Source organism: Thermobia domestica, chromosome 4 (genome assembly GCF_964235325.1).
Source record: "Thermobia domestica chromosome 4, izTheDome1.hap1.1, whole genome shotgun sequence".
NCBI lineage: Eukaryota > Metazoa > Arthropoda > Insecta > Zygentoma > Lepismatidae > Thermobia > Thermobia domestica.
Genome location: NC_137457.1, coordinates 300,132,495 through 300,276,673, shown reverse-complemented (window position 1 = coordinate 300,276,673; position 144,179 = coordinate 300,132,495). Strand labels below are relative to the sequence as shown.

General features: G+C 36.2%; 3 protein-coding genes across 8 annotated transcripts; 2 read left to right on the top strand and 1 right to left on the bottom strand.

The window, feature by feature from the left end:
- Positions 1-7,845: 7,845 nt before the first annotated feature.
- On the top strand, positions 7,846-8,760 carry LOC145683185 (uncharacterized). The gene has a single exon (XM_081754549.1). The coding sequence runs from the start codon at positions 7,846-7,848 to the stop codon at positions 8,758-8,760; it is 915 nt and encodes a 304-aa protein (XP_081610675.1).
- Positions 8,761-36,724: 27,964 nt separating this feature from the next.
- LOC145684243 (uncharacterized) lies at positions 36,725-73,412 on the top strand. Of its 6 annotated transcripts, none has more exons than XM_081756353.1 (4): positions 36,735-36,845; positions 58,767-59,242; positions 62,203-62,980; positions 66,122-73,412. In XM_081756353.1, the coding sequence occupies exons 3-4, from the start codon at positions 62,271-62,273 to the stop codon at positions 67,632-67,634; spliced, it is 2,223 nt and encodes a 740-aa protein (XP_081612479.1). In that variant the 5' UTR covers positions 36,735-36,845; positions 58,767-59,242; positions 62,203-62,270; the 3' UTR covers positions 67,635-73,412. The 6 variants fall into 6 exon arrangements, with proteins under 6 accessions (XP_081612480.1, XP_081612479.1, XP_081612477.1 ...); XM_081756351.1 differs by having other exon boundaries at positions 36,741-36,951; XM_081756349.1 differs by having other exon boundaries at positions 36,741-37,128.
- A 7,880-nt stretch (positions 73,413-81,292) lies between these two features.
- On the bottom strand, positions 81,293-141,309 carry LOC145683544 (phospholipid scramblase 2-like). The gene is made up of 9 exons (XM_081754887.1): positions 141,159-141,309; positions 123,378-123,465; positions 122,193-122,396; positions 119,099-119,209; positions 114,031-114,248; positions 107,216-107,380; positions 101,059-101,220; positions 97,332-97,421; positions 81,293-83,281 (listed from the first exon to the last, which is right to left on the bottom strand). The coding sequence occupies exons 2-8, from the start codon at positions 123,424-123,426 to the stop codon at positions 97,365-97,367; spliced, it is 966 nt and encodes a 321-aa protein (XP_081611013.1). The 5' UTR covers positions 123,427-123,465; positions 141,159-141,309; the 3' UTR covers positions 81,293-83,281; positions 97,332-97,364.
- Positions 141,310-144,179: the final 2,870 nt, after the last annotated feature.

Below are 144,179 nucleotides of genomic sequence, written 5' to 3'. Positions count from 1 at the left end.
GGAGAATTTCTTCGCAGGTCTATGATACAGACTGTATGCTCCTAACTGTAAAGCATGTGGGTGGTTCTGTTACAGTATGGTCAGTGATATCGTGGTTTTCTGCAGGTCCCATCATAGCCCTGCATGGAATGATGAATGCTAAGGCGTATGAGGCCAATTTGAGGGACCAGGTTCTACCCATGGCCCAAATATTGTTCCCTGATGGTGATGGCAACTACCAGGATGATTTGGCACCCTGTCACGGTACAAAAACGGTGAAATCATGGTTTGAGGAGCATGACCACGAGCTATCACAGCTCCCCTAAGTCCCACAATCACCAGATCTGAACATCATTGAGCCATTGTTGTCTGAGTTAAAAAGGCGTGTTCGGTCTCATTACCCTCCACCAGCATCCATTAACGAACTGGAGCATGTTTTGGAGGAACAATGGTACAAAATTCCAGACATCATGATTCAGGAGCTGTATATGTCCATTCCAGGTCGGATCCAAGCTGTTTTGAACGCAAAAGGAAGCCCCACACCATACTAGGTATGATTTTTACACTTTTGCAAACATTTTAGATTTTTTGTCCAACTCCTGTATATATATATATATATATATATATATATATATATATATATATATATATATATATGGATATATGTATGTATGTATGTATGTATTGATGCAATCATTGCAAGATTTAACTAATCATTATGTTTAATATATAGCATCTGAGATGTGGTGTATTGAAAGAACACCGGCATATTATATATAAATCTTAGACACAATTTAATTAAAATGTATAATGGCAATACATAATTGTGTGTAGTGTATTTGCCTGCATCTATTTGTGATACGAAAACAATACTTCTCAATATTCTCATTACAGTACAGGATTTATGTTCCTAAATATAGTATTATAATCGCTAAATATGACAACTGCATGTGATGTTTGTGTGTTCATGTTATATCACTGGTTGAGCGCGTGATTCACAACCGTAAGGTCTTAAGTTCAAATCCAACATACTTCTTTTTATTACCAAAATTGTGCAAAACTGTAATACAAAGTTTGGTTGCTATTAGAAACATTTTCAGAAAAGTTTAAGTTGCTCTATGAAGGGGTGTTTTGGGAGTTTAGAAGGAGATAGCAATATTATCTCCGAGACCATTATGCAATTATTACACGTTCCATTCATTCAGAGCATGGATTTTACTAAATGGTCGACAAATCTATCTCCTTACGTTACCTCCAGCCATACCTCGGAAACAAAACATCATAGTCTAATCTGAGTTTTTGGTGGTTCTTTCTCAGTCAACTATTCTTTAGGGTACGCTAAATCTTTGCACACATATTTTCCATGGGGTTAACTCTGTTCCAGAAGGTGGCCAGTCTATTAAATCAATCTCAGTCTGCTCTGAGAATCATTCCTGAACCAAAAGGAAATATGTATAGAGGAATGGTCTTGCTGGAACTGAATGACACTATGAGGCTGAAGTACTCGTTCTGATACTACCATCATATTACTCATGATGTGGAAGTACTGAGCACTGTTCAGAAGCCCTTTAGTTGTGTGAAGTTGTCTTGGACCGCAACTGGAATTCCAAGCACAACATGAAATAGATACATGACCCTGCGTTTACAAGCAGATAAATATCCAGGGTCATATTGAGTGTTCTTCGGACGATACATAAAACAGCATGCCTTATTCGATGTTTGAACGTGAATTCACTTTGATAAAGCTACGTTGTCCCAGTTGCGATTCACATTCGCATGTGTAAATGCAATACGGTAAAGTTTGTGATTGTCTGAGAGTTTTTACATTCACGCCAGCTCTACCATGTAACCCAGAATGACAAAGCCTTTAGAATACACTCTGGCTACTGCCAGGAAAGTGGGAAGTTTCCTTAGCTGGCTAGACATGCTTAGTTGGTCTAACCGGACCCGCATCTTTTGCCTTAGTAGACACATGAAGACGAACAGGAGATCATAAATTACCAATCTGACTTGTGTTACCAGATTGCCGATTTCATTGCCTGGCTCTAGCGGCTGTGATATCCGTTTTCTGCCAACTTCAGTTGCAGTCAGTGGTGTATAGTGATGGGTAGTTCCGGAATGATTCGTTCCGATAGAACGAATCCTTCAGAGGAATGAAAGGAACAAATCTCTGAAAGGAATCGGATTCATTTGGGCGGATTCACTTACGGGATGGACTCACTCAGGAAGTTTACGTATGAATCAGTGGATTCGGTTGGTGGAACCAGATGGTAGAACCAAACAATAGACGAATGGATTGATATGGATGGGACAAAAACAGTAGTAAAGAATAGACCAACACTGCACAACAGAGAAGCAAGTAATGCATGTACTGCGCATGTCTGGAAACAAGCAATCTTTCATACGCGCTCTTGTGTGACTTACATAGGTGTTCAAACTCGCGAGCTCGAGTGAGCCCGAGCCCCAATGAAATAAGTGAGCGCGAGCCCGAGTGAGCGTGAGCCCACTTGAGATTAGTGAGCGCGAGCCCAGTTAACAGAAGTGATCGCGAGCCCGAGTGATCGCGAGCCCAGTTAAGACAAATGAGCTCGAGTGCGAATGAGCGCGAGTCCAGTTCAGAGAAGTGATCGCGAGCCCGAGTGAGTGAGTTTTGTTGTTTTAGTATAATCTGACCAGTATATTAGTGCGGTTTTTCGTGGAGGGCGCTAGTGTTGTGTTTACATCAGTTTCTTGGTAAACACGGTGGGACAGGGAAACGGAGAGCGTCACTCTGCAGTGTATCCAACGATTTTCAAAAGTTGCAGTTTACATGTTATAAGTAGCCTAATCTGTTTCGCTTAATAAAGAACTCCATAAATTATATAGTTGTTATTGAATGCAGTAATGCAGATGTATTGTCAGGGCAGAGGGGGGGGCAGAGGGGGCACGTGCTCCGGGCGCGTGGTTGGAGGGGGCGCCGGAAAGAAGATATATCAATTGTTTTAAAAATCGCACCCTTTCCCTTGAGGAACTTATTCTAGAGGTTAAAAGAAATCAAAAGTTTACTTGACCTTTTCCATGGGACCTCTTTTCGTTGATTATATATATATATATATATATATATATATATATATATAGAGAGAGAGAGAGAGAGAGAGAGAGAGTCTCATCTAAATAGGTGTAATGTCATACATTAAAAACCTAATATTCATGCATTTGTTCCTCCGGGCGACCACAGAGAATCCGCCCCCCTTTCCTTTTCCTACCACAAGGAGCTGTTCGTTTGTATAATTCCATTGAGAACAGCTCTGAAGTTTAAAACGCTGTTATCAATAGGAGCGGGGGCGAAAAGTACCCGATTTTTGTTGCTTGCTGGTGGTTGAAGAGTTTAGCTCAGACGCGCCCCCTGTAATGTTACGCAATTGCTGTAATGTTTTTAAACTAGAGGGCAGTTTTGTGGCGGAAAAGATAATTTACACGCTTCGGTGTATTTAATTGTTTCTTGTACGCCTACCAAGAGATTATGCGAGTGAAGGCTGTATGAAGCTTTATCTATTAGTTTTGCTTGAGAGCTTTTCGAGGCATTTTGAATTGTTATCTATCAGTCCAACTTATGCTTTTTTATGCTTTATTGTTAATTTCAATCATTTTTTTTACATTAATCGTGTATAATGTATAATATTTACTATACATTAAATAATCTAAATATCCTGATCTATTTAATATTTTATGAAGCAATTTCTTTCATATTTAATGAACTTTCTAGTTAATGCACTGTAAAGAGAGATGCTTTGCTCGAATCAGTTTTTTCTATCACATGTGTGCACCTTAGAGGTGCATATATACAGAAAGAGAAAGTATACAGAAAGGTGCCCAAAAGGTACAGAAAGTGCTCAAGTTCGAGAGGTACACATAACAATATAGTGTGAAGTTCTTGTGTGCTTCATTGTTGATGGAAAGTTTTCTTCTTTTCTCCACATCAAAGGATTACACCGAAAAATTTACAGAAATAAAAATAAGCTTTTCATTGTTGCATTGTTGTTCTCAATGATTTTGGATCGTAAATATTGGTTTTTAAAACATTTCTCATCAGAATTGGCATTTAGCAAACTCATTGACCATCTGATCAACACTCAAACTATAATGAAAAAACTTTGACGCTTTGGAACACCCGTGACATCAATAGTCGCGCGGGCTACAGATGTAGCCCATGAAACTTTCAAGCAGAATAACAATGAGATCCTTTCGATTTTACGTTTGACCACACCCTAAACACGCAGAATGATAGTTGATTGAAAGGTACACAGACACCCTTTGAGTTATCATCTCGAATTACTTTGCGGCAAGGAAAATAAAAACGCTGGGCTAGAATGGTAGCCCGCGCGCGTATTGGAGGGTTAAAGTACTTAAAAATCGATAAGAATGTTATTTACAGTTGCAATCCATAAGTGATACTTTTCGACTAAACCTTAAGGGGGGGGGGCGCCGAATTGTGTGTTTGCCCCGGGTGACAGAAACCCTAGTTGCGGGCCTGTGTATTGTGGATAATGGCATATGCATGGAAATTAACAATTTAAGAACAAGATAGCACACAAGTGAGTTTCTACCGTGTATTAAGCAGATTATAAAAAAAAAATTGATTACGTTTTATTTGATTTCATTATAAAACAGTAGAAACATGTAAAACTCAGTAATAAGATGTTAATGACTAAAAGATTAATTATGGGTTGGTAGCTTAGATACTTGCGCAATATCTTGTAACTTTAAGTTTAAATCAAGTTAAGGCTCGCGATGCTTGTATTTGTTTTAATGTAGGTCTATCGATTGACAACTAAATTATTTTCTTGAGTTGTAGCCAAGAAATAATTCCGATACGTTTCCACTCGAGAACTGTGGAAGTTCTTTTCGTTGGTCTATTGGCTAGTGCATGTGTCTTTGTTGTAAGTGGTTCTGTGAGAGCCCAACAATTAATTTTACAATCTTTCACTTTCATTAACCATCTGTCTCCTCTAGCATAAAGAGCATAATCATGGGACGTGAACTAAAAAAAATTCATTTCATTTTTTTGATGAATGTGAACCCTTTGCAAAAGGAAGTGAAGAAGAAATTTTCCTTAATTTTTTAAAGGGCTACGGGATTGGATAGCTTGTCTTTCGGGATTGCCTTATAAAACCTGATTACAATGCATCTTTCTTTTAGGATTATTATCGTAATCCAGCCTTTTGGTAAATGTGAAATAAAAGTATCGATAAAACATCAGCGTATGGGTAATGTAAGCATAAATATCATTGGTTCAATACACAATAAATTCACAACTTTTATTTATGAGTATAGAAATTCCCTTTGAACTCCCTCTGAATTTCTTTCAGACCCTAGGTCTCTTGTGACAAAGAATTAATTCTACTATCTGTTTTCATACACAATATAATTTTGAAACTTGGGATCCTAGTGTCGTCTTTGTGTCTGTAATACATAATCATTTATCGATTGACTTCAGAAGACTGATTTTAGCCCGTGAGCATAAGTTGCATATAGTACAAACTTATCAGATGTACGGTCTTGTTTAACAAATCCTGTGTGCACATATGAAATTCAAAGACAAAGGCAATCAATCGTCTTTAAACAGCTGTATTTTTATTTCAAGTGTAGGTGCTAAAATGTGCTACGTGTAGTTCCAAGAGGGGATCCTTAAAAAAAAAAAAAAAATAGAACTGAACTTACGTACCTAACATTGGCACTCATCTTCTTCTTCATGATTTGATGTAAGAAGCGGCCGCATGATTACCGGCCAATTGTTTCATCGCCGGTATCTTTGGGCAATGAGATGGCAGTGGAAGACAAACTTCGTTTTTCTAACTTGATATTTTGAAAAACTTACGCAAGTGGTTTTGTTAATTAAATACATATCTATTCACTCTAATCAATTTCAAAAGTACCATTAACTTTATAATAACGTAATGAATGTAAGAGTTAGCATGAAAATGTATTTTGTATTTCTTTTTTAAAATGAAATTCATTTTTCCTGAATTTCACTGGAGCTATAACAAATCAATTGTCAGGGTCCCCACTTTAAATTTTAATCGCTCCCCTACCTCCCCCAATGTAACATTGGGTTTATTTCTTTTAAATAAATTTTTCAAAATATGGTAGAAATACTGGATTTTTAAATTACCAAACCATGCTAAATGATGACAGGTTAGATAGAGAAAGTTATCTTTATCTACCATCTTAATTAGGGGCGGATCCAAATCTCCTTCGGAGGCGGTTAGATTATCAGTTTCTCTGTCACCAGTCTTTTGAAGCACATCCGAAAATGATCTAAATGCAAATTTGTTACTGAAGGTACTGTCAATCGATCGATCACATGGTCCAAATTGGTAGCAATTTCGAAGACGCCTTATCTCAAAACTACACAATAAAACTTGCTTTAAACAATGAAAGCGCAGTTGCCAAAGTATAACTTTGATTCACAAAGATGAACTTCGAGGTTTTGTTAACAGATGAAGTAGGTAATCCTTACACTCTAATGCTACGAAGTTCTCAATGTTCCTTTGTACAACACTGAGGTTAGTTTATTCGCAAGCTATTGCCAAATCAATATGGAGGGTGTATGTACGTTTTTTTTTGCAGCCCTTTAAAATGTTCTGAAAATAACACATAACTTTTGAAATTGTGTTTGTCTTAACTTGAACATGTGCGTGAAGTGGTTTATTATAAACAGGGCAAAAACAACTGTCATAGATTAATTACAAGTAATCCAGTTAGAAACACTGTTGTTTGTATTTTAGTTCCAAAACGGCCGCCCGCATTCGTTCGCTGGTCAGGTAATAACAACTTCCATGACCCAGACCCGAGCTTTTTTTTTTTTTTTCTTGTGAGATCATAGAGTAAGGAAACTACTTGACCTTGCGAAGTAGGAAATTTATTTACTAGCAACTAAAGTCCATTCTAAACAAGAAGCAAATTGACAGCTCAAAAACACGTGCAAGTTTGTTTTGAAGAAAGGAGTCTACGTCACACAGTTATTGCGGTCACTCAGCGAGGGTCGAATCATAAACGCCCTTTTACCAACAGTGGGTGGAGGGTTTCCTTGGCAACAGACCTTAACATTCCAATGTTGCCGCTGGTAAACACGTGTTTTCAGAAAGAAAGAAGATATTTTTAGTGTTTCGTTTCCTTGTGTGTGGGAGTGATTTCTAGATTATTCTTGTGCATTCGAGTTTTATCTTTGTGTACAATTCTGTAAATATATTTATATATCTGAGATATTTTGATGTATATATCGTGTGGTGTTGTGTGTTTGAGTATATATATTTATATTTGTGTATATAACGAATATATAGGCTATTTTAAATAATGTCCAGTGAAATGGAGGACATTCTCCCTACAAAACGGCCGAGAACACATTCTTCTGAAAGAAAGAACGTTTTAGCGAAAGATATTCCTATTAAAGGACAGTCAAGGGAAATTATTTGCTCGGTTCGGGACTATTTCGAACAGGAAAGGGACAATGGAGGGCCGATTATCCCTGTAAATAAGGTGCTTGACAGGACTGCCGCTGCTGTAAAAGTAAATAAATGTACCATCGTGAAAATTGGCAAGGAGAAGTTCGAAAATGAAGAAAATCAATCCGGGTCTTCAAAATTAGAAACTCCAGGCAAGAAGAGAAAAGTAAGTAAACGTGTGACGAATTTGGATACTTTCCAAAAAGACGCTATACGGCGACATATTTATTCTTATTATCAAAAGAAGGAGCACCCCACTCTCCTGAAATTACACGCGTCACTCCAAGAAGCCGAACTTTTTTAAGGAAGCAAAACATCCTTGTATAGTATTATTAAAAAGTTGGAGTTTTCGTATAAGAAAATAAATGGAAGGAGACTTTTAATGGAGAAGCCGGACGTTTCTGCGTGGCGATGTAGATTTCTTCGGGGAATATTAAAACATAATTTTGATAATATAGTATGGCTTGATGAAACCTGGGTGAACGTGAACCACAGCGTTAGTAAAGGATGGACCGACGACACGCTTCAGGGCACAATGGGATTGCCGTTAGGTAGAGGGGGAAGGATTATACTTCTTCATGCCGGTACGTCTTCTGGGTTCCTCCCAAACTGTTCCCTTCTCTTCACATCGAAGAAAACAGGAGATTATCATGAGGAAATGAACCAAACGAAATTTCTTCAGTGGTTTCAGGAATCTCTTCTCCCCGAACTGCACACGCCATCCATTATTGTTATGGATAACGCAAAATACCATTCAATTATTGCTGACAAAGCTCCTCCTATGGCCACTAGAAAAGAGGACATTGTTCGTTGGTTAATTCAACGCAACGTGGAGGTTCGAGATGATTTGAGAAAAGCAGAATTAATGCAACTCGTGCAAAGATACAAACCCCAATTCCCCACATACGTCATTGACAAAATCGCTACTCAACATGGTCATAAAGTAGTGAGACTTCCCCCTTACCATTGTCACTTCAATACCATAGAACTTATTTGGGCACAAATTAAAGGGTACGTTGGCCGTAAAAATAAAAGTTTCACCATGTCGTCTGTTGTAAAATTAAGAGAAGAAGCCATAGCCTCAATTACGCCAGAAAACTGGAGAGATGCAGTTAACCATACGTATAAAGTTATTCAAGATGCATGGAAAAATGAAGGTGTGCTTGAAGAAAGTGTAGAACAATTAATAATAAGTGTTGGTGGTTCCAGTGATTCATCTGGTGAAGAGGAGCTTAGTAGCAGTGACATCAGTAGTAATGATGATGATGACTTGAGTGGAGTCTATCCACTGGAATAAATTACATTTCAGGTATGTCTGATTCTAAATTATGCTTGCATTTACCTTTCTAGGCCTATACTGAAATAAAATGAAAATAGTAGTTCTTTCAGAAAATGTGTTCCGGGGGGAGGACACATGTAGTATTCTGGGGGGCACTGCTGGTACTATTTTATTTATTATTATTTGATAAGACGTATTATTTTGATCTCGTCCGGGGGCACTCTCAGAGCTCCGGGGGGGGCAGTGCCACCCCAAAAACATGTCTGGAAGAAACCCTGAATGACAAAAGCAAACTTTTTTTTTTTTGGACAGTACAATATATATAATATGTTCCAGTGACAAAAAATTGAAAAAGCAAAATCGTCGCGGGAACCAAAAATTGTTTACTGATCTCATTGCAGAAATACTTGTTTCTTACGTTTAGTCAGTATAGTACCGTAGAACGGGGTGAAACAGATCACTAGCACACACCTACATTGAAAGAGTGCTGTCACCTATCGTTTCAAATTGAGTGTAGGAAATATATCATGAAAAGAAGGGTGATTAGACACGAGATCTGTGAGCATAGAAAGTTAGAGTATGATGCATGCAGATTGTGTGTATAGTACAAATTTGCTTAATGGTAAAAACGTAATTATTGCAGAACCCTGTTTCCGTTATATTGGTGTGACTACAGTACGCAGTTATAGCTTTTAGCATCTGCTAGAGAAACAACATAGAAAACTAAAAAACTAAAGATCATTTATTTGTAAATATTTGTTGACAAATTTCTAACAAAAATGCATATTTCTACCAGCCCCAAATTTCAGATGAATCCGGACATTCAGAGGTATTTTGTAAGTTCTTTTTATCCTCATGATTTGTTTATATTTTTCATTTATTTTTTCCTCATAAGCATTTAAAAGATGTTCTGCTGTTAAAAAAAACACACATTTAAAAAGAATACTTTCTTTACAATCACAAGCAAGATTTCATTTCTCTCTCTCTCTCTCTCTCTCTCTCTCTCTCTCTCTCTCTCTCTCTCTGTCACATAAACACACACACACACACAGCCCTCCCCCTTCCCAACATGCAGAAACTGGGACAAGAAACATATCTTTTCATCCATCCAAACAAATCAATATTTAGAGATTTCCTTTTTCGTTGACTCACAAGACAGTTCTAGCCCGAGAACTAACCGGGATGCGCACGAAGTGGCAACAGCGTACCACGTGCTTCTCCAAACGTCAATTTGCTTCTAGTTTAGAATGGACTTTAATGAAGCTGTGCGTTCATAGAAAAGTCGAGCGAAATAATTATGTATTATTTAATTGCAGCTTCTTTAAATCCCAATAAACAAGAGTAGCTCTTAAGAATGTTGATAACTTGCACCATAATGGTTATTCAGCCCACTAATTTATATGAGGAAACATTATTTTAATTTTTTTTGAAATAAAAGAATTTTAGCCTGTTATTTTTACTGACTACTTCTTGAGATCTTTAAAGGTATTCTAAGCGAAATTTAACTGCGGTATTATGCAATTTTAATATATATAAATACAAACTAAAACAATATTACATTGAATATTTTTAAAGCAAGGAACTCTTAAATAGGTCAGAAAAAGAAATTAGTAAAATTGAATGATTAAAATCTCGTCTATTTAAAAGAAAAATACTTCCTCATATAAGTCAATGGGCTATTAAAAAAACGAAAGATAGCAATTCAACATCCAAAAAAATAAGACACACACACACACACACACACACACACACACACACCTCCTTTCATTAAAGTCTTTTTTCGAAAGCTACCCTGAAACGATGGCGAGTCGTTTGTTACAACCAGTGTTAAAAGTGAGGGAAAAGACGAGGGACGTCATCCCCCACTTCCAAAAATATCTATGGCGTCCCTCCACTTCCTAAAAAAATATAGTAACCAAAGATAGGCACAGGGGACAGCATAACGTCATGCGTTCCCCAACCTTTTCAGATCCATTTTTACCCTTGGTTACAATTCGATTTTGATGTTGTTGGCACAATATTTTCATTGCGGATTTATCGAATCTTATTACCGTGAAGATTAGCACATACCTGACGAAATAGCTATGGGTTGCCAGGCACTTATTCATATTGATTCACTGTGAATAAGTGGTAAGTATTTTCATCTTCCAGACGAGCGAGATCTCATATAACCTCACTGATGAAAAAGAATATTAAGCTCCAAACAAACAAATACAAAACATTCTAAATTTCACGATAGCTTCGTAAATTGACATAATTACATTTCCTCTTTTAACGCAGTCATTAATATTACCTCATTTTATATAGGTACTATTTTTCCGTTATGTTACGCCATTAAAGAACCGGCTTTTAATATACATAAGGAATTGTAAAGATGAATTGAAAATTAGAACCACAATATGCTTACCATTTTCGAAAGTATTACACATAACTTCTCGACTCAAACTGATGTTATGACGTAAATTTCATTCATAAACATCTTTATTGAGCTTTCATTAACTTCTAATTTTCTTTGGTGTGTTTTAACAAAATACATGCTATAATCAACGCATATTTTCAAATTTTCAGTTTTAATACTCTTAAACTTAGCCTAAATTAAGAAATATTCATATTTAATGTATTTTAGCAGGACAATATGCTTTCAAATACATAATTAAAAGTAGAGGTTGCTCCTGAGGGAAGTCACAAAGTTAAAAAATTAAGGTTTTCTTGCTTCAAAGTAAGGGCAAAAAGTAATCTAATGGACTTAGAAGATGCAGGCCCGAATGGGAACACTATTGTGGGGCTCCAGGTTTCAGAGAAACATGTAAAGACATCGCATTAAGACTATATCATCCCGGTATTCATGGAGGTGTCATATCACTTACAGGCCTATGTTTTCATCAGAAGTTGGAAACGTAAAGAAATAAAGAAACTACTGCAGAATTAACTTTAGAAAATATTGCTTGTTTGTTAATACAAACTATTCACTCCTTCAAATTCTAGATAGAGGCCAACAGGCTATACGTTCCCTTGTTTGTCCATTTGTATATGAGATCCTGACCGCCCATATTGTTTTATACGGAAAGTACGTACACATGGAATACTTACAGAAAGTATTATAAAAACATGCGTTTTCAGCTGTACGTTTGCAGTCCAAAAACTACAGGATTTACAAATGTAACATACGGTTTTACATACGCCACGTACACTTTTTTCTCAGTGTATGGTATTGAAGCATAGTCTCAGATACATAGCTATTATCTACAGAGCACGACAATGAATGAGCCTGGAGGCTTGGCAATACAATAAAACTTGAAGGTGAACGTCTGCTTTTAGCATATCTGGGATTTACTAATTTTGTTGTACTTACTAATTCATGCAGTTCCTGAGCACAAAATTATCATCGGCCAAGATCGATTTTCGCTCCACTGACTCGGTGTTGGATACTTGGTTTCTTAACAATGGGGATGGGACGGGGGGAGAGTTAACATTCTTCAGAGCACTAACACTTTCATTTTGAATGCCTTGGCGACAGGGGTTCAGAAGGTGTATACTGGATTGTGGACTACACAATGGTTCAATACTTGCATTATTACATTCACAATCAGTTTATCTGTGAATATCTTCGTTACGCTGAATAAACGATAAAAAAAATCACCGATAATTTATTCCTAATAAAAATCATTGGACAACAGAGTAGTAGTGGCCCGCGTATGCGCGAATGACTCATCCTCACTCTCTTTCATGACCAGGGTGAAAGGTCAATGACCTGGCCCGGGGTCAATGACCTAGGGGTACCTAGGACCACCCCCTCTAAATTTTGGCAGGGGTACCTTGGCCCACCCCCTAAATTTTGGCAGGGGTACATAGGACCACCCCCCTTAAATTTTGGAAATTGCCAAATCTAAAAATTTGGTATGGTAGCCTAGGACCATAGTATGTACCTCTATCAGTATTGGGGGTCTATGTCGTTCCCTTTTATGGGTAAAAAATTGCCAAAAATTCAAATTTCGGGGGTTTTTGACCTAATTTATCCCCTTGGATGAGGTATTATTATCCTATATAGTTATATGGGCGTATACAGGGGTCCATTACCTTTCATAACATATGGGTATATTAATGCACCCCTTGAAAAATTTGGGAGGGGTACGTTGGCCCACCCCTTAAATTTTGGAAATTGCCCAATTTAAACATTGGGTATTATAGTACAGGACCCTAATATGTATCATGATAAATTTGGGTGGTCCACCTCATTCCCTTCTAGGGGTACAAAATTGCCAAAATATAAACGTAAGCAATACGTTGTACCACGTGTTTGGTCTTTTGGCCCAATTTGTCCTCTTGGATGAGGTCCTATTACCTTATATGGTTATATGGTCATGTATAGGGGTCCATTACCTATCATAAGACATGGGTATATTAATGCACCCCTTGAAAAATTTGGGAGGGGTACTTTGGCCCACCCCTTAAATTTTGGAAATTGACCAATTTCAACATTGGGTATTATAGTATAGGACCCTAATATGCATTATGATAAATTTGGGTGGTCCACCTCATTCCCTTCTAGGGGTACAAAATTGCCAAAATATAAACGTAAGCAATACGTTATATCACGTGTTTGGTTTTCGGCCTAATTTATGTGCTTGGATGAGGTCCTATTACCTTATATAGTTATATGATCATGTATAGGGGTTTATTACCTATCATAAGACATAGGTACATTTGTGCACCCCGGGAGGGGTACAATGGTCCACCCCTTAAATTTTGGAAATTGACCAATTTAAACATTTGGTATTATAGTACAAGACCCTAATATGTATTATGATAAATTTGGGTGGTCCACCTCGTTCCCTTCTAGGGGTACAAAATTGCCAAAAATATAAACGTAAGCAATACGTTATACCACGTGTTTGGTTTTTGGTCGATTTTATTCCCTTTGATGGGGTGTTATTACCTTATATGTTTACATGAGCGTATACAGGAGTCTATTACCTTTCATAAGACATGGGTATATTGATGCACCCCTTTAAATTTTGGGAGGGGTACCTTGGCCCAACCCTTTAATTTTGGAAATTGCTTAATTTCAACATGTGGTGTCATAGTACTGGATACTAATATGTATCATGATAAATTTGGGTGGTCCACCTCGTTCCCTTTTAGGGGTACCAAATTGCCAAAATATAAACGTAAGCAATACGTTATACCACGTGTTTGATTTTTGACCTAATTTATCTCCTTGATGAGGTCCTATTACATCATATAGTTATATGGTCATATAGGGGTCCATTCCCTATCATAAGACATAGGTACATTGATGCACCCCGGGAGGGGTACAATGGCCCACCCCTTTAATTTGGAAATTGCTCAATTAAACATTTGGTATTACAGTATAAGACCCTAATATGGATCACTATAAATTTGGGTGGTCCACCTCGTTCCCTTTTAGGGGTACAAAATTGACAAAATATAAACGTAAGCATTACGTTGTACCACGTGTTTGGTTTTTGACCTAATTTATTCCTTTGGATGAGGTCCTATTACCTTATATGGTTATATGGTCATGTATATGGGTCCTCGCTATCATAGTACATGACCTCAATATGTATCATGATAAATTTGGGTGGTCCATCTTGTTCCCTTTCATGGGTAAAAATTGCTAAAATATAAACATAAGCAATATGTTGTACCATGTGTTTGGTTTTTGGCCCAATTTCTTCCCTTTGATGAGGTTTTATTACCTTATATGGTTATATGGTCATGTATATAGGTTCATTTCCTATCATAAGATATGGGTACATTGATGCATCCTTTAAAAATTTTGGGAGGGGTATCTTGGCTCATCCACTCGGTTTTAGAAATTGTTTAATATAAGCATTTGGTATCATAGTACAGGTCTCCAATATGTACCACTATAAATTTGGATGGTCCACATCGTTCCCTTTTCATAGGTAAAGAACTACCAAAAATCAAATTTCGGAGGTTATTGACCCCTATTTAGCATGTTATATGGTTTATTACCTTTATATGTTTATGTTCCCTTTTAAATTTGGGAATTATCAAATAACAAAATTCGGTAAACGCTTTTTAAGACCCCATTGTAGATGTTGATGTTCCTCTTATGGCCAAATATTCAAAATGTAAATATTATTGACCGGCTTTATTATTGAATAAGTACAGGATTTATTACTTTTTTCATAAGACACAGGTGTATTTGTGTACCAATCTTAAATTTTGGAAGGGGTACATTTCTTATTGTCGTATCAATAATTGGTAATTGTTCATTGGGTAAATCATTACGATCACGTGATCGGTTATTGACCTATGATGGGATTAGGAGTCCAGGACATTGGTACATTGAAACTTTGTAGGATAATTTGAGAATGCGTCATTGGTTTTGATTATTCCCGCCAAATATAAACGTAAGCAAGACGTTGTACCACGTGATTGTCCTTGATGAGGTAGTGTACAGGGATTCATTTCCTTTGTTGTGGTACTTCTTAAGTTTGAGTACACACACACTTCTAGAAAACAGTTGGTTCTACTCAGGTAAACAATTGACGGACATTATTGACCTTATTGAACATATAATGATATGATTAACTCTAAGACTTAGGTATATCAAGAGAAGTATTCTTTAAATTTGGGAATGGTGATAAACAGAATTTTAACATGAGGTGCGAAATTTGAAACAATACATTGAACTTTAGTCACAGCTCATAGTTTAAGATCATTGGTGGTGATTGATTTGAAATCTGATAGCTAACCTTATTGAATCTTATGACTCATAGACGAAAGGCAATACATGCTACAACAGTTTAAAATTTAATCATAAGGTGATGTAATCTGACACTAGCAAAGTTATTGTGTATGCAATTTGATTGGATGATCACTATCTTTCCTGCAATCTGATTGGTTGATCACTATCTTTCGTGCAATCTGATTGGTTGATGATTTTCAAATCTTTGCTGTATTCAGTTTTAAGTTTAACATTTAAAAATCTTGGTTTCGTTCAACATTTTGCACTCACTGATAAATATGATCAAAACCGTTTATTTGTTAATCGAATAGTTAAAAACCGGTTAAAGTTTGACGGTTAACCGTGAAACGTAAAATTTTTTGCTTGAAACTTTTTGTTTAAAAATTCTTGCTTTCAAATTTTTGTTTGATTTTTTTGTTTCAAAATTTTGTTTGACATTTTTTCGTTTCCAAATTTTTTGTTTCAAAATTTTTTGTTTAAAAATTTTTCGTTTGAAATTTTTTGTTTGAAAATTTTTGTTCGAAAATTTTGTGAAATTTTTTGTTTCAAAATTTTGTTTGAAATTTTTTTTCGCTTCAAAATTTTGTTTGAATTTTTTTCGTTTGAATTTTTTTCGTTTCAAAATTTTGTTTCAAAGATTTTTTGTTCTAAATTTTTGTTTCAAAGTTTGGTTTGACATTTTTAAAAGTTTGTGCACTCATTAGTAAAGAACCTGAACTGTTTAGAACAAAAACCTCTGGCAACATTGTGGTGCAATAGTACACGTCAGAACCTGGGGTTGTACTTGAAATGAAAAAACACAATTCATTAAAATGGATCATTTTATTACACTCCACATACATCCATACCAGATATATGATCTGGATATTGTCGATACAATGTATTTTGAACTTCTTGCACTAGTTTGTCTTTAGCATATAATTTTAATTCCAATTGAAGTCTTTTAAGGTCTATTGCGATATCAATTGGTGGAAACTCAATGTCCATTTGATCACAAATAAACTGTTTATCAATACAATTATGCACCCACGAACGATGTTGACAACCATCACAATATCTAGATACATGTTGTACAATATGCATAACACATTTTTCAAAATAGTACTTTTTCAGGAATATACTAGTTTTGTTGCACACTTCCACTGCATGTTTCACACACTGGAATACGCTGATGAATTTGTTCCATTCTGTTTGTGTTAGATACACCATGTTGCGAGGGACATGAAATGTACTCTTTTTACGTAACAGCACCATCTTCTCTTCGAGGACTGTACGCAGCACCACTTCATGATTTGAGCCTAATGATTTGACTATGGTCACATTTAGCTCATCATGAAAATAATCGTTCATTTGGTCGATTCGTGAACATAATATTTGCCATTCTTCACAGGTCAGTTGTACACCAAATTGTTCTGCTTTGCCCAATCGAATCACAGGTTCAAATGTTCTAGCACTGATACCAATCATCACATGTTTTGTTTGAAATATATTTATTGGATAATAGCTTGCGAAGATGAACTCTTTATCGTTAGAAGTACACATCTTTCCTCCTGAAAAGCACTTGCTCAAATGATTTCGTGGGATGACACTGTATTTGCTGGTTTATAGTTATTGCTGACGTCATTGGAAAGGAATGTGCTGACGTTTGAATTTATGATTTCATCACAGTTGCTGACGTCATGCCGACCAACCAAATTCATACAACTACAGCTGACGTCATTGGAAAGAAATGTGCTGATTCATGATTTCATCACAATTGCTGTGTACTAAATTCAAGTTGATGACTTCGACCCAAGAATCCTTTGTAACATAAAGATACAGATCCAGTATTTAAGAAACGCAGTAGTTCTTCTTGTTTTGATGCTTCCATGGGTAAATATCTTGCTGGTAAAATTATATTCTTATCATTTTCAAGCTTCACTACGATTCTTAATCCAAACTTTGTAGGGATCATTTGGCTAGCTAAGATTCTATAAGGTACATTCTGTTGTAAATCAGTAATCTTGGTAAATGATTTCATCACATCACGTGTGTTTAGAAACTGCAGACAAGTAGCCATGATGATGTTATCATGAATACTAACTCGAACGATGATGCAAAACTGATGACGTTGCATTATCATGTTCTGACATGTACTATTGCACCACATGTTGCCAGAGGTTTTTGCTCTAAACAGTTCCGGTTCTTTACTAATGAGTGCACAAACTTTTAAAAATGTCAAACCAAACTTTGAAACAAAAATTTAGAACAAAAAATCTTTGAAACAAAATTTTGAAACGAAAAAAATTCAAACGAAAAAAATTCAAACAAAATTTTGAAGCGAAAAAAAATTTCAAACAAAATTTTGAAACAAAAAATTTCACAAAATTTTCGAACAAAAATTTTCAAACAAAAAATTTCAAACGAAAAATTTTTAAACAAAAAATTTTGAAACAAAAAATTTGGAAACGAAAAAATGTCAAACAAAATTTTGAAACAAAAAAATCAAACAAAAATTTGAAAGCAAGAATTTTTAAACAAAAAGTTTCAAGCAAAAAATTTTACGTTTCACGGTTAACCGTCAAACTTTAACCGGTTTTTAACTATTCGATTAACAAATAAACGGTTTTGATCATATTTATCAGTGAGTGCAAAATGTTGAACGAAACCAAGATTTTTAAATGTTAAACTTAAAACTGAATACAGCAAAGATTTGAAAATCATCAACCAATCAGATTGCACGAAAGATAGTGATCAACCAATCAGATTGCAGGAAAGATAGTGATCATCCAATCAAATTGCATACACAATAACTTTGCTAGTGTCAGATTACATCACCTTATGATTAAATTTTAAACTGTTGTAGCATGTATTGCCTTTCGTCTATGAGTCATAAGATTCAATAAGGTTAGCTATCAGATTTCAAATCAATCACCACCAATGATCTTAAACTATGAGCTGTGACTAAAGTTCAATGTATTGTTTCAAATTTCGCACCTCATGTTAAAATTCTGTTTATCACCATTCCCAAATTTAAAGAATACTTCTCTTGATATACCTAAGTCTTAGAGTTAATCATATCATTATATGTTCAATAAGGTCAATAATGTCCGTCAATTGTTTACCTGAGTAGAACCAACTGTTTTCTAGAAGTGTGTGTGTACTCAAACTTAAGAAGTACCACAACAAAGGAAATGAATCCCTGTACACTACCTCATCAAGGACAATCACGTGGTACAACGTCTTGCTTACGTTTATATTTGGCGGGAATAATCAAAACCAATGACGCATTCTCAAATTATCCTACAAAGTTTCAATGTACCAATGTCCTGGACTCCTAATCCCATCATAGGTCAATAACCGATCACGTGATCGTAATGATTTACCCAATGAACAATTACCAATTATTGATACGACAATAAGAAATGTACCCCTTCCAAAATTTAAGATTGGTACACAAATACACCTGTGTCTTATGAAAAAAGTAATAAATCCTGTACTTATTCAATAATAAAGCCGGTCAATAATATTTACATTTTGAATATTTGGCCATAAGAGGAACATCAACATCTACAATGGGGTCTTAAAAAGCGTTTACCGAATTTTGTTATTTGATAATTCCCAAATTTAAAAGGGAACATAAACATATAAAGGTAATAAACCATATAACATGCTAAATAGGGGTCAATAACCTCCGAAATTTGATTTTTGGTAGTTCTTTACCTATGAAAAGGGAACGATGTGGACCATCCAAATTTATAGTGGTACATATTGGAGACCTGTACTATGATACCAAATGCTTATATTAAACAATTTCTAAAACCGAGTGGATGAGCCAAGATACCCCTCCCAAAATTTTTAAAGGATGCATCAATGTACCCATATCTTATGATAGGAAATGAACCTATATACATGACCATATAACCATATAAGGTAATAAAACCTCATCAAAGGGAAGAAATTGGGCCAAAAACCAAACACATGGTACAACATATTGCTTATGTTTATATTTTAGCAATTTTTACCCATGAAAGGGAACAAGATGGACCACCCAAATTTATCATGATACATATTGAGGTCATGTACTATGATAGCGAGGACCCATATACATGACCATATAACCATATAAGGTAATAGGACCTCATCCAAAGGAATAAATTAGGTCAAAAACCAAACACGTGGTACAACGTAATGCTTACGTTTATATTTTGTCAATTTTGTACCCCTAAAAGGGAACGAGGTGGACCACCCAAATTTATAGTGATCCATATTAGGGTCTTATACTGTAATACCAAATGTTTAATTGAGCAATTTCCAAATTAAAGGGGTGGGCCATTGTACCCCTCCCGGGGTGCATCAATGTACCTATGTCTTATGATAGGGAATGGACCCCTATATGACCATATAACTATATGATGTAATAGGACCTCATCAAGGAGATAAATTAGGTCAAAAATCAAACACGTGGTATAACGTATTGCTTACGTTTATATTTTGGCAATTTGGTACCCCTAAAAGGGAACGAGGTGGACCACCCAAATTTATCATGATACATATTAGTATCCAGTACTATGACACCACATGTTGAAATTAAGCAATTTCCAAAATTAAAGGGTTGGGCCAAGGTACCCCTCCCAAAATTTAAAGGGGTGCATCAATATACCCATGTCTTATGAAAGGTAATAGACTCCTGTATACGCTCATGTAAACATATAAGGTAATAACACCCCATCAAAGGGAATAAAATCGACCAAAAACCAAACACGTGGTATAACGTATTGCTTACGTTTATATTTTTGGCAATTTTGTACCCCTAGAAGGGAACGAGGTGGACCACCCAAATTTATCATAATACATATTAGGGTCTTGTACTATAATACCAAATGTTTAAATTGGTCAATTTCCAAAATTTAAGGGGTGGACCATTGTACCCCTCCCGGGGTGCACAAATGTACCTATGTCTTATGATAGGTAATAAACCCCTATACATGATCATATAACTATATAAGGTAATAGGACCTCATCCAAGCACATAAATTAGGCCGAAAACCAAACACGTGATATAACGTATTGCTTACGTTTATATTTTGGCAATTTTGTACCCCTAGAAGGGAATGAGGTGGACCACCCAAATTTATCATAATGCATATTAGGGTCCTATACTATAATACCCAATGTTGAAATTGGTCAATTTCCAAAATTTAAGGGGTGGGCCAAAGTACCCCTCCCAAATTTTTCAAGGGGTGCATTAATATACCCATGTCTTATGATAGGTAATGGACCCCTATACATGACCATATAACCATATAAGGTAATAGGACCTCATCCAAGAGGACAAATTGGGCCAAAAGACCAAACACGTGGTACAACGTATTGCTTACGTTTATATTTTGGCAATTTTGTACCCCTAGAAGGGAATGAGGTGGACCACCCAAATTTATCATGATACATATTAGGGTCCTGTACTATAATACCCAATGTTTAAATTGGGCAATTTCCAAAATTTAAGGGGTGGGCCAACGTACCCCTCCCAAATTTTTCAAGGGGTGCATTAATATACCCATATGTTATGAAAGGTAATGGACCCCTGTATACGCCCATATAACTATATAGGATAATAATACCTCATCCAAGGGGATAAATTAGGTCAAAAACCCCCGAAATTTGAATTTTTGGCAATTTTTTACCCATAAAAGGGAACGACATAGACCCCCAATACTGATAGAGGTACATACTATGGTCCTAGGCTACCATACCAAATTTTTAGATTTGGCAATTTCCAAAATTTAAGGGGGGTGGTCCTATGTACCCCTGCCAAAATTTAGGGGGTGGGCCAAGGTACCCCTGCCAAAATTTAGAGGGGGTGGTCCTAGGTACCCCTAGGTCATTGACCCCGGGCCAGGTCATTGACCTTTCACCCTGGTCATGAAAGAGAGTGAGGATGAGTCATTCGCGCATACGCGGGCCACTACTACTAACAGTATTACAAGCCCTTCCACTGGTCTAGTGGCTAGCACGCGCGACTTTCGTGATGGATTCCCTGTGGGAAAGTATTAAACGACAGTGGTTCAGATTCCACGTTAAAACTATTAGTCCATGTCTTATATAACCTCGCTGATGAAAGGGGACGGTGAAAGATAATTAATCAATCAACAGTATTTCAAATTTCAGCTTCATAAACAACCTATGACTTGTAGGACTAGTTCATTTTGTTAAAGCACCTGTTTTAACGAAGTTTAGTATTAACGTGTCAGGTATTTCTATGAGGTAAGAAAAAAACATTATTTTGTAACTAAATGATAGCCCTATCCACATAGATTCTGCAAACAGAAACAATGAAAATCGATATAAAAGTGATTCATATTATTTTAACAAAAATCGATTTAGATAATAGTTTGGGCTGCCACAAAAATAGGAAAAGTTAGAAAACACCGATTAATTGTAAGAACTCCATCATGGGTTGTAAGAACTCAATTGGAGGGACATACGCCATTAATCAGCCTATTAAAGTGTACAAGATCGCGAGCATGGCTCTTGCGCTCAACTGGGCTCGGGCTCAATAATTGAGCCCGAGCCTCAATGAAACAAGTCAGTGCGAGCCCAACTCAGAGAAGTGAGCCCGAGTGCAATTGAGCTCGAGCCCCAATGAAATACGTGAGCGCGGGCCCAATTGAGGGAATTGAGCCCGAGCACGAACGAGCGTGAGCCCAATTGAAAGAAATGAGCCCGAGCGCGAGCGCAGTCGAGAGAAGGGAGCGTAAGTCCAAGTGAGCGCGAGCCCAGTTGAGACAAGTGAGCGCGAGACCGGGTGAGTGCAAGCCCAGTGGACAGAAGTGAGCGCGAGCCCAGATAAGATCAGTGAGTGCGAGCGCGAGTGAGCGCAAGCCCAGTTGGGAGAAGTGATCAAGAGCGCTGGTGATCGCGAGTCCAGTTGAGACAAGTGAGCGCGAGCCCGAGTGAGTGCAAGCTCAGTGGACAGAAGTGAGCGCGAGCCGAGTTGAGAGAAGTGATCGCGAGCGCTAGTGATCGCGAGTCCAGCTGAGACAGGTGAGCGCGAGCCTAGTCGAGAGAGATGAGTGCGAGCCCAGATAAGATTACTGAGTGCGAGCGCGAGCCCAGTTGGGAGAAGTGATCGCGAGCCCGAGTGAGTGCGAGCCCAGTCCAGAGATATGAGCGCGAGCCCGAGCGAGCCCAGTGAAAAATGGCCATCTATGGTGACTTATCCGCAATATTCTGACCACCGCAACTCCTCCTTCAACTGGTGGAGAGGGAGAGCGGCTGCTAGTCTTATCTCTATTTTTTCTTTCTTTCTTTTTGTTTTCACTTTTACACAGGTGTTCAGCGTTATCAGGTCTATAGATTTTTGTTGCAAGACTGATAATAAAACTATTTGCTGTAACACACAAGCTCTTATTCAATATATTCTGATCTAATGTGCAGATAACCTTATACTAATATAAAATTCGCAATTGGTTGTTTGATTACATTTTAATGCTTATTTCAACACCAAGATAATATGAAAAAAAATGAAATCTTTTGTTTTACATCCCACGATTATGTCGGTTAGGCTAAAGGAGATGGTGATGATGAGTAATGAATGAAATGGTGAAATAAAGGGAGTGGGAGGAAACGGGAGAACCCCGAGAAAACCCACGCACACGGTTTGTCCACCACAAAGTCCACACAGTGCAAGCTGGGATCGAACCAGAGACCCCAAGCACCATAGGTGAACGCTCTACCACTAAGCCACCACACTCCCCCCGAACCACACGAGTTGCTACTTGAAATACAACTCGAGTTTCCAGCAAGGAGAACCAGAATTCTGCGTAACGTTTATTATTATTATTATTATTATTATTATTATTATTATTATTATTATTATTATTATTATTATTATTATTATACAATTTATTAAAAATATGTAATTCTCAAAATCAGGATAGACAATTGCACCCTGCCCTCTCCAAATGACACTCCTACTAGTGTTTCTTCCAGACGTTTTTGGGGGGGCACTCAGGCCGGTAGCCAGCTCAAAAATTATGGAGGCCCGACTGAAGTTAGGGGGGTCACGATCCAACCATATTATAGATCATTTGTAAGCCTACCGTGAAAATTTTAGGGTTAACAGCAAAAATTTAGGGGGGCCGGCCCCCTAGACCCCTGGATACGGGCCTCAGGCACTGCCACAAGGACCCCCGGAGGAGACCGAAATAATACGTATATAATAAATAAATTGAATAGTAGCAGGAGTCCCCCCGGAACATTTTTTCTGAAAGAACGATTGATTCCTACACAAGGAAGCCCAACACTTCGTTTATTTGCTGGTATTACGTATTTAAATAAATAATAAGAATGAAAGTTACAGAACATTATCTTTTTTGCGTTCAACAGTCATGTAAAAAAAATGAGATCACCTGTTGCTCTTTAACAGTTTCAACGTTCACTCTTAGCAAAACGCTTTAATAAAACAGAAACAAACAATATCTGTATCTGGTCTTGACCTATGTACAATATTATCTCTGTTTTATCGGGAGAAAATGGAACCTTCTAAACATGTTTCAAAACACTACAATCCCTGCTTTTGCTTCTAGTCATTCCAATTTCCCATACCACAACAGTGCAGCAACTTCTTAGGCGATAAGAGTTGTTTGACGACATTGGGTGAAAGAAGGAATTGAATTGGAGAGCCATATGAGAACTCAGACTTACTCCGACTCATCGGAATCAAATCGAAAACAAGGAATCAAATAACTTTGCGGAACCAAAGGATTCGGTCCGGCTCCGGAGGATCGGAACGGACTCAAAGGAACCAAACTGCTCATCACTACAAATTACAAAAAGTATTGGGAATTACCACAGTAACTACAACCAATACTTCTTCCAAAAAGAATTACGAAACACTTAGTTTCGTTGGGTCGGTGAGATGCGACGCGCCATGTACTGGTGCCTCTAAAATTATTTACGTACCGAAAACGAACCGGACTTCTTCCGTTTGTTGAAATTTTAAATAGTATACTTGCTTGACAGTGAATGCTAAGAAATAAAAGTCTGAACAATATAGGGTATAATTATACTATAATCTTGTTCTTGAAACCAAACGTGATATTAATTATTTATCGTTGCAAACAATTTGACAGAACAGAAAGGAGAGCTGTTCTGACACCTACCGGCCATATTTGTACTTAATTTTCTAATATCCTTTATTCGACAATAAAATCACGAAAATAACTAAAATACTTTACTTCAAATTGACTACTCATTTGGAAGAGTTTGAATATATTGAACAATTAAAACATAGATGCAGAGTACTTTTTACATTTTTTGCTTCTATCTGAAATATTTTAAAGAATAGTTTTATATATGTCCCATTTCTATCCCCAATAGAGCCCTCATTACACATTTGAGTCAAAGCAACGCAATATTTGCGTTTCACTTTGTGATAGTCGACATTTAAAGCTACAATTATTTATTTTAATTTATATTTTCTCATTCACGCGTCAGAAGAGTTTCGTTTTAAGAGTCTTCATCCCGGCAAAATTAAAATACCGCTAATTTTACAGTAATTATGTGATATCTTCAAATAGATAAAAGATAATTGAAATATGGAACAAGAGCGCCCTAGACAATATTATTTTGCGTGAGGTACCGTTATCACAAGTCAACTAGTGGCTTTCCGTTTTCAGTTGTTTAGAAACGCGAAAATAAATGCCGATTTTCAAAACGGCTCGAAATCGAAAGCAGATAAATGAGTCGTGATAACGGTTTCTCATGTAAAATAATATTGTCTAGGGCGCTCTTGTTCCACATTTCGATTATCTTTTATCTATTTGAAGATATCACATAATTACTGTAAAATTAGCGGTATTTTAATTTCGCCGGCATGAAGACTCTTAATAGAGGTGTGCATGTATTGCGCCCCAAATTACTTGGAACTTAGTGCTGCGCATGCGTAAAGAAATATTTTAAAGACAACTCTTCGTATCGGTTTGTGTCAGCGAAACAGCAAAATTTGCATTGGGGTTTGCGTTAATAGTTTCTCGCAGTGGCGGCGAAGATGAAAACCTTTCCCCGGGCTGAATTTACACGCATACACACAAAGATTTCGTTTTCTGAATAGGAAGCAAAGTACAGTATATCGTACGTTGTAATACCTCCCCCTCTTCAATACACACTGTGTAAGATTTAACTTGTACATTCTAGTGAGTTACAGGAAAAAGAATTTTTTTTAAGTGACGTTAAATAAGAATTGACCATTATCAATATATATTCAAAATGAAAAATATTCATTCACCAGTCATCGTAAGCCTACTTAGTTGTCTGCACTGAAATTCCCATAATACACTTTCTTCTTCACTAATATGAATTGGTACTGGATTATTTCATAACTTTCTCGAGAAGACCTTTGTGGGAATGACGAATCATCAAGCAGTTTATTCTTTGTTGGGGCATGGTACTCCAAAGATAAGATTTCTTTCTTCATAGAACCGAAAATAATTTCTTTTGCCGTCACTGATGTCATAGAAACAGTAAGGTAAAGTATTGTTAGCTTATTAACTTCCTTAAGCTAATCGTGTGTTATCTCTTTTGGTTCAGATTTCAATAAGACAACCAGATCTTGAAACCTTCAATGATGTTTAAAGAATCCTTTTTGCTTCGGTGAAGCGAGGAAAGCATCTTTAACTGTGCTTTCAAGCTATTAAATTGTATGTCCTTCGAATAGACCTACATTTCGATTAAAACGGGATATGTGAACAGATTTTCCATTAGTATTACTGATCGGTAGTATTCAATATCCTACAGCACAGAGAAAGTATAGTCCTCAAATCTTCTGATCATGGTGTTTAAAATCAAGTCGTAGTCTTCAAAGTATTTTAAAGGTAATATTCTTTCGAACATGACCCATGTATTTTGCCGTATCATTTTTTTTTTAAGAGGTTCTTCTCTGCTGTGGTAATGTAGGACTGGACGTTAATTTTCTACGTTCTCCAAAACTTTATCATAAACTTTAACGAAGTTATTAGGTTTCAACTGAAAGGAATGCTATGTTACTGTTCGTCTAGTCACCTCAGCTGCAGCACTGATATTACTTTTCTGTAATTGTTTGGAACAATTTTCTGTCAAGGAAAATGTGAAATATATACTATTACACACGTACTTTTTATCTTCTCGGTTCATTACCTTTTTCTCATACTCTTCGTTCGCGGGATGAGTGATGTTAGAAATAATAGAAAGGTATTTCACCAGCAAAGGGGATCTATAGTTTTTGAGTGTTTTCCATTTTTCCAAAGCAGGAGGTTATGTAATCAACCTAAACAAAGTACAGGAGAGAAGAGCAGAAGCTTGTGGAGCAAGCAAGAGCTCTATTCGACTACTTGATTCGAAGGTGTCGAAAAGTGAAGTTCTGTTTTCTTGTTCGTTTATGTATCTGTTCGTTGTCTCTCACTCGATGGACACTGAGTGCAACAGGGTAGGATGAGGAGCAGAGAAGCAACAAAGTGAAACCCAAATAATGCTGTCCATGGAAGAGAGAAGGAAAAACAAAACATTTGGGAGGTAGGGATGATGGATGAAAAGCAACAGCAGCACACACAGTCTTTGGAAGTAGAACGCTTTATTATTATTATTATTATTATTATTATTATTATTATTATTATTATTATTATTATTATTATTATTATTATTATTATTATTATTAAATCGTAGTCAATAATTGATTCCACGGGAAAACTGAGAGTGGTTATTCATTACTTGATTTATATTATCATTTGTAATACGCCGCGATCTTTTTAATTAATGCTTCCCTAAATATTGACCGGGGGATTCCGCCGCATCTGGCATCTTGTAATTTCTGAGTTGCGTAGCAATATTCACAGTTTGCGAAGACCGATACGGAATGATGCGAAGTCTCGATATATGTTATCATTTAAGCCAAATACTTCTCTTTATTTCCACTGGAATATTACTTTCTAGTGTTCTAGTAATTGGCTAAAATTGTCCTACTTTGGTTCACCTATTTTTGGACAACCTGCAGAATTAGTGCTCTCAAATGGGTCGGGTTGTCGGATCTGGTCACTCGGGTCAGGTTTTCGGGTGAGGTCACTCGGGTCAGGTTGTCGGTTCAGATCACTCGGGTCGGGTCAGTCGGTCAGCTCGGGTCGGGTCACGGTTCAGTTCTAGTCGGGTCAGATCACTTTGGTCAACTGAGTTTAGGTTGAGCTTAAACTCGGCTGGAGTCGAAAGCTGCTGTTTTTCACTAGCTGCCTAATTAAAAATAGCAATTTTAAATTGATTTTGCAGAAACCATAAATCTATTTTGAATACTTGCGGCTAGTGCTTTTATGGTACGTGCTTATTTTTGTACTTGTGTGTACTTTAATTTTTAAAAGTGGAAGATTGATTTTGCCAATCGACTGTAACATTAATATCTACGCCAATATGGAGTCTGGATTTAGAAGAAAACTAGAAGTTGTTTTAGCAAGGCCAAAAGAAAGATTGGATATGGAAGCCCAAGTTCAAGCGCGGCCGCGGTGGCTCAGTAGTGGAGAATTCACCTCTGGTGCGTGATGTCCATGGTTCGATCCCAGCTTGTGTTAAGGGGGCTTTGTGGTGGAGAAACGCCGTGTAGTGGGTCTATTGGGGTTGTCCTGTTTCTTCCCACTTTCTTCATTCATTCCTCATCATCATCATCTCCCTTAGCGTCGGTGCAGAATCGAGGGACCTTAGATTGAATATTTCATTTCATTTCACCAAGCCCAAGAACATCGATACAAGACAAGATTGGATATGCAAGACGAAGTGCATAGTAATCTTGCTCTTGGCCTTGTTTTGGTGATCACCAAGTAGCAATGAGCATATTTTGTTGCTTTCCGTATAGTATGAAAGATAATAATAAAAATTACACTTGGACTTCATTTGTACCGATGAGGTTTCCAACAAGACTACCAAGACTACGGAATGCAACACCAAGAGTTGACTGTGAAAGACAAAGAATAAGACGCATTATTGATGGCCAAGACCTAGGGTGCGAATTGTTTGAATTTCATTTGTTGGGGTGAATGTGATGAAATAAAATTAGTACTTTATAATTAATTATCATACTGTATTTTTAAATTTTCAATTACAAAATTCATATTATGTATCTTCTTACTTGCAACTATATATACTGTAAGATATGTTTTAATTACCGAGAAGGAAGAATCAAAAAGGCGCGGGTCCCGGAATCATAAGAACCAGGCACGTAGCCAGAATTTCGTAAAGCGGGGGATCCGTGGTATGAAGTACTGTAGTCATCACACCAGGGGCTGGATTATTCTAAACTATTTTACTGGAATATATATTGGTTCGTTTAGCCAGGATTTCCTAATGTGGGGGGAGGGAAGGGTAACATGAAATACAGTGGGCCCAGGAGCTCCATCAATCTAAACTACTTTACTGGGAACGTAATATTGGTTTGTTAGGACAATAAAAATGAGGGTATGTTAGTAAGTATTTTAATAAGAAACTATGAAGTTATCTCGAGTAAAGGAAAGAAAAAAGGTATTGAAAAAGATTTTACAATATTTACGTTTTTTCCTCTGTTCATTCAAATATAACCATTTTCCTTTCATTATGACCACAACTATTATAAAAAGCACACATTCACTATTATAAAAAGTACGTATTCAATAATGTCTTGCAAGATATTTTAAATTATTTGCGTTCTCTTCTCTACTGAATCAAATGTTAACAGAAGTTTCTTTCCACATAACTTTTTGGTTTTCATTATTCCGTCAATTATTGTCTGCTCCAAATGACAGGTTAAAGGAGCAGTAAAAAACCGTTTCTGAAATAACATGTTTGACACTGCAGAGAAGCAATGACGAAAACTTATGATAAAAAAATATCTACGCTGTTACAGAATGGCACTATGCTTTCCAAAGCTTGAAATTTCCCTCACTAGTAGCAGAAATTCTGAAAATTCCGTAACTTTTCTAGAAATTTCAAATTCCCTGACTTTTCCAGGATATCCCGCTCATTCACCACCATGTATTGCAAGTAATACAAATCTCCTCATAAGAAAAAGTAAATAAATGCTTGCTCTACCTTCCTACTTTTAACGCTGATTCTTCTTTTTCTCATTTCTTTTTGTTTCATCCTTCCTTAATTTTTTCATTTCTGGTCACGAAGGGGGTCCAGACCCCCGCATCCGCCCTTGGCTACGTGTCTGTAAGAACTTATTTTGGAATGAAAGTTGAAGGGTTGGAAGAAATCACAGGTGTTCTCCCGTTTCCTCAACCCTTATCATTGTAGTTAAATGATTACCTTTAGTCTCCGCTAAGAGACTCTTGCTACTGCCTTGCGAGAAAACCTCCTGTCTAGTAATGTGTAAATTCCTGGGAAAATATTTCTTAGAATATTCCCTGGGAAAATTTCTGGGAAGATTCCCAAAAATGGGAATATTCCGGGAATGTATGTACAAACCCAAAGAAAAGTGAATTCTATTACTATATTACGATTTCAAAGGTGAAATAGTTTCTTACCACCATATATTATTATTCTTATATCCAGAGGATTCTTCAAAATGTATATTCTGAACGGCAATATGTTATTTTATTAATATTTTATTATATTTAGAGAGTACGCATAAATGTATATTTACTTACAATATGTTCTATGGAAGTAAATATGTGGGAAAAATGGTATAGTAAGTCCACATACTTTTACACCGCTAAACAGTTTAAATTTATATGTAAGTGGATTTTCTAAACTTGACATTACTATTGATATTATAAACATACTAAATTATTAAACATTATAAACAAATTAGGTTGAGTAACTGTCAGAAGACACATGCCCCACCATGTCTTAGAAAACACATTTGCGCATACATATTTATGTTCATAACATTTGTAAGATACTGACCTAATTTTATAATTTAGCAAGTAACATTGTTACACAGACCTTTCTTTCTGCCCATTTCTCCAAATTTCATGCGTTAATTAACATGTAAGAGTAGTCCGAGCACCTTTTCAGAAATTCGAGTCAGAGACAGGAGACAGACCGACGTCTATTACTAGCGGTGGTTCGGGGTGTGTTTATATTACTTCATCTCTATTTCTACATAATTATTACATTACTTTACAAACTGATTCCATTTCACCATTTGTAAATTAGTACTTTGCTACCTTCTAGGGAAAATTCAAATGGAACTTAAAATATCATATTATTAGTTTTATAAAGTACTATCAACGAATTTTATTTTTTTAATCTCCAAATTATTTAAAACCTAGAAGTAAATAATAACATATGAAAAAAAAGTAATTAGACACATGGTTCTTATCATTTTAAAGATAAAGTAAAGAAACGAAAATAAATTCCATCTCGGGAATTTATATGCCAGGAAAAAAAACCGGCAATATTCCCGTTTTTTAAATTTTTCTTCCCACCGGGAATATTCCCACTGCCCATCACTACTCCTGCCTTCCGAGCAGGTGAGAACACTGATCTTCAAGAAAAATTTTGTTACATAGAACTAAAGGAAGAAAAAAGTCTCCCTCGTCGGACATTGGTATCAGTTATAAAAAGAAATAACCAAACCTCAAAAGATGCATATGGGTGAATCCATGCAAAGTGATCGAGAAAAAAGAAAAATTGCCGCTCGACCATTTCTAGTGTTCTCAAACGAGTCAACACATTCGGGTCAGCTCGTGTCGTGTTGTCGGGTCGAATCACTAGAGTGGGGTCACGGGTCGGGTCGGGTCGGTCATAAACCGACCCGTTCAGAGCACTACGCAGAATGTTCGTGGCTGATCTCTTTAGATATAAGTTGCAACGATAATGTTTGTATAAAGTCTGTGCATAACCAGCTTTGAGGCGAAAGTGCCTTTAAATATCGCACTAGCTAGAAGAAGAAGAAAAACAACAACAAAAAGAAAGTTAATTTAAAATGTACTGATTTATATCGATTTTTTGTTGATAATTCCAAGTTTATATTTTGTGTTCTGTATTTTACTCGTTGTTATGGCAACGAATGGTATCTAGATATTTGTTTACTTATTATAGTGATGATATAACGATTTAGAACGACGAACTACAAGGACCTATGTAAGTTTGCAAATATATTTAAGGCAAATATTGATAATATATTGAATTCAAAAACGAGTATAGCTAATGTGAAACTATTTATCATTGAATAGTAAATATTGACTATTCAGAAAGTGAAAGTAACGAACTATATGGGCATATATATATATATATATATATATATATATATATATATTAACAACCTCCTCGCGTCGTGCATATAGAATCTGGGGATGACTGCGTTGTGACGCAAAGAAGTTGCTTCTACCCATTGTCTGTAATGAGTAGGTTTCAGTAAATCTATAGCAAGCGAGAGGATTATTTAGTATATAACAGAGACACTCCACTTCATCTAGAATTCCTTGTATTTGAAATCAACCAAAAGTGTAATAGTGTAATAGTGTTGAACTAGTGGATATGACCTAATGCATTGAGATTACAATACTCGAATGTCTGGAGCTCCGATCACAAATAACACCTATAACTGAGGTACACATACCTTTAGATGTTCAGGCTTCTTGGGATGACGAATGTCCACTCCTGGGCTTCTCTCTGGACGACGTTGGTATTGGCAACTCGGCTTTATCACAGCTAGTCGACTAAAAGCCAACCATCAATAGATGGTCGTTCCTAATACTCGTAACTTAAAACTGAGAGTTCTCGTATCAAACTCTGACTTCTGTTCTCCGACTTCTAATCCTCTACTTCTGCCCCTGATCCAATCTGCATCTGGGGTTTTGTTCTCTTCTCCAGACGATGGAATTCGTCATTTCATGACTTGACATTGATTACCTCAGCTATTGGTCAAACTTTCGTTGCAGACCGCGTTACATTGTGACCGAATTCCCAGACTGTCAATCTCTGCGAATCTGAATATTATGCCATAACCGAATTGAGTCTATGTTAACAAATGGTTTCATTACATCTTACAGACTTACATTCATTTTCTTAATTTCTGTTTACACCATCGTTCGAGATAGCGTCTCGACAGGATTCCATGAATATCAAAACACAACCATGTGTAACTGATTACATAAATAGACAGACAATAACAAACAATAACAATAACACGTGCCATACATGTCACAATCTCACATCTTGGTAATTTCTCAACTTAGACTTGACTTTAAATTATAATTATTCCAATCACCTCCAGAAATCCTATAATCCTTTAATATGTATCTACAATATATATATGGTTCTAAACTCCTAGATAGAGCTCCCTCGTGGCTAAGCGGTTAGCTTACTCGCGTTCGGCATGGAAGACCTAAGCTCGATTCCCTGCGGGAGTTCATGTGGTTCGGATTCCACGTTAACTGTAGGTCAACGACGCATATATTCCTGCTGCTGATAGCGACGCTAAAGTAAAAATCAAATCATATTAAATAAATCGTGGGTAACATCCGCTAATGTGTTTCTCTAAACAAAAATTTAAATCTCGCACTAGTCGAGCTCTTAATACAACGCTAAGAACAAATTTGAACAAGACTCTTTGGGTCTGCGATACTAAAGAGTTCGACTAACAGATATGCTGTACTAATCAGGTCTTTAGTATGAGGCCCTTTATAATTAAGAATTTCCTTTAAATAACCGGAGCTGAATATATCAATGATTTCTTGAAGAAAATATGTGCTGAACAGTTGCTTTGTGCGCAAACTTAGCATGATTCTAACTTGAAAGCAATACGAGTAACTATGTTGCTTTGACGTTCTCATTATCGTAAAGAATGATGTGCTGCAGTGGTTGGTGATAAGCAGAAAATAATATTTACAGTGCATAACAAAGTACTACGAGTAATACATACATATATATTTCATTTTATAAACCGCTAAGTTTATATGTTGGGCAAAAGCTAGTGAGAGTCCACGCACTGAAGGTACTGTTTGGTTGGGGGTTCAAAATTACCCATAGATTATGATTGGATTTGCTTGAGGTGGCCCAACCACTTTCTTAGCAATAAAACTTTTTCCCGCCAGAATATAGTGTCGAGTTTGTGCTAATTAATGCTGGTTTCGAAGAGAACTAAAGACATTGTGAAAGTGAATGGAACAACTTCACACATACCTAATGACTATCATCTACGCAACAAATTTTTGTGTCAGAAATTAGTGGCAAATTAGTGCTAATTAGTGCCTGATTTCCGGAAATAGCCTGAACTTGTTGAAAAAAACTACACAACAAAAGTGATTTTACACTCGCCAAACCACTTTCTCCGATATTTTCTCAGTTATGGAGTATCCTTTAGTTTCAGTTGAGGATTAAGAAAAAATAAATTCACACAAATTCTTATCCTTTTAGCTTTCATCGCTTTTGTTCTTGATGTACCTCCATGCTTAAAAAAAAATCGCGTATACTATCCCACACGATTTTTCGCATTTATTCCATTTTTCTTACATTTATGGATAAAATTAAGTTATTAGTAACTGGAGATAATAGAAAGAAATCCATCTATGGAGATATTTCTAAAACATTATAAAATAATAAAAAAAATATAAGCAAAAATACAAAATGATGCTTGGTTTTGTGTTTTCGAGGGACTTTTGCAGTAGTAAAGCACGATTGGGAAGGGAAGTTAACAAATTTGCAGTAAAGGAGTTGGATGAAGGAACTGGAAAGTGGAACAAAATTTGGATTTATTGGTTTAAACCTAGTCACTATTGTCAGCCAAGTATTAAATAACTTCTGTAACAAGATGCCGTACTAGCAAAACAGGAAACCTCTTGTCTGGAGGTAGGAAGTGACACGCGTCATGGTTAGAAAATCTAATATATTAATAAAAAGGGGTGAAATGTAACTGTACTCCAGATCTGCTCCTGTCGTCCAACCATTTGATGCTATTGGAAATACTTACCTTACCTGATTAATACTTCGAAGAACATCTCCAAAAAGGAATTGCAGAACTCTTCCCTGGTCGTTCTCGGTCTCGACAATGAAATGAATATGAAACATCGAGAGGTTCGGATGTCTCGTCTCAAAATCCCCGTGCACATCCAAAGAATCGCTTAGACCGCAACACATAGAAACAATATGAACACATGAGACGAAAACACATTAAATAAAATAATAATATACTTATTTATTAGAAGCACTATATATAAAAATATGTAGAAGGAAATAATCCCAACACAAAACACTGATATAGGTGTGAATTACTTGCTACATTGATAAACACAAAATATTACACTTCTCATCTCAACAACACATCTTTATCAGATATATGTAGTCTACGAATAAAGTTTTATACTTTGAAGATCACTATAAGAACTTTTCTGACACCACTAAATGATGCATATTGGGGCCTGCACCGTGGAATGGCACTGGGAGTAACCCCACGACGTAAATTGCAAACTACTACTATACTGATTCAACACAATTCTACAGTGGCATTCCAGTAGAGTCAATACTTACAGTTGCAGTATAAAACTCCAGAGTTGATGGGAACCGGTGACTATTTATACGCACATGGTCAAAAGACCGGGGAATTAACTAAGTGGGGCTAGTCGCTAATAAAGTTCTTTGGCGATAATATAATGACGTATACCCCTTCGTATAACTTAATAACGAATAGCGCTCGTATAGTTTCTACGTTGGTATCTAGAGAAAGACTCCCGAGTTGTGTTACTTCGAGTAGAAATTGGACTGACCAACTGTAAAAGATTGGCAGTTCATTTTAAAATGTAATCTGATCTAAACAAGCTGTATGAACATGCAAATTAAATGTTGAAAGAATTTACGTTAATTCACAGTTTACTGGCCAGAATGTAGAAGAAGAGGAGATTAGTTCAAACGCTAGAACTTTGAGATAAGAAGGTGTTTGCCAATATTGTCAGGTGCTTAACAGACGTTCAATGCACCTGGACTATTAATAATTAATCGAAATTATATTACAAAGATATGTTTGATATTGCAGAAATGTTGAAAGCGGAAGCATAGCTTCAGAGAAAAGGAAAAGATGGTAAAATGTTATTCCTACTTAGCTACATGTAAACAGTTGGGTGAATTCTATACTTCTTATGATAAACATATCAAAAATTTTTGTTGTTTAAAATGAGGGTGGATATGTTAAAATTGCGTTGGTACTAGTAGCACATAATATACAAATGTTGTAGTAACCGAAATGTTTACTTATAAATACTTCCACTGACATACCCGAATAGGGTCTACTATACCCCACCTATGTAAAAGTGTAAAGTTCTTTGAGTATAAGTTCTAGGGTTAATATAACATTTATTGGAAAGGTAAAACGTCCCTACACTTTATATCATATTCGCAAAATCTTCCATTTAATTCTTTAAAAAATCTTCCCAAAATGTTCCTGCGCCCCGGTGAAGTTTTCCTCAAACTGGCATCATTCTTGTGAATGTGGCATTGGCGTCAATTGATGTACGAGTCCATTCCAATTGCAAAGAGGTGTTTTACAGCCAACCACGCAAAGATTCGACTTTATTGTCCTTTTGATGTATTTTATTTTGTCTGTAAAATATTTATTTGAGGCTATTTGGAACATATATTATCATAACATTTTCTCCAATAGATATTCACATTTAAAACACAAAATTCCTTTCCAGTTTGGTGCCCTCCTCACCTTTCGCCTCCTGCCAATGCGTATTTCGCAGGATTCAAGATCCGGCCCTTTACAAAATTACGGGTAGTAACGAGATTAGCTATAAATGCGTGAATAAAAGCTAAGTGCGTGTTTTGTATATTTGTCATTTGGGATCTTTAAATTATTCTTCACTTTCTTTTTTAAAATGCATAAAGTAATTACTATAGTGTTAATTATTTCGAAACTATTATGCAGGGCCGGATATAGGGGGGTCAATTCGGAGCATTTGCCCCGGGGCGCAGCTGGTTGATAGTATATAGGGAGCGCCATTTCGATGCAAAACTGGGAGAAATTAGGAAAGATATACGTCTTTGCCCAGGGCGCAATATTTCTTAGATCCGGTCCTGCTATTTTTACTCCAAAGCATGAACTAAAGTACCCGAAACAATGTGAAATGATTCGTAAATTCAAGGATTGATTGCGCCCTGTTGACAGAGATGTTGGTAGAACATATTGTTTACTTTACATCTACAACTTTAAAGCAAGTTTATATACAACGTATTTCACAAAATACTTTTTTTTAGCGTTTTTTTTTTTTTTACCCAAAGTTATACATATTTCACCTATCGTTTAGCGACTTTTTTTGTCAACATTTTGGCAACAGTGCTTGTATCTGATATGGTTGGTAATCAATATTACAGCAGAGAAATTACCAATTTTAGTGACTTTGCCGAGTTGACTCGATAGTCGCTGCCCTAATGTTAATTATAAATATTGGTAATTTTTGTAAAATTGAAAAGAGTGAATGTTTGCGTATTTTATAATGTTATAATTTCTTCTTTTTCATACATCAATTCTTCGATCAGATTGTTGGTGGTAATCGGTAATATCTTTCAATAACTCAATCTTTAAATAACATTTTTACTATTGTAATAATAAATTTCCTTAATGAATCGAATATATTTACAACAATCTCAGATAAATAAAACCGCTTGATATAAGATACTTCTACAGCAGGTACTGGTTCAGTTTGGAATACCGGATTTAGGAAAATTAACAGGTAAAATTCGTTACTTTGCTTGCAAAGACATACTATAAGAAACATTTCTGCTGGGAACAGAAATAAATACAAAGTAGCACAGCTGTGATTTACGTTTAGAAGTGTGGGGTTACTAGTGTAAAATCAATAACAGCGCTTTAATACAGATAGGTAATTGAATATGAAAGGTCACTACTAAATACTACTTTCTTCCGGGGATGTATTTCTGTACACTGTGCAGAAGTAGGAATAATGCTTACATGTAGAGCGTTACAAAAATGAAACCATAGCAAATAGTGTTGAGTCTCGAATGATTATCGTAGTGTACTAGTTTCCACTACACTCCCTTCCGCATGTGCTCACCGTCGCTGACGCACCTGATTCTCTTGGGCACAGCACTGTGCTGTCGTGCATAGTGATGGGCAGTGGGAATATTTCCGGTGGGAAGAAATTTAAAAAATGGGAATATTCTCGGGGTTTTTCCGTGGCCTATAAATTCCCGAGAAGGAATTTATTTCCATTTCTTTATCTTCCAAATTATAAGAACGATATGACTAATTACTTTATTTTAATGTATTATGATTTACTTCTGGGTTTTAAAGAATTTGAAGGTTAAAAAATTTAATATTATTTCTCTGACTTTTTATAACTAATAATATGATTTTTTAAGTTCCATTTCCATTTACACTTAAAAGTAGAGTAATTGTTTCGAATTGGGAAGCCAAAATTAGCAAAAAGTAGGATGATTTGCGGAAGAAAGGAGTTGATAGTGGTGTTCAAGTAGTCAAGAAAGTATGGAACACAATTTTTTTAGGCAGTAGGGAATTTGTACAAACCGTAAAGGTAAATGGAAGTAATTTATTTGAGAAGAGAAAGTGAATTGTTGGCAAGGAAGATAGAAAACAACGTGCCAGCTGTGTTCTAACCTCCCTTCACTCGCTTACGCTCGCTCGGCAATGCTGTCTGAATTTAATGTTGGTATCGTAATTTAAAGTACGAAGCCATAAAACAACCGCATCGGAATAGAATATCGCAAAAAAGCAGGTGCAAAATTAAAGCTAAACAATAGCCAAAAGTAGCAAAGTAGTAATTTACAAATGACGAAAAGGATCTATTTTGTAAAGTAATGTAGAATTATGTAGAAATAGAAATGAACTACTGTTAATAAGCCCTGAACCACCGTTAATAATAGATGTCTCCTCTCTCTGACTCGAATTTCTGAAGAGGTACTCGGACTTCTCTTACATGTGAATTTACGCATGAAATTTCAAAAAAATCGGTAGGCACAAAGGTCGTGTGTGTCAATGTTACATGCAAAATTATAAAGATAGGAAAGTATCTTGCAAATATTGTAAACATACATATTTATGCGCAGATGTTGACAAGATGGTGCGATATGTGTCTTCTGGCAGTTATCCAACCTAATTTGTTTAAAACATTTAAAAATTTAGTATCTTTATAATATCAGTGTACTAGAGTCAAGCTTAGAAAATACACTTACATGTAATTTTAAACTGTTTAGCCGTTTAAAAGTATGTGGACTTACTATATCATTTTTGAAACATATTTACTTTCATAGAGTATATTGTAAATAAATATCCATTTAAGCTTACTCTCTAAATATAACAAAATATTAATAAAATAACATCGTTCAGAATATAGATTTTAAAGACTTCTCTGGGGCAACAGTAATAATGTACTGTGATATAAAAATTTAACTTTGAAATTATAATATAGTAATAAAATGCAGTTTTATTTGTGATTGTACATAAATTCCCGAGATATTCCCATTTTTGGGAATATTCCCGAAAAATATCTTCCCGGGAATTTACCCATCACTAATCGTGCAGCGCACCAGCATCGCCCTGCCCTAACTATTGGATAGCATTTCTTTTACCGGCCACGCATCACTTGAAGGATTGTGTTTATTCCAAGCTCCGGACGCCGTATTTATACACAAAGTGTAAAAGAATTGTAATTTCTCAGTAATTACTTCTGTTGGCCCCCTTGACTCTTACAATTTCGAATTTCTTATCAATTATTTCGAAACCTCCACGTTACAACACACGGTTCGTTATGCTTTCCCATTTCTAAATGTTTGTATTTCTTTGTTATTTATTTTAGCAAAGCGGGTGCTAGCATAAAAACGCGATACCTTTATAATCTTTCCAGATCACCATTACCTAGAAAAGAGATCATTGTTACTCACAGTAATTTATTTTGGATGGGGTTGGAAGACGCGTCAAATACACATTGCTTTTTATTTCGCTTTTCTAATGTTCCAACATATTTTTTTGGTACTTTCATAATTTTTGGGAACATATTTACATTGATGAAATGGTGAATTCTTTTATCAGTAAATTCACTCTTGTTGAGGTAGAAAGTGTTTTGTAAGTGAGCAGATGCATTGATTGGTGTAGATTGACTTTAGTACATATAAGTATGAATACAGCGTGTGCAGATATATATGATATATATACTGCAATACGTAAAACACGCGTCATCATAAATACTAAATTTTGGTAGTGACCACTTAAAAGGACGAACCTTATCGAGCCGAGTTATTGCAGAAGCGAAATCACGTGGTATTGCGGTAAAGGGTCCGTAGGAGCAGGCGCATCAGGGACTGTGACTATATGCATAAACGAGGATAATAAAAAAGGATACCTATACCATTAAAACACTTGTCTTCTGTGTAGAATACCTTTCAACATATTTATGTTAAGCTTCTATCTGCGCAGTTCACTTTATCTTATCTTCCTTATGAAGTATACTTTATAAAATGTACATATTTTATTACCTATTTTTATCTTATTATACATGTCAAATGTGAGATCCCGATATATTATGATTACTCATAGAATTCTCTTTTTGACAAAATCTTAGGGTGAATTCTTCAGTGCGAAACACACTTTTAGGGTATGCAAACTGGAAGAATTCAAATGAAGTGCACACGAGGTAATGTACACTTTTTCAAATTAACTTTAGATCCGCACTTCTTTGTAGCACCTCGTCGCGATAGAACAGGAAACTGATACAAAAGATAGGTGAAATTTGCGTGCTGATAAAAAAAAGAAAAAAGAAAGGAAAAATAAGGAAATGGAACAATATCTTTACATAAATCACTTTATTATTATACTAAAGGTGATAGGTAAATGACCTTTTGTAATGTTTACAAAATTATGTTTACTGCTAAAAATATAGTATTAATAGATTGTTCCTGTCATGGGAGTTATTTTTTGTCAAGTATTATCAAACATTTATCAAGTGTATTAAAGAGCAATGGAAATACAAAACACATTCGTTCTCACTAGCCAAAATAAGATATTCGTATGGCATTAAACTAAAACATTGTTTCGTTTCAAAGAACGGTGATTGAAATGCATGCAAATTGTACGTCGAAGGCCATGATTACACAACTGTAGTATAATACACAAGGTTGAAGGTCTCCACAACTTTATCAGCAAATTCAAAAGACTTCATTTTGAATGGGATTCCGTGAAGGAACTCTAGTTACAATATGTGATTGAAACAACAGTAATTGCTGGTATTCACTTTTTGCATCATCATATTCAGTACTGAGGTAAACAAACATGAATATTAAGAAAATGATGATTAATAGGTTGCAGCATGAATAGTGACTGTAGTTTCTATAAGGACCTTCTTTAAGGTCGCACATGCCTGGATGATATGGCCATTTCCTTCATGAGCTTACAAATTTGTCTTACCATAAATGGAAATATACATGATTCTAGCTTTCAGTAACTGCGTAGCACATAAGTGATCGTTTACATTGCAGCAGTTTGAAGCATATCATTAAAGAAGATCTTCGTCTACGCACATAATTAGTTTCATTTCGTTTTCGCTACCGTAATTCACCCTACCTGCCCTGTCCAACCCTTAAGGGACGAACGGGATGGGCATTTCTTGCTTGTAGTAACGAGTGGGCATATAATTGTAAGTTTTTCACATGAGTATGTATTATTATGAATTTATAGGTATATTATCAATTTTTACGCAATTATTTAAGCATGCGCTTATAAAATTATTCTCTAGGATATTATTCATATCCAAAATAGTACTTTAAAATAATTGTCTAAAGTGAGCGACATTTACAAACTGGTGAAATATCAAAGACATAACGTAACACTTCAATTTTTACCTGTTTGATTTTTAAGGGTATCTATAATCAACACACCGTAATTCATTATCCAGATAACGTATTCTCAATATTTGTTCTAACAAAAAAATAAAAGTTAAAAAATTAAAAATGAAAATAAGTAACATAAGTTATTGAAGTTACATTAAAAATTCACCAACTTTCTACTTCTTTTATCTACAGGGGCAAGTATTACTATGAATTACTAAGAAGGTATTTTCCTATTTAGGTGAGGGGATAAATTTCTAAATTCTACAGAAAAAACAGATTACTTTGTTATCGCTGATGTGGAAGGTCGCTTCTATTTATCCATGCACTTAATAACCAATATGCATTAACTTGTAAATCTCCCTTCACCAGGATACATAACATGCTTTGCCAAGTGTCACTTAAACTTCAGAGAAATTAAGTGAGAATTGGTACGCAAGGTAGTCGGTCGTGTTCGAGTTATCTGTGTTCGATAATTAACACTGTAAGTCCTCTTTTTACATTTTGAACTATGTACGAGGGATACCTCACTGGTCCTGTAAATTATTAGAAGCACGTACCACAACCTACGTCCTCGCGGTATGAAGTATTGTCAAATTCAGTGTAAAATGATTATGCTGGTAACATATACATTTAAATGTTCATATTTCAATCTCAAAATTACCTAGATTACATATTTCTATTATTGCTTTAATCAAGAAATCTCGCATGCACATCACAATACAATAAGGAATACATTGACATTATTTTACAACAGAAACTACTTTTGCGGCCGTGAAAATATTAATTAAACTCTGTTGTCCTAACTAAATCTTTTTCTTTTCTTTACTTAAGAATCGTTTAAACCAAAATGTGTAGACTTAATTTTCGGCGCAAGTGGCTTGTGTCGAAAATAAACTGTGTAATGAATCTTACTGTTTTTATTTTTCTTTCCTTTTAACAAATTCGTATCAGGCGTGCTTGCTATTTAATTAATCTTAGATTTTTAACGCAATTGAAGAAACATAGTTCTCGCGAGAGATAAATCACTGAATATTCCTGCCGTTGTCTCAGTACAGAATTGACACTTTACTTGCGGCTGCATTTAAGTAAAATTTCATAGAACAACGTGTCCTGTGGAGAAGTACAATGAAATGGCCCTGGCTTTTTGGTAACCTCCGAACAAAAATTCTCTGCACTCTAAGACCACTGAAGGTGTCTTCTGCCTGATGACCAAGAGAGGCACGTTCCTGTTTGTACAATCACAAATGACTTGTATTCAAAACCACCAAAACAATGTTCGTCTTAACCTGCCATTCGGCTGAACCTCTTAACTTAATCGTCCACTATTCGTTTGTCGGGCTACTCTCTACACAACCTCTCCGTTGTGGAGGTTTCAGTGTTCGTCGCTCCAATCGCTTCGCCCGAGTGATTTTCGCTTCTTCTGGTCACCGTGGGTCACGTGATTAGTAACCACTCACCCAATATAACATTGTCCACTATTGGTCAATGACCAAAAATTATCCAATCAAAAATTAATTTGGATATCACTTAGGTAACTAGGCTAACTAGGACTTGCTGCATTTCATTTTCGTGGGAATTGAAGTAGAAGAAGTCTGTCAACAACTTCTAGAACAAGGAGTTATTGTTCTGTGCACTCATACATATAAAGACAAAGTTACTTTTGGCGTCTTTAAGTCGAAATTGACGATAAGAGGTTTCACTGTTACGAACTCGTGTCCTTTTCACTAGAAATGGTTGGGAAAACTAAAAAAATAAACGTTTTAATTTTCTTGCTTCGATGAGCGTCCCGCTATCGATAGTAACTTGGTTCTACAAGACGCTCCTATGAGTATCAAGGTAAAAGATGTAAAAATAAAGCGAGCATAAGAATGAAATAGTATTTGGCAGATACAGCTGGTTAGGAAGAAGGCAAATGCGCACATGATGTCGCTTTGGATTTGAATAATTATTTCTGTAATACATGGGTACTTATTTGCATACTATATAAATGTTTGCTATGTGATTGCGAAAGAGCCTGTCCCATGCGCTCCCCCGCCGGCAATGTTATGTGATTGCGAAAGTGCCTGTCCCTTGCCGGCCCCACGCTATCCCATGGTTCAAAAATCAAATCCTCTTTCGCAAGCTCATAAACTTAAAAAGAACATTGCTAATTGAAATTGTTTCTCGTGTATTTATTGTCATATTCATTCTTATATCGATATTGCAAATGTGTACAATTGACAAAGAGAAAAAATTAAAATTTATCCAATGCATTTCCATTTTATTTTGAGTAGTGGAAATTATTATATTTGTTATTAGATGATAGCATCTGGGTCCTTAATCTTTTTATTTTCTGATCGTTCTTTAGCGCTCTTTACTCTGTGTGAGCTATTAAAAAATCATAAACTTCTCTCATATTTTTACCTTGCCCATTTGCTTAAAGAATGAGGATAATTCAGCCACATGTATTCTGTATTTTCATATAAAGGAGAAAATTGTTTACTTTTAGTAACCTATTACATTTATTTAGAAACACCATATAATGAGACAGGCATGCTCATCGACACAAAAGCGTGAGCTGCTCCTTCCGTCACTTTTTAGTGTGACATCCGCGTGCCCTTCTACATATGTAAAATGATGGTTTGTGTGGTAATCTAATGTACATAATTGAAGACTTCGTGGGAAAATAGTAAAGCGGAGGTCATTATCCAACATAGTAAACATTCATAATGTACCCCAGCTGTTCCATAGATTGTGAGGCGACTCATTAAGGAGACTTTTGACTCTTGTAACTCCATTGTCGCCATTCACGCCTAAAAACAGAGAAAAATATTCAGTTGGGTTCGTCGAAGAGTTACAGCGAATATAGAATGAATAGAATATCACACTATTGTTTCAATATTTTAATAAAGAATACATTGCATATGTTATTTTATCTCGAATATGCTACATCAATTGAGTATTCTACGCAGATTTAAAATATATTCAACCACTTAAGAAAACCATCAGAAAATGTGTTTTCCGTGAACATGTTAACTACGTCAGCGTAACAAAGGACACATTTCGTTCAAATACAAAAAAAAAAGCGTAAGAATCATTGCGTCTAATTTGACAGTTGCACGTTAGTAAACCATAGACTGACAGAAATTTGCATATTAATCGAAGGTTCAAAAAAGACTTTTAAGTTGTGTACAATACTATACTTCAATGAAATCAACGTTACATAATAATCCACCCGATTGTGTTTCTAGGAATTTGTTTAAGTTACTCAACGTATTGCTTCGAATAATGATTTATCCACAGAAAATAAAACCCAATCAGAATTTTCATTCGCTTGCAGAAAAACGAATGTAATGTACATCGAATCTATAAAGAATTCTGTTTATTTTAAAAGTAAATGTCGTGACAGATATGAAAGCACATAAGTTATCGGATTAATGAATGTGGTTGTTGGAACTTACTATATAGAAGACTAGAACGACAATTAGCTACATGAACATGTTATAAAACCTTTTATTAAAAATCCATTAAAATAATAGGAAGTCATTAATGATAAATAACCATAGCAAGTTTCAAGTTTAATAGTATTGGCGATAGTAGTTTATAGATATTTAATTCCATTGATATGCACAACTCATTGCTTATAAAGTCAATCGTGATAAGAATCTGTTAGGTAGCACGTCGGTTCCATAATAAATGCGTTTCATAACGGTACAAATAATTACGTAACATCAGCAACCCCTAGCCATTATCAAAACTATTTGTCGTAATTTGCTTACTACTGAAACTTCACGTTAGTTACGCTATTTCTTCACACGCTTATTGCAGTCTCCAATTAGTAATATATTTTTCATTATAAGCAAACTTTATTATTTTAAATTAGTTATCACCATAATACTAAGCAACTATTAATTGATTAAATTAGTTGTTTTTTAAGAGCTAAAAATTCAAAATTAGTAAATGTTCAGAGAAAATTTAAAATTAATAAAGATTTGACTCTAATGTACTATTTAATAAACTGAAACTACTCAAATATTCCGTTTTTTTGACTTTCATAATTATATGAACTATAAAATAACTACTAATGTTCTAGTTTTTAGATATTCGATTCCGTCTCTCCATATAAATTTATTGATGATATGAAAGTAAATTTTGTTGATACATGAACTAAACTAGGAATAATATATATTTCTTGGGATGACGTCACTATGGTGGAGTTCGGAGTTCTCAAATAAATGGAATGAGTGCCTTTGCATTGTACTTCGATATTCACCACGACCACAAAAAAAAAAAAATTATTAATAATATAACGTATTTTAGCTTAGTGTAGATTTCCATGCCATTTCTACTCTAAAAACTACCTGCGTTTAAAATTAATACTCCCCGTAAAAGCTAAATTGAAATTTCTGAAATTTCTGAGAACAAAATTGCTCGTTTACAGGATCTTTTATTCAAACGGGTGAAGGTTTTCTTTAGAATGTACCATAGGTTTTCATGGCAATTTTCTATGATTACGTGGTATTGAGTGCCTAGTTTCTTATTTACGCAGGTTTCAGGTTGATATATTATTATTTCATGGAGTTGTGTCTTTCACAGATTGATACTCATAATATACCTTTAAAATAATCGGCTTATTTCGCAGAGTTAACCAAAAATAGCTACGAAAATAAACTAACACTATTGTCTACGTCACCCGGAGATTCAATGCCGCGTTCACAAAAGCTCTCCATTGATTTCTATCCTCAACCAATTTGATCAAGTTTGTATTTTGAATTGCTTTCACTGCGAGATCTACCTAAATATTGTCCTGTCATCTGCTCCTGGGACTTTCTAATGGTCATTTACCGATTGGATTTTCAGCTTAAACTATGAAAGCGTCCCTAGTTTCTTTCATTCTGGCTACATGACCAGCCCAACTGAGCCTCACAGGTTTGACGATCCTAACGTTTCGCAAACGATATAAATTATTTAGTTCTTCGTTATGAAATTTCCGCCATTCACCATTCCCATTCCTCTTGGGTCCGAATATTCGTCTTAGGATCTCATTCTCAAATACTTTTCGTCTGCGTTCGTTGTTCAGAGTAGTGACCACAAAGGAGAACTACGGGCATGATTATCGATTTAAGTATTTTAAGCTTTAAATTACTCGATAGAATTCGCAACAGCATATAATTTTGAATTGAGTAATAACCCGAATTTTCTGCTTTTACTAATTTCTTCGTAGATATGGATTTTGTCTGTTAATATTGGGCCTAGATATTCGAAAGTATTGTTTGCTATTTTAACGCATCCATAATTTGCATCATTACGATCTCGATGAACTTCCATGTATTTAATTACGCTGCATTTACTTCTAAACTCAAGTTTCTGCGAGTGTTAATAAGACCTCTGCATTTCTTTCTATTGTTCTTTTAGCATCTCCTATTAAATTTACATCATCGGTATAGCCATAACCTGATGAATGTCAGACCTTGGTTGCTATCTTTGATGTTCCTTATAGCGTACTCAGGAACAAAGTTGAATAATAATGGAGACATCGCATCTCGTTGTTTCAGGGCATTTTCGAAATGAAAGCTCATGAACAAGAATTTTGCTACCTGGACTTTCCTTTGGGATTCATTTAAACGTATCTTGATCCAACTAGCTTTCTCGGTATTCCAAATTCTGTAAGAATGCTGTACAATATTTCTCTCCTAACTGAGTCGTAAATATTTCTAAAGTGGTATTGTATTCATATTTCTTTTCGAGTATTTGTTGAATGGTTAACATTTTGTCGATTGTTCATCGATTTCGTTAAAATCCGCACTCATAATTTCCATTAATTTCATCTATGTATGAGTTCAGCTTTCCTGATAGAATGTTTGAGAGTATTTTAAAGGATGTTGAAAGAAAAATGCTTTGATAATTATTCTAATGAGTTTTTTCAACCTTCTTGTGAATTAAAACAATGATTGACTCTTTCCACTCTTGTGGCAGTTTTCATTTTTCCAGACAAGGAGAATGACTATATATCTTGTTCTACAATTTTTCCCTACTGCCGAAATTCGTCTACATTCGGAGATTTTTGTTTCTTTAATTTCATTATAGCGATTTCTATTTCTATTCGATTAGGCTCCAGGATATATGGTTCTACTGTGTGTATTTCACTTTCTTCACGAATATTAGTTTTGGTAGCGTGTTAAGCAAATCATCAAATAAATCTTTCCATCTATCTAAGATCCCTAACAGCACAATTACATAGCAGGCATATGCCTATCATGTTCCCTCAGGTACATGAAAAGTATCCAGTATATGCTTTATGTACCTCTGAAAGTGAAATCACATGGATGGCAAATGATAGTTACTGTCTATGTCCGCCCCTAGGCACATGCCTGACATGTACACCTTGTCTCAAAAAGGTTGAGCGCATTCTTTATTGCTGTTTCGAGGCAAAAAATTTTTAAGTCCAACTTCGGGTATCTTCGGAAAAAAGTAAACCAGGTTCGAACCTCGAAGCCAACCTTTCCAATCGGGAAAAATTTTGCAGATGTGTTTTTCTCCTTTTAAATATAACAAGAGTTTTTACCCGTTGTATAAAAAAACAACTTTGATTGAAATACTTAATGATACAATATTTCGAAACTTTATATTAATGTCAGTACATGCTTGTTTGTCATTTAGCTCTCCATACGTAATGGAACATTTAGGTACGTAAACGAATATTTCCATATGTAAAATAATGCTGAAAGTTAAGACATACAACATAAGTCTCGTCTGAGTACTAAAATAAAAGACAAAGTAGAACAAAAACAGCGTTTTGAGTGGATATAAATGTCGTAATTATCTCGAGAGTTGTTATACATCGCTAGAAACATATTGCGGAGAGTACTTGTGTTAGCTCAGCGGTAAGCCGTATAATTTGAAATCGTAAGGTTGTGAGTTCCATTCCCGTCCGGGTCAATGATTTTTTATGAAATTCTATTTTCTGCAATGCATGAAAAATTATATAAAATAATTACATTAAAATACATCAGTTTATATATATATATATGTAACATATAATTATTGCTAAACATAGTGTTTATTATGTTTAAAATATAACATCTAATATAGGTGTTCACAGTACGTTGGTATTCTATTTGTGAAAGTTAAATACAAATTAAGAAAATAATATCATTAGTAATAAATAGATTATATAGTGCATTTATTTGCAGCTATTTGTCACATAGAGGTTACATCTGAACATTCGTATTACAGCATGTCATCTATGTTCTTGAAAAATTATCCGAGGCATAAAAAGAGGGTATAAACAGAGAATCCAAAGTTGGAACGCTCACAGAGAATTCATTAACCCCAAAGGTCACGTGAGCAGACTGGAATTCTCCTTATGAAGCATGCCACAGCAGAAAGTCTTTACATAGATTTTCAATTCAATACCTGATATATGCTTTTGCAATGTTTAAGTGGTGGTACCTTGGGTCGCTTTCTCTCTCTCTCGGTCACTCGCTCACTCTGTATTTGTGTATATATAATTATATTGAAACACACACATACATCTATTATAATAGATGTATGTGTGTGTTTCAATATAATTCTGATATGTCTAGAGCAATCTTAACAATATTTCTTACAATCTGGAAAAAAATACTGTCGGAATACATATCAAAAATGCTAGAAGAGGATCGATATTAGTATCGAATCCATAGTATCGTGGTCGCTTAGGTAAATAGTTCTACTTTCAATTCAAGTCCAATTTAGCTTCCATTAGCATCCAGGGTGGTTAAGTAGCGACATAAAAATATCGAAATTAACCGATATTAGAGTCGAATCGTAAGTTTTTAGCGCCGCTAACAGTGCCATATTTCCCATTGGTCCAACTAGGCGTGTGCATAGGGGGCAACATATTTGAAGAGTGCAAAGTTTAAAAATGAAATATTTTAAATTTTTTCGTATTCGTATGAAAAGGTTAAAAAATCAAGAGCAAATACACTACTTCATGAACAATTCTCAGTTACTATGGTAATATGTTTATTAATATGGTAAGATATCTAAAAATAATTCACAACATCTTTCCCATTTGTTATTTTTTGTTCCGTAGTTGTAGCTGTAGCATCTAGTGAGTGGTATTTGACTGTAGTAAATTCACTAAATCAAGCATATTCGTATTGTTTTATTTTTAAGTTGGGGATCAAGGGGCGGAGAAATATGTAGTAATTGGGGACGCCGAAAGCGATAGTGTGAAGGGACGCCGAGCTTCTTAATGTATCACTGGTCGCTAAATTAATTAATAGAAAGTTTAATGACATTTAAGACCAAATTTAGTCCTAGCAGTGGCAGTATCCGTTTGCTCCCCTAAGAGGAATGAAAAGGGCTGATATCAAAATTATAGAAAAAACAGACGTTAGTGTGGAATCCATAATTTTGATGGTCGCTTAGATAAAGAGTGGCACTCCAGATGCCATGTAAGTTAAGCCCCCATTAGCACCCTGAAGCAGTGTGTGATATTGTGACGTGTATAAGTAATTGAAAATGACCAATGTTAGTGTGGAATCCATATCTTTCGGGGTCTCCGTGTTCATTGGGGCAGCTGTGATGGCCTTTAAGTTCAACTTCCAGTAAGAGTAAGATCCTCTATAACATCTAATTAGGAGAGTCGAAGGAATAACATATACAATGATTCAAAAGGGCCGATATTAGAGTAGGGTCCATAGTTTCGTTATCACAGAGATAAATAGCAACACTTTTGTACGAACATGTCAGCTAAATTTTGAATTTACAAGGACAGCATCGAAGGTATTGCTCGCACAGCTCTAAGTATTTCAATGTTTCTGTAGAAATGAATACTCCAGCCTCATTCCCTGAATGGCTGGGACAACCTTTACGAAACTTTGGGGACATATTACTTCCAATCTAAGAAGAAAATATTGTAATAGTATAATGTTATGGAAGTTGGAAGTTGTGACATGTAAAAATAATGTAAAATGACTAATCTTAGTGCTTTATCCATAATTTTCTCGGTCGCTGAGGTGGATAGTGATGTTCCCAATGAAGTTTAAATCCAAATTCATTCCCATCTTCACAGAATGATGGCTTGGGAGAGCTAAAAATAAAATCTCAAAAATTACTGAAATATTTGTTCGAATTCATAGTTTTCGGGGTTGAGAAAACGTTTCTAATAACTTTGGATGGTAGTTTGTACCCAATTCAAGATGGGCTTTTTAATCACATCAATTTCTCAGTGTGAGAAGAAATGACTATTTCAACTATTGTATTAAGCCAACCTTCGCAATCGATGAAAAAAATGTGGCTGTATGTTTCGTCTTTTAAATGAAACAAGACATGTTAAAATCAAAGATGGAGTGGTCAATGTGAAGGTTGATAAGGGGTGAAATGGGGCAAGATTTGTGAATGCGGCAGTGCATCATGGGTCAAAAGGACGTGACCTACTGCGAAACACTACTCACCGTGACTCACTGACCCACCGACCCATTCTGTTCAGTGTATTGTCGACAGCATCGTCTGAACACTGGTGAGCTTGTATACGGTTTACTATCAAGATCTCCATTTTTATTCTTTTCATTTGTTTCTAATGAAAAAAGTTCAGGCACGTTTGGATTTTGATATTGCAATTGTAAGAGTGGCAGTAGCAATAGGAGTTCGATTTTGAGATGCAGCCTGTGAGCTTTTCGAAGAGCTAACTGCTGGAAAAACAAATTTTTGAATCACCTGTAATATATGAATTATTATATAAAAAATTGAAAGTAAATATGTCTGCGGGATCATCACGGTCAAATTGCAAAGTCAAATGAAATGACGTTTGGGATATTATCAGGCCCCAATCCCGACTGGGAGTTATCATACACGTATCACTTTCATTATCATACGTGTCATTAGGGTGGAGTAGAGGTCCGATTTTTGCGAAAAATTGAGTAATATCACAAGCCGTTCAACTTAGAGAGCTGAAATTCAGTATATAACTCGTATTCAAAATAAACAGAACGTGTCCTAGCATTTTCTTAAATGTTCTTTTGAACTGGGGGGTCATTTTTATATATTGGAAATTGGTAGTGGATTGATTTGTAAAAATAATTGAAAAGAAAAACTACAGTTCTTCGCATTTCATACTTCTTTCTATTATAATAATTGTTGAAGGTGGTGTTTAATATATGGATCGTTCAGAGCAAAAGGCAATCAAGTCATAAAGTTGTGAGGAAAATGGTCATTGTAGTTCAAGCTTAATTACATGGGCATTTTTAAATTAGTACGGCAGGCTTAATTATATGGGAAACTAGTTTTTCTTTTTTTACGTTGGTCTACTTTATCTTGATTTGAGACTTTCAAATTTCATCCTATTTTTTACTGAAATGTATCAGTAAACCATCAAATAAATAATTATATATGATAAATTTACATTCATCTTAATTCGGAACATGAGAAATACTTTACCGTTGTATATCGTAAAGGTCAGATCCACCGGTATTGTAACAGAACAGTGCTTGAGCGATTGATGGTAGGAATTCAAACTGCAATTAGTGATAATTTCACAGTCTTTTTTTATTAGAAGTGAAACATCTTTAGTCAATGGAGAGGAGCACTTGGATTATGGGCCAGAGATGATGATGATGGGTTTTGGTGGGTCAGAGTTGGTCGCAATAGTTCAGAGTGGTTTATATTTAGTGGTGGGTCAGATACAGCGAGATTGTATATCTGATTTGTTAATAAATTCCATTTTTAATTGTAGCTATTTTGGGCAACGGTGCTTAGAAGTGCACAATATGTTGTGAAAAAGAAGAAGAAAAAATTTAAAATACTTCTTGATATAGATTGATATTTATATAATACCAATCTATAGTGGTAGTGTTTATAACTATAGATAATTGTTTGTTTCGTGTTGCTATGTTAACATAAAAATTATTATTCATGGAATTTTGAGAATAAAAGTTAGTTGTCCTATATATTTGACGAGCCTAATTTCCAAGTTATGCAATTGTTAGTTTTTGCAATTAACTGTATAAATTAAAGTACCGAATCGTGTTGACTTACTAGAACTGTGGGCAAAATATATGTAACAAAAGAAATAACGTTACACAGAGTGGGTCAATGGGTCATTTGGGTGGTGGGTCATAGACGGTTATGGTGAGTCGTGGATCAAATTTTCATTGACCCACACCATCTCTGGTTAAAATTGTACCGATGAGAAGGGGTAACGAATTATGCTCAAATTTTGCGCATAGATAGTAACCCACCAGAAAGCAAAAAATCTTAAACGGTTCACGGTACCACCTTCTAGAACTCGAGATATATTGGTTTGTCTTTTTGGCTCCTTCAACAGGCAAGCTTTTTATCGCCGTTTCCGTGATGAAGTCAGATCACGTGGCTAGTAATCGTAACGTTGATAGTTTTCGCCCACCCCGGGGTACTTGTTTTAGTGTTTTTTCGACTCACTTAAATATAAACAAATCACGCATAAAGGCGATTTAACGTATTTTGGGGATGTAGATTTGTGGTTCGTTGGCGTTCCGTCGTGTCTCTGCCGCTGGTGTTATAATTTTCAAAACTGAAGTGAAGTAATCGCAGATCGTCGCTGCGGGCCGTCAATTCTCGACGAGAGATCGTTAGTTGTCCATCGGTGGTTCACCGACGCTTACGTCATGGTATCCGTGAAGTTCGTTAGCACCCCTAAAAATCTTAAACGGTGAAACAGATGTTGAAATCGGAAAACACGTATTTAATATTTTCAAAGGTACCTTGTCTCGAGGTAAAAACATTTGCCGAAGGGTCCCAGGAGGGGTCCAGCTCAAACTTTGAATATGGCACGGGAGAATTAAGTAGTAAACCTTTTGAAAGTATTGCCAAAAGAAGGAAGATTTTAAGAATCTCCAGTCTCTATGCTAAACTTGAGCAAAATAGCGAGTGTTCAATGTGGTACAGTAATAAAGCCTTCATTGAAGATTCCGTGGCCACCTGTAGAAATGTGAAACTTTGAAACCGATATCAGAAGATGTAAACACTTATCATTGCAAAGTATAATGCACCAACGTAGAACAAAAAGTATAATGCACCAACGTTCCCTCCATTTCTGTGTATTCTACCATTAATTTCATAATTCACAATCACCCTGTCCTTTAGCCTAAAGACACAACCGTGGAACATAGAATTTAATATTAGTGATGTAATAAACCCACAATGGGGCACTTCTTCTTTTACCAAGGTGCATTATACTTTGCAATGGTAAGACAAGTGTTTGCCTCTTCTGATATCAGTTTCATATTTCTAGAGATGGCCACAGAGTTTTCAATGAAGCATTTATTATCATCTTGAACGCTTGCTATTTTGTACAAGTTTAGCATAAAGACTCGAGACTCTTACCATCTTTTTTATTTTAGCAATACTTTGAAGATATACCACTTGATTCCCCTTGACATTTTCAAATTTTGAGTTGCACACCTCCTGAGACCCTCCGGGAGACTTTGGGACCAATCTTTTACCTCGATACAGGGTACTTTTGAAACTATAAAATACGGGTTTTCCAGCTTTGATATCAGTTCCATCTTTTCAGACTTTTAGGAGTGCCAACGGGCTTCACGGATACTTTGCTTCTTTATTCTATTAGTTTTCAGATACAAGCCCCCATGCCGGATGCGTCAGTGGACCACCGATACGCAACTGACGACCTTTTGCCAAAAATTGGTGATCCCGCAGCTATGATACGTGGTGTCCCCACTTCCGTTTTGAAACTTATACCACAAGCGGCAGAGACTCGACGAACCACAAAATTTCTCCCTCAAAATATGTTAAATCGCCTATATACCTGATTTGTTTATATTCAGGTGAGTGTAAAAAACACTAGAAAAAAAAAGCAAGTACGCCAAGCTACGAGCCCCTCATCCAGTGATGATGGGGATAAATTTGGGTATAACGCCATTAAGAGCCTCACTATTCATCTCTACATCCCAGAAAACAATGGATAACACTCTGCGATCAGTTGTTTTACACTATTTTTACATGCCACTCCTCCCAAGTTCCACCCCTTGGTGTATGACTTCCACAATATTTTTTTTCTTAAATTTAAAGCAATATGTCTCCCACGTTAGGAAAAAGTTTCTCCAGACATTCCGGAGTTTCGCTGGAATATACACTTATACACACATTAAATTATTTAGAGCTATGTGAGCAACGCTTTCGATGTTGCCCCTGTAAATTCAAAATCCGGGTGACAGTTGCTCATGCCAAAACGTGGCATTAAATGCCATTGCGATTTAATAGCTTGACGAACCCAAACTATGGATTTGACACTAATCTCAGTCCCTTCAGACATTTTATTTTTCATCGTTTATCTCCCGCCATGACGAAGGGGTTTGAATCGATTCAGTTGATTTTGAGTTTAACGTCCCATTGAACAGTGAGGCAATATGAGACGTAGACCTACTTATTAACGTAGAATCCGAACTACATGAACTTTTGCTGGGGGCCGAACCTGGGTCTCCCGAAAGCGTGTACGCTATACGCTTAACCACAAAGGAGCTTTACGATGCGAGTTTAATTTGGACTTTAATGCTATAGGAGTTGTAATTAATTAATATCTGCAACAACAAGAACTATGGACTCAACACTAATATCGATCGCTTTTACTTTATATATATATATATCCCCCTCTAACTCCCAATAGCTTACCCCGAGACACAATATATCTATATATATAGCGTATCTATATATGTGCTTTGCACAAGATTTAAGGAATTTTTGAAGAAAATCGTATGTAACTTACAAACGTAATGATTTAGAACACTGTAGTTTAAACATATAATAGCTAGATATACGAGGAAAACATTAGTGCAAGTTCATTAGTCAATATTTAGTATCACCATAGTTATTGAAATATAAACTTTAGTGCAAAGTAACCCCATAGCTGGGGTTACTTTGCACAACATACAAAAAAGTATGTTCAACATACGAAAATAACGTTTTTGTGCAATATTTTCCCCTCAGTATTTATACATTTTACTTTCTACACAAAACTGCATGCAGTCTACAAATATTGATATTAGAATGATCGTACCGGTATCAGTACTTTGTTTGAATTATCGATATTTGTAAAGAAAATTATGCATTTTCTGGTACTGGCACAGGAACCACCACAGTTTAGGATATGTACCACAAAAATGCCAACTGAGGAACAGAAAAAAAGTCCCCATGAACTGGTTTGCTTTAGTTATTCCGTATGTCCAAGAATTATCTCCACCGTAATTAGCGGAGATTTACGAGGTTTTGGACTTTCAGGATGAAACCCAACCGAATTGCATGATTTATTTTTTAAAAAATCTAATGTTAGTCATTCCTATGCGTATAAGCTAAAAGCCTCCGTCCTAAAAGTCTAGTGATTTCTAAAAAAGAGGAAAAAAAAATAAAGTCTTTGTGAGTGAAGCCTCTCTCAAACTACATTTCTGGATCCGCAACTATGTTCATAATTTATTTTCCAACAAGAAGTTTATTCTGGCATTTTCCTAAATAGAAAATTTACCTAACTTTAGAATGCAGGACGTTCCAGTAATAATAATTTTCTATCTACGCGGTATTTAGAACCGGTGCAAAGTAACCCCGAGTAGAGGCTCAAACTGACTTCTCCCAGTTTTACTTTTTTATGACTTTAAATCGTATCACATTTCAGTTTCAACTATTGCATTAAAGTCCGACTATACACAGTAGTATTCTACGAAACTCACTTTGACGGAAAATCATGTACGTGATATCTTTCAAATCTTGGCGTCCTTTACAGTGACTGCTTTCCATACCTCTAGAACAATGAACCATCCCGGTAATTAGAACTGATGTCAGCCGCCAGAATATGACAGATATATACCTAAAGGAGGTACCTAGAACATGACAGATATATGTCCCAAGCGACGACATAAAAACATAAAAGTACATATCACATACCGTGTATGTACTAGGGATATTGACTAGCATGTGCCCGAAGTGTAATAGGCATCTGTCAGTAATGTTCCTCTAAATAAATAAATGTGTACTTCAAATATACCAAATAATGAAATCATGTATTCTACACGTGCTACGAACATACCTATATTCACCCTAAGGTACATGCCTGACGCATACCTAATATATACTACAGGAAGTGCCGTAGGAAGTTACATGTAAAATTTCAACCGCTATTTTTCTTATATATTTGGTAATGTATACGTGATGTGTTTTATTTCACATGTTCTCCATACCACTTACGCGTTCAAACTTTTGCATATTACAGTAGATTTTTACTAGAACATCAAATCATGTATAATTGTTATGCATTGTAGTATGATTAGCTTGCGGCTTGGCTTTTCTCTAATCTTTGTAACAGCTCTTAGATTCACGATTTAGGAATTTTGTACTTTTCACGATAAGGTTTGGAATAGCGTTATTTGTCATAGCTGATTTTCTATTAATACGTAAGTGCTACCTGTTTTCTTTTACTATTTAACTTTCTTTATCCTTTCCCAGCTGGCCACGACGAAACGGTTCCTACCATGCTTATATTTAATTTCCACCGAAACTGGAGTCGATAGATATAAACACCTTTACATACGTAAAACAAATTTTTAGGTTAACTCAATATGAATGGCATGCGAAATTGATTTTTACAAGAAAATATACTTCCACTACGTAATATATAGCGAATATAATATAACGCAAATTAAATCTAAACGAAATTATATCAGTGATACAAACTTTCTACTATCTTTAATTTACAAGAATTGAATAGTATTTTCTTTTATGACCTAGATCTTTTCAAAAATTATTAACGGCTGATTGGTGGCGTTTGTTCTTCTCACAACAGTATTTATCCCGGAAGTCCACTTTGAAGTTATCGTTGTTTAGGCGTTTGATCACACGCAGTCGCAGGGCCCGTAACCTGCCCTATGAATTATGGTATACAATTGCTCCACACCAATATGGTATACGTCCTCACGTCAGATTTTTCAGATTTTTTTCTTTTTGATGTCTTCAACAACACTCTTACTCGAAAGGCGACTACACAAAGAATGTTACGGTAAGCATAGATTCAAAAAGTTCACTGTTTGGTTATGCTAATCCCACTAAACTCTTGGTGATAGAGTGGGAAGCGGGCTTCAACATTGCACTTCTCGCCAGTTCTGAAGCACACGCCCGAAAGACTACTTTTTTCTGCCAATCTCTCTTCAGTAAGGCTCTTTGGAGGAAAATTCCGCGATGGTTCCTGTCAGGGTTGGCTGGTTTAAACCATGGTTTAAACCAAAAAACAAAAAATGTTCGTAAAAGTGTAAGTGTTCGTAAAATCTTGATGAACACACATTTGTGGGTTATCACGTTTCACTCTCATATATTATTCGTATTATATTCAGACCTAAATTCCCCATTCCTGGTTTCAAGTACAAAGAGGAAAATTTCTCTCGGATGTAAGCCGAGAAGCGGTTTGGATTTCGCTTTAAGCTTATGTAACCCCTTCCAGCGTAACCCGATTGTTGTATAACAACACCAAGGCGAAACGAACTTATTTCTGTCCATATGTGATATAAATACTTAGAACAAATTATTTAAACCAAAAAAAAACTGGTTTAAACCCAAAAAACTGGGTTTAAACCAAAAAATTTTGTTTTTTTCAATAAAAACCATGGTTTCTGCCAACCCTGGTTCCTGTACTTTCGGGATCAAGAACAAAACCTAAGCTTGATGATAATAGGGTCCTAAGAAATGCAGTGAGTGGCCGATTTGCATTCTTGTTCTCCATATAAGGTTCTGGACGACTCGAAGGCAAACGCACGCACATATATACAAATATACATGTATGTGCTTGTGAGAGAGCCAAGTCCCAGAAGCGTTTTCTTTCATACGTCGCTTGTTCAATAAATTCAAATTTAACACAAACTGTTTATCTTATATAATTAAAATGATCGATGAGCCTCAAAAAGCGGTGATAGGTGTTAAATATTGCAAAGTTCACGACTCTAACACCGTTATTATTATCTTCTTTATTCCCTATAATTGGTTTAAAGTTATCCTGTTGTCGTACTTTCACATTGAAATCCCTTAGTAGAATTTCCATATAGTATCGCGAATGTTTGTGAAATATCCGTTCTACCTCTTTGTAAAAGCTGTCTTTTATATCGTCATCCTTATCCTCTGTTGGGGCATGTGCATTTGAAACAATAATATCACATCACCGACCTTAAGAGTAATAAAAGAAAGTCTAAGAAATTCAATTCGGTTAATTGCTGATATTCATTGGTGAACGAAAATTTCTTATTGCAGATTTTTTGTTTCCTTCCCCGTAGAAGAACGTAAAATTCAGTACTTCACAGTTCCATTTATTCCCACGTAACCTTTAAACTCCAGCTAGATCCATCCTGTATTTCCCTAATTCAGTCGTTAAGGATTTTAACACGCCTGTCCTATAAAAACTTCTAATATCCATGTTCGAAATATCATGTCCATTTTCTTTTGCTGCCGTTGTGCCAAGTTATCAGTCCTTGTCCAAGGCTTCTGTGAATCTTTCTGAACAAATGCCTTTTTTTTACAGGATAGGTTGTTAGCCTTACGCAAACCCCCAAGCTGGAGGGCCACCACTTGTCGTTTCTCCGTGACTACTCTTTCAGTATATTCACAGTTAACGTCTAGATCTAGAGGTCTTCTCCTGGATCCGCAACGTGAGGACGTGCCATACCGTGGTGACAGGAGCCCAGAGAAGATACTAAACACATCTCAACAAGTATACTGTAATACTTTCTATGTCAGTAGAGCATTACAAGTACTTTGCAACCAATGGAATGGAATGATTTTGTGAAGTGTTCGCGCAGATATGGTTTGCTGTAGTAGCAGAACTAGTTCCTTTTTCTTTCCATCCTGGAGATAATATGGAATCAGATAATATGTCTTGATCGTTGGACTTTCATCTTACAACCGGATTTTGTGTTCATATTCCATGGGAGGACTAACATCCATGTCGAAGAACGAGAACACATCTGCAAATGTTAGGATGAGCTCGTAAACTGTCAGGTGAGCTTATGGAGAAAACTCAGGGTTAACATCTATTCGTGTAGAATCGCATATCTTTCATAACTATTGCAATTTCTCTGGCTGTAAGATGTATTCTGTGAATGCAGCAGGTCATCATTTCTGATAATCCATAAACAGTTTAAAAAGTCAAAATCTTGAGTCCCCCGTACAGCAGTTCAAATTAACATCTTTACTGTTCTGGTTCGTATGTACATCACTGGAGATTTGCTGTTAATTACCGCTCATGGGACTTAAATTCCCAACAAATCCTTAATACGCTGAGATGGTAACAACAAAAGCTTGTTTCTAGTAATGTTGCAATATGACCGTAAAGACTTCAACGTTTGGGAAAGAAGTGTTGTCTAATACGCGAGAAATAGCCTATAAACAAGTGGCAATGTTGTTCGCCAGGCCCTCCGACACATGGACTTAAAAATCTCTACGCGATAGTTCGAGATGGAGGACACCTGAAACACTGAGGAGTAAAACTATTCTGGTTGAAATCAATAAGGGCTTTGTGATCTTAAAAAAGTTCTGCACCGATTAACGGATCAGAAACAAAATTCGAAATATGCAAAAGATATACATAAAAGACTTGTCAAGAATGTTAAACTACAATATTCAGAAACTAATATATAAACCCCTGTAACCCGTTTGAGCCTTGTGTTAATGAAATATTTTCTCGTCTTTGTAGGAACCAAATTAGCACCAAGACAAATAATGTAACTACCAAAATTCAATATTATTGACTTAATATATTCAACTGAAGACATTACGTCAAATAACTCGTTGGTAAAAAGGGATCCTTAACAATACGGAAACAAATAACACCGTTCCTTGTGGCTAGTTTGATATTCAGGGTAAATTAGCTTTACAATAACAAGCTGTGTTACTTGGACTTTTACATCGATGACAAAAGATAGGGTAATTAGAAAGTATTCCATTATTTTGGGGGTATCTGTAGTAGTTTGTGCTTCAGATGAGGCTTTTGCGGAAGATTCGACATCCAAATCACTTCTATTGTTTTGATGGGAATTAGATTGCTTATTATTGCGATAAATGGTATTCTCATCACTATAGTTTTGATTGTTACGTGAAAGTCTTTTGTCATTACTCTTTACATTATTACTACGTTCCGTAATAGCAGAAACTTAAGCTTCAAAAGGTGTTGGTGCAAGCCATTCAGCTGATCTTTCGGTATAGAATTTTACGAACTAACGCTAGCCAAAAGTAAGGGAGTGTACGTGAACAGATAGTAACATCAGCTGTTGTGATTTGCTCTATGTTACCACATCTCTCGTGGACATAAATCAAGGTTGAAGGCACAGTATTAAACTAAATTTGTGTTGATTCGCCCCTCATTTGTAAACGGCGATACATGTCCATAATTTTTAGATCTTTAATTTTTCTTCAGATTAACTGTGAAGACATGTTATTTGCTGACTACGTTACAAAGCCCTCCGTGGAAATATTGTAGTTATTTGTGCCATCAGGTGTAGTAAATAGTTTTTTATGCTGGTTCACTGTTACATATATAGGTTGGTATCTATGCGGTATAGTTTCAACGACAGTTGACCAAGATTCCAATTACAAAAGTACTTTACTGAATATGATTCAAAATTTTTGCTATAGACTCGTTTAATGAACTTTTAAAAAGTAAGCAGAATAGTAATTGAGGCCTATTCCGGAATAAGGGCACATAGGCCTTTGTACCCTTTGTCCGGAAATCATGTAGAACGAACCGCCATGTTATACTGTAGGTGCTGTGCAAATTTCGCCTCGATACCTTTAATTTTGGCACCGTGGCAATAGTATTTTTATAACTCTGCAGCACTATTTTGGCGCACAGCTGACATTCAAACTCTAGTAGCGGTTATTGCTCTGCTCCTTCCAAAATTATTAATCTCCAAAATGTGGTACTAATTTAAAACGGATACTAAAAGTAAACCTGTGTATAAGAAGATGTGTATAGCTTATAGTAACACGAATTTGAATCGTGAAGATTCAACATCTAAAAGGATTCGTGGTGAAAAATTCTTCAACTCGATTAAGAATGAATTACCCGCTAAAATGTTCTCCTTGGTTACTCAGTGTTGTAAAAAGAAGTGCTAAGAGACTTTCCCAGTGCAATTTTTATGATTCCTTTATAGTGGCAAAGAAAAGTCTCTTCAAGATTCGTTCCTAGCTTCGTGCATGGATATGTCGGAAAAACTAAAATGTGCTCGTGAGTAAAAGAAACCATGCTCTATACGTGGCTGTATTGTGTTAAGGATGCTGGAATGGTTATCGTAATGTGTCAGAAATTGAGAGATATTGACCCTAAGCCTGTTCCTTTTGTAGGAGTGAGCGGAAAGCAACGGAAAGATGTTAGGTCCTTAATGAAGTTCTTATCAGCTGAAGACACCGACTGGGTTAAATTTATTCTGAATGAGTACGAACGGGAAACAGTCCATAACGCATTTATTACTATGTGTAATAGCTTATATCTGTTTTGCTTAGAATTAAGACATTATTGTGTTGCGTTAATAGTGTGCTATTTCTTCAACCAACAAAGATTTTCAATAAAAGGGCTCATAATAATTTATACAAATATGTTTATACATATATAAAATAGTATATATTTTTAAATTTATTACAAGCTATTTATTACTCAAATGGATCTTGTATATTTAAGAAAAGCTTCTTATATGCTCTGGTAAAATCTTTAAGGCTAGTTTTCTCTATTCACGAAAACGGTCTATGTGCCCTTCTTGCGGAATAGGCCTCAATTGTAAAATGGCATGCGTAAAATTAGAACGATGCAAGTAGTTGCTTCATTAACCCTTACCGTAATATACATCCTTCCAATAATGAAATACTATAAGTTATCACAGATTATTTCAGTGAAGTAGGTTGATTTCCGATAATGTTTTGTTTTATGCAATATATTTGTTATAAATTATATTTTTTCTTCTTTCCAGAATTTTCAGCCCTTCCGCTGACCGATAAAAATCTCTAATCTCACCGACCGGACCTTTGAGTTACGTAAATGGCTTTCGATTGTTTCAGTGTTGGTTCGATCAAAGTAGAAATGAAAACGGAAAATGAATGTTTTGAAGATCATGAATGTAAACTATATATCAAGGATAATAAAGAAGTGAAATACAAGGATCCTATTTTTAGATGTACTTCATCATATGTAAAATACAAAAAATCAGCACAAAGTACATTGGAACGATATATGGACATTAAACATTCCATGTTAAGGGAACCTTTTGTGTCTGAATTCAAAATTGCTTTAGAAAGCAATGAGAATGATTTAATGTCAGATAGAAAACTAACTTCAAAAGCAATATGTTTGATCAAGCCTTTACCAAAGCTTGATTTACCTGTAAATGCTAAACCTTTGGTGTCTGAATTCAAAATTGCATTAGAAAGCAATGAGAATGATGTAATGTCAGATAGAAAACTAACTTCAAAAGCAATATGTTTGATCAAGCCTTTATCAATGTCTGATTTACCTGTAAGTGCTAAACCTTTTCAAAGTAAGAGGGAATTTTTGGAGACAAAATTCCTTAATGAAGACGAGATCGAGAAGAACATTCAAAATAGCGATTGTCAAGAAGTAGATGATAATCCTCAAGATAACGATTGTCGAGAAACAGATGATAGTCCACAAGATAATGACTATCAAGAAACAAATGATAGTCCTCAAATTAGCGATTGTCGAGAAATAGATAATAGTCCTCAGAAACCTAGGTATGTTTAAATTTCTTCTTATCTGAGTTTCCTTATTTTTTTTAAAAAATAATATTTGTAGTAATATTACAGTAATTCTCAAATTGTTTGTTTATTTTTAATTACGGTAGAAAAATCAGAAGCAATTCTCAGAATCAAACGAAGAAAAAGTCGAGTACTTAGCTTTGGCATGCATACTTCCTCAATGATTTTTGCGTATTCCACCTTTCAGTGAGAAATATTGTAAATGGCGATGTTGTTTCTCGAAATATAGGAAAGAAGAATAGACATACTTTTCACCGTATTTTTCGAAATAAATAATTGGATGAATGAAAGCAACAAAGTTCGATTTTAAATTAGTAGCTAAATACCCAAAAGTTAAGATAAAAATTATTTGGATGGCGTTTCTTTGTTTTGTATTTCTTGATAGGCGAGTATGTCAGTGTTCACTAAAACTAGCTCAATAATGAATAATGAACCCAGATATTGTTTATTTATAATGCATCCTATACACTTCTGTCTACAGAAAGGCTAGAGTGCTTTCTGGAACAAGTTTTAAAAGATATCTTAGATCTTCCAGTATTTTCATAAGAAGGAACGGTATGTAGCCGGGTCGTATGTAGAAAGCATAGTTAATGCTGTAATAAGGTGCTTATATTGCAAGGATCCCCACATCACAACAGACGCACGTGTCAGCTCAACACGTGCTAATGATTACAAACAACCTAGCCGACAACAGGCCAACCCGGAAGACACCGGGGAACACCGGAAGCAGACGGACCTCACGGAAGGACCCGAGCAGGACAAATAAAAGGAGGAGCATCCAGCATCAGTCGACCAACTGATCGCCTAAACTTTACCTTCCTATGTTGCTGTGGACTAGGAGCACCTCTTCCTTACCCTATGTCGCACTGGGCTAGGGATCCATCTTAAACTTATAATCCAAGTCTAACCTACAACCTGCCAAAGTGTTCTGGAAACTGCCATGAGTGGAAGGGGCACCCGGCAAAACATTTAGTATTCCTTCACTTGGTCATTGAGGAAGAGACATTGAATTAGAGACACTTGTATTTGTTATATTTTATAATAAAACTTGGTGAAGGGGAAAAGAGACCCGGTCTATCATTTGACTCTACCAAATATTACAATATATAAATTGCAAAGGAAGCTAGGTGGCTCAGTGGTAGAAAGCTTGCATCTGGTGCGGGGGTACCTGGTTCGTTACCTGGCCTTGTAGGTTTGTGATGGACTACGTTAAACTCGAAGTTTGTGGTTGAGAACATTTTTTCTTGCGTTTTTTCAGGATGGTTCCGTTACCTCCCAGATTCTCATTCCATCAATTTTTCCGCCATTATTCATTTGCTTTAATCATCGCCTTTCTTGTCGTACAGGGAATAACCGTGAAAAGTTAAACTCAACTATTTCATTTCATATAATCTAGTAGCCGAGAGAAAGACATTTAAAACCTCACTTGCGTACCTATTTCCGTATATTTGGACGTACGTATTTCCAGAAAATCAGTGCATAAATTGCTTATTATTTGCATTCTTTGCATTTAGTAAATAATTTTGTTTATTAATATGTACCAACTATACATACACATCATGGTTTCTTTACTAAACAAATTATGCTTTGTCATGTTTCACTCAGTAAAATGCTGAAAACTAATTCTTTGTTTCCTAGCTCATCTCATTCTATAATAAGAAGATATACATGTTAGAGTAGTTCTACTATGTCTAAAACCATAGTGACAGACAACTATTATTTTATCTTTACTTAAATATTAAAGCGCTGTATGCGAATCTGTCAACTAATTTTAAGAATTCAGACAATGGAAAAATTGATCTTAATTCAATATTCATGAAGATTGAACTAAAAATGTAAACTTTCACCGAATCTAAAATATTACGATAACAAAATGTTACAGTTGTGAGGGAAAATAAACACGGTTAGGGCAGGAAGTGTAAGAAAAGTGTTCCATGTTTCAGTAGTATAAGTTAAGGAAGATGTTCCAACAAAATAGTGCAGGGAATAATACTTGGTAGCTTTATGCAGCTGTAAAAGAGTGGTGTAGATGAAAATATTAAAAGGGTGTTTATTCGGAATATAGAGAACTAGCTACACGTAATATCCAGCGATGCGAAAAATATTATTAGGGTAATGTGGATGAGCGTAGTAAAGGTTCCTTATGAGAAATGTCTAAAGCTCGGTATGAATAATTAGTAGCGGACAAATATGAAACATTGTTAACTTGAAAGAAGACAAACTAAGAAGATACTAAGGAAAAAATAGCTAGGAAATAGAATGTAAGGTGAGGAAAGAAGTTAGAGATGATTGTAATTAAAACTGATATTAATAAAGCTGCTCTTTAACAACTTACACAATGGATCTAGGACTTAAAAGGGGATCGTAAATGAAGTAAGACAAAATCAAACGGGAAAGTGGTAATTAATTAAATTACTTATAAGGTATGTGTTGCAACATAATAACAGAGGGAGTTACTCAGGAGTGAATAGTCCTGTAATATTAAGAGACAAAGCGCAACGCATTTAAATTTGAAATAAAAAGAGCACGAAACAAATCAGAAAGTGTCAAATATGCAAAAGAATTAGGAATAAAAGGAAATTTTATAAAGAAATACAAGGGGTCACAGTAGATAAGAAACATAAAGAACTAATTATTTCACCACGTATTACAAATAATACAAAGGCAAAAGCGGTAATGTAAAAAATGAATAGCAATATTCTACACCTGTCTAACAACAAACCAAATTGAACATTTAGATATGAGGAAACATTTTCATGTAAATATTAAAGTTCAGAAAATAAATATCTCCAAATTTTAAGACGTGATAAAAATTTGTACGAAATTAAAAATGTAATAAAAATCTCGTACAAGGTTTCTTACGAATGTCCTCCTTTCTTGGCAATATATTTTTCATCACATTTGTCGTAAAATATAACGCAAATATATCATTTTAATTTCAGTGAGATATTTGCATTTCATTTAAAGACATATCGAAAAACGCATCTTCTGAAAATGATTTAGTTCACCAATGCAATTATAACTTAGTAAGTATATGTTATAATGTTATTACCAATATATTTCTAATTCACTAGGACGTTCAATTGTTGATGCATTATTTTGAATTCGGAATTTCAGGCTACAAAACAATAGATATCTAGCGAATCCAAACACTCTTACTTTAGAAAAAGAATTATTGAATCATGAAGATAAAGAAAGGAGCTATTGTAAGAAATGTGGCGAGAAGTTGAGACAAAGTTCAAATTTGACAACCACAATTTTAAATCATACAAGTGAGACAGGTCAGTATTGCAGTGATTGTCGTAAAATTTTGAGTCCAGAATCATCTGCAACGAACGTGTACAGCGAACATTCTTGCAAGATATGTGCCAAAGCGTTTTCAAATAAATATGCTTTGAAATCGCATACGTTATGTCATACAGACGAGAAACTTCATTCCTGTTCTGTGTGTGGTAAATCATTTAATCGAAAATGTAACCTGAATAATCACGTGTTAATTCACTCAGGTAAAAATCATCATTATTGTAAAGAGTGTGGAAAACGATTCAGTACAGTAGGGTATCTGAAAATTCACATGCTAAAACATACAGGTGAAAGACCTTTTTCTTGTGGAGTATGTTCAAAGAAATTTACTACGAAACATTACTTGAAAGAACATATGTTAACTCATACAGGTGATAAACCATATTCTTGTTCAGAATGTGAAAGAAGGTTTACTGCAAAACAAAATTTGAGAGCCCACAAGTTGATACACCTAAAGGAGAAACGTTTCTTTTGTGAGGAGTGTGGTAAAGGATACATTCAGAAGTCGAACCTAAGAGTGCATTTGCTAAGGCATACGGGTGAGAAATCTTATTTTTGTCAGGTATGCGGAAGAGGATTCATTCAAAAGGGTAATTTTAAAGCCCACATGTTTACACACACAGGTGAAATAAATTTCTGGTGCCATGAATGTGGTAAGGGGTTCGGCCTCGAACGTAGTCTCATACGACACACGTTAATACATAAATCTAAGAATGTCCCACTCGAAGATTGTATTAACGGTTCCAGTGAAGAACTACTTTTGGATAATGACCTAACAGTTAATGATAAGAAACGCCATATTTGTAAGTTATGCAAGAAAGAATTTCCTACACTATGGGATTTACAGAGGCACTCGAGATCACATACTAAAGAAAAGCCTTACTGCTGCTTCGAGTGTGGTCAACGCTTCGCTTGTAAATCAAACTTGTCATCACACGTTTTAACTCACTCATTAGAGAAACGCTTCAAGTGCGACGAATGTGGAAAAATGTTTACTCAAAAAAATGGTTTAAAATCCCATTTATTAGCCCACTTGGATGATAAACACTATTGTTGTGAGGTTTGTGGAAAACAAATCAAAAACAAATCCTCTTTAGAATTTCATACGCTAGCACATGCCGGTAAGAAAGACCACATTTGTCACGTGTGCGGTAAAGCGTTTCTATTAAAATCAAATCTCCGCATGCATGAATTAACACATTCAAATAAAAAACTTTTTTACTGTCATCTGTGTGGAAGTGGGTACTTAAGGAAGTCCTATTTGGAAAAGCATATTTTATCTCACATGCTGGATAAAGGACCTGTAGTGGGAAGTTTTGGAAAATGATTGAATTAAAGATCGCTAATCGTTATCGTGACTAAGAGTTTCTTGAGATACACATTTTTCTCTTTTTTCAGAAAAGTTTCATGTTTCTCAGATCTGAAACCTATGTTGCATATCTTACTTTGTTATTTTCAGTATGGTTACTGAAACTCGTGCGGTTCCGAGGAGGAAAGTTGCGTAAGAATTAAAAAAAATACTGCTATTTTGATACACGCTGTTTTCAGAAGTGATAAGACAAAGTGGTATGTCACAAGTACAATTTCTGCAGGATATACTACATCTGCAGTCAGAGTTAGCAGTTCTAATGTTAAATCTGCTGTTTGAAGAATTCTATTATCGCGGCGACATGGCCTTGAGATTTAGGCGAATATCTACGTTTAAATATTCATATACTTGTGACATCTTACAATTTCTAGTTACACGCTGTGATGTGTCATGAGCTTTATTTTACGTCTACTCGTTTATCTCTTGTAATTGTTCGTATTCTCCATAATTACTTTTCCCATATCTAAAAAATAGACCACCATTAATATGGTTTCCTTCCAGCGGAAAGTAAGTATGAAAGTGCAGTGCAAAATACGCATATGTACATAAGTCTACAACTTTAAGATCAAATTTATTATGTCTCCAAAAGAAGATATAAGAAATCTATGCTTTGTAGTACAAGTACCAAATCTAAGATATAATCCACGATAATGGAACCCTCGACACTGGTCTACAAACAAGCGCGTATACTTTCAGAGCACAAGATTCCGATGTGCCGAGCCCCTTAATTTCAATATTCAGTTAAATTTTTTGTAGGTAAGAACCGCATTGTTTGTTAACAGTATTACTAAGAAGAAAGATTGGCTCTCATTTGTTAAATTTCAATAATTTGCTGAAAACAGATAGTAATGATGTGTTGCTTTTTATGTCTTATTCTCACATGAGCAATAAGATGGATCGAAATGAGTGGTTATTTATCAAAAGTTTTCCAACGAAATAGTACTAGGTGTCAAAAGTTGGGTATTCAATAGTATGACTTTCGTAAGGTTTTTTTATAACTTTGTACTTTATCTTCATTCCCCGCAAGGGCATTGAAGTTTTGTAACTTTTACCAAAATTTGAATTTTTTGAAGTCATTGAATTTTTTTAAGCTGCCCAATGAAATCGAACCAAGTGACAGTAGTCGTATAATGATCAGATTGACTGTAGCAATCATGATTTTAAAAATAATTTGCATCTTAGTTCCCCGAAAAAGCCTGATATTTTGGAGTTTTTAAGGTAAATTTTGGAATTTCACTGAAATTAGTTTTAAAATTCGCCAAATCACTTCATACTAGCTTAAGGCAGAGTTGTGTCCACTACTATAACACCCATAGTTTTAAAATAATTTTCGTGCATTGTATTATTATCCGTAAAGAGCTTAAAATTGTGGAATTTATGTTGTAAATCTCAAAATTCTTGAAGACACTGACAATTTCCAAGTACTCTCTAATAATATCCTACTAGATGTCGACTCTTGTACATGACGTATAATTTCGATGATTTTCAAAAATATTTTTCCTTCATCTTCGTTATTCCCAACAATTTTTAATATGCAGTTTCAGAATAATATCTAAAAATGCATTGAGCATAATATTAAGATACGTTATGTAAATTTAACAATTTGCATTTAAATTTGTTTTGATATGCAGCTCTTTTCTGGTTCCAAGAATTCATCACAAGGAGGTGGCTGCATGTACAGTACCACCAATGCTCCCATCTCATCCATCCTACCTTTGGAAATTCTCTTTCTAACTAGTTGGTTTGTATGCTGATTTTGTTTTCAATATGGAAATAGTTGGACATTTCTGTATATCCTTTCACAAATGGCTCGGTTACTTCCCATTCCTGCCAGTTAATTAGATCAACAGAATGATGAGCACTAAAATGTATTGTTGGAATACTGAACTTACGTGAAGGAGGTGTTTGTTTTGAGTTTTGTGTGTCAAGGATTCTACGCATAGATACCAGTAAATTTTTCCGGATACGCGAAGAAACCATTTCGCTGAATTATCCTATCTACAATGAGCTTTAGTTCATTGCTCAAGTATCGTGTAAAGGCTATAGTAGGATATAAGTTCATAAGAACATCCTTGATAATAGAATTACATTTAATGTAAGACCACAGCAGAGCATGCACTTTCATGATGAACGTAACCAGCTCCTTCAAGTTTGAAGATGGGTCAGTAGTGCATATTTATATTCTAAGCGCTTTGTTGGTAGTAGTAATCCATCTTGCATGGTATAATTTTCCAAAACTTCTTGATGCAGGATTTGATGAACACTCAGCAGCAGATATTGCGTTACAAATATCCCACATATATCTTTGGTCTGTGCTCAGGTTTCTGATGTCTTTTCGTTCTATGGCCGGGAAACTCCGTTCAATCGCTGAAAATTAACGATGGGTAAATCCCCACAATTGGTTAAACGGTTTCCTGTAATTCCCGATAATTTTCGAGGACCCACTTTTGTGCCATCTAAATAATCTAGAACAGTGGTGTCCAATTATAATGAGCCTGAGGGCCATAACCGTCTTTACTACTAAGGTGGAGGGCCGCTGCTAATAATAATAATAATAATAATAATAATAATAATAATAATAATAACACTGCTCTACAATGATTTTGCTGTTTGGAAACTATTATGGTTTTCTTAATCTTTTTGACCTGAGAAATCCAAAAATGTAGTTAGTTTTGCTCTATCAAGTACAGTTTTCTTAAAATAGAGGGGAGGGGAGAGGAAAATAACCGTATCAATGTATATGTCGGAAGAAGTACTGATTATAATTACAAATATAAAAAGATACTTTCGATGCCATAGCCTTCTGATTTCTTTGAATTTGTAATAAAAGATGTGCAGTTACTTATTCTGCTAACATTGGAAAAATATGTACTGTATCTGGTAGCACTGAATGATATCACAACGCGTTACACGTTGGGAACGCAATAAGAGCGTTGTTTAAGCTGTGATTGCGAGAACTATAATGCAGAGGAATGGAGGCTATTCATCGATTCCAACAAGAGAAGTTTGAACGGTCTGCTTCTTCACAACAGCAACCAACAACCCTCTGTATACCTATTATTCATTCTGTACATTTAAAAGAGATGTACGAAAATTTGGAAATGTTAAAAAAAATAAATAAAATAGGAGGATCAGTGGTTATTGTGCGGCGATCTGAAGGTGATATGTATGCTTCTTGGACAGCAGTAAGGGTACACCAAATATTCATGCCACATTTTGCAAATGGAACAGCAAAGAACGCAATAAACACTGGACTCAAATTGATTGTCAGCAAAAGCCGCAATATAGAAAGTAAAAATGTGAAAAACATCTGTCTCGAAGATCCTTCAAAAGTCTATTACCACCTTGCATATTAAACTGCGCCTAATGGGACAATTTGTCAAAGGTCTGAATAAAGATGGGCAGTGCTTCCAGTGTCTAGTGACAAAATTCCCAGAACTTTCAAGTGCTAGGTTAAAAGAAGGAACATTCATCGGTCCTCAGATCAGAAAGTCTCAGATCAGTCAGACTTTGAACATTGTATGACAAGTGTTGAAAAGGAAGCATGAAGTGCATTCAGGGACGTGTGTCATAATTTTCTCGGGAACAACAGAGACGAAAATTACATATACATTGTGTCTAATATGCTCCAGAAATTTAAAAGATTAGGGTACAAAATGAGTCTTAAGATTCATTTTCTGTATTCACATTTAGTCAGCTTTCTTTCTAACTTCGGTGATTAAAGTGAAGAACATTATGAAAGATTTCACCAGGACATCAAAGCAATTGAATTCCACTATCAGGGACGTTGGAGAACAACAATGTTGGCGGATTACTGTTGGAACTTTGGTACGTGAAGATTCACAAACTACTCACAAAAGGAAGTCTAGTTTTAGGAGCTTCCAAGTGAAGAGGCAGAGACAAAAATGAGGTAAGTTGTTTATCAATGACCTTCAGCGACGTAAATACGATAGTTGTCGCCTGGGGCAGGAACGAGCCTTAGCGCCCCCCTGACCAACTAAACCAAAACGCTCCCCCAAATATTTGCCCAATTTGGGCCCTCCCAATCCGGCACCCGGGGCACAAGCCCCGTTTGCCCCTAGTTACGCCACTGATGACCTTAATTATTTAGAATATCGATGTTCAGATTAGTTCTGATGCAAAATAATGTTCCTTTGTTAGAAATACATAGTCATAATGTTACTCTATATTAGCAACGTTGGTGTGTAAATAGCAAAATTTACGCAATCATTTTTCCCGATTTGTGAAAAAACCTGACGCGATGGGGGGAAAGTAATTTCATTTTCGTAATTAGCAACCTCAAATTATATAAAAGCAGGTGTCAAATCAAAAACAGCTTTCAAAAAGTTTCATTTTGTCGAGCAGTGTTATTATTATTATTATTATTATTATTATTATTATTACACCACAGAAGAAAAATATAAAAAAGTATATTTGAAATATTACATACCTATTCAATGTGACTAATGAGGGTGACTAGCAGCGTTTACAAGGGCTGGGGTATCGACATCCATTCCTGTTGTTGTAAAAGATGTAAACCGCAGAAGATGTAAAAGAGAAGGATCTCCAAGGCAGCTTCTGGAGCGATTCTTTACAATTTTCATGGTGGAAAATGCACTTTCACACAGATAAGTACTACCAAACATTGACACTATTTTCCGTCACAACTCACAAATTTTAGGGAAATGTTTGTTAGAAAGTAGCCTGAAAAATCTACTCCTTTCTTTGTTCTTGTCTGAAAGAATGGGTCAGTCTGAAGGTCACAAAGTTCGAGCTGTAAGTTTGGAGGTTGTTCTTCGATGTCTATTGTCAATGGATTAGTAAATAATGCAATGTCGTGTTTTAGTTTGTCAAAATCTGAGAATCTCGCATTAAATCCATTCGTGACACTCTCGATGTCTCTACAGAACTCAGAAAAATTAAATGCTTCATTTTCAAAATCTAATGTCAGACGATTGCAACTTGGAAAGTATGCTAAATTTTGTTTATCACAAGAAGTGGTGTATTTCTTGCGCGCTATGGCTTCTAGGCAAAGTTCGAGGAACAAAGGGTCTGATTTAAAAAGTTAGATCAAATATATATTCGTTCATTGAAATAATCGTCCCTTTCAGCAACGATTACATTACCAACTCCAGTGTTGCCATGGATGCTCGCGCCTTTTTGTTGTATAGAAGCGCTAAATGGATGCCTTATTCCGAAAGAAGAATGGAAACATTAAAAGAATGAATGAATATAAATTAAAATATTATCACTTACAACAATCGTAAATCATGAAAGCTTTGTAGGCTGCAGAAAATGGTTTGGCGGGCCACCATTTGGACAGCCCTGATCTAGAATATGCCTTAGAATCTATCGTAAAAAATACACAATTTCCGATTGTTGCGTTGAATGAAGATATACAAATTGTTTTTAAAATCATGAAATCTGTAGCCAATCTAATTATATGCAACTTCTGTCAACTAGTTCGATTTCATTGCGCAGGTTTTAAAAAAACTTCAGTTTTCAGAAAAATCAGAGTCAGTATTACTGTATCTGAATTGTTTTGTTAATTAGCTATTTCTTTAGATATTGATTGCGTTCTTTATGTATAGTAGTGCGATCCTGAATTTAAATTTTTCATATTACTTAAGTAGATTAAGTTTCTACTTAGAGTATATTTTATGCTTATCATATTTTCATGTAGTGTTTATTATTTTTCTTGCCTAGAAGATAATATATTTATTTCATTTTCTTGTAGCATCGTAGTATTTGTATTTTCCCTTTAACTCCATTTTTCTTTATTGTGATTATCCATTTAAGTCTAATTTCTCTACTGCAGTAAGAGTATTTCTTTTAGTTTAACGTCTCTTACTTTCCGAGGCTAAGAGAGGTGGTAGTAGAATTAAAAGAATGAGAGAAGCTCAGCAAAATCCCCCCCAAAAAGTGCTTTAAAAATAAGCTGCAGTGGGCGAATTTGAGATTGAACACCGAAACCTAGCCTTCAAACGTGAGAACGCTACCATGAGTTACAATACTTCTGATCCCGATGCAATTCAACAAGAAACTTAGTTATGCTACGATGTATTAACTCTGTATATAATGGTTCATCTTTCATACTCAGATTTGCGTGATTTACTTATTTATTACATCATATTCGTTTATAATTCGTACCGTTTCTACTGCTGTACCATTTTTTATACTTTGTTTACATAAGCATGGTGTATTTCATTAGAAAGATCAAATCTAATTTGGAGTTAAGATTATCTGCACGATAATTTGTAACTCCTTTACTGGTAGTTGTTTTAAAGCGACAAATTTCAAATACACTTTTCGATGCGATAATTTCCTTTAAAAATTGTAAGCCAATTTCGTTTTCCGTTTCGGTTTACTGTGACGATGTGCAGGTCTCTTTCTGTTTACTTCGCTCCTTAAATTCCACATAATGTAGAGAACTGCTCACGCTATTTCGTTAGCGGTTGTCACAAAAGAAATATAATTCAATTAAACCACGATTTTCATGGGAAAAGTGGATTAATCTAGGGGAATGACAACAGTATTTCTAATTAGTTAAGTTTATTACATATTCAAATTGGTAATATACAACATTTAATTGGATGATTCAACAAGAGTAATTTGATATCTGATAGTTCATTTGATAGTTTGATACCTTAAATTTAGGTCTTTTAACATGCAAGATATTCACATATTTAAGTTATTGAAGATGGAAGGTAAAATACGAATATGCGACTTCAGTTCTTAACCTTGAAAGTTTTACGGTAGGTAGACAAATCATTTTGAAGTACTGCATGACATCTCTAAACTTGAATTTTATGATGCAACAAGGGCTTATACATACCGTATGGTAGTATTCTTGTAACTCTTAGAAGCTTTGACGATGATTCTGTCTGCTCACAACCGACGTCTCGAATTTCTTGAACCTCTGGACCTCGGAACTTCTGAACTTCTGAACAACCGTTTGAGACCTTGAGGTCCTTTTATATTATTTTCGAGGGACACACCCAAGCCTCGTATCAGTCAGTTCATCCGTTTTATCATCTTCACACATATGGAAACCTATTGCTCTTTTGCATTCTGATTGGCTCTTAGAGACTGCACATATGTACACACGTGTACTGTTACAGCCGGATGAATTCAATAGCATGATTTCTAGGCTTATCTATAGATTCCCAACTATTTAACCAATTTCCGCACATTAATGCGGAGTCACGTTGTCAAAATCATGATTATATATTCTGAATGATGACTATGAATAACCTTCAACAAGTAAACTTTCTACAAAATTGCGCAGCAAAAGCAACATCAATCACCTTCAGAAAGTTTTACATATTTCCTTTCTCTTACTAGCTTGTGGCAAGTCAAAAGAGAAAAATGTCTTTTAAAATGCATATTAATTCAAAATGATCTTTTCAATTCCTTCAATAAAGAGCAATGTAACCATATTTTTGGATTCAGCGTCACATTACTGAATTTTGACGTTGGGGAACCGTGAATGAAAATGCTTTTGTCTTGTGTCCTTTTTTATAAGATAACGTTAGGTTGTCATAAAATTGTCAGATGTCACACCTCACTAAAAGTACTAATTACATAACATGATGGCATTGACATTGTCTTTGGTATACCAGTGCTCACTGAGAATCAGATTTTGAGTCTCATTACTTTAATTAATATTTGTTGTGTATATTTGAAATTGCTTTTCAGCTCTGCGCTGATGATTTCGTTCCGCGACATCTTTAAATGCGAATTTTATTACAATTTACAATTTTGTAGTATATATTTAAACTTTTCTAACGCGAAGGACTAAATTTCTGCCATCCATTTAATTCTTTTATAACATTTTCAAATTCCAGTTTTGACAAGCTCTGAATTTTGTTCTATTTTTGTTCCACCAATAAAAATCTGCACCATTCAAATAAACGAAGACAACTATATCAAAGTTATAGAGTCCATTTAGTTTCTGCGCGACGTCTTCAAATATGATTTTTTTACTTCCTTACAATATTCTATTACAGAGTTCTTACAGACCTCGAAATTCAGAGAATACTTGGGAATTTGACTTTTGTTAAAGAAAGTGCCATAAATTATAGAAAACTTCTCGAATGTCAAAGAAATAATTGAGAATTTCTCTAATGTTAGGAAAGCAAAGTAGTAGTTTCCAAAAACCTAGGAACCCCCTGAAAAAGTAATTTTTTGTGGGGATTAAGAGATCGTAGAACTCAAAAATATAAATTGTTTAGTTATATTTGGATTAAGTTATACAGTATCTAGGAGTATGTTGTGCTATTATTTGTCGCTAAGTTCTCAACTCTTAAAACAGTTAGTATTCAGCATCTTGAATCTATTAATATAGACAGCGTGACGTCTGAGATCTTGGGAACTGAGATACGCGGTTCTAACCGATTTTAAAAAGGAGTAGCTTCTACCTTTGAACTGTTTGTCAATATATATATCTCTATCTGTCTATATCTATCTATCTATCTATCTATATAGATATAGATAGATACAGTAGATAGATAGATACAGGGTGTCTCACCTAACTTTGCGACCTAAAATATTTCCCAAATGACAAAAAAAAAATTGACAAATCTAGTTATGCAGGAATGTATACCCATGCCAGGGCCCTAAAAATACTCTAAACAACAAGTGCCCACAGGGATCCCATCATAGGGCCCCAGGGGCAACTTAAAAATTTCAAAGGGAAACACCCTATTTTTATTGCAGATTCTGATTCTCAGATCAAAAGTAAGCAACTTTTATTTGAAGCATGTTTTCGTTATTCAAATAGTTGGCGTGCTAATCGTAATAAAACAAATATCATCTTAGGTATGTTCCCTAACTGCGACCTAAAATATTTCCGAAATGACAAAAACATTGATAAATCTTTTACGTAAGAATGTACACATGTAAGGAGCCTATAAAATTAGGCTATCATAGGGCCACAGGGGCCAACTTGAAAGTCTTAAATGGGAACTCGCTATTTTTATTGCAGATTCGAATTTTGCGATCGAAAATATGCAACTTTTGCTTGAAGAGCTTTCGTTATTCTAATAGATGGCGCTGTAAAAAGAAATATCATCGTACGCTACGTGGGATTGATAATAAACTAAATATCTTGGGAAATACACGTGTAATTAAAAAGCACAAAATACGTGACCAATATTTTAGAAGCGCTTTGCATAAAACGAAATTATTTTCATTTTCATTTAAGGCGACCATGGTAGACCATTACGATATGGAAAGGAAAGTTTTTGTGTTTTGCAACAAGAAACAGCCTCCCTAGAATTGTAAAGGTGAAGCAGACCAATGTGTTTGTTAAATATCACTTGACACGGGCAGATTAAATAAGATCATTATTTTACACTAGTATGCAAAATCAAATCACAAAGGAGATTTCACAGTATAACAAATTTACAAAACTTGGATAAAGCGCAAAGAAACCTAATTGGTATACAGAGCTATTGTAAATTATCTTCCTGAATTCAAAGGTTAATAACTCACTTTTGTTTAGTCACAATGACATGCAGCGTATGTTAAATATGAGAAAACTCATTTTTTTTTTTTGTTTATAAACACATGCGTGTTATGTTCCTTGTCACTCAAGATACATCAGTTTGATACTCTAATTCTTTGCACACTCTATTTTACATCCCAGAATCGAGAGATCAATCTTCTTCTTAAATGCGTTGTCAAAGTTCAGTTAAATTGTTAGAAGAGGTAACTGATACACTTGAATTTAACATAACCCTAACTTCGTTGAAAATTCCGTTTCACGTGAAAGTAGAGAATAATAAAACGTTGTCTTGTCTTCGTTTCCTCTATCTAGATTTATTGTTACCCTAATTACGGAATGCGCAACTGCACATCAGCTTTGCCAGCCACGTAGTGTCTTCCTTTTTCTTCGAAGAACTTGATTATAATGAGTCCCTTGCCTCTCATGACTTTGTTGTCTAAAATTGGCAGATGAACAAAGTGTAACTGATATTTCACAACATATGCTCAAACTGCACACCTTTCTTGGTCTGGCGGTGAGCAATTCGATGGTAAAACACAAATAGTGCATTCCTGATGAGTCCAGTTTAATAGGTGCAACTTCATGAATAACACTTTGACGAAAATTATCCAAAGTGGCTGGCAATGTTTGATATACGCGGATTTTTACATGAACCCAGAAAAAGTAGTCTAGTGGCGATAAACCAGGGGAACAGAGAACGAGCAGACCACCCAATCTTACCTCCTCTTTCAATCCGTTAATTAGGAAATTGCCTGCTAAGAAATTGCCTCATATTAACACTGTTGTGCGATCTTACTGAAACCATCTTTCGGCAAAATTGACTTCTGCAGTGTCTCTCTTTGTTGGAACTACTTGCTTTCAAAGGTTCTCCTCACACAGTTCAGAAAGCAAATTGTTATTAATAAAACAGGAACCAATGATTGTATATTTAGCACTGCCGCCCAGATTTTCAACTTTTCAAGATGTAGAGTGTGTTTGAAAGGACAAATGAGATTGCTGTCAAATGAAAACCTGCAATTATTTCTTAATGTAAGCGGTTAGTAACCAACATGCCTTGATCAGAGAACACTGCTGGTGAGAAAAGTAGGATCATCATTGATTTGTTTTATCATATCTCCACAAAATTCTACACGGCGATCAAAGACATCTTCATTCAGCTGGTGTATCAGATGAATTTTCTATGGGTGGAACTTCATTGTTTTCAACATTCTTTTCGCAGACATGTGATTAATGTCATGTTGTTCAGCAGCTTATGAATGTTAAGTATTTTCAACAAATAATTGCAACAAGCTGTTTGTCGCCGATTTCGGTCGACGAGGAATGTTACAATCCTTTATAGTTACCGTTTCCTCGACGCGTCTTACAATGCACTAGACAGTAATCTCAAAATGGGATTGTGTGGAACGCAATTTTTTTCGTTAGATATTACCCTTACTTCAGCACATGATCTTTGGTGATTGCCTTATCCTCGTATCATCGAGAGGTTAGAACTTTGAGAGCTCTAATACAAAAGAGTTGAAATACAGCTTAAGTGTTCAGAGGTTGTCTGTAATAATGCTTACTGCTTCCAATTTCTAATGGCTTCTACATTGCTGGACCGAAATTTACAATCAACCATAAATATTTACAGAACATGACACGTGTCTTCTGCTCAAATGTTATTTGTTCCACTAAATTCCTAAGAGTACATTTGCTCTCTCAGATCTACCGATCAACTTTGCACGTTCATATTTGCTTTCACTTCTGAGATGTAATTACATGCAGTTTCAAATCAAATCGCAATTATGCACATCTACATAACCATAACAACAAAATGGTTATGTCCTTTTAAACTTTAATAGATCCACCGATCAACCGAGATTTGATTCGTTGCTCATGGACATCTTAAAATTCTGTCTGAAAAAGTGTGTGATCAGATTATTTAATAACAAATTTGCAAAACAAATAAATGGAAAGGATAATATTAATCATAGTAATGAAGAATGACATTTTAGGTACTGTCGATTTTTGAGCAATTTAAGAATAACTTGTGAAAAACTTATTATTTCTTTTGCGAAATGTTCTTTCAATTAGTTTCAAAGCGGCTAACACACCGAGTCCTTGTAAGAAGGAATTGTTTCTACGCTAGAATTGTTGCTCTCCAATGGGTTAAATTTTGGGCAGGGCCATAACTTGTGGGAGGCAGGGGGCAACTGCCCCCCAGAGAAGCTCTCCGTCGTTCGATGCGAGCCCATTTTAAGACAAAAATTTCTTACTTCATATACGGTACAAACATGTAAAATATAAATGAAACATCAAGCAATTTCACTACATTACATAAACTAAACAGCACACAAAAGGTAAATAAAACAAAAATAAGTTGTGGGCCCATTTCAGTAAAAACTGTCTACTATTAGGGTTCCTAGAAATAATAATTATTCATATGGCTTTGAAGTTTGTGAATATTGTCCCATTAATTAATTTGTCACATATGGAACGGGCCCAAGGGAATAACTAATGGCTCCGTAGATCATGCCGTGCGGGAGGACCCACAGGTTCCGGGGTCCCATAAAGAGTAAGAGAAAGATGGAAAGAGGGGACCCAAGACTTAGAAAAACAACTTTTTCTAGGGGCCCACATACCCGTATTAGTGCTTGCCTTCCCCTCCCAGATAATCTGTTACGGCGCTGTTTTGGGGCCATTTTCCGTGGCAATTGAAACGGAATTCCTGTAGCTTTCTTAACTCGACGAGAAGACAAATAAACCATACGTACTCGCGCAACGGCAAATATTATATGGCGCCATTTTTTGTATGAAGCAGTAATATACACAAACTTTGCATTTCCAAATGAAATTATGTAATTTAAGGGTCACTTCAAAAAAGTGAGGGGGCAACTGCCCCTTCTTGCCCCCCTAATCGCTGCCCATGGGGAGAACTATGAAATAAAGTAACTAGCCGCGCGTCATTTTGTTATAAAATTACAAAGCGAGCGAATTTTTTCTTATTTCAAACGGTTACCGTCGAATATACATGGTTAAAGGAGTACTCTGATTGGTAAATTTAAAAAGACCTCAATGATTTATCCCTCTACAAGCAAGGTTTTCTTCATTGCCTCCATGATGAAGTCAAAAGAATACGCGAATCATGAAGTTGGTGGTTCGCGTCCATCACGTGATACTTTTGTTTTAGTGCTTTTTTTAGACTCACTTTAATGTAAACAAATCACGCATATAGGCAATTCAACATATTTTGGCGGAGTTATGTTGTGGTTCATTGGGGTTTTGTCGCGTCTCTGCCGCTGGTGGTATAATTTTCAAAACGGAAGTAGGGCCACCGCGGATCGTCGCCTCGGGCCCGACAATTTTTTTGTGAGATGTCGCTAGTTGTCCATCGGTGATCCAGCGAAGCTTACGGCATAAGGGAGCTCAGATTATAGGCAAATAAAAATTATATTTTAGTATGTTATACCTGCAACCGTAAATATATTTTACATCACGATTGCTGACATCCGTAAGATATAAATGTCTTCCTTGCTTTCTCTTGAGAGATAATGATCAATGCATACTTTGGAATGTTACCTTTCATTGAAATTCTTATTTGATAACACACTTTATCGTTATAATATGACAACACAAAAGGACGCCCATCAGGGGGGCAAGGTAAGGCGCTCGCCCCCTAGAGGAAATTGTACTTCAGAATATCAAAAATCCAATAGTTTTTTTTACATTAGTTACAGCAAAATCTAACACTATTTTTGAAACGTCGCTTATACTTGCCCGTCGACTAATGGGCAAATTGCTTCTTTCTTCACTTCGGAAACGCGCCGTGCTACACCTTGCTTTTGATCCACGAGTTTTTGGCCTGAAAAAAAAGTGTTCCTGTCAGTCCACATACCCTTACTCACCAGATTTAGTACCATGCGATCTCTGTCTGCTTAAAGGAAAACATTACGACACCATTCATGACATTGAAAGGGCCACAACAGAGCAGCTGAACGCCCTTCCGAAAGAAGCCTTCTAGAAATGCTTCCAGTCATGGATTCAAAGTTGGAATAAGTGCATAGCTAGCCAAGGATAGTACTTTGAAGGAGATTAAATCAAATATCATCTAAGCTTATTACTTTGTTTTTAATAACATTATTCACCGTATTTTTTTTTTGTGATCACACCTTGTACAAACAACAATAATACTGTACAGACACACGTCCAAACTCACACGCATACAAATGTATACACAAATAAACGAATGTTGTTTATTACAAATTGGTGATTGTTACATTTTTGAATACAAAGATTACTACTTTTATTGTCTTTCCAATGAGAAAACGTATTGCATATGAACCAAAATTATTTCACAAGAATCAAGACAGAAATTTGTAGTAGTAAAGGCACATAACGTTCAAATTTTTATCATGAGGTAATAAATTATTTTGTTCTTAGAGGCGCTCTTCATGAAATGACAAATTTCATTAAAAATAATAATTCATCTTACAAAATTTCAATTGAAAAAAGTGGGCGTCAGGAGGGATCAAACTGGATTCTTCTCTGCACCAGAGGTGAATCTTGTTCACGTTCAAACGTTCGATATCACAAGACCATCCTATTTCTATATTCTCACCACTTATAGAGCAAGCTTTTGTTAACCGGGAATCGATCCTGTGACCTCACATTAAAAGCATGTTTACAGTGCATGTTACTTAATAGAAACGTGTGCTTAGCGCATTACCATCATTCACATTATAACATTACATTACAAACCGGATTCACTACATAACAATTAGGCACCGCTGGAACTTGGCTAATGAATCCTTATACCAAGACAACTTACCAACATTTCACCTTAAACTTTTGACCACGCAAAATTACAAACATTATAAACCCATCCTAAATTTTGTTTAGAGGTAAGGAAATTTGGCCAAGCTCAAGACATCTCTAAATGTTTGCTAACTTATCAGCAGAAATAAGGCCATACCTCTGTAAGTCAGTAACGGAATTGGAGATGTCCTTTACTAAAGTCTAAAAGTGATCTACTTCGTCGTGTCTCGTCGTATCGGATGTCCACACACTCGCATCATAAACTTCATTTATCATTTATGAATACAATGTGCAAATAAACGAGTCAGATTAGTAAATTTAAAATTAACAGATATTTATTTTGTATGGTATACGTTAAATAATAATGTATTCAACTTTGTCTACTTCTTGTCAGTTTTTGTTACACTCAAAACTTACAAATTTGTATACACTTTGCTAGTTTTTACTACACCTAAAACTTACAACTTCGTGTACTTTTCACCAGTTTTTGCAACACTCGAAACTTACAACTTTGTATATGCGTATACTTTTTGCCAGTTTTTGATACACTCAAAACTTATAACTTCGTATACTTTTTGCCACTGTTTGCTACAATCAAAACTTACAACTTTGCATACTTTTTGCGATTCTTACTACACTTAACACTTACCGCCATGTGCAAATGAACGTCTTGCACATACGGTAAAGCTGGCTCTGCTTATGGGCTAGCTAATGGTATATTGAATTATGAAATATAAAGAAAATCTAGAATTCTTCAATAAACCCTCCAACTCTCCAATAAAAGAAAATTGAAAATCCTCTATAACGAATCTCATAAAAAATATTAAATTTAAACTTTAATTAGGATGCCTTAAACAATATGACTTCTAACCAAGAGTACATACTTCGGGATGAACGGGCAAAGAGACTGAGAGAAGTCCAGAGGTGTATATTTTATGGTACGTAGAGACCACTAGACGTGCGAACCCTTCAAAAATACGAATTTCAATTTTTTTAATGAACAATATATTCCCCTGTCGTCACTCGAAAGTAAAGCTCCACTCACTTGTTAAATCTTCCATAATAACAGCCAATGCTTTTTTACTATGATAAATATATTTACAAAATATAGCAATAATGCGTTCTATGTAGTTTTAAAAAATCCAGGAAAAGGATCCGAAACACATTACATATTGTAATACTGAAAAATTTGCACCACGCAAAACATTTCTCATTCCTTTCATTTAAAAAAAAAATCGTATTTAAAATGGTGCACATCATTTCATCTGGTTTCAGTCAGGGTTGTATACCAATAGGCTTCCTCCTAAAGAAAAATAAAAATAAATTGTATAATATAATGCATTGTTTTAGCCAGGATATTATATATAATCATGATTCTGTTTAGAATAATTTCCGTCTTAAGCCAGACGCAACTATTCTACCAATTGATTTTAGTATTTGAAGGAACACCAAACCATAATACTAAATACCTCTGCAGGGCCGCAGTGATTCAGTATTAGAGCGTTCACCTCTGGTGCATGGGGTCCCTGGTTCTATCCCCGTTCAAGCCAAATGAACTTTGTGGTGGACAAACACCGTGTGCGTGGCTTTTCTTGGGATTCTCCCGTTTCCTCCCACTTTTGTCATTCCACAATTTTATTCTTATCTCATCATCGCCATCTCCTTTAGCTTATCCGGCATATACGTGAGACATAAAACTCAAAAATTTCATTTTTTTTAAATATCTCTGCAGTGGACCCAGTTTACGAACTGATTTTTTCCTCAACTTAAGGGTCAATGTTTCGGGGTACAGAGTCACATACATTCATGTACCCACAAATCCTATCTGTCCAATAGTGCTTTTTACGCCTTTTGTGTTTTTACACCTCATGCTGTTTTGTTTAATTTATTGTATTTTTCATCTTTAAAGATGATAAATTAATTTTCAACCTACATTCTTCACTATAAAAACACTTAAAATATTTTACAATATACATTACTCGTATATATATACAGCGCGAAAGTTTCAAAGTCAGACGCACTCGCCAATCCAAAAATGAGAGGTCCCCCCCACTACGGCCTATGGTTTGACAAAGAAAGAGATTACATCAGACCAGACCATAAAGTTTCAAAACCAGACAATTAAATTCAGCATAATCAATTTTGAATGAAAATGAAATGAAATCTGTAAGTTTAACGTCCCACGGTTATGCCGGTTAGGCTAAAGGAGACGGTGATAATGAGAAATGAGTGAAATGAAGAAAGTGGGAGGAAACGGGAGAACCCCGAGAAAACGATGTTTGTCCACCACAAAGTCCACACGGCGCGAGCTGGGATCGAACCAGGGACCCCAAGCACCGGAGGTGAACGCTCTACCACTCAACCACCGAGCCCCTATAATCAATTTTGAATTTGACATTTCACATACATGTTAAAAATATCTTACCTTAAGACAAACCATTTCGATTGAGGGTGGGAATGGAGGGTCGACTTACAACGTTGTGAAGACTTCGTATTCTGTGTTTTCCCTCATTCAGTGACAATTATTTTCGTGCGAAACAGAAACTGCGCAGCCCTATGAGTTTAGGCAGAAACCATTCCTACTGAACAATGGTGGCCAGCTCTAAATTTCTAGTCGCCAATGGGCGACCTGGTGTCCGGAAAGTTTGTGCCCTGAATATATACATTTCTATACAATATTTCTATGTAGATTCTATTTCTATGTATGACTATTCTATTATAATATTTCTATGGCTGGAACAGTTTTAGCTGTATTTCTTATCATTATTAATTTCAATGTAAAAGATAATTACACTTCAGGAACAGCTTGAGGGACTAGATTAAGTTCGCAAACGCGGGTCCATTGAAACGTTACTTACGTTCTTAGGATCACATTAAATTGTTATTTTATTTACCTCCAACGTACACATCACTGTCAAACAATAGAAACAAAATAACTAATAGTTGTTATGATTCAACTAATTACCAAATGCTCTCAATTTCCGTTATAACTGTAGACAGGTGGCCTTATGCAGAGTCGTTTTGACGTATGATTAGCGTCATACTAAAGGCCTGACAACTGCAATCACGTATCAGAATAACTCTGCGTAAGGCCTAAGATGTTCAGGCACTAAGAATATAGGAAATATGCATTTGTAATTAAAAAATTAAGCAGCAACATTCGACTCAAAATGTAATCAAGCATTTATAATTTTATTTAAAGAAATTAACACTAAAGTAGGCTCCAAAAATCTAAATAAGTTCTTATAATTCAAATATAAGCACTAAAATAGGCTTCAAAATCTAAATAGGAAATTTTAATTCCAAAAATAACCACTAAAATAACTGCCATAATCTAAATAGTAACTTTTAACTCCATAAATAAGCACTGAAATAGACTCTAAATTCTAATTTACTTATAATTCCAAAAACTTGCACATGTCCGCATGTGTTACTCCGGGTATTTTTTTTTCGTACCTTCTGCGTCTTTTGTATATAAGTCCTGTGAACTTGCAGATTCGCACGGAATTAAGCAACTTGTATGGACATCTTAGTGAACCAATTTTTACCTTTTTCTTCTGATGTAGATCAAATAAAAAACAAGAACTTAATTACGTTTCCTTTAAATTATTTTAAATGAAAAGTCCAAATATGAAATTTCGTGAATGTAACTTGAAGTATTCCGAGATGTGAATAATAATCTTATAATACAATAACTGCAATCCCCGTTTCCCTCTTTCTACTTCGAATCATTTTTTATAAATAATCCTTCTTTTGTGGCATAAGTCAATTAAGACATTCAATTATTTTCAGAACCTGAAATTAGGTCCAGTGTAGTGTCCCAATAATCTAAAAACACACCTAATCGATGTACCTTGAATCTTCTTTTTCCAACAAGGAGAAGGCAGACTTTGGTAAGTGAACTACGGGGCCATTTTTTGCGAGGAGGTAGTGCAAATTTAAAGAGTTACCGTAATATTACAAACTGGGAGAGCGCAATGGACAAAAATAAGGAAGAAAAACCGTCTTCAAAAGTTTTCTACACGCCACATATACTGTTCGACGCGCAAATTTATCAAGTGACGGCGTGGCAGAGCGAGTGAAGTGTGCAACTCATGTGCAAAGGGTCCCGGGTTCGAGTCAATTCTTGTTTTGTTTTTTGTTTCAATTAATAAAGTAACAATTTGTAACTATAATTAAAATATTAATTCATCATATATTTATAAGGAATAAAACAGTAGAAATTTTAAAATCACTTGTACAATTTTTCAATGTTCCATGTTGACTAGCAAGAAAATTTAATCTATTCCCCAGACAGCACAATGCACGTACAGTATCCGTATAGTACATGTACAATTGCACGGATGCAACATGTGCATCATCTGTATCAATGCACGCCTGTACATGTGATGCACATATACATGCCAGGTCCTATTCAACATCTTCACGTGCACAGAACATGTGCAACGTACACGTCCTGCACAAGTGATTTACACCTACCGCGCAGGTGATTTACAGGTAGCACGTATTCGATTTACATGTAGTTCACAGGTGATTTACATGTAGGACAGCGGTGATTTACACATAGCACATAGGTGATTTACATGTAGCACACAGGTGATTTACACGCAGTAACCAGGTGATTTACATGTAGGACACAGATGATTTACACGTAACACACAGGTGATTTACACGCAGTTCCCAGGTGATTTACATGTAGGACAGGGATGATTTACACGTAACACACAGGTGATTTACACGCAGTACCCAGGTATTTACAGGTAGGACAGAGGTGATTTACACGTAGCACACAGGTGATTTACTCGCAGTACCCAGATGATTTACACGTAACACACAGGTGATTTACACGCAGTACCCAGATGATTTACATGTACGATAGAGGTGATTTGAAACAGTACCCAGATGACTTACATGTAGTGCACAGGTGATTTCCTCGTAGTACAAGGTGATGTAAAAGCAAATTCGAGATGCAACGAAAAAAAGAAGTTTATATATTTGGTGTTTTACGCAGTAACACAATCTATAACTGCAAAAGACATCACCTTCAAAGTGTATAAGAAGTAACTAATAATTGTCAGTGAAAATTTTACTTTTGGAGTTTATTATTTGCAACGAGCAAAGCTTTAGGTAGTATCTTTGACATGTTTGCCAAGTACCAAATAACGCAACATATTCTACTGTAATCGGTCACGAAAACAATTTTGTAAACCTACGAACTGTCTGACAGTAGTTACATCAGTACAATGCTGCCACCTGTTCATCTTGTATCCTAGCTCAGAGGACGTTATGAAGTGTTTACAATCATTCAGCTGTCACTCGTCGAAAAGTCTCTATAACACCGCTTGAAGGAAAAACGACACCTACCAAAAACGGAGGTTACTTTATATTGTTGATTAGAATGAGAGTAAAAGAAAGAAAGTAAAACTATACACTTGCACGGTATTATGGACGTCTCATACACAGGGACGGCATTAAGGGTGGGCGAGGGTGGGCAACTGCCCACCCGATGGATGGCCTCGCCCACCCATCCGCCCACCCCAACAGAAGTAGAATAATGAGGTGACATCCTGTACTTCAAAAGCAATAGGTATTACTTTGGATCGTAATGTAAAAGGTTCTAGGACTCTGTTTAACTCTGCAATGAATAATGATTGTAAGACAGCTACTTATAGTAATATAATGATGCCAATAGTCGTGATTAACCTTTAAATTACGCAGGCTTTAAATTCCAGGATCTCGTGAACTACGAAGCCATTTAAACCGATTTCGTAGGGTTGGAAGAAAATGTAAAAATAGTCACTCGTAATTACCGCAGACACATGAAACAAAAAAAAACCTTTGTTACTTAATATCTCTACTTGAATTTCAGTTATTGACATATACGTGATTTTTATTGTTTTATGCATTATTAGTATTGTTGTTCCTGTAAAGTTCCTTTTAGGAAAGAAAACTAAAATGTCTCCCTCCGCCCCTCCTCAAATATACTGATAGGAGGAATATGTGTTTATTATTCTTTGAATTCCGTTATTTGACATCACAATCCATGTAAACCTTCCTTTCTAATTCCAGTTTTTACTCCAGGAGAAAATAACACGAAAAATTAAAACTTACAGGGTTTGTCCGGAAAGTAATAGGACTGATTTTATTCCGCCATGACTGTACTTCGGAGCGTGCGCGCACCGACTGGATCCGGTAGAGGGCGTTCCTAGCTAACAAACGAGCGGCTGGTCAGCTGTCTCCGAGCACACGGAGAGTCAGGACAGGCTTTTTCGCGCGACGTGTTTCTGTGAGTGGTGCAAGCCGAAAATGCAGCGTTCGTTAGAGCAGAGGTACGCGATTAAATTCTGTGTTATACTCGGTAAATCTGCGACAGAGACGTTTGATATGATCAAGCAGGCTTACCCAGATGATGCTTTAGCAAGAAGTGGTGTGTTTCGGTGCCACAAGGCCTATTCGGAGGGCCGGGAAGAGGTCGCCGATGAAGACCGTGCTGGAAGACCTTCGACTTCGACAAACACCGACAATGTGACTCGTGTAAGCGAAGTTTTGAACTCAGACCGTCGACTAAGTATTCGTTTAATTGCCCAGATGTTAAATTTACCAAAAAAAAAACTGTGGTTCGTGAAATTGTGACGGAGCATTTGAACATGCGCAAGGTGTGCACGAAGATTGTCCCAAAATTGCTCACTGACGACCAGAAATTGCGGCGAGTGGAATTGTGCCAAGAAAATTTGAACATGTGTGAAAGTGACCCCCAATTTTTGAATAACGTAATCACAGGTGACGAATCATGGATCTTTGAGTATGATCCCGAGACAAAGAGGCAATCTTCCGAGTGGCACACGCCGGCGTCTCCTCGCCCAAAAAAGGGAAGAATGAGCAAATCCAAAGTGAAAAACGATGCTCATTGTCTTTTTTGACATCAAAGGCATCGTCCACCATGAATTTCTTCCTCCTGGACAAACCGTCAACGCCAAGTTTTACGTGGAACTGCTCAAGAGACTCAAACGAAGGGTCAATCGGGTCCGACCAGACATCGGAGCCGACTGGAAGCTGCACCACGACAACGCCCCGGCTCACACCGCCTTTCTTGTGAACAGCTACCTGACCAAGGCCGGCATCCCAACGCTTCCGCAGCCGCCCTACAGCCCAGATGTGTCCCCCCGGACTTCTTTTTGTTTCCTCGCCTGAAACGCCCGATGAAAGGCAAGCATTTGGAGACGACAGAGGGGATTAAGCAGCTTGCACCGCGGCTCTCAAGGCTATTCCGGAGAATGACTTCCGTGACGCCTTCAATGCTTGGAAATCGCGCTGGCAGCGCTGCATCGACGCAGAAGGAGCCTATTTTGAAAGTTTTTAAAGAATTGTAACGATTGGCTCAATATTTTTTTTTAAATCGACTCAGTCCTATTACTTTCCGGACAAACCCTGTACATGGTGTATCTAGTTTTAAAGGGGGATTTCCCCATCATTCCCAGATAATTTGCTAATTGCTGTGGACCAATAAAGTTAGCACGGCTAAAATGCTAATATGGTTTCCTCTCGCATGGTGTAAACATGATTGGTAGCTTGTTTTATTGGACATGAATATAGGTGACTTGCTTTTATTCGAGCTCATTTAATTACACATTTCCGCATTTTGTTTCTCCATTAGCAGTACAGGATGCTCGTGTTAATCCTAACCCACCGTAATCCGAAACCTGCGCTTGTCCGAATGACATTTAGCCGGCGGGGTTGATATTTTTAGACTGGTTGCTCAAACAGAAACAGTTATGAATTATTGGACTAGATCAGGTTACTTTTCTTGAATACAAGACTGTTTCAAATGACTTTTGAATGCTTAACTACATATACTGTACTATACATGTTTTAGATTAGAACTAAACCTTGACAAATATTCGTTTGTAACTGGAAATTGTGGCTTTTGAGAACTTCCTTTTTACGCCAAATAATTTAATAACCCGAACAGCTCAAGCAAATATTCGGATTAATGCGCGCTTCCTGCTGTAGTTATCGAAGATTATTGCTGGTCCACATTTTGCCATGAAAATAAACAGTTGCGAAATAATGTTAATCTTATTGACCTTCCAGTGTCCCCGGTGAGTCCTGGATTTGATTCCCAGTGGGAACACAAGTGAGTTGGATCCTACTCTAGTTCCAGTTCTTGGAACGTAATCATTACATGGAAGGCTATGGCAAGCCATCATGGGTTTACTTTGCCCGGGGACCTTCGGGTCAAAGATTGACCTTCGGGCAGGACAATGCATCATCATAATGACCTTCTACTAATGGGTCATCGCGTCCTTTGTATATTGTTGAGGTGTCGTCAGTGATACTACACAGAAAATGACGGCTTCTAATGTACTATCTTCTTATGGTATTCAATTATTAAGTATTCTGCCTTTCGGCAGGTACTGGGACTAATGAGGGTTTTTATTTTTATTTTCTATTTTTAAATTTGGGCCAGGAAATGTTTCTTCCACTTTTCTCGATCATCAGCTTCCTCTTTTAATTCCTAATATTTTCTCCAACCTTTCAAATCACCGATCAGCTGTGTTTTCCTTCTTCCTATTTCTCGCTTTCCTTCCATCTTTCCTTCTATGGCGGTGTGGAGAAGACAATTTCTTCGCAAGATGTGCCCAATCCAATTGGCTTTTCTATGAAGGATGATGAATGAAGTGTCCTTTTCTCTCCTGTCCGTTTTAAAACATCTTCGTTTGTTGCTCCTCTGTCCATTTTATCTTATCCATCTTCCTCCAACACCACATTTCGAAGCTCTCTAGATATTTCTTCTCTAACTTCCGTAATGTCCAAGTCTCTAAACCATACAATCCAATGCTCAATATATAGCACTTGAGCAACTTCTTCTTAAGTCCAATATTGAGCCTGCTAGTTAAGAGTAATTTTTTCTTGTTGAATGCTTCTTTAGCTATGGCAATTCTTGACCTGATCTCTTTGGTGCAATAAGCGTCTCTCGTCAAAATACTTCCCAGATACTTGAAATTATCGACCTCTTCAAGTTCTCTTTGTTCTACTTTGATCCATAAGGGCGTGTTTCTACGGGATATTCTCATAGTATTCAATATATAGTATTATTTATGGCATTAAGTATCTTCTGAACCACTCACGAAATATTTTTTACCCATTTATCTTAGGTTGCAGCTTGTGTGGCTATGAAGATAGCGTTTAGGGCAGTTATTCTAACACTTGCTGAGATAAGTAATGAAAATCGCAGTCGCTCTTCTGAAGCAAGACGTCTATTGAGTGAAGTGAATTTTAAGCTTGCGTTCCAACTCAACTTGTTCACACTTTTTCTTGGAAAGTTGAAAAGATTGTCAGATTATCTACAAAACAAGGAGAGCACACTGGCTGATGCTGTTTTAGTTACGAAGGGTGTAGTGGATTATTTTACTGAAATTCGAAAAAGTCGAGGAGTTCGAAAAAATTTGGAATGAGTCTTTGAGTCTTGCTGAAAATAACGGTATATCTCTAACGGGTCCAATGCCAGAACATGATCACTGCCCCATCATTTACATCAGTATATTATGACTGAGCAAATATCGGTTGAGGAAGATGATATCCAATCCCAAGAAGACTACAGACTTAGGATATTTCTTCCTATACATGACAAAATACTTGCAGAAATGCATGAATAGGCGTTTTACAGAAAATACAGGTATTCTATAAGCAGTGGGATAAGCAGTAGGGTGTATCGAAAGAAACTTTTTTTCGAAATCCGGTTACGGCTAGTGCGGATTTTTGGCCAAATGGCGTCAATAAAACGTATAAAAAATCTCAACTCGATCAGACAACTCCTTCTGCTGCCGAGTAGAGCCCAAATATTAGAAAAATCAACAAAAGATTCTTTTCAACTGATTTTCCAAAAAATATTTTTTTAAATATTTCCTATATTTTTCGGTCTTTTAAATTATTGAAATGGCATTGGAAAGGAGAAATAAATACATAAAACAAATTTATTACGGTTATTTCTGTACACCACAAGCATAAAACCTAGTTAATTATTTGCACTGATTTTCTGGCGTATCGTACAATTAAATTTTAATATAAAATTATTGAAGTCTCTTGAATAACGAAGAAAACACTTTAGTGCTAAATTCTAAGAGCAGTAATAGTATAAATGATTTGTTCCCAATGCCGTATGCATCTGCTTATCACACTAGATCACCTGCCGCCCACCTCTCCCCGAACGCCTCTTCTCTTGTACTTGCCCAGCTGAAAGGATCGGTCTTATCAGTCGCCAGTAGTCAACCCGCTGTGTCGAACGTGATTGTCGCTGCTTGAGTTATTTATTAGTGCTGTAGGAAATTTTAACTAAATAGTTTATTTTCGTGTGAAGTGCAGTATGTAGAAGTGAGAACAGTGTTTCAGTTGTGTTAAGTACTTTTTATTAGGAAGAGAGTGACAGATACGCTGACGTTATGGCATCGACAAGTTTGTTACGGTCTGACGTTAGGAATAGCATTATTGGGACACCCAAGAAATTGGGTAGAACACAGCTACCAACCGTTGAAATGTATTGAGACAATACCTATGGGAGCGCGAAGAAAAAACGGTAATTTCGGAATCCCGGAAAGAGCCTCAACAAAGGATTTATCTTCTATCGTCGCCAGGAAGATTGTAGAAAATTGAGATTACGCCTCAATCAGCGGCGAAGCAATTTTCAGTGTCAGAAGGATTGTTGCAATGATATTGAAGTACCATAATATTGTCCGTGATTTGCGAAACTCAGCAAAGTCCGGTTTACAAACTTGTGCGAAACGAATTGTTGATTTTCAACAGTCTGCCAAAAATAATTCATTTGATATAGCCTTTTGTAAGTGTTCCGATCCTCTTGCCTGCAACTGCGAAAAACGAAGAAAAGTACCAGTGCTAGAGGTGCCTTTTCTTCTAGATCAAAGAACCACAAGATTGAGGCGTAATTGATGCCATTTGGCCAAAAATCTGCACTAGCCGTAACCGGATTTCGAAAAAAAGTTTCTTTCGATACACCCTAATAAGCAGCCTTCACCCTAAACGTGTATACTTCCTCTCATTTGAGAAAGTTGAACTACTTGCACGTCATTATGGATGTGATGTCAATAGTGTAGAGGTGGAACTGAAACTTCTCCCGAAAGTTTTGAAACGTTATGAGGAGGAAAAGCAATGCAAAATTACCTCCGTTTCTCAGTTTGCTGAAGTAATGGATCGTTTCATAATTGCTTTCATGAAATTCGCAAATTAGCCGTAATTGTTGTCACTATTCCTCAGCAATCTTTGTTTCCTCTCAGTAGAAAGAAAACTTCTACTGAATATTGCTGTAGAGGATGTGGTAAACGCATTCGATGCTGGACATAAAAATCGACGCATGTGGTAGCGCAACATGCTAGTAATGAAAAATGCTCTTCATTTAAGTGAAGGTATAAGTTTATTGTAAGCTTCTTCGTACCATGTGATCAGCCCTTTATAGTTTAAAATACATTGTTCTTTCTGTGGATCATGATGAAGTTTTGTTAATGGTATTTACTTCTTTATCCAATTTATATATATATATATATATTTGCTAACTTGAGTTGCAGTTTCAAACATATCTATATAAACTATGATCAAACAATCACGCTGTCGAATTTCCCTATTCTTTTAGTAACATAAGTCTTTGCTGTTGCATATAGAGATCACGTCAAAAAAAAAAATTGTTTTACTTTACCTACTTATTGTGTATTTTATGTTATTAACGAAAGGTAGAGTATTATCTGTTAGTCTGTGTTGTTTGAACTTTCTTTTATTTCTATACATTCATGTGCATTCTTGGAGGGAGAGGAGCTAAAACTGTCTTGAACTTCGACTACACAGGCACACCATTATTATTGTTTTAAAAAACTGGAAATTGAGATAGTGTGTGCCACGAGGAATCCGGTAGGTCGAGCATATAGCCACGAACTCCCCCAGCCCATCCTAAGTTCTGCATTTCTTCAGTCCCACCAGCCGAATGCCGGAATTGTACCTTATATAAGACCAAGACAGCAGTTTCCCATATCCTTGTTCCTCCCCTATTTCGGTCTGAGCCTTAACTAACTAATGAATATAAAAATGAAACTTATTGTCAAAAACATGTCTACATTGCCCAGTTCTCATTTTCATTGTCCGCCCACCCAGCAACTAGGTCCGCCACTTTCCGCCCACCCCATCAAGCGTTTCTGGCGCCGTCCCTGCTCATACACACGTGCAGTAGCCGTGTAAATGCACATGTGCACACAACAGCTTAAGCACCGGTAATTTAAATGTGCTTCATCCACGCAAATGCACATGTGCACATCCACTGCTCAAGCATGGGTTATGCACATGCGCTGCATCCACGCAAAAGCACATGTGTACATAAGGGCTACAGCACGGGTTATATAAATGTGTGCTTCATCCATGCAAATGCACATGTGCACATAACGGCTTAAGCACGGGTTACGTACGTGCGCTGCATCCATGCAAATGCACATGCGTACATAACGGCTTAAGCACGGGTATATAAATATGTGCTTCATCCATGCAAATGCATATGTGCACATAACGGCTTAAGCACGGGTTACGTACGTGCGGTGCATCCACGCAAATGCATATGTGTACATAACGGCTTAAGCACGGGTTACGTGCGTGCGTTGCATCCATGCAAATGCACATGCGTACATAACGGCTAAAGCACGGGTTATATAAATATGTGCTTCATCCATGCAAATGCACATATGCACATAACGGCTTAAGTACGGGTTCCGTACGTGCGGTGCATCCACGCAAATGCACATGTGTACATAACGGCTTAAGCACGGGTTACGTGCGTGCGCTGCATCCATGCAAATGCACATGCGTACATAACGGCTTAAGCACGGGTTATATAAATATGTGCTTCATCCATGCAAATGCACATATGCACATAACGGCTTAAGTACGGGTTCCGTACGTGCGTTGCATCCACGCAAATGCACATGTGTACATAACGGCTTAAGCACGGGTTACGTGCGTGCGCTGCATCCACACAAATGCACATGTGTATATAACGGCTTAGGCACGGGTTATATAAATGTGTACTTCATCCATGCAAATGCACATGTGCACATAGCGGCTTTAAGCATGGGTTCTGTACTTGTGCTTCATCCACGCAAATGCACATGTGTATATAACGGCTTAGGCACGGGTTATGTAAATGTGTACTTTATCCATGCAAATGCACATGTGCACATGCACGACTTAATCACTGGTTATGTACGTGTGCATAACCCACGTAAATGCACATGTGCACATACACGGGTTATGTATGTGTGCTTCATCCACGCAAATTCACGTGTACGGCTTAAGCATGGGTTATGTATGTGTTCATCATCCACACAAATGCACATGTGCAAATGTACGGCTTATGCATGGAGAGTGCACATGTGTCGTACACGTACGTGTTGTCTGCGTCCGTAAATATACTGATATCACGAGTTGTATTATGGTTACGACAGTCAACGGCGGCGATTTCTCTGTAAATTTGGGGGGCATTCATAAAAAATACATACAACAATACATGTAAGAATAAAAAATTCATATGAAAATACATATTCATAAACTTACATGGGGCCTTATGAGCTTGGGGGGACGTGCCCCCGACCCTCATGATCGGCACCCTTGACGACAGTCGTTGTGTAATAAATGTTGTTCACGCTTCGTGTCTACATCTGTTGACAGTGTGGATTTACAAAGGAGTTGAGGGGGAAATCCCCTTTGTTAATACTGGATGTTGCTATAACCAAAGCAGATTTCCCCCTCATTCCCCTTGTACTTCTCACACTATCAACAGATGTAGACACGAAGCTTCAAGAACCTTTTTTATACACAACAACTGCAGTAACAATAATATTTACAGGAGAGATTAAATTGTGTTCCTAGTTAACATGGAACATCAAAATAATTTACAAGTGATTGAAAATTTCTATTGTTTTATTCATTATAAACATATGGTGAATTAATATTTTACTTTGTATATAGTTACAAATGTCTACTTTATTGGTTGAATCAAAAAACAAGGAAAAAAGGTTTGACTCGAACGAGAATCGAACCCGGAACCCTTTGCACTTGAGTCGTTGATTCTTCTCACTATGCCACACCGTCACTTGATAAGTTTGCGCGTCGTACATATATGCGTCGAGTAAAAAACTTTAAGAAGGTTTTTCTCCATCATTTTTGCCCATTGCGCTCTCCCAGTTTGCAATATTAACTCTTTAAATGTGCACTACCACTTCGCAAAAAATGGCCCCGAAGTTCACTTACCAAAGTGTGTCTTCTCCTCGTAAGACTTCCTGGAAACCCACATTCCGGAAGTATTGTATAACTTGCACTTGGCTCAGCGTCCATCCATGAAAAACGCATATCAGTGGAAAGGTTCATTCTTCAGGAAGACATCGATACCAAAATTATCTCCTTACACTGAGAAAGAAAATTGTAGGTGGCGTACTTAAAAAGATAGGTTACATGCGTAATTCCTGTAGTTTTTTAGACTTAACGTACAGCAGACGTATAACTGAAAACGCATGTTTTATAATACTTTCTGTATAAGTGTTCCATCTATACGTACTTTCCGTATGAAAAATTGTAGGCAGTCAGGATCTCACATACAAATGGACGTATATAACATATAGCTGACGAAGGTAATATAAGTATATGCATGTGATATACGGAAAACTGTTAGATGTCAGACATCCTACAACGGCATGATGTAACATCTAAGGGCAGTGGCTATGTAGCATACGGATAATGTATGCTCCGTACTGATTTCTATAGTAAGCAAGAGGATACCGTATATTTGTACAATATACCGCTGTCCGGAGAACGGATTTTTCTCTGTGTAGCTCTTAATTAGAATCTGAGTTATTGAGGTCTAAATTGGCTTACATTGAAGGGCGTCCAGAATTTGTTTATTTCACACCGTCATGCGGCCCAATGGCGGTAACTCTGTAATGATGCATTTCCCGACTTATGGTCATATGAATATTTTTACTTGTCTACCCATAAGGAATCTACTCCTGAAATTTTGCAGTACCTTTTACATACACCCTGTTGTATATGAAGGAGGTGCGAGTTGTCTTAGTTTTTGGTATGGTCTCACTAGGGTGACGTCGAAAAATTGTTGATCAAAAGAAAACTCTGAACCGGAAACAATGTTGGAAGTTTTGAACTTGGCATCTACATTTATCACATGCAACCACCACTAATTGAATCCCTAGGGAGAAAAACACATAAATTTGCTCTTTCTGCACTATCCATTACCATAAAGCTATTTAATAATAAACTACCTTAAATTACAAATAATTAGAAGTGCACATCCTTACCTTCAGCATGAAAAAAGATTAAAATATTTCTATTCAATACCGATTTCGATTCCGATCTGAGTTTGCTGGCTGTTCGTAAAACATAAAATCCTATAAGGAAAAGAGAAAACACACATATTGATAAAATTTATAAGAAAATCAGTCCAAGGGCCCTTTTCTACTTAATCACAGAAATTCGACATGAACAACGTTGTTTAGGAAAGCATAACTTACAGATAGCATTAGTGTATTATGTAAAGCATTTACGGCCACAATTGGAAGCATTTAGCTGAAATTTTAATTTATTCTAAAAACAAATTATAAAAAGCATATTTAGAAAGCCTAAAATTATAGTTCTTTTCTTTCTTCTTTAAAGTCTACTGCAGAAGAATAATACAATCTGATCTTTAATTCTTTAAAAAAATCCATGAAAACTAAGCTTGTCATACGTCCCGTAAAAACGGGACAGTTCCGATTTTGGACCCAAATGTCCTGCGTCCCCGTAAATTTAGTCGGGACAGGCAAATATCCCGTATTTTATCCCGTTGCATTTCTGCTTTCAATATCGAAAATTAAAAAATCAAAAATTCTGACATTAGTTGGCAGCCCTGTTATTAATGAATGACCAATAAGCTGACATAAACAGCTTGGTGCTAGGTGTCACATCACTCTCTCCGATTTCATAGCGAGCAAGCTAATAGGCTTGCAACGCAGAGTTACAGTTGTCCATTAGCAGTCAAGGGACAACTGCAATGCAGGCCGGTAGCCAGCCCAAAATGTAGGGGGGGGCCGGCTAAAGTTAGGGGGGCCGATCCAACCATACTATAGTTTATCATCGTATTATAGTTCATTTGCAAGCCTACCGTAAAAAATTTAGGGGGCCAGTGAAAATTTAGGGGGGCGGCCCCCCTAGATTCCCCCTGGATACGGGCCTGCTGCAATGCATCTGCAATCTTTGATCAAGTGCACGATCTAAGCTGTTATTAATAATACAGTGAAATGTTACAATTTTGAGTCAACAAGAATGCCTAAACGGATTTTTTTTTTTTTTCAAGAGAAATACCCTTTTCTGCAAGCAACGAAATCGATCTATGAAATTACTGCAAAATTTGCAATGCTAGTTTTTCATTGCACGTGGTGGAAACTCAGACATTCTTCAACTTCAGAGAAAAAGCAAACATAGGGTGACTGCAAGTGCTTCTAAATCTACAAGCACAGGGAAGATAAGTGATTATAATTAGAGCTACAGTTCACTGGATTACACATAAGGGTCATTAAAAAATTACGCTGTTAAGTTCAACTGTACCAGAACAAAAGCACATTATTGTGTCTAATTAGGACATTGTAGGTGCATGATTTTCTTTCGTCTGCTACATTCTTAAATAATATAGCATATTCACATGGAAAAAAATATCATGTGTAAATGCAAAACATTCTTAGTTTCCCATAAGCATAAAGTTTCCTGAGAACCAATTCTTCGCTACTTCCTGATATTCATTTCAAATAATGCAGTGAAAATGTTTTAAAATAGGGGTCTATGAATTGTAATGGAAAGTGGGGGGGGGGAAGAGAGATTGAAGTTCTCCGATATTCTCATGAAAACAAAATATGGCAGGCTTAATGAAAACTGTCCCAATAACTTTGGTTATCATGGTTTCGTAACTAATCCCCAGCCCTAAGGCGGAGCGATATCGAGATTTGGTTATCGAAAATTGATATCGATTAAACTATGAAAATTTGACCGATATATCAGAATATCAACAAATGTATTAAAAATAACTAATACAGAAGGTTATTCAGTTAATATAATGATTTGATGATCTAGCAACCCTAATGTTACCAATGTAGTTGAGCCAGAAGGATAAAACTGGCATCGTATTAGTGTGTTTTCTCAACGTGTAGGTGCAAGAGCATCGTGTTGGTGTCTGTCAAATCCCGTTGTGAAAATTAGTCGTTATTGAGAAGGGTACATCATAGATATTTTCCAAACACATTTTTCGTATAACTGAATGCATAAACTATCAGGAAAGTGGTTTAACCATAATGAGCAGGAGAAACATAAATGGAATCCACGTACAAAATTATTCTGCAGGTTCAAGGTTATCAGCGAAAGTGTCGAACGCTTCCAATACTTAAGGCTGAGGGTTAAATGTTTGTTCTAAGGAAATTTTCAGAGTAAAGTTTTTAATAAAATAAATTATTCTATATTTTAAAATTGAAAGTGACTATGTCTATGACTCTTTAATCTTTTGAACCGCCCGACGGATCTCGATCAAATTTTTGACGTAGATGTGGTTCTGACCTGGGGGTGTTTTTAACTATTCACTTTGACGGTAGAACTTCGGGGAGGAGGAATAGAAAAAAAAGTAAATAGAACTGAATAACTCTTGAACCGCCAGACCGGTCTTGATCAAATTTTCAACATAGATGAAGTTTGGGACTGGGATGGATTTTATCATTTCACTTTAACGGAACAACGTAGGGGAGGGGAGCAGGAGAGATATATAAAAGTCAATATAAATAAAAATAAAAGTGAATACTTTGTAGGTTTGTGACTTAATAACTCTTGAACCATCCGACCGATCTCAATCAAATTTTCAACATAGATGAAGTTTGGGACTGGAAATCTTATATATATATATATATACATATATATATATATAAATGAAAGTAATTGCCTTTCTGAATTCATCACTCTTCAACCATCCAACCGATCTCAATGAAATTTTAATCATAGATGATTTTTATATCTGAGATGGTTTCGTCATATCACTTTGACGGTGCAGCTTAGGGGAGGAAGATTTATAAATGATCGAAAACGATCGATATTGGTGTCGATTACATAGTTTTTGAGGTCGCTGAGATGAAGAATGACACTTTCGAGCCCGTTTAAAACCAAATTCAGTTCCGCAACTTGGGGGAGGGGATATATATATTAGTGAGGAATGCAAAGTTTTCGGGGTCGCTGAGATGAACAGTGATCTTGCCGATGCTGTTTAAATGGATGCCTTTAAAAACGAAAACAGCATATTTCACGGGTACCAAACACATAACATACGAAGTTGAGCATTTAAATTTTCATTTTAACCCAGCGAGGGGTAATCGATGCTAGCAGTTAAATATGATGAAGGCTGTGATGTGTCTTTATCAGAGTCCTCGATTCTGTTGCGTGGAGTCCCTCGTTGGACCCCATCTCGCGCCAAAGGTGTTTCGCCGTTTGCAAGCACTGTATGTGTCGGTCTTTTATTATTATTACATTATTATTATTATTATTATTATCATTTCCTCTCACTTTTCTCATATGACAATTTCGTTCATTACCGTCATAATTGTCTCTTTTAGCCTTGGAGCATAATTGCGAGAAATAACTTTTAAAAAAATGCAAAACGTTAAATATGAGGTGTAACTCTTTTAAGAATTATACCCATTGATTAGGAGTGAATAAGTCATGAGTAAGATGGTGATATTCTCCATTGCACTTCTCGCATTTTTACACTGCACGGCACTACCTACAACCAGGGGTAAAAGTGAATCTGAAAAGGTAGGGGGATGCATGACATCACACGTCCCCCGTGCCTATCTTTGTCCATTATAATTCTTTTTAGAAAGTGAAAAGAAGCCATAGATATTTTTGGAAGTGTGGGAAGGGCGTCCTCCCGCGTTCCCCTTCACTCTTAGCCCTGCCTGTAACTGATGCAAACTATTAACTGTTTCAAAACTATAACAAAAAGAATTACTTGTTACTTACGATTAAGAAACATGCTCCAAGCATGACTGCCTTTATTCTCACGTCCAAATCCATTGGGAAAGTAATTCCGAAGTGATCAGCATCCGTAAACATCTCCCGCACAAGTCCGGACCACTGTTTAGAAATTTTCCCTACCTGCGTCTGACCATCACTAGACATTACCTGAAACCAAACAAAATAGTAGTAATGTTTAGTATAATACTTAACCTATAAGTATGTTCTAATACGTACATTCAAACAAATAGATATTTTCCATCTCAAAATACGTTTTCACAATAATGAAGGTACTCAAGGATATGAGCTTCAGAAAATATTGCAACATGGGTGACGTATTGGCTATAGCTTCGTGTATTTGCCTTCCAGCTAGGCTGTATACAACGAACTGTATGTGTCTTTTGTATTGCTTGCTCTACACTCCTGTTTCAATTTACATACAGATAGATATAGATATAGATAGATATAGATATATAGAGATATAGATAGATATGAATATAGATATAGATATAGATATAGATATAGATATAGATATATTACATTGAATTTGTCATATTGCATTATCAAAGAACCGGGTTTTTGAAGTGGCCATAAGGTATAATAACACATGAAAATATGTGTAGTTAACAAATAATATGAAACAATAAAGCTACTCTTTTCTTGTATCATTGAGGAGATGGATACTTTCGAGTTTCGTATTTTCATACTTCTGGATGCAATACTCGTTGAAAATATTGATTTGTTTTCCTCTAAATTTTCTGTCGTTCTTACTCACGTAAGGACAATAATGATATTAACCAAATTTAAGTTATTGACCATTAATCAATCAATCGGAATATATGTTATTCGATTTTCACTATGTCGAGGAGAAAACATACACTCGAAAAGAAAATCGACACTTAGCAGCTTCTACTGCATTCGCCAGAGAGTCGATATTCCTCGGTTGCAAATAAATGAATACGAAGTTAACTCTCTGACAAGGGTGCCCATGTTGTGGTTTCCCAGGAAGGGGGGGCCAAGTATAAGCGACGTTTCAAAAATAGTTTCAAGTTTTGCTGTAACTAATGTAAAAACTCTATTGGATTTTTGATATTCTGAAGTACAATTTCCTCTAGAGGGGCCAGCGCCGCAACTTGCCCCCCCCCCCTGATGGGTGCCCTTGCTCTCTGATCAAACGGGAAGTTGTAGAAATTAATCACTTCCGGTTTCAACGTTGTTTCGCGAAGAGAATAAACAGTAAGATATGTCGACAAGCGGGCTTTTTTTTTAATCGATTCCGCGTCTCAAGAATAAATTACATTTCTTCTGTTAAACTTCTATTCATACCGGAATTTTAAAAATCAACAATATTTTATTTCAATAATGGGATATAGTATACGTAAAGCCGCGTCAGTTCCCGAAGGAGCTGGACGCTCATACTTTCAGGGATTATTCATTGAGTATCTACGAACTTACCAAGGGGTTAACAAAGCAACTTTAATTTACTTATCGACTGTTACGAAAATAAAACAGAACTTACCTGTACTTCATATCTGCATGTGTAGTGCCCTTGTACTTTATCTATGACTATGTGTGTGTAAGGGGGGGGGAATTTAACGCATATCGCATGTCTTGTGCACATGGATACTTCTTACTATTGCACTACGTAGATAATTTATGGTATTTCATGTAGAAGTGGTAATAGAACACAGAAGAAACGCAGATTACGACGTTCTCATGTATACAATTACCCTGACTTAAATTGTATTGAACTTAGGATGTAATTATTAACAAGTTAAAATTTGGCATAGATGTTGATAAGGATTATTTAAATGACATACTAAAATTCTACAACTTCTTCGTTCGCCATATTGGAAAATGTACAAATGTCCAAAGTAATTGAAAGATAATATTTTGTTAAGTGAAATACAAAATCTGGACCGGGCTAAATATTTTAGAAACTGTAAATGCAGTCGATCCGAAGCCAATTGGGATCAATTGTGGTGCAAGGGGGAAACATTACGACGTGTTTAAGGTTATCCCCCGCCATCTTGGAATCAACTTGTTTATTTTAAATGGCAACATGGTCGTGCGACATATTAAGCAACATCCTCGTTCGAAGAGAAACCCAATGGTAAGGTTATTTTTTACCAAAACCTACAACTGTTTTGAAGTTGTGAATAGATTTAGGATATGTTATATGTGAAATGCTGTGAAATTGCTTTGCGAAGTTTCGAATTGAAGGATAAAGAAAAAGCAAAAAATCAAGCTTTGTAACATCACACATTACGTATTCTTTAATAACCAGGAAAAGATAGAGCTATCACACATGAGACAATTACAATCACATGACATGTTTAGTATGCCCACCGTTCTGTTCTATGCATATCCTTAACCTTCAGACAGAGTGCTTGTGCACTCTGCGAAGCATAGCTTGTGATGTTTGTTCACAGACAGCAATAATTCTCCTTTTCAGGTAACCAATGTCAATAATTTTACACTAGTAGACAATAACTTTAAAGTGCCACCAAAGATAGAAATCCAATATAGTTAAGTCGGGGACCTTGGTGGTCACTCAACTGGTACATGCCGATCTATCCAGCAACCGGGAAAGTGTTCATTGAGCCATCGTTACATTACGACCATAATGCCGCGGTGCCCCATCTTGTTGCCAATATTGATGAAATCACCCTTCCTCTTCCAACAAAGGGGGCATAAAGTGTTTTTAAGCATATCTCCATATTGTGCAGCGTCCAAGGTTCCATCAATGATAACAGGCACAATAAGTTTTTCGCCCCATATTCTACACACACCATTACCTTACCTGCACCTTGCATCTTTGAAGCATCTATGTTATTAAGATTTATATTAGCCCTGTACCGACCATTTTGCTCAATACCGAGAAATCCTACGGTAAAGCTTTTTTTTTAAAAAAATCTGCAACGGTTTTGAAGTTGTGAATGGGTTAGGCTAGAATATGTTATCATTTAGACTTAAATTTTGTTATGTGTAAAATCTTGTATAGACGTTAACAGACTGACTCTTTAACCTTTTTTTTTTTTTTTTTTTTTTTTTTGTAGGTAGGACAGGATGCTAACTCGAGAAGAAAGAATCGAAATCTTTCTTTTGGCTGGAGAACGCAGTTCAGCAATAACATCCGTTCTTAAAGAGCGACATCCTATTCGCGAGGTGGTGACAGACAGTGTTGTACGAAAACTAATCCGCAAATTCATGGCAAAGGCAAACGTTAATGATTTACCTCGATGAGGACAACCACGAAATGCAACTGATCCATTCACATCAGCAGCTGTGTTGGATGTATTGGAGAAAAGTCCTATGGAGACTGTGCGACGTTAATCAAGTGAACATAATGTTAGTGTCAAAAGTGTTCAAAGAATGTTAAAATGAAAAAAGTAGCAACCCTAAAACTTAAAGTTGAAACAAACTGCCAGAGGATGATTTAGATAGACCAATGTAGTTTCGTGAGTAGGCATTGGCCCAGATAGCTGGTAACCGAGTGTTTCCTCATAACATTGTTTCTAGTGATGAGGCAGATTTCTATGTAACAGGTGAGATTAACAACCAAAATGTCCTATACTGGGATAATACAAATTTTAATTTGATAGACGCAAGATATAGGTAAGGTAATGGTGTGGTGTAGAATATGAGGCGAAAACTTATTGGACGTGTTTTCATTGATGGGACCTTGGATACTGCACAATATGGAGATATGCTTGAAAACACTGTTATGCCACTTTTGTTGGACGAGGAAGGGTGATTTCATCAATATTGGCAACAAGATGGGGCACCGCGGCATTATGGTCTTAATGTAATCGATCGTTCAATGAACACTTTGCCAGTTGTTGGATAGGTCGGCATGTACCAGTTGAGTGGCCAGCAAGGTCCCCCGAGCTACCTCCGTTGCATTTCTATCTTTGGGGCACTTTAAAGTTATTGTCTACCAGTATAAAATTATTGACATTGGTTATCTGAAAAGGAGAATTATTGCTGTCCGTGAACAAATATCACCAACTATGTTTCGCAGAGTGCGCAAGCACTGTATCTCAAGGTTAAGGATATGCATAGAACAGAACGGTGGGCATGCTGAACATGTCATGTGATTGTAATTGTCTCATGTGTGATAGCTCTATCTTTTCCTGGTTATTAAAGAGTACGTAATGTGTAATGTTACAAAGCTTGCTTTTTGCTTTATCTTTATCCTTCAATTCGAAACTTCGCAAAGCATATTTCACAGCATTTCACATATAACATATCCTAAATCTATTCACAACTTCAAAACAGTTGTAGGTTTTGGTAAAAAATAACCTTACCATTGGGTTTCTCTTCGAACGAGAATGTTGTTTAATATGTCAAACAACCATGTTACCATTTAAAATAAAGAAGTTGATTCCACGATGGCGGTCACCAAGATGGCGGAGGACAACCTTAAACACGTCATAATGTTTCCCCTTGCACCACAATTGATCCCAATTGGCTTCAGATCGACTGTATTTACAGTTTCTCAAATATTTAGCCCGGTCCAGATTTTGTATTTCACTTAACAAGATATTATCTTTCAATTACTTCGGACATTTGTACATTTTCCAATATGGCGAACGAAGAAGTTGTGGGATTTTAGTATGTCATTTAAATAATCTTTATCAACATCTATGCCAAATTTTAACTTGTTAATAATTACATCCTAAGTTCAATAAAATTTAAGTCAGTTTGACGGTAGTTTACGGAATTTTAGTATTTAGAGCTAAATATTTCTAAAAGTATGCGCTTTATGAAAAATTGTTTCTCTTTAAAACATATTGTGTTATCTATGTTCTATAAAACGACACTAAGTTTATCTCTTTATGTTCAACCATAGCGAAGATATTGCTATTTTTATCTGGGAATTGTTCATTTGACACTTCCGGCGGTCATTTTCCAATATAGCTGCGAAGGTCACCTGGGATTTCAGGGGACTTTTAGTATGTTGTTTAGAACATCATTCCCAACATCTGTACCAATTTTCAGCTTGTTACTAATTTGTTTCTTTCTTCACTTTTACTGCACTAACATAGCGATAAGGAATGTCTATGGACAGAGTACCTTAAGAATACGTTTCATAACTATTTTCCTATTGGATTCGGAAGTGGTAGACATAAACTTCATGCGGCAGGGGACTCTCGATTCCAAGGATGTTATAAAATAGAGGATCTGCCCATACGTATCTTCATCCTATGAACTCAGTGAAGCCGAAAAACAACTGAGCATCATCTGAGCTGGTACGTCTGATTGGCTACTCTCGTTTCCGTACGTTTGTTGGCTCGAAACATTGCGATCTTAATGGCGCGGAGCGGGCAGATTAGGTGTGGCGGAACTGTGACGTATTGCTTCACGATTTTGTTGTATGAGCAGATACTATATTTTATAGCATCCTTGCTCGATTCAGTCTTTCTGCTCTCGTTTTTCTCAGGATACTTAGCGGTCGGCGACGTCTCGTGGAGAGATCGCCAAGGATGTTATGAAATACAGGATTTGCCCATACAACAAAATCGTGAAGACATACGTTATAGCCATATGTATCCTATGATTGGTGATTTTCTTACTTGTATAAGGTTATTTCGGGTAATATTTTCTCACTTGTGTTTGTACACCCATACGTGCAGCATGTAACCATTGCATAATATAACTCTGAAGCAACGACTTTATATAAATGACAGACACACTACATCTACATATGAAGCTCATAATGTTTTGAGCTAACATATATGGCGGTCATTCAGTTACCTAATAGGATGAAGATACATATGGGCAGATCCTCTGTTTTATAACGTCGTTGGGTATCGCGAGGTATCTTTCAAGAGAATAAGTGAATATATTGCATACGCAATTACGCTAGTTGGTTTACTGTTTCAAGATGAGCAAAAGTTCCTCCACAAGACGTCACGGACAGGGAGCCAATCAGAACGCTAAACGCTAACTGGGGCTACCTGTTATTTTGTATACCTTGTTAATGTGGATTCGGAGCCCGAGGAACAGGTTCTGTATTTGCAACTAGAAATTATAGATATTCTACAAGCAGTTTCAGTGCTAAATTCACATAGTTTGGAAGTTTGCCGTATTTTCACACTTTAAGTAAAACTCACTTTCTTGAAACTAAATTTCCACGATCTTTTACGAAACGACTTACCTTAAAATTTACATCTCGTCCTAAGCTGCAAGTGAAAAAAGGACCTTCGATTATAAGTACGACATCACCTGATGCATTCTTTATTTTAAACTTTGGCCAACAAATAGTCCATTCTTGCTCTATTGTTCCCACAACATTGCCTGGTGGTGCTGATACTTCCATAACCTATTACATGCAGAGAAATAAAAATTATACAGATAAATAAAATGAGATTAGAAACTACTTTACAAATAATGTCCCAATAAGATCCTAAGATTTAAAAAAAAGTACTTATTTCAACAAAGATTACATTTTAATTTTAGCAGGAGTAAAAGGGATCTGAAAAGGTACGGGGACGTCAAGCCTCTCCCGTGCCTATCTTTGCCCATTGTAATTTTTCAGGAAGTACAACATCGCCATCTATATTTTGGAAGTGAGGAACGGCGGCCCCTGCACTTTTACACCCTAATTTTAGTATATACGTATCGTAATCAAACGCGTTCTCGAATGTTCCACAATTTGATACACAGTAATTTACTTTCCTATGCAGTGCTGAGAATTGTAGCGTTCCCATCCGCCGTCTAAGTCAGGGAAACTGCCAAGTGTCCAACACACATGGATTAGTAAAAGGTCGCAAGATATGTTGATCAATCAGCAGCACCCCCAACCAACTACAGAGGGATCTACACGAGCTGATGTCCTTCCATGGTATCCAAAGCAGAAGCAGGCAACAATAGATAATTCAGCATTCAGCATCAAACCAGAAATATCACAAATATTAAAGTACCTTAAATCTAATAAATAACAACAGACACAATTCAACTTAACAAATATTTATTAACAATTTATTTACAGGGTGATATCTGATCGTTCAGATATCTAAAACAACAATAAATTCGTCGTCGAAATACTATATCGTAGATTCTATTTTTCAGCTCCAATTAATTGCGTTCAATATCAATTTAAGTCGATAACAAGTCAAATATTCAATTCTCAAATATTATAAATAATATCCAAATATTAATGTATTTATTAAATTCAATTTTCTATTAAGGAGAGAGGTTAAGATTCATAATGCCTCAGTATTATCAATATCATTCAATTCATAAAGTACTTCGAAAATGTCTAAACTCTGGGGGGGATGAATACTAAATGCAAATTTAATAATAATACTTCTAACATAATTAAAGTATTAGCAAGGGTCTTCATTAGTAAAAATCAACGTCGAACCCGATAACGCCGTATCTCATCCAATAATCTTTCCAACTAAATCTCAATCCAATCAATGAATTAATGCAAAATCCAATTATACTTCAAAGCAATGTTTCAGGAATTGAATTATATTTAAGCGATAATAATACTCCCACAAATATGAAAAATAATATCGGCTCACAGTAAAAAAATGTTAAATGCTGAATTATCAATATCTAGGTAATTACAAACGTATGTGTGACGAATCGAACCACAACAAGCAACAATGGATGCGAATTAACAACCCACACAACATAAAACACACACAATGGACAAGCCAAAGAAATAATAAATAGTTTAACACTCACCTCTCATTTCCTTTGGGTTTATAATTACCTCCTTATACATTGGACCTGGGACTGCATGTCGTCTTGCAAGTGAAAAGAAGGAATCGAGAATAATTTGGTCGTTGCTGTATGATCTGGACAGAAAATATTAAGGTTCTGACTATCCTTAGTCAATTTGATTGAAAACACAGGTTTTCAGTCGACATTCAAGTTGACGCACTTTGCAACACTCCCTTGTAAGAAATTACAATTGAGTGGCAAATATTTAATATTCTAAAGAATATTTTAATTGGGCCCAATGAGGATATTTCCAATATAGATACTCCTCTTTCTAATAAATTGGCTAAGTTTCTGGCTCGTGACTTCCCACATTCGCATTCCACCACTAGCAAAAACGTCAAGTTCTAGCAAAAGCAAAGGTACTTTCCTGGGATGGTGGGAATAAACCTTATTAAGACAAAATAAAGGTTTAATTGCCATGCGCTCTTACGCCTCCCACATTCCCATTTCACCATCCAAAATGAATCCACTGTATCTCATTGAGAACTAGCATCAAACGAGTTGGATTCAACAAATAACTCTTTGGAATGCTTAGGAAGACTAAAGTGGGATCTTTCAGCCTATTCACACACACAAGTTACCTACGTTCTCATTCCACTAAAAATTAGAGAACAGAAAAATAACATCAACGAGGGATTTCCTCGGACAAGGTAACTCGGCGGTTTGACCAGACTTAGTCAAATATATTTCTTTTTTGTACTCGTCCTGAACACGGCAGAAAAACGAGGAACAAAAATGATGAAATTAACTGAAAGAGCGGAAAAGAAAGAAACTCCACTCGAATGAAAAACACAATTGGGCACAAGCAGCACTAACATACATTCACAAAGTAACCTTCTACTTTCACTTCTTTCACTGCACTTCTTTTTCTGAAATTTTCGCAAAACCAATTCACAGCAACAACTCACTATTCTCATTCCTGTTACTTTACACACAACGATGAAATCCAACAAGGACTTTAGTTAGAAACGATGTATCAAGTGTCATATTAACAGAAGTCCGCTTCTACCATATCGAACGCTAACAGAATAGACGTTCTTCTCCCCTTCGAACAACGAAAACCAAGGCACCTGCATGCCCTAGACACCAAAACCAAGACATCTGCACGTCTTCGACACTACATAGTTAGTTCGTCGTCCCTACGGACGGACGAACCCACCATGGTTCCTGGCGCCACAATCACGTCACGAGATACACGCGTAACGACCACGGCCTTGAGGCAGTATGAAAGAATACCTCCCCTCTCTCTCCTTAACTACAACTCAAGCTGATAAACAGCTCGCAATTTACAAACTCTTTCGTTCTTCTTCCTCTCTTACCTTTCATTTTTTTTAAAAAAAACAATCAAAACGAAAAGATACATAAATTTAAACATTCTCTTCCATGAGGAATGCATGATTGACATTGACAAGATGTTTTTCAATCCTTATCTTCTTATTTTGCCCTCTCTCCACAGCTCATCGTAACGAGATCGTTACAGGATATGTTAAAATCTACTGTTTCAAGATAAATAAAAACCAGTACTCGAGCCTCAATTTCTCCGGTGCATGATCATAAGGGCTCAGGTCACTCTTTCATCGTTTTTGTAGTCTCTGATACATTTTTTTGTAATTCTTAGAGCAGAATGGATAAAATTCTCCAAATGACTTGATTACGACATTTTCAAGATATAATTATTTTACTCGCAAGCGTGATCCTACGCTCAAAACTTAAGTTACATTAATTGTTTTTAAATGAATTATCTCACAAATAGATTAATTAGGAAAATGTGAGTGCGGTCTTTTTTCTGAACTCTATGTCTTGTAGTCATATATATCAATCACGCTCGACCCTAGCTATAGAAGTTAAATACACGGTTCTGATTGGTTGGAGTTATCCGTCTCTCGCCACGTAGCATACGTATAGCACAAATCAAAAGCCAAATATTGTGGTCGTTGTAGCCTGACATGCTAGCAAGCGAGCTAGTAATGAAAATCGCTTTTGGAATGGGTTCGAACCCTGCGCGAGGAAAGTTTTTTTTTATGTTTTAAGTTTTCATAACACTTGTATCATTTAAAAAATTAAAATAATAGTCATTTACCCTTGTACCTAATATGTCATGCATAAATTGTTTCTTTCTACCTTCTACCTAGAGATTTCCGATCGCCCTTATAACCAATGACGTTATAAACCAACAGAATACTACTTTAATTTACAATTGCAATTGCACCATCCGGTCGTGACGTAATGTCACATGGTAAATAGTCCACTTTGCACACACAACTTTATTGATTTAAAAAAAGTTATTCATTTACGTTACGAAACACAGCTTAGCGAGCGAAGAGAGTTAGAAGCAGGCCGTTATCCAGCCCAAAAATTTAGGGGTGTCCGGCAGAAGTTTTAGGGGGGCCGATCCAACCATAATATAGTTCATCACCATATTACAATATTCATTTGCAGGCCTACCGTCAAAATTTTAGGGGGGTCAGTGAAAACTTTAGGGGGACCGGCCCCCCTACACCTCCAGGATACGGGCCTGGTTAGAAGCCCCACAGGACTCGTTTTATTCCACCTCTGCCCCCCCTGATAATACCCCGTGACAGTACTTCACACTAGGTGTAACTTCGATTAATATGTGTACTACAGGGGCGAGCCAACAGATAACTACAACTAATCAAACACGTGTATTTAGTTCCTATGGCTAGGCGTTTCGTAGACTCATTCTTGATCTTCTGATGAAATTGCCAATCAGCAATGCCAGCCCGTGAGAAAAATCCCATTTTTGATACTATTTTATCTAATATGAATAAGTAGAATATTCGTAGAAATTGGCAGCATATATGGAAATAGATTAATTAATGACTCTAAATTAACGTGAAGTCAGTGCTAACTGTCATTTTTCTTATTTTCACTGGAAAATGCATGCTAGTATCGAAGTGATTTACGTAGTGACTTAAGCATCTAAAACAAACAAGCCCCAAGGAACATAAATTGTACTCTGCTACTAAAAAAGAATAACAAAAGAATGCCAAATAAGAAGCAACCAACTTGCAAAAAGTTCTTTCAAAATGTCAGGACGATTAGCTTTCTCCAATTCTGTATCGTTCGATAGATTACAGCAGAAAAATCTGATGAAAATATACCAAATTCTGACACCAAAATATACCAGTCTTCAATCGTCTTTTTCAAATTAATGAAAATACTTATCCATAAACTATATGATAAGCATAGATGATTGGAATTTACGCATAATTCACTCATATATTTGAAGAAAGTGAGTGACATACGAGGCGCATTTCAAAAGAAAGGGCCGATATTTACTTGGAAACAGGTAAGTAAGTTTAGCAACATTGCTTTATTGGGTGAAAACAAGTACATATCCACTTTATTTTTCAACATAGTCACCATTATTTTCCAAGCACTTTCTGTACCGTGGCACAAGTTTTTTATACCCTCTGCATAGACGTTCGCCACCTGGGAGTTCAACCACTTCAACACTGCCGTTTACAATTCATCAGGTTCTTCGAATCGTTGAGATGAAAGCCACTTTTTTAGGTGCAGAAAGAGGTGATAGTCACTTGGTTTCGTCACCTGTAACAATGTAATCCATCACCCTCTCTGTCGTAGCGATCCAGAAATGCACGTGCTGCTGTCAATCGGTTCGGTTTGTGGACGTCTCTCAACATTTTGGGGACCCATCTGGCACACAATTTCCGATATCCTAATGTTTCTGTAACAATTCGAAACAATGTTGTTGGTGAAACCTCTGGAAATTCGATATGTAGAGCGGTAATGGTGAAGCGACGATTTTCTTTAACTTTTTCATTCACTCGCTTCACCAAGTCGTCAGTCTGAATGCTTGGTCTTCCACTCTTCTCTTCGTTGTAGATATTTGCACGGCCTACTTTAAATGCACGGCACCATTGCTGTATCTTTCCTTCACTCATTACACTTTCGCCGTACACTAAACACAATTCCCTATGAATTTCAGCAGCACTTTGTCCTTTGGCATGAAGAAATCTAGTCACAGAGCGGACCTCGCGGGATTGTGTATGCGCGCAGCCATTTTAACACGCTCCAGCACACACGAAAACAAACAGACGACTGGCGAAACTATGGTTGTTTGATAGCCAATGGATCAAGTGATGTTACTGCGCAAGCATGATCCGATCACAATTTCCAGTCGGTTATGATAAAATATCGGCCCTTTCTTTTGAAAAGCGCCTCGTACAGTCGTTTAACTAATTGAAAGGGAGAACTTACGCATAATTCACTCATATATTTGAAGAAAGTGAGTGACATACAGTCGTTTAACTGGTTAAAAGGGAGAATTTACGCATAATTCACTAATATATTTGAAGAAAGTGAGTGACATACAGTCGTTTAACTGGTTAAAAGGGAGTTACCGTGTGTCCCCATATTTTTCAACTTTTTGGGATTTAAAATGCAGATTTCAATGTGCTGTGTCCAATGGCACCACTTTTGATTTCTGGAACCGATCGCTTCAAAATCAAATTAGGGGCCTATAATAAAAGTGGGATAATTTGGGCCATACGGACCAGTGACCCACTGGGACGAAATGGGTAGCATTCGATTCGTATTTACACATACACGAATAATTGATATGCCAATTTCCCAAAAATTCTATTTTGACCCCGAAAATTAACGAAAATCTGGAATTTTGGAACTTGGATTTTTGTTAATTTTCCGGAACAAAATTTAATTTTCGGGAAAATGGCATATCAATTATTTGCGTATGTTTAAATACAAATCGAATGATACCCATTTCGTCCAAGTCGGTAACTGGTTCGCATTGCCCCAAAACTCCCGTTTTTTTATTTTTGACCCCTCATTTGGCCTTGAAGCGGTCGGTTCTAGAAAGTTGTACTACTGGACACAGCTCATCGAAATCTGCATTTTAAATACAAAAAAAAAAGTTGAAAAACAGAGGGCCACGGTAACTCCCTTTTAATAATTTAACTTTCATATTTCATAAGTGTTAAAATTTTAAAGTTAGTATAGTGTGTGAAATTAATTAGTAAAATGGGACACTCTGCCCCTCGATATGGAATTCTATAACGTTTCAGGTTGGCATTACTGTTGTCAGTTTACAGTAACTGTTGTAACTTTCTTGATGTGTATCCTAGAATTCACAAGGTCTCAGATAAATCACTCACTCTCCGTCCACTTGACTAGGGTTAGTAGATTTGCAATTTTATTTTCTGTTAACATTTCTAACAGTAAACTAAAGGAACTTACCTGCAAACAACAGGGGCACCAACAAGATTGACAATTCAAAGGCCTGTAGAGATGAATTACTTCATTGTTGTAGTTATCCATAATTTTCATGTCAAATGGACGAATTGGACCACAGCACTGTCGAGAAAGGCAACCCGAATCTTCTTCGGCTTTATACACTTTCTGACCAAGACTGTTCTTAACTGTATATTTGTTTTTTGTTTCAAATCCTGTCAAAACTGTTAAAGAAAAAATATATGTAAAATTCTGTCAGTAATAAGTAGGGAGAGTAATAACTAGAGAGAGAGAGGGAAAGTATGAAGAAAAAATAAGAAAATATGAAAAATATGAAATTTTAATGAGTTAATTTTTAAAGATTAAATAAATATGTTTAAATCACTTTGTCTTTATACGTAGACTGAGCAATAAAGACAGATCATCAGTGTTTATGAGATGAATACAACAGCAAGGCATAGAAAATGAAACACGTTTTTGTATTGGAAGAAGTGACGAATAGATAGAGTAAGTTTGAAGGTCATGACGTCAGGAATGTGACCTGGGCAGCCGTTCAGGCACTCGTAGTTTCAGGTTTCGCATGAGGCAACAGGGAAGTGACACGCGAAGAACAGTACAGTGCATTGCAATTCTGCTTTCACTTGAAGAAAACAGCAGCTGAAGCATATGCGATGTAACAGGAGGCGTATGGAGAGTCTGTTCTTCCCTATAGTTCAGCGCGAAGAGGGTTCAGAATGTTTAAAGACGGGAGACAATTAACTTCAAATGAAGGGCTCCAGTAACTGCTCTTATAATTAGAAGTGAACATCAACACCGCTGCTGTGATAGTGAGAGAAGATCGTCGAATCACTTTAAGAGAACTAGCGCAAACAATAAACATTTCATTTGGTTCCACTCATACGCTGTGCTCACAGACAAATTGCATATGTCACGTGTGTGTGCCTGCGATGGGTTTCCCGCGGTGGGAAGTGGGTGTACCCCATCTTCCATATAGTCCTGATTTAGTCCCTTGTGATTTCTTTCTTTTTCCAACTTTGAAGAAACACCTCCAGGGACGGCGTTTCGCATCTTCAGGGGCAGTGGTGAAAGCTGCGGAGACGATTTAAGGATCTGTCCAAGAATGGCTTCCAGCATGTCTTTGATGACTGGCAAAAACGTTGGGAAAAAGTATACACATGTAATGGGGACTATTTTGAAAAAGACCATCAACATTTGGAAGATAAGTGCAGGAAATTATGTTTCATTCATTTATGATCATTTTTTATTGAGCAGCCCTCGTATTTCACGTAATCATTTACCTTTCTAAAACATATTATCCGTAGGTTTACACCATTCATTTGAACAATAAAACCTTTGGAAAAGTAATTTTTAATGGCCAAAGAAATAGAAACTACAGTACCTAGTTAATAAAAAACTACAATGGCAGAATTGTGTGGTTCTTGTCTGAAATCAAACATTTTTACCATTGATCAGCCATCGTTGGATTTCATGGCAAAAGTAGTCAGGAGTCTGTGATGTGAATGCATGTTGCATTGCCCGATTACCAGGGAATTCTTCCCTCCCAAGAAGCGCTCGAAATGCCGGAAGACATGGCAGTTAGTGAGAGAGACCTCAGGAGAATACGGTGGAGGTGGAAGAGTTTCACATTGGAATTCGTGAAAAATCTGGAACGTCATTTGAGAGATATTTGCCCGTGCACTGTCATGTAACATGACAGCATGTCTTTCGACAGTTTCTGGATGCTTGCAGACAATGTTGCTGTGTATTTCATGGTGTTTAGAGCTCTAACGATCGGCAGTGATGTTTTCGCTTTGATGGAGAAAGACATAAATCAAGCCGAATATATGTCAATATCATCTAGATGTTTTAGAAACTGTCGTGAACTTCGATCGGCTATAGTCTTGATCGTTTACCATAGTCGTGGAAATCTATTTTTCATCCAAAGTGACAATCCGATATACGAAATTTTTCCGGTTATTTTTTACACTCGAAGAACTGCACACCTCCACATGACGATTCTTGGTGGCCGGTGCCAACTCATAAACCCACAAGTACATTTTTTCACCTTACAAATTGCACGGAGCCGCAAATCGACAGTGGCATGGTGTCTGCCTAACTCATCTGCAATGGCATGGAGCCGCCGAACGACATTAGCATGGTGTATGCCTAACTCATCTGCAATGACATGGAGCCGCCTAACGACAGTGGCATGGTGTATGCCTAACTCATCTGCAATGGCATGAAGCCACCGAACGACAGCGGCATGGTGTATGCCTAATTTATCTGCAATTGCATGGATCCACTAAACGATAGTGGCATGGTGTATGCCTAATTCATCTGCAATGGCATGGAGCCACCGAGCGAGGGTCTGCTTCTACGATGTTCCTGAGAATGTTATCCAAACATGATCAGTGCCCACGGATCTCATTTTGCAACGCTGTGTCACCGGAACAAAATTCGACAAATAGTGAATGTTAAGTTCGTTCAACATTCCTGGCCCAAGTGCACTGTTAATGTTTTGCTGTGCAGAATGTTCATTCCCATCCAGAATCATCCAGTTTCAAGTTGTAAAGAAAAAACTCACTCCCTATTCTGTGTTATCTGTGGTGCACTTTCATACAAATTCTGTTCAATAACTAATTTTTCCCTGCTTGTCTGATATCCACCCTTTTTGCTGGACGTGTGCAGAATTCGTGACGTGACTAGTTTAGCTCTTCATTATATATTGCTAGGGTGAGTTTTCCACCATATATCAGAGTAAACCTGAGTTGACTGGTACTGGCATTTTTACTTCTTGAATTCGATGTTTATCCTCGAGCATATTGGACGAAGCGGCAACTGCGATAGCGAAAAAAAAAACGCCACTGCAGCAGGTTCGGCTTTGAATGTGTAGTTGGAATTGTGTATATGGGTGTGTATTTATGTATTTAACTTTTTATTTGTAGTGTTGGTTCCTTTTTACTTGTGTGTGAGGCAGAGCCTACCGTCCTTTATGGAGGTTGAGTTCTTTCGTTGCGGAGGTGACTGCTGCTGCTGGTTGATGGTAAGTAATAAGGTGGTGGTGCCCAAGAGTAGATGATATCACTGAGGTGGCTAAGGTTTGACATAAATTAGCCTAAAAGTTGGTGTGTGACCCATCCCTTGCTGGACGTCGAACTAGGAGTTTCGGAGCTGGGTCCAGGAGTTATTGAAGTGAAGATCCATTAGCTTTTCGATTTATGGAAGACCGGTGTTCACATAAAGGTAAGCTATTCTGGCATTTCATTATCACCAACTAAATAGAATAAAATGTGTCGCATGCGACTCTGTAATGAAACATTTTCTATTCCGTGTGACTGTAATAAATTGATATTTTCACATTTAAAAAAAATGGTAACGCATTATGAATTCTGGTTCACCAACAACTGAAGACGCTACAAATAAATAGACACTTTAATTTATTACAAGTAACACAAACATGTATTATACGTGACATTCATATAATATTTACAACGCTGAATTCGTACATTTTGCACATGTCGATACTCTATACATTCAATTACCGAAACGTAGATTGAAATTTGAAACTCGACAGGATCACTTTGTCTTACTACCACGCCGATCCCAAAATAATCACTGAAATGAGCATGACAATTCAGCAATTATTTGTAGTAATTCCATTCAAAAATAAAACTTAAATCAAACATAATACAACTTAATACAAAGACAACCATGAACACTTCTAAAATTAAAACTGTAATACAACTTAATGTAGTTATTGTTGCTAGCAGTTGTTAATAGTGACTGAAAAATGCAATCAATGGAAGTAAATTAAATTGACGCAATTTTTACCTTTAAAAAAGGTTCCGTCCCTGACATGATCAGCAAATTGTTTTTCTCTTTTGCAAGTGCAAATAGGGGGGCAGAGACTGGAGAAGTTTTAATTGGCTACCGACTTACGTAGAATGAATAATAAATCTATGAGTCTAATATAAACGAAGATAATACATTTTAGTTACTTTTTTTTATTGTACGAATAAAACAACGTTACTGTCTGTTATAAAACAATTGAATTCAGACACCAAGTCACAAAATCCAGCTTTAGCTTTAGACATGTTTCAATCTTTTTACATTTCTCTTACAACCAAAAATCACACAATCATAACACACACACATACACCGTACTATGCGTACTAAACAACTACTCTTGAAATCCGCTCAACTGAATTTTATAACAAAGATTTTTAAAAAGAGTGGAAGTACGGATTGAGGATTAGACTTTAGTCAAAAACAATGTTCGCCGAAAACTGCGCTTTAAGTCGGATTTTCACCACCAATCTATTCTGATTTCTAAAAAAATCTTTCCACACGGGAAGGCAAAGTGCACTTAATTTTGAAGCTGATCAAAAGTCATTGGGTTGAAGAAAGTTATAAATTCAGTTCAGGCATACGAAACATATAAAATATGAAGATTTTTACTAAATATGAATTTCTTATCAAAATATTATAAAACATGAAAACGAAAAACACGCCATTTGAAATCTATATATCATGAAACATAAACATCCTTCATCCCATTCTTCTGCCTCCGGGAAATACTTTAAAATATGAAATGTCATATTTGTTTCTCTCTCATAATAAATAACCTTTTGTACATAAAATGAGATAAAATGGATGACAATATTAATGCACAAAAATGAATAAAGTTAAAAAGTAAATTTCATTTCTCCAGCGTAAAATAAGGTGGCGTTAGATGTTAAATAAAGACCAGATAACTTGCTTCGAATTAGGTGTTATGTGGACAGCACGTATCAGCTTTTATTGCTGTTATTACTGGCTCTTGAATCCATTTTGTTACATGTTAGTCCTTGAACTAAAAATATACTATTCGTACATCTCGAAATACAGGTAGCTTCTAGTTTTATCATCTGCAATATACAAATAGGTATCATATATTTAGGCTGTGTTACTAGGTACAGTACATAGCAAATACAGTAATCACACTAAATATAAAACCTATCGTTCTTCAGTTTCACATGTATAAAGAAGCGCTGTCACATTTTAGCAGTACTAAATTTGTGTATAAACAAAATACCTTCTAAAATTTCTACTTTCTGATGTACTAGAAGTTGATCAATCATAGAAAGATATTCCAAACCCGGTGGGCAATTGGGGATAACCTGCGGTACGGGCATCCAGCCACCTCCTGTCAAACAAAAAGTGAAACAATGTGTTATTCAAATGTAAACTCTACGTACTCTTGGAAGCACAGAAGTACTTATTATTTTTATCTACAAGAAATTATTTAGATATAAAGAAAAAGCATCTATAATACAACATACTTACAACATAAACAAGACTCGTGTTCAATAAAAGAACCTAATATGTTAGTATGGAAAATTGCTCTTCCAAAATTGTGTACTAATATAAACTAGCTCGTTGGAATATTAGAAAGCAGGTTTATCATGACAGATTAACGGGTTTAAGTTTCGGGCTAATCAAAGTCCATGCCTCATATAATGTGGTGATGGAAGCATACGTAATGTCTGCATAGGAGGTAATGGCGAATGCAGCATCTGTCGCTGATTCTGTTGGTAAATGACATGAAGATGTAAATACGATGAACTTCGCCTGCATTGAAACGAAATGGCAGTCGGTGATATTTATAGTTGTCAGATTCCGTCGAAGGAACGGCATTGAGCACTTGGTTTGATATGAACAATCTTGATTGGTTGCTGGAACTTCCAATGAGGTTTTCCGGAGTAGCTCTCATAGGGTTTTGGTCCTGTACTAAAGTTCCACTGGGTTTTTACGAGAAAAAAACCAGTCATCATGTCGATGAATAATGATGTATTTTTCATCTTTAAGCTTCAGTACACGCTTGCGAAGTATTTGCAGTAATTTTGAAATATCAAAATCCTTCAATAAGCATTAAATATCGATTAAAAAAAACAAGTAACTTCTACTCCTTTTCCGTAACATAATATTCAATGGTACTATAAACAGCTCAGATCTAATGTTTTGTTATTTTTATTAATACTATCATAATTCTTCGAATATTCCTTCTTTCTTTATATCTTTTTCCACTTATTTGTTATCGACCTTTCTTATCATTTTTTTTTTCATAAAGTCTTGTTTTGCGATTTCTTCCTGTTCAATCTTTTTCTCTAACTTCATTCCTAACCATGTTATCCACTGTCTTCCGTGCATCTCTCTACCTCTCTTCCCATCCACTTCCATTGTCGTCACTGTTTTTGATAACATAGTCCTTGCTCTTGTCTTAAAAGGTCATACCAACGTACTCTTCTTTTCTGCATCATGTTAGATATCTCTACAACGTTCATTGTTTCTCTTACTCTCTTAGTCTTCACTCTGTTTCTTTTTCACATATCCAGCGCAGAATTCTCATTTCCGTAACATACTCATCCTTTTTTATGTTCTATCTTTATTGGTCGTGTTTCTGCTTCGTAAGTCATTCTTGTCTAACCACTATTTTGTAAATAATCCCTTTATTCTTAACCGTCATTCAGCGTTCACAGCACACTACACACTTTCTTCCAATTCCGCAATGACTTTTTCATTCTGTGTTATTTACAAGTCCAATAATCATTCCTGAGAAGAGATCAGTCTAAATACTTAAAATTCTTCGCTTCGTTCCATCTTTCTTCTAGTAACCTTACTTCTCCATTCAACTCAAGATAATCAGTTTCTTGCTTCCAACTTTTAGGCCCCTACCTTCCTTTCAATTTCTTTCCTAATTGCATTGTGTAGTACAATATCATCTGCAAATATCATGCACCAGGAAGCTTCAGGCCTCACATTTTGAGTTGCATCATCCACGTCAGTGTTGAAGAAGAATAGTATTAAGGGTGAATCCTACTATAAGTCAATACGAACAGGAACTTTGCGTGTTAATCCCACGTTAAGTCTTACTAGGATCATAACTCCTGTATACAAATCCTGGATTATCCTTACGTCTTTCTCGTGCAGTTCTTTCTTTTGGAGACATCTCCACATTTCCTGATGTGGTACTCTGTCGTAGGTATTATCCAAATCAGTAATGACCATCTGAATTTCTTTCATGTTCTTTCTCATCCTTTTTCCATAGTTTGTCTTAGTATAGAAATTGCATCCTACTCTTTCCTGGCATAAATCCGAGTTGTTGACTTATGTCCTACTGTCTCTGACTAACGCATATTACAGTAGAGTTATGAGAATAATTCATGCTTTTATAAACAAAGAATAGATATAATCGATGTTAAGATGACACTAAAAGTTTTCCAGTATTACGTATCCGACGATTGGTTCAAATGTGTGCGCTGTGGAATTTTCTGCGGCTGAGCTAATTGCACTTAATTAATAGACTTACACCAAAGATTTACGTATCTAGGTTGTATGAAGTTTCCGTTAGAGCTAACTAAATATAGTAAAGCTGCGTCCGATCCTGTAAACAAAAATTAACTCGACCGATGGCATCTTATTTTAAATGTGGATCTGAAGAATAGACCTACAATAAAACACAAATTTGATACTCATGTGATCGATTTGTTTTGGCCTATTTACTGGTTAATTGTAGGTCAAGTTAGGGGTCTTCTCACGGGGGGGAAGAATATGAAATCTAATGTAGTATATTTCTGTATAAGAGATACTATTGTAGCATATTTATGATGTAACTCAGTTAATAGGATAATTACCCTAATAGCAGAGACAACTTGCAAACCGCTTGCTGTAAGGTTCAATTGTAAGTCGTCCAAGCTTGCATCCAGCTTGATTGGAAAACGTGCAAGCATGCCGCAAGCTGGATTCCAGTAACGAAGTTACATGGGGACAATCTTGAATTCAGTGTTCCTTTCAAGGTTGACGCAAGCTTTTACAAGTCAAGTCAAGTCAATGGCCAATGAACGGCCGGAGATGCTATGACGCTTTGGAAGGATCTAAAACATCGCTTGCAAGTACAACAAAAGGCAGATGGTATGAAAGCACGCGTTTCAAGTGCAAGCATAGAAAACCAAAAACCAAGCACGCGCGAACTATCCGAAAGCTTTCTTGCTACTACGATATGAGCATGTGCCTCCGAGGAAACTCCATGAACACAGTAAAGGGGACAAATTGTACCGTGATTCCGTAAAAATTCAATTTAATGAAAATTTACTCGACTTACACTGTGTATATATTATAAAATACCATACCTGCGGCCGGTTGCGTCACTACTGGCTGACCTGGAGGAGGATACCCTAGTTGACTCCCAGGAGGATATGGTAGCTGCTCAGAAGCTGGATACATCGGCTGACCTGGTTGCAGTGGAGGTGGATATCCAGTTTGTCCAGCAAGTTGATATCCTGGTTGTCCAACAGGTGGATATCCAGGTTGAGTTAGTGGTGCAGAACCACCTTCTGAAAACAATATCATTCATTATGTTTTTATTTTAACTCCATCAAAAAACAATAAAGGAGATTTCTTCCGTACATTTCCTTATAAATGTCGCCAGCAAACTATCCTATATACTACAAATTCTTTCTCAGTAACTTCCGAAGGAACTGACCCAGTGAAATACAGCTTTCGGTATCATAGAGACATAATTACATTATCTGTATGTTAGAAAATTGCATCAAATAGTTCCAAGCTTATTGACAAAAGAACATATTTCGGATTATAAATTGATTTTTAATGATAACTATACAAGTTATTAAATTATACACGCGCCAATTCAGACTGAATGACACAGAAAGATATAACAGATAAGATGTAGAATCTTTCTCCTTCGCTGTCTGTGGCGATGTCCTGCTGGGCTGTGATTCAATAGCCGATAGGAATCAATTTCTCTGCAGTATTATTCTCGTCGTTTCTAAACTAGATAGTTGAACTTGATATATTATTCCCAAAACACTGCCTCTATACACATTTCTCGTAGTGAGAACTACATTACTTCGAGTGCAGATGACACTTCATTTGCACAAGTTTCGACAAACAATCCCAGCATATTGAAATTACTTACATTCGCAACTTATCGTCTGTCTTCGCAATATGCAGGTAGGATGGGTCAACCGGGTTTGATTCCGGGCGGGATCTCATATGGTACGGATCCCACGTTAAGCAGTAGTCAAAGTTTCATATAGTATCGCTGCTGAAAAGGGCGTTAAACTCAAATCCATTTCATTTAGACACGTTGGGAAATTGGCATAAGGATCAAATAGAGGTGTCCTGGTCAGATTCAGGATCAGAAGTGTAGATTCTCATAAAGTACTCTGCACATAGAATATGATATATGGAGCAGAATTTTACTTGGAAACGGTGACCATTTTACAATGAAAGAAACGATCCCCAACATAAGACAATTTTAATTGTGGTGTAAATACTTTGAGAAGTGCACTTACCACTGTAAGGTGGAGGATAGTTCGGTTGATTTGGCTGTGGAGACGACATTATTTCGCCGTTTCCTATATACAAAAAGTTTTTCAATATCTGAAATAAAACAAAGAACGATACATGTTAAAATGGAATTTTCAGTGCATTACTTAAACGGTATACATTATTTGAATACCATTGACAGGGTTGGGTAATTTCATATATATAAAAAAAGGTTTTCTATGTTACGTGTAAAGTACGTGTAGGAATGCGTAAAATATCAAACTACGTAAAGTATTTAATATGTAAAAGCCTGAAAATTAATTAGTCTACAAATTAAAGCCAAACATTTCTTATGTTGGTTACTCCTTTCTTTGGCACAAAGAAAACGTTTTTAAAAGATTCTTTCCAAATTTATATGCGTCCTCACTGGGCTTTGCAATTTTATAAATGACCATATTGGCTTAGCCTTGGGCCTTATGCAGAGTCGTTTTGACGTCTAATTAATACTATACTACGTGGTTGACTAACGGGTGGTTATCAAAATTGTATTCAGAGTCTCTGAGTAGGACGTAGTCTTTGACGAAGTTAATCACATGTGACTAATTAATCTAGATCAGAGGCTAATCTTTTACCCACGGTTTAGCGTACGACACAACATTTTAGTTGTACTCAAAGTAGACTCTGAATACCATAACGTGCACCTCCCTTAGTAAATTGTTAGTATGCGTACTAACTAGTGTGTGACTAACCCTAGAGTAACGAATTCTCTCTGAATACCGCCCCTTGTCTCTATATTGCAATGTTTTCGGTAGAGTCTAATAAAATAGTCCGGGATTTAAGTCCTTCACTTATTTATTTATATAAATATATCGCTATAATAATTTGCAAAGTTTCTTTGTAATGCAATACTATGTTTCTCAGCGTTGAAAAAATCATCAGCACACATCAAAGGCTTCGGAGATATAGGTACAATTGTCTTAGGTTAAAGTACGAACCCCTTCGTTAATTGCAACCTCAGGGGTAAGTGATTACAAGGAATCTCCTTTCTTCAATGCCAACTCGGGAGATAGGGTTCCTTAATGCATCCGCAGGAGGAAGGTAGTTGTAGGATATTTCTTTCGCCCAATGCATCCTTCAGAGATAGGCTTTCGACGGATATCTCGATAGACAATGCGGCTTCTGGAGAGAAGTGTTGATAGGTTAATGATCAGTTGTAACTGATATTTCTGTCCAGTTGTGGTCTTCTTTTATGGGTGTCCTCTGAAGGGGTAGTTCGTAAGGAGAGAATCGTCCATCTTCGGTTTCCTTCCGAACTAACTTCGTGACATCCTTGTGTTCTTCCACTGTCTGCTGGTAACAATGCTTGTACACAATAGCATGTGGTTGTGAATTATGCGTGTGTGTTTGTAGACGTTCCTTACTCGTGAGGGTATGAAATCTTACAATATAAAAAAATAAGTATTATCATTAACAGCGCGTTAGATTATATTTAAAAATCATTTTATAGTGTTTTACGTTTTAAATCCTCTGCAGTCTACAAATTTTAAGTCAGAGAAGCGATGGTGAAATGAGAGCCGATTGTACGATGCACCGATTTTTGTTTTGTAACCACGGGCTTTCGCAGTTGACGTGTCTGATGGCTTTTTCTACTCACAAAAACACTCTCCACTTCACATTTCCTGTTGGCTGTTTTGTAGATTTCGATTTTCAATGCTTTGTACTATCCGTAGATTGCAATGAGAGTAAAACAATAAGAAATATTAGATACATGCTTGGGGTTGCCAGATTTAGTGAGCGAAAAACCGGGACAACAATTTCAGGCTATATATAAGCAGGGGCGGATCCAGAACCGACTTCTGGGGGGGCGGTGGGCTGTCATAATGCTACTTTTAAGGGCTTCAAACTCTGGGATGGATTTTATATATATATATATATATATATATATATATATATATATATATATATATATATATATATATAAAACAAGAAAGTTTCCTCTTCTGGGGGGGCGATCGCCCCTGTACATAAGATCACGGTACCTACTCATTTGGTCAGGTTAGTAATCACAATTTTCCAGTTCATTCTGTACACAGTTAACACAAATGAAGCCCTACAAAGGGTGTATAAAGAATGTGAAAAGGTAACAAGAAGAGCTGCCTGGAGTCCCTTATTCCGAATTCCGATTTTTTATGTTTAACTCTTAAACGCATTACATGAATTGTACCTTAGTTTCCATAACATGGGTCTTTATGATGAGTCCATGGGTCCATAACATGGTCCATAAGATTAGTCTGTTCAGAGTATATATTTCTAAAAAAAAATCCAATTCAAAGTACAAGACTACTAGTAATAATACTACTACAAATATAATAACATTTTAGTAAAACAAATACTAATTTGTTATAGTAAAGAAATAATCTAATACTACTATAAAGATTAGTATTAGTATTATATACTAACACTAATATATAATAGCAGGGGTGCCCACAAGGGGGGGCTATGACGCAAACTGCGTCATTGAAATATTTGGGGGGGTTAAAATCTATATAAATATGTTTGACGGGGGGGGGTAAAATTAATCGAAAAGTTTTTTTTTCATGGAAGAATACCTATGGATAGACAATTGCGGGGGGGTGCGTCATGGACATAAGGGGGGGTGGGCACCACTGTATAATAGTAACCTAATACTAAAATATACCGCGGGTCAGAAATGACCCATGTTATGTATACTAGGTATAGAAATATATATAATAAAATGTAAAAAATAAATACAAAACCAAAAACTTAAATACATTATTTTTATGTAGTAAACAAACCAATAGAAGATGTCACGGAGAAAAACTACTGTGCAACAAATATTGCAGACAAAAATCTATACATAAATTACTGCTGGGTCATTTTTGACCCATGTTCTGCGTCCTAGGGTTAACAGACCCTAAATATTGCACAAATTACGACACACTCTCCCATTTATGATTGAAGAGATACTTTTCTAATTTGTTGCGTCATCATTTGAGTGAGAAATACTACCTTCCGTTTTCAAGTGAGACATACTAGTTCTTGGGGGTTGAATTTTTTCAATCTGAAGAACGAGAACCGGGACAAACAGGTGTCCCAAAAGCCTTTTTCGGGACAATTAATTCTTTCATTGAAAACCGGGACTGTCCCGCAAAGCCAGGAAGTCTGGCAACCCTGACACTCTACACATGTTCTTTTCCACAGTCCCTGTTATTAATATAAACTCTGAGGCCCTCATGCAGAGTGTTTCTGTCGCATGATTAGTGCCATAGTAAAGAGTTCGATTAACACATGTTTCCTGCAGTAGTCAGACCTTTAGTGTCACGCTAATCATACTTCAAAACGACTCTACATAAGGCCCTGAAAGTTTAGACTTCGCCTCAGTCGACGCAACTAACGAGTTTGAAGAAGTTGGGCATTATGCAGAGTCCTTTATTAGCGGTATACTAAAGGCCTGAATAGTGCAGGAAACAGCGAACTCTTTAGTATGGTACTAATCACGAGTCAGAATGACAATGTATAAAGTCCATTGTATTTTGTGTTCTACTTTTGACTATGTCCCGTACTTCACTGGTTTTAGTTTTCTTTTGAAAGAATACTTCTTACATCTACGTAGATACTGGTTTACTACATGACGTAAGTTCTGCGAAATTTACGTGCAAACGTAATTAATAAATTACCTTGCCAACCCTAACCATGGGGGAAACTCAAGGATCTAACCAATATTTCGACTGGAAGGTGAAATCGGAAGAAATTGGAAAACATTTAGAGGAACAAGTATGTGTTTTATGGCCGTGCGAAAGGATGAAGAATACATTTTATTTCAGTGTAGGAATACAGGGAAATAAACGTAAGAATATTGGAAAAATTAGAAGAAAGATTAGGATTTAGATTTCTGGGCTTTTTTCAGCATCAATGGCCATTTAGCCCGTCACGTATGAGGAATGGCGTTCATTGGCAAGGAAACAATGCGGGAAAAGGGAAGGAAGAAAGAATTGGGGAAGGAAGGAAGCAGCCTGGGGCCTTAAGTTAGGTACCATCCCGGTATTTGTCTGGTGTGAATGAGAAAAACTCAGGAAACCCTCATTCAGGATGGTTGGCCTGAAAAACCTTTTTACACTTTTTCGACTGAGTGGCCCCTACCGGGAATCGAACCCGTGGAGAAGAAAGTGATAAATCCACAGAATGAACTGAATACAAAATAAATAAATAAATAAGAAATGAATCAAATCTTTAAGTTATACTTTAGAACAGTTATGGCCTGTAGGCTAAACAAGGTGGATGACCAATGAAAGTGAAAGAGTGTGCACAAAACAGAAAAGAACATGGAAGAAAATAGCAGGATCCCGAGAAAACTCTGTTGTAACAATTAACTCACATATCCTCGCATCAAACCAGGAATCTTTCGCACAAAAATAGGAATGGTCTAACGGTCTTTTACCTAATTTAATGGCTAGTGATTTATGACAGAATTATAGAACACTCTTTACGATACTCGAGAAAAACTCTAGAAAGACTACAGGATAATCCAATGTAGTGGGCGTGCTCAGTCGCGTGCCTTTGTGATAAACCAACCGTCCGGTATAAGAAGGGATTTGTCTACGTTACAACTTTCCTAAGCCTCATTCCGAAAACTAGGTATTCTCTTTAGCCCCTTGCGTTCCGGGTGTCATTTCCTACGCACGTGTTATAATACCGGTTTCATTTACTGTTAAAAACTGTTATACAGGACATAGTTTTTGTGCGCGCGTGAGAAGAGCATTCACATTACTGATAAAAACGATTATTTGCATTGTGGAACATCTTGATTGAGAAAGGGAAATTCTGATGTTCTGAAGGGATTCTATGCTGCTTAATGTTATGTTGGCAACGCTGACCGAAGATTAAAGACAAAGGATTTCCTTTTCCGATCTCGAAGTTGCTAATTGTTTATCGCCAAAACAAACACATGTGTGTTGTAATTAAATGCTCCCTTAGGCCCACCATCTACTGAGACAACACTTTTTTGTCTTTTCTGTTAGTAAAGTGCTGTCACCTAAGGAGAAATAGTATAACTAAATCGTGTCTTTCATCCACTAACAAATTTCATCATCTCCAGGGTTAATAAGACCATTAATAAGGGATACATTTTCATGACATCCACATGGATGTCACTGGTACGCTGCTATGCGATGCATTTATTCTAACGTTGATTCTACGATTGGAAGCACTTCTGAAAGTTTTCTTTATTAGTGGTCTTGAACTGCTCCGTTGTCACCCACTCCAATGTCGGGAATGGTATTAGAACGTCTTTCTTTTAGCATGGTTTTGATTTTTAGGAAGAGCCACAAGTCGCGTGGTGATATATGCGGAAAGTATGGCGGATATGGACAGACAGTAACACGTTTTTCGGCTAAGAACTCCTATAGTCAGTGAAAAGCCGGGAAACGAATTTCACACTTACTCTTTTGATTTGCAAATCGACAGTTAAAATGCTTTGCACGGACCCCTACGAAATGTTTAGTTCTATGCAAAGCTCTCCAACATTCATTCGCCTGTTTGAGCGAATTATTTGTGCCATTTTTTTTTTTTTTTTTTTTTTTTTGACGTTTTCATCTCTTTGTTGCGTCGAAAGACATTCTTATTGTTTCTCATTTTCAACTGAGATTGTTGCTCATTTATTGCAGTTTTCGCATAACTTATACTACTAGTAAATTTTCTTCAATGTCACTGTTTCATCACCATACGCTCATTTTACCAGTTCCTGAGCTTCTTAAAACAAAACTTAATGTTGACGCGTTGCTCGAAATCCATGGTGCACAACAGACACGCTTAACAAACCCTCTCTGTCTGCAACTGGAAGCCAACTGACATGTAACAACTTGCTTAAACTTGACACTGACGGTCACAAAGGTTCGTGCTACCGGATTTATTAGTTGAAATGGATAGAACCTCCATGGGTGGCGCTGTACAACTACCTTCATCGAACTTTTTGATCACACCTCGTACGAGATAGGTAGAAATGTTATCTTGATATGGATTCAGGGTCCGAACAGTAAGTTTTCTCTCAGCTCTTTTTTCTACTGAAACCAGAAGCAGTAGAGGATCTAGAAGGTAAAAACTGGGGGGGGGGTCAGAACCCAGATTTGATAGATATATTATGAGTTTACTATAAACTTTCAAAAATATATATAAGTAATAGCTTAAACTATTTTTGCCACTCAAAAAACTGGTTGGCTCAGTCCTTCTCCCCCTAGGCCTAGGACGGATCCGCTACTTACCTGAAGTACTACAACTTCTAGGTTTAATATAAGTTTCTGTCAGCGGTGCCAGATATAGCATAATGATGCTAGATCTAGCATAATTTGCATGTCTTTAGCGTCTAGCATCTTGCTTTAACATACTGCCCAAATCTATCATAATTTCAGCAAGTTTATCAAAAAGCCGCAAAACCTGGAGATGAGAAAGAAATTGATCGTAGGAAGAAAAAGAACGGCAGAAATGTATCATCTTCCATTGATTCATACAGTTGGTAAACCATACAGGCAGTCATTGTTTGAAGCAAGTTTGAAACAGTGGAGGTCATCCCTTTACCGATCCCTTTAGAGAAGGAGTAAAAACAATTTAATGTTTTTCAAAATGAGTTAGAAAACGAGTTTTATTGTAGGCGGTAGCTTCTTGACGTTAAGATGAAACATATAGTACACAAATGCAGTTGACTCAAAGGCCTTTAGCCATGTGTTTGACCCAGTCCACCATAGAGATGCATTTTTTTTTCAATGTATAAACAAACACTTTGCATTCATTTATACGACATATTTTTCTTTCTTTATTCTTCTTAGAAGCTAAGCTTTTCCTGCTCTTAAAATAAAAGATTATTCAGAATAATTCCAACTTGTGAGTCTGGCAATGACTGCACTAGTTTAGTTGAGTTAAAGGTTTGGCGCGTGAAGTATTGAGTTCTATCCTCGCATTCTTGCGTTCTGCGTATTTTAAGTTACGTTATCGTATCTCAACTTTTTTTTTCTTTAAAAACTCCTGAATTAGTAATTATGAGGATTTAGCATAATTGGACCGAATCTAGCATAATTTCGATCAGGTTTTGGAATAATTCCGAGCTGTGAGTCTGGCAACGCTGGTTTCTGCATAGTAATAATTGTGAGAGATAGAAAGACACTTTTTTGATAAGGATTCAGCGTCCAAATAACAGTTTCCATTTTATACATTACCTGCTTATTGTAACCGAAAGTTCGCATCTACTGCTTCAGGTTTTAGTGTTAAATTCACGTAGTTTGGAAGCCTATTGTAGTTTCACACTGCAAACCGAAACTCATTTGTTTAACTGCGAGTACGATTTACGTGAAGATTGTAGAGAAAATGAACACATTTAAGAGCGAGATTAGGATAAGATATTAACATTACCATCAAAATGTAATGACGTTAGATACGTAAGTTATTATATTTATTTACTGACAAAGAGGGACAATGTCATTTTGTTTTTCTTAGTCCACGACAGAGAAAGAATTCATTCGTTACAGTAACTAAGTTAACATTAAAAATAGATACAAACAAGAACAATGTTGTTTTACGTAAGAAAACAATGTTTGTTTAATTGTACATGCACCCTTCAAAGACAAATCTTTTCATAACATTATTACCGTTTACTGTTACGATATAAATGATTACCAGGACTGAATATAATTCTTACCTTTCAAAAAATTAGAATTTTCAACGTATTACTGTAATTCTGCGCCTTTGTTTGTCGTGCGTTTCGACGTAACTGCGCATTAGAAACTGCACTGTTTGCTTGCTGATTTTCTCACCACATTGCAGACGTCAGTGCAAATAAGGCTATATGACTTGATTTTTAGTAGCACAAGTGAATGTTTCCAAACCATAGTTTTTATTTACGATTACAAAAACCACAACTACGGCGTATTTCCCAGCATGGCGAATATCCCTTCATTTACCTTATATGTTTGATTAAGGTACATGTTTTTCAATTAGTTGAGGGTACTTTTCAGAGGTTCGTTTCCATACATTTTATACGATGATAATATTGTTTCAACTACTTTTTTAAGTTAAAATAATTCGGAAGGAGATATTTCATTTCCAGAACTCTTTTACACTCCTTCAATCTTTAGATATGTTCTGCTACGCATCAGTCACTAAGGCCATTTATTATTTGAGAATATTTCTGTTTTATAAAAGCCGTCTGTCTTAATTAGGAGGCTAGCATACACAATATACTTATAACCGGATAACATTTACATATATTCGTACTTCAGAAGTGAGACCATCTCGTTCCATTAAAGTCCTGAACGTTTAATACGAAATTTCCATTAATTTTGACTACATCCCAAATTTCAGTTAAGATAAACCTGTTTACTGCTGATAAAGTGAAGGTGAAAATTTTAAGTGGAAGAGTGTTGCCCATATAGCTTCAGTGATTTCGGCTACTGAATTTATCTAAAGAAAATTATTTAAAAACCATTAAAAAATCAGAAAAATCATGGAAATTTGTTTCAGTCGCTAATCTGAATAGAGGCAAAGAAGGTTTAAAAAAGAGAGGAAAGCTTATCTTCCCGCATTATCTCTTTGTGAATGAATTCGGTAAAATGAACACTGATAAAACAGTACTATCTTTGATCGAATTCTTTTGCATAGACAGATAATACATTATAATAGCTTCCTCTTGTTTCAAATTTATTAGCTTAAAGTGTGATTTTACCGAATCGAGTACATTATGAAAATTTTACACATCACATTTAACTTTTAAAAAAAATAAACTTTAGATCTCCAACTAAAGAAAAATACCGTAAATACATTGGATGTCAATTTATACCGGATCCCCATATACTGTTAAACATAGTGTATACTAACACAATACCCACTCTTCGCACAGACAGAATACGTTTCATATTGGACATAAATGGTTGAATTTGGTTTTAAACGGTATCGGAAGTGTCACTATTCGTCTTGGCGACCCCGAATAATATGAATACGACACTAACATCGGTCATTGTCGATCATTTTTAAAATATTCCCCCACTTTCCCCTCCCCTAAGCTGCCCCGTCAATGTGAAATGATAGAAACCATCCCAGGCACGAAACTCAGCTATGTTGAAAATTTGATCGAGATTGGTCCGGTGGTTCAAGAGTTATGATGTCATAAACATATAGTCACTTTCATATAAGAGAGAGAGAGATTACTACAGCTTCCTTATGACCTTTTCTGGTTTAATAGCTAACACGTGTCTTTGGTTCATGAAATTCGAATTCAATTCTTGGGGAAAATAATTTAATGCATTACAGTTGTTCAGATTCCACTCTAAGATGCACATCTCATTGACAAATTTCGTAATTACAAATCAATCAAAAACTTAGTCTACGTGACTTTTGCATTAGTAAGGAGTCGTAGTAGGAAAATTAGAGCTGAAAGTATTATGTTAAAGCACATACTGATTATAGTGACAGTTATGAATATAGCCTACTCTGTCTAAAGAAAATGGCTTAGAGATTGGTTGGAATTATTGTCGATTATTTATATTTGATTATGATATAGAAGAAGGATTATAGGACTACTACAAATGACAAGATTTATCAAATATATTAAAAATAGATTAGATATTCTGTAAGATAATTGAGAATTAAAGAGTTTTATCTCGAAAGGAAATAGAGAAATAAAATAAGACTGGGCAGCAGTAAAGTAGTTATAGTTTCCTTCACACGATCTTACACGATTTAGCAAAAAACTTACAAGAGATTGTTTATTAAATTTCAGCTATAAGCACTCCATATTATGCAATAATAATAATAATAACTAACTCTATGTCTTAAGAAGCCTGGAAATTCAATGCCGCGTTCACAAAATCTCTCCATTGACTTCTGTCCTTAGCCAGTTGAATCCAGTTTCTACATTGTATTCCTATTTCTGTGAGATCCATCTTAATATCGTGTCCCATCTGCGCCTAGCTCTTCCTACTGGTCGTTCTCTAATTGGATTTCCAGTTAAAACTTTGAAAGTGTTCCTACTTTCTTTCATTCTAGGTACATTCATGTCCAAAATTATTGTCGCATTACTATAAATATATTGCTGTAGGAATGTAGATTGATATCGAATTCGCCCGGTATTTCTTACAATGTTAGTACGTGTATAATCGGCAAAAAAGATGTATGTGGCAAATTTCATGTCAAAAGAGCAGTAAATAAAAACAATAAAACAAGAATAAAACTTTCTTGTCCATTTAGCAACATTTTCTTTTACTCATTCTTATTTTCGTATTTATAATTCTTTTCCTATGCAATTTGCTACAAATATACATATCCTGATTATACACATAGTATCAGTAAGGTATTAAAAGTACCCTGCAAAATCATTATCAAATTATATTCTTACAAGGAGACAGTTATAGATATACGACATTCATTTTGGACATGAGTGTACATCACCTACCGATATGAGCCTCCTACTTGATGACTCTAACAATGCTTGGTAAACGGTATAAATTATGTAATTCCTTGTTATGAAGTATCCCCTATTTCAGTTCCTCTTGGGTCCCAATATTCGTCTCAGGACTTTATTGTCAAATACTGTCAGTCTACGTTCTTTCTTCAGAGTAAACGACCATGTTTCGCAACCACACAGCACAATGATGACTATCATTTTAAATATTTTAAGTTGCACACTCCTCGACAGATTTCACGACAACGAAAGATTTTAAACTGAATAGTGACATGAATTCCCTATTTTCAGACAATATTTAATTTCTTCATGGATATGGTTTTGACCTGTTAATATTGGTCCTAGATATTTGAAAGTATCCACTTTGTCGAAAGTATTATTTGATATTTTGAGGCATCCACAATTTGAAGTATTATGATCGCGGTGAACTTCAATTTACTTAATTTTATCTGCATCTACTTCTAAACCCATTTACTTTCAGCGCATAATAAGACCTCTACATTTATCTCTATTGTTTCTCTATCATCCCCAATCAGATTTATATAATCAGTATATGCTATGACTTTGTGAATACCATTTAGCTCTAGTCTCTGGTCGAAACCTCTGATTTTCCTTATAGCATACTGCAGAACAAAGTTGAATAGTAATAGAGACAACGCATCTCCGTGTCTCAGGTCAATCTTGACGTGAAAGCTCGTGGCCAGGAATTTTCCTACTCGAACTTTACTTTAAGATTCATTTAAACAAATCTTAAATTAATGTAACTAGCTTTTTCGGTATTCCAAACTCTCTTAGAATGGTAAACAATGTTTCCCTCCTAAGCGAACCGTAGGCCTTACTAAAATCAATAAATAATTGATGAACCGGACTATTATATTCCCATTTCTTTTCGAGTATTTGTTCAATGATAAATATGTGATTGATAGCTAAATTGGCACTAATAATCTCTAATAATTTCATCTGTGTATAGTGTCAATCTTGGTAATAGAATTAGGTGTTATAGGATGTTGACTGATGAGAGATGTCTCGATAATAATTATTACTATCCGTTTTTTTGTCTTCCGTGTGAATTGAAAGTATGATTGATTCTTTCCACTCTTGTGGCGATTCCTTCTTGCTCCAGATAAGGAGAATAAGTTTGTATATCTTCTTCCACAATTTTCCCATTCAGATAATATTAACTTAGCTGGAATTTCGTTTATAACCAAGATTTGAGTTTATTTAATTTCTTTATAGCGATTTCTACTAATGTTCGGTTAGCTTCTGAAATATACGGTTCTGCTGTGTACGTTTCCCTTTCTCCGCGAACACTACTTTTAGGCTGTGTATTAAACAAACTGTCAAAGAAATCTTTATATCCATTCAAGATGCTATCTGTATCAGTAATAATTATTTCATCGGTTTTCTTTAATACACAAGTGCGAGGTTCATATCCTTTCTTATATTTGTTGATACCTTACACAGCTCTGAATGCTTTTGTTTAGCCTCCAAAATTCGCTTTTCTTTGTTCTTAATATCTAACATTTTTAACAATATGCATGCTATCAAGAATCCCTTTTCCTTTTGAAAGCTAAAGAAAACCTAGAAGGATTGGAAAACTATACTGACATTTTTACGCGGTACATTTCAGTAAATACATTTTTTCTGTCTCCACATTTTTTTCTGTTTCCATGGAAGACATGTTTCCACATATTTTATCCACGAGTCTAGTATCTGTTATAACCTACTTTAAAATGCAAAAAATTTTTCGAGCAGGCGTCTGGGAGCGGGACAAAATACAGGCTTAAAATTCAATCATTTTCTGCCCAGTGAATTCCTAAAATTATGACAACTGCCTACATCCATCCATACGTTAACATCTTTATCAATCATCATTATTATTATCAACTGACGTTATTAGTAATCGTTATTATTATCAGCTGCTACTGATATCAATATCAATAATGATTATCATCACGTGTTTCTGTGTCACTAGGATATTGTTGTATTGTGTTATGTAACTTTTAACTCGGAAGCGTAAGGCTCTCGTATCTTCGATACGTTTTCTTTCTTCTCTTTCTTCTTCTTCTTTTTTGTGACATCAGCATTCAAGCAGTGATATATTTTCATAGAATACACTAATTTAGCTACTTCTTTAACTATAACCCACATATCGCACGATATATGAATTTTATTGTAAGGGTAAACTCTGTTAATTATCCCTACAACTAACTTTTTCGATGCTTTATGTACTCCATAGCATAAGTTGTCACTATTAGTAATTAAGAAACAGTATTTGAAAGCTTATTTTCTGTTTAATCCTATGTACTATGATGTAGGTGGAATATATATACAAGATTTCACCTATTTTTCTTAACTTTATTTTGCCTACTACTCCCCCTAAGTATTTTTACAGTAATTTGGAATATAGGTCTACTATGAAGCTTTCTTTACAGTCTGTAGTTAGCTGTCTTAAACGTCACTGCACCAGTTTATAGTAACACTTATTTCTCCTTCTTCTCACCTCAACCATAGGTTGGTGTGCAACATGGAAATTTTGAAACTTTTCTCTCCCTTAGGGCTGCTGTTATATACTTTGATAAGGTGTCTTCTTCGTAACTGCATCTAGATATTCCATCCTCGGTCTTCTTCCTGGTTTTCCTTCTACCTTTCCCCTATCAACACAGTGATCCAATCGGAGTGCCGAATAAGATGGGCAAGCATGCTGTTTCTTCTTTTTCCTATTATCTTCATGATCTGTCATCCTTCATTAGATTCCCTTAGTACGTCTTCTTTCCTTTTCTTTCGGTCCATGATATGCGCAGCATTTTGCGCCAACACCACATTTCAAATGCTTCCAGCTTGGATATTTCAGCTTTTCTCAATGTCCACAACTCTGATTCATAAAGCGCCACGCTCCATACCAGAGTGTTAGTAAAATCGTTTTCGAACGTCCAACGACACATTTCTTGATGTTAACGGTCCTGTTTTGCTATTGATGCATGTATAGCATGCACTTATTTAGAATTGATAAAATGGCAGACATTGATGTCGCACCTACTGTAGTTCCAACGGCCCCTAACGTTCTCCACTTTTGTTCATTTTTGTACGTATATGGCGGATGTTCAACATGTATTTTCTTTCACGTAAATTTTTATGCATGATATTGTATCTTCGGTTACGTTTGTGATTTGTGTGCATGATTTTTCCCAGTGTCAGATTACTGGTGACATTGTCTCGTAAATTGGAAACGTGTTGGACTCCTTGATTGGTGACAATTTCTTGTAAATTATGTATGTAAGGGATCCCTTGATGCCTTGATTAGTGACAATTGCTAACAATCACTGGACAATTTAAATTTGTCGCTATATTTATGACGCACAATTATGACAAATTATAAATTTCTGTTCCTATTGTTGAAAACAATGTTTCACAATAAAATCTAATTATCGAACTTCTTATGTTAAATAAATGAAAACAACTGCTATAAATTTAAAAGAATATCGCTTATTGCATAATACAAAGGGTATTTGCATTTGTAAAGGCACTGTTAAAAAATATATCGTTGTTCAATGTTCTATTCTGGATTACAGATTTTAAAATGCCGATTATAAAGGGTTCGGTAAAGAAGTTTGTACCGGTCACCAGTCTTAATCAAAATATCAGCAATATTTCCGGCCAGGCCGGTTAAGTACCGGCCAATTGGCAGCCCTAACGGAACAATGCATATCTACAGTATTTTAGATGGTCGAATACTGCGATCGCGATATAACGTATGTATTTAAAAAAAAAAAAAAAAAAAAAGTAGAAACGAAGTTACAAGAAACTAAGAATTGATGGTTTACAAAGGGTTTGACGGTACTTAGAAAAACAAATTGAAACAAAATATAAAACACTTTGATATGTATCACATTTAATTATACAGATTGTGTTCATTGTCAGGAATATCATAGTTTCGTTTACAGTAATTTGATTTCTCAAACCGATCCGGAGATATAAAAAACATCGTAAAGATTTCTTTTCTGCTTAAAATGGCATATTTCTTGGAATTTTCTACAACAATTAGTTTTTCTTTTCTTCTGTAGCATTACAACAATAATTTCTGGCAGGGGTAATTTACAAGAAATTATCGGAATCATATAATTTCAAATTGTTCCAAATATTACTTGTGTACACCATCTCTCTGAAATGATCTGAGATATCACATTGCTGTAAATGGTTATTCTTTACGTATATTTAATTAAAAGCTATTGGTATGAGATTGGATGCGGTACTCATCTAAGCAGTTTTTCGAAATCAAGCATTTAGTAAAAAGTCGTTTTCAATCCCTTGTACATTTGTTCCTACACTGTAAAAAATGAGGTGTTGAAACAACACAAAATGACTACCACTTTAGCGTGTTACTTGTGTGTTAATTCAGCACCAAGCACATCGCCTTCCGAGCATATCAGAAATAACTCGTTATTACATGAAAGAATTTGCATTGGTATTTATCGTTTAATACGAGCAAAGCTTTGTGAAATATTTTTGACACTTATGCCAAGTAACGAATAACATTCTATGTTTTATGTAATCGGTCACAATAATATTGTTGTAAATCCGTGAATCGTCTGACAACAGTTACATAGGCAATAGTTCTGCCATCTTCTGTTCATACATCCTAAGACAGAAGAATAACAGATAAAGAAAATGGATGGAAGAACTGCTATCTGTGTTACTGTTGTCACATGATTCACAGGTTTACAACAATATTATTGTGGTCGATTACAGAAAACATAGAATGATATTAGTTACTTGCCAAAAATCCTAAATATATTTCGCAAAGCTTCGCTCATACCAAATAATAAAAAACAATGCAAATACTCACAGCCAGTAAGAAGGTACGTATTTCTGATATGCTCTGTAGGCTGTGTGCTTGGTGTTGAATTGACACGCAAGTAACACACAAAAGTGGTATTCCCTTTGTGTTCTTTCAACATCTCATTTCTTGCTGTGTGTTGATTCAAGATAACTTTTTTTTATGATCATGGGGGCACAGTGGTTCCGTGGTAAAGCGCTTACATCTGGTGCGCGGGGATATAATGGTTCGATCCCCAACCAAGTAAATTTGTGGGGGACAACATCATGTCAGTGGGATTTTTCAGAATACTGCCGTTTCTTCCCACATTTCCATTCCACCAATCCTTCCATGATCATTCACTTTCCTTAATCATAGTCTTTCTTAGCCTAAAAGACATAATCGTAGGACGTTAAACTGGAAGATTTTCTTTATAATCATATTAATAGACACTTGGATATTTTGAATGTGTAATGGCCCGTCTGCCTCTCTTCTTTTATTAGGCTTCCAAACTGTTGACTTTCTTTGAAATGCTGTAGCATCTTTAGTTTACAGCATTGAATAATAAGCGTGGTAAGTTTTTTCACTTCAATGTAAATTTTAAAGCAAGTATTAACCTTATGTCGTGCTATTTGAAAAATAATAAAACTTTATGTTGGGTTGGATACAGTGTTAACCTGGTGGTATTATAGCATATGTCAAACAATGCCTTCCTGTCACAACAATGTCATCTGAGGTTTTGCCAGGGGGCAAGGAAGAGGACAATTGCCAGTGCCACGCTGTGAAAAATCAGCGCCCAGGGCGAGAGTATACGTCGGCTCTCCCGTACATATGAGTGAGGTCGACAGATCAGTCGCGAAGCGTCACCATGGTGGCGCGAATCGTGAGAAAGTTTTCATAAATAAACCCTGTTTTTCCTTGATTTTTAGCACTTCTTATTACCTTTTCCCTTCCATTTTATAAAGTTAACCAAGAAAGTTCTGTCTCTTTTTGTGGAGGTCTGTGTTCGATTGGGCCTCATACCATGAGTTGAATGCGAATAGAGATAAGGCAAAAGTCAGTTTTTGGTGTGGGTATATCCAACGCAATACTTGGTTCTGGCAGTTCAGTTACACCGTGAACTTGTGTAACAACAGTAAACATGGAACTTCCACAGAGAATCATAAGGGCGTGTATACTGTACGAGTTCAAACTTGAGTCAAACGCCGCTGCAGCGGGGCGGAAAATATGCCAGGCCATTGACTAGGATGTCGTGAATACGCGGACAATACAGCGGTGGTTTAACAAGTATAAGGACGGTGACGAAGAACTCGAAGACGCACCACGTGCCGCAAGACCGACACATGTACAACATGAAGATCTTTAGGCAGCAATTGAAGCGAACAGTGGCCAGTCATGTGAGAAACTGGGACTTCAATTCAGTGTCTGGAGAAACCATTCGGCAGCACTTCCATCAACTTGGGAAGAACTACATGTTGGGTCGATGGTTTCCACATGATTTGACTCCGGGCCAGAAGGCAATCCAAGCAGACACCTATGTTTCTTTGCTGTCTCGTCTGACAGGATGTCAGACATTTAGGCAGAGTAATTCCTGGACAGGGTGTTGACATGTGATGAGAAGTAGGTTCTATACGAAGGTCTACGGCGCTGTCATCATTGGTTAGCATCCCATGAACCGGTTCCAAAACAGCCGAAACCAGCACTGCACCAGAAGAAGGTTCTCCTGTGTGTTTGGTGGACTGCTCGCGGCATCGTGCATCGGAAACTGTTACCAGCTGGTCAGTGCACCAATGCAACTGTGTACTGTCAGCAGTTGAGCCATGTCCAAGAAAAACTCAAAAGTCTGGAGCCACCACTTCTGAATCGAAAAGAGATCCTTCTGTTATAGGACAACGCTAAACTCTACATGGCTAGGATGACAGGGGACATCATTGGATGGGAAACACTATTGCATCAGCCATACTCCCCGGATATCGCACCGTCCGATTATCACCTGTTCCATCCCTTGTACAGTCACCTTAGGGGATGCAAGTTCAAATCTCTAGTAGAGGTGCAACATGCACCTGATACCTTCTTCGCTTCACGGGCCACCAAGTTCTAACGCGATGGAATCCATGGCCTTCCAGAATGTTGGCAGAAGGTCGTCGATGCTGATGGGAACTGTTTTTGATTTTTGAGATACGCCTTAGGTGGCATATCAACAGCACTAGCTATGGCTCCCTTCTGCCTACACCAAATGACGGCTCTGCCCAGTCGATGTTCGCACCCTACAAACTTTCAGCTTCTTCCATCCATTAATTTAAAGTTACAAAATCATATCAAGATATTTTTTACCCTATATATATCCATTCACAAATGTATGGTCTTTTGAAAAATGGAAAAAGTTTTAGATTGTATGTTACTTGATTTAAACCATTTTAAAGATAGATCACAAGAATTTTAAAGGTCATTGAATTAACTTCTACATACTCTTATTAAAGAGTATACTTTATATATATACTCTTATTAAAGACTTAAATTAAAGCTTACCTATAATTATTATTCTCGTTTCATAAAAGCACTAAAAACTCTTTAGCTTTTAAGATTAATTATCTAAAACTGACTTATTATGTCCTATTTTTAAAAAGGAACGAAACTTATTGTGTCAAGACAATACCGAACACCTTCTGTGTTTCGCTTGCTGCTTTCTAGATAGACAGGTGTCCTTATCACCAACTGCGATTAAGGACTGTGTGCTTAATAAAGACACGCCTACCAAGAGATACTTTGGCACCAAGGGATAACGAAAGAACGCGTTCGCTCTTATAGTTGATAAAAGACAATTAGGAATACAACGTCGAAGGCTATTTATTCTCACTAGCCTGAAAAAGACGGCGAAATAGTCTTAAATATATTTGGAATATTTGTGTGCAAATATAGACGTCCCATTTGCCATTCTGTAGTAGAGGAAGATTCTATGTTCGCGAAGTGGACAAATAACTGCTAAGAAAGAACAAAGTCAATGTTGTTGGATCTGACAGTCTCCATATACAATAACATAAAGTTGCCTTCCCCACTAGTTTAGTATGTTTTTGCTTCACATGGTTCCGGGTTTGATTCACAATGGGAGAACCACAATCATTAGGTTTCATTAACCATCCGTTTCCGTTAGTCAAAAGGTCCAACCGTAGGTTTTAACAAAAAATGATAAAGATTTTTATCAATTTTTATAGATATTCGACTTTTTTAACATTAATAACGAACTCTTAGTGAATACATAAACTTCTATTTTCTTTTATTTAACAGAACCAATTGAAAATGAAACAATTTCACTGTTACATAATTTTATATCAGAGAATATATTCTGTATGTATAACTAGCGAAGGTCGCGGTGTGTTACTCTGACTTATTTCGATCCAGGTCCGTAGCTAGGAATAGGCAGTGGGACTATTCCCGGTGGGAAGGAAAATAAAAAAATGAGAATATTCTCGGGGTTTTCCCCTGGCATATAAATTACCGGGAAGGAATTTATTTCAATTTTTTTTACTTTATCTTCCAAATTACAAGAACCGTATGACTAATTACTTTATTTTCATTTATTATGATTTACTTCTAGGCTTTAAATGATTTGGAGATTAAAAAAATAACATTCGTTGACTGTACCTTATGCAGTATATCTAATCATATGATTTATTAATTCCATTTTCATTTGCACTAAAACGTAGCAAAGTACTAATTTACAAATGATGAAAAGGAACCATTTTGTAAAGTTATGTAGAAATTATGTAGAAATACAGATGAAGTACAATTAATACACCCCAAACCATCGTTAGTAATAGACGTCGGTCTCTCTCCTGGCTCTGATTCAAATTTCTGAAAAGGTTATCAGACTTCTCTTACATGTGAATTAACGCATGAGATTTCGAGAAATAGGTAGGAAGAAAGGTCATGTGTTTCAATGTTACGTGCTAAATTATAAAACTAGATCAGTATCTTGCAAATATTGTGAACATAAATATGTATGCCGAAATGTGTCTTCTGAGACATGGTGAGACATATGTCTTCTGACAGTTACGCAACCTAATTTGTTTATAACATATAAAAATTTAATATGTTTATAATATCAATAGTAGAGACAAGTTTAGAAAATCCACTTACATATCAATTTAAACTGTTTAGCGGTGTAAAAGTATGTGGACTTACTATACCATTTTTCCATATATTTACTTGCATAGAACATATTGTAAGTAAATATACATTTATGTGTATTCTCGAAATATAATAAATTATTAAGAAAATAACATAATGCCGTTCCGAATATACATTTTGAAGAATCCTCTGGACATAACAGCAAATAATATACGGTGATAAGAAACGAATTTACCTTTGAAATCATAATATAGTAATAGAATTCAATTTTCTTTGTGTTTGTACATAAATTCCCGGAATATTCCCATTTTTGGGAATCTTCCCGGGAATTTTCCCAGGGAATATTCCCGAAAAATATCTTCCCGGGAATTTACCCATCACTACCGGTAACCAGCAGAAAGTTTAGGGGGTGCCCGGTTTAAGTTATGGAAGGTCCGACCCAATCATATTATACTTCATCACCATATTATAATTCATTTGCAAGCCTACCGTGAAACTTTCAGGGGGGCAGCGAAAGTTTAGGGGGGCAGCCCCCTAGCTCCCAGTGGATACGGGCCTGTTTCGATACATGTTCAAACAATTCGTTTTTATATATGGGGCCCCGGTGGCTCAGTGGTTGTGGCTCATGTTTTATCACCTTTTACTGTACCTAATCGTAGAATTCCACACCATGCAACTTTCTCCAGTGTAGATCTAACAAGGGAACCTTCCGAGAATGATAGTTGCAGTGAAAGATGTGAGCTATGCCAATTGAAAGAGCTGTAACAGAGATTGTCATTCCCAAAAAATTAGCTGCCCATAGCAATAGGTTCAAGAAATATAAAGGGTGGAAGTTCGGGAAACAGCAAGGTTGGACAAGGGGGGAAAAGTGCAAATTCCGGAAAAAAGGAGGGCACAGAAAAATACAATGCTGACAAGTGAAGTATAGCAAGATACTTGCCACAATAAGGATCAAATGAAGGCCACCAGTGGGGTTAACAGTGTTGCCAACTGCAATGAAAAGTGCATGTTTTGCAAAGAGCATTATATGAACTGAGTGCAATATTCAGTGTCAACCTGTCATGTAGAACATAAGATATGATGTGTATAATGAGTGGTGTAATCTAACAAAAGAAATAAGAAAAAACAGAAGTACGAAAAATACGAAAAAGACGGAGTTGGCCATAATGCGTCACATTTGTTCACGAGCTGTTCATATTAGAATGAAGGAAACATGAAAGTACCAACTATGCAGGAAACCTACGTATCTAGAGTCGTAAAGGAAAACAAGTTCCAAAGTTGGCAGCACTGGGCAGACAAGTCTAATATAGTTAGGCTACTCGATTCACAAAAAGAAAATTCCGTCAACAGGCATCACTCGGAATGCATCAATGCTGGAGTGATCGAGGCAATGTCAAGTCGGGGAACATGAAATGGTTGGGT

Excerpts from the sequence above, each read along its gene's own strand:
- LOC145683185 (XM_081754549.1), top strand. The coding sequence starts at position 7,846 with ATGGAGAAGCCGGACGTTTCTGCGTGGCGATGTAGATTTCTTCGGGGA.
- LOC145684243 (XM_081756354.1), top strand. The coding sequence starts at position 62,271 with ATGGCTTTCGATTGTTTCAGTGTTGGTTCGATCAAAGTAGAAATGAAA. Across the intron at positions 62,981-66,121 it reads AATAGTCCTCAGAAACCTAG|GCTACAAAACAATAGATATC; the intron begins GTATGTTTAAAT and ends TCGGAATTTCAG.
- LOC145683544 (XM_081754887.1), bottom strand. The coding sequence starts at position 123,426 with ATGTCGTCTCCACAGCCAAATCAACCGAACTATCCTCCACCTTACAGT. Across the intron at positions 122,397-123,377 it reads CTATCCTCCACCTTACAGTG|AAGGTGGTTCTGCACCACTA; the intron begins GTAAGTGCACTT and ends TATTGTTTTCAG. Across the intron at positions 119,210-122,192 it reads AGTGACGCAACCGGCCGCAG|GAGGTGGCTGGATGCCCGTA; the intron begins GTATGGTATTTT and ends TTTGTTTGACAG.